Genomic DNA, 144179 nt, shown 5'->3' on the forward strand with positions numbered 1-144179 from the left:
GGTTTATCTGCTAGGCAGGGCCACAGTCCTTACGTCTTAAAACACTTTGAAAAAGTGACAGTTGCTGTGAGATCAGTGAACTTGCACAAACTGGTTTAAGAGCTTGATCCGACAAGCTTTGCATTTCTGAGGATTATCTCCAGTGAGTTTGATTCAAAGCCTGTAGAAAATTGAATCATGAGTCTATGTACATCAAGTTCTTAAAGGCAATCAGGTTCTTGTGTACATAAAGAGACCTCATTAACCCATTTAATGTCTGAGGCATGGATACACTTTTATGAGAGGAAGTAAATGCCAATTTTCTGTAGAGGGAGAAAGAGGAAGTATTGTCCTTACATATTTTCATTTTGTGGGTTTTCTTAAGGAAGCTCTTCAAAATTTCTTGAGACTAAAATAAAGTGCTAGAGGAGCATTTCTACCTACCTCCTAAATGAAAGAATGTAATAGTTACTGATGTGATCCAGGAAGTGGTACTTGCAAGTTCATCAAAGTGCTGCTGGATTTCAACAAACAACAGACCAAAAGTCTTGAGGACAGCGACAGTGAGGCCCATCACCGTGAAGGCTGACGCTACCACAACCCATCCGTAGCCACCATCTGGTGGATTGCTGGTTTTGGCCTGCATCTTTACTAATTCTCAGATCTTGTCTCAGGATATTTTGCTGGGGTGGTAGTGATGGTGGTGGGCGAGGATTTTTAAATCTGCAAATTGGTAGAAGAACCAGTGTTAGAGAAATTAATTACAAGATTCCAGGAATGGCTTGCACAAGTCATTACCAAGTGAAAATGCAATATTCTCTTCTGTGATTTGACTGAAAATGTAATGTGGGAAACATGCCCCAGGAGACAGAAGGCAGATAGATAAGAAAGTAAAACAAAAAATTAAAAAAGATGAAGAAAGCAAAAAAATTCAGGTAAGGAGAGAAGAAAGAAAGAAGCATGTAGATGTGGAAATAGGAGAGAGGACAATGGGATAAGAGATTATGCAGACACTAAGATTTTCAAGACTAGTAACTTCAGGAACCTTATCCCACTCACTTTTCAAACCAATGTATTATTGTAAACAACAAGAAAATTAAATGCCTGACAGGATACCACACTTTGTAACATTTTCTGGACATTGCAATAAACTTTATGAACTTCAAGCCATCAAGGCAGTTGTAACTATCCATTAGCGTCTACTCGTAATTGTGTGCATGGATGAAGCATAATTATATTTGCTAAGTTGCTCCTATGCATGGTATCACTAGTGTGAGAGAACAAGAGGTAGAAAAATAATATTCCTAACCTGAAAAGGGGGGGAAATCCACCAGTTTCAGCCTTCTGAGTATCCACATAAATGGAAATATATGGAAGCTAGTTCACTTATCTGGAAGTTTAAACCTAGTGGCCTTTCCATTCCTGAAATAGCAGCCTTTTAAAGAAAGATTTCACTTTCCATTTGGCAAATACCAAAATGATATTTAAAACCAGAAGAATTCAAGTTGAAGGTACTGACTATGGGTTCCTCACAACCTTGATACTCTATTTAATTATTGCACAAGTTTCAGGTATACTGCAAACCTGTTTTTTCTGTTTGTGCTTTGTCTCTGAAATCCCAAGTGGCAATTCTGAAGAAAGAGTGGGAACACATAAATTTAGTACTAACTCTTGTTGTTGCTGTAAGCCATGCTCTATTCAGAGCCATGACAGTAATTTCTTAGCAATTCCAGTGTAAACAGGATGTGTGTAATATCAAAAAATCGTACTCTGTGTGAAACTGAATGTTACACTGGTCTCTGAAGCATGTGTTAGAGAACTAGTATTAGATATGGTACTGGATACCTGAACACTACCTGTACACTATGAAATTTTGGACCTCCCTGCCATGTAACACTATGGATACTAAAACTTTACATGGAAATATTAGATAAATCTGTGCTGTACAAAACTATTGAGGATTACCAAATGGCTAAAATTCTCCCCTGGCTCAGGAAGTCTTCAAGCTGCAAGTAGTCAGAAACTGGGAAGTATCACTTTATGCTTAGTCTAGTCTTAATCTTAAACATCCCCCTTTGGCCTGACCCAATATAGCCATTTTTATGAAGTAATTTGAAAGGAACACTGCTTACAAAATTAGGGTCCTCAATATTTGAGCATTCACATTCTTGGTTCCAACATTGCAAAGCATTTTTGCCTAAACGGGGCACATGCTGCCTTGTGAAGGCATCTAAAGAGGCAGGCATATATTACTAAATGCAAAACTGTGAGTGTATTTCCCCTTAGAAGTTCTGTGACAAACTCAGTAATCATGCAGTACAGAGAGGATGCAGGATCTGGCTGAAGGAAGGAAACAGTCCTACTCTTTTCTTGTTTCTTCATGGGCCTTAAATTCCGAACAGGCATGTTGTACAAAATGCAAAAGATCAAAAAGACAGGAAGCAGTTTTGTTGTAAGGGGGAGAATGTGAGCTAAAGATAGCTAAAGATGTACTATACTTAAAATTCCCTTTCCTGTATGCAGGTGGGAAAAAGGGAGAATTAAGGGAATCCACAGCATTAGAAACCATTCAGTACAAAGCAGCAGGCACTAGTCCCATGATTTGCTCCACTGGAGTACATGATCTCAGGAGGACCTAAAGCACTACAGCAGTGTGTGGGAAAGAAGCCATCAGAGCCTTCTAGGCATCAGAAGCCAGATAATTCTGCTGCTGTGCCTGGCTCAAACTCCAGACTGACATGTAGCACTGGACACATTTGCACGAGAGACACAGCCAGACAGGTTTATCCGTTTCATAAGGTCTCAGACAACTTTCTGATAATCTTGAAATTCAGGCACAAGAGACAGACTGCCTTGTGGCTGATGCTCATAAGGAGGAATTTGGTTTTTGTTCCTCCAGTTTCTGGGTGACTTTGAGGAAGTTGTTTGATCTCATTTGTCTCTGTTTTCTCAGTTGTCAAATGCAGCTAATATTTTCAAAGTTCATTGATTTTGTGAGGTTGAAAACATTAATACTTGTATTAGTGCTCAGATACTATGACAGAATACAGAAGCTAGATCAAGCAATATCCATGTCTTCTGATACTGATGGGCTCAAGTGGCATGGTCATAATTTGCTTTGAATCAATGTAGAACGTAAAAAGGGATGCAACATTCAGGCCTGAAAAGCCTCCCTAGGCAGAGTGATACTGATACTACTACACTCTGCATGGACATGCCTGGGCAAAGGATTATGGTTTCTCCCACAAGACAGATGATATAAAAAGTCCTGCTACTTACAAGGCAGCACCCAGACTAAACAGGCATGATAAAATCTACTGCTTCCTGACACCACCCACCTCCCTTCATTAGATGAAATCTTCCCTAGTGGGAGTATAAATCAGGCCCTACCACTCACAAGACTTAAATGAGCAGTCTTTCCTGACCACAAATACATCTTTCATTTCACAGCTCAGAATTCAGCCTCTAGTCTCTTTTAACGATCACAGTACTACATGCAACTCCAAAATTAAATTACTATCTTAGTTGTGTGATTAATTAATGAGGTTATCTCCCAGGAGCCCTACAGATATGAAAGCAGTGCAGCTACATTCTGTAGAGAAGAAAGCATAGATGTTGCAATGGGTGGATATGTTTCTCACACCATGCTCTGCCTTCTTCTGTCATTCACTTACAAGTGAAAGTTACATTACAAACATGTAATTAGGGAAAAAAAAAAAAACCACAAACCTAACCTGAAAAAACACCCAGGATCTCTTTTCGCTCTTGTCTAAGAATAGTAGCAAATGGTAAGGTTTTAGTATCTTTACCCTCTTGTCCCTGAAACCAACCTTTAAAAGAAAGAAGGAAAAACCTGTAGGGATACTGCCCTTTCTTTTTTGCTTGACCACACACAAGATCCCTCAAGGAATGTAAAGCCATGCTTAGAACCATTAGCATTCTGCCTAGCATCCTACTGCCTCCTACCTCCAAGCTTTCCCATGGCAGTTGGAATGAAGGTCCTTTGAGACAGAGGTTTCAATCAGAAACGCCATATGCTGTCATCTGCACTTGGTGTGTGCATTAACAAGAGCAGACAGCTTTGCCAGCAGTATCACTCCCCTTATGGCAAAATTTGCCAGCAAGGACATGCAGGCAAAAGTGCACCCTTTATCCTTGTGCTTTCTACACAAGCTACAAAGGCACTTTCTGTGGCACTGGGGTGTTCCTCTATCCATGTTTTCAAGTTCCCCAAGCTATTTCTGCTTTTATCCTTTTCAACATTGCAAGTTTTACCAGACAATAATAAAAGTAGTTTCTATGAAGCATATCTGATGGCTTGTATTTTAGGGTGCTGTATAAATTTGTGAAGACTGGTTACTTGCGTTACTTTGTTCTCTCATGTTCTATGTTCCAATTTACTTTTTTTCAGAAAAGCAAATGAGTTTTATACATTTGCTGCACACTGAAGAACAACTTGGTAGTGGAATCAGTAGAAGACTTACTGCCATGAATCTTCATCTTCTTGTTTTCATGCAACTCTTACATAAGTCTTCCCAAATAACTCTCTCTGAGTGGACTCCCTGTGACCTGGTGATACTTAGCATTTTGCAGAAACAGTTTCCCCAAGAAGACAAAATCAAGTATTGTATCTTTTCATGTTAGGGGAAGAAAGGTGACTTGTTAGTGGGGGATTGGTTTGGGTTTCCACTGCAAGCATGGTACTTTACCTTGGAATTGGACTTACCATGAAAAAAAACAAAGGGGGTAGGGAAGGGAAGAAAAATAAACTTGATATGCACAAAGGCAAAAGGCTACCAAAGGCTGATGATGGAACAGGATCACCAACTAGACTATCCTGAAGTAGAAACCATGCAGCAAAATCAACTACATAAAACTAAACACAAAGCAGACCCTTAACAAATTGACAACAGATTAATTTAATCTTGGTTTAATTGTTGTATTAGAAGAAATATGGAGAGAAACATGGAAATAAATTACAATTTATGCTGAAACTTCCTTCGCACATGTGCCTTGGTACACAGTCATGGAACAGGTTTGTCCCACCCAGATATCTTCTGGTCTTCATCTAACACTCAGACTGGCTCTGCTGATGCTCCATGCTTCAGATACAAGAATCATGTTAGTTAATGGTCTTCAGACACAAACTCAAGGAAGCTCCTAATAAAATTCTCCTTTCAAACTTCATCAATATCATTTAGTAAGAGCCAGTCTAATGAATATGATGTATAACACAATTTACTGACAAATCATATAAGGATGGAAATGAGGGGCTGAATGCTCAGAGCAATCAGTCTGAAGTAACAAATATAAAGTATTGCATAAATAAATTACCTTATTCAGGTAACCCAGGCTTGTACGGTATATGAAGCTCTTCTTTCACCTTCCAGTTATATGTGAGTTTTTTAATTGTGCTGCGAACCGCCAGGTCATCTTACTCATTCTACCTTGTATGCACAGTCTATCTGAACAAACCAATCTGTCCCAGTCAGGATGTGTAAGCTGTCAGATTTTATAAGATTCCTCTCCTTCCCTCCCCAAAAGTCATTTGACTCCACCTACATTCAGAAAAACAAAGTTTGGTCCTGACTAGACATTAGAGAAAGCAAAATCAGAGATGGGTAGGAGGAACAACAGAAGGAAGGCAAATTTTATAATATACCTGCACTGTACTTGCACTAGATTTGGACTGCTGTCCACGGTTTTTATTGAACTCAACTGCTGGGCCAACCAGAAAGTTCAGATGTGTCATCCAACCTTAAAATCCCCGGTGTTTCGGGGCAGTTACTGCCAATGTTTGTTCAAATATCAAATTCATTTGTGGCTTCCCTATGATACTGCTGTTGGGCAGACGTTGCCACAGCTGAGCCATCACATACCCTTGCAGCAACTACAGAAATAATAGGAAACTTGAATATGCATTCCAGGTCCCAAGCCTGCAACATGGATAGTCAGAACCTTTCACCAGATCAGAGAAGTGCCTTTGTTGTGTGATCGATTTCTTTAAGGGCCCCCAAGCCCTTATATACCACTGGATCTTGCAAACCTTTTATCTCCCAGCTTTCACTGCTAGTTAATTGTAACTGATTTTATGTTTCCTAACACTTTGCCTTGCACTAACATTGTGATGGCTATAGCTTGCTATTGTAACAGTTGGGGGGAAGGGTGGGTTGTTGCAGTAGTTTGTCACTTTTTTGTAATCTTTTTCTTTTAATGCTTGTGATCTTACCTGATGACTTGATCTGTAATCAGTGCAGTTCGTGTGTGCTAAGGGGAAGTAAGAATGTATGGACTCATAGTTGACTTGCATAACTAAGAAACAGATGTATTTCATATTTTTTGGCATTCCTGCAGGGGGAAGTCAGCAGGTTTGTGTGGTGACATTCTAATATTCTTTCACTAGGAGGATTCTCTAGGACTGCTTTGCAGGGCTGGAGAAATAAAAGCATGGCAAAGAAAAATTATGGGGTAGTTTCTGAAGTGTATTTAAGTATGCACTGCTGACAGAAAAGTTGCTGCCATCCTTTCTTCACCTTCCTGATACCATGTGGGCTTTTATGCACTGAACAAGATGGGTAAACTGACCTAGCTGGGCAAACACTATGCTGGGGCAGTTCCTCAGTTCAGAGAAATTCATTGTGTGCCTTCACAATGCAGAAGGCAAAAATCCAAAAAGGTCCAGGAACAAAAGTTAGCAGATGGGGTTGCTTAATCCAGATGAGAAATACACATGGCAGTTGTAGCACAATTACTATATATTCACACACCCTGTAGAACTGTGAGCCTAGAAACTCTGTCTTATGGACAAGCGAAGGTAGGTGATTAAGGTGGTGTCAATGAGGAATGGTAACTGAAACGTGGACGTACTTTAAGACAAAGGTTCAGAGTAACTCGTCAGCAGTGACACTGCTCATGTCTCCCTTCTCCCTTCCTCCTCATGCTGGAGAGAGTTCCATGCTACACACTGCACAGCTTCTGAGAAACCCGGAAGGCTGTGACTGGAAAGATGTCTCTATGCCAGATTTTCTTATACCCTGATGTACATAAACCGGATTGGTATGTCTGCTTCTTTTACAGGCTTGGTTTCCCTCCTCACTCCATAAGCCTGTGTTAACTTCTGCAGCCCCACTGTTAAAAAAATAAACTATGTAACAATTGTATGTGCACAGATGGAAGACACTAAGCTATACTGTCCAAGACAGAGATGCATATGACAGCAACAGTGACAAATAAGACTACATTTCATACATAGTTAGAGTAGTAAACCAGATGGAGACAAAGAGCAATCTAACTGGATTTTGTTGATCACAGCAGAGATGAAGACTCTCTGGACAACCTATACCAGTGTTGTACAACTCTGTCATGGTTTAAGCCCAGCCGTAAATCAGAGCCACACAGTCTCTGTCTCACTCCTCCCCTTTCCCCCCAGCTCCCGAAGGGATGGGGAGGAGAATCAAAAGAATGTAACTCCCACCAGTTGAGATAAGAGCAGTCCGGTAACTCAGGTATAACACAAATCACTACTGCTACCACCAATGATAATAATGATAAGGGAAATAACAAGGGAAGAGAATACAACCGCTCACCACCCGCTGAACAATACCCAGCCAGACCGAGCAGTGATATAACCCTTCCGGGTAACTGCCCCCAGTTTTACATCCTGGCAATGACATGCCAGGTATGGAATACTTCTTTGGCTAGTCTGGGTCAGGTGTCCTGTCTCTGCTTCCTCCCGGCCTCCCCTCCTCCCTGGCAGAGCATGAGACTCAGAAAGTCCTTGGTCAGACTAAACATTACTTAGCAGCAACTAAAAGCATCGGTGTTATCAGCGCTGTCCCCAGGCCGAAAATCAAAACCACAGCACTGCACCAGCTACTAAGAAGGAGAAAAACTGACTGCTACTGCTGAACCCAGGACACAATCTCATTGTGGCTTCTTCCCCTAATATCTTATTTGAATTTTCCTTGCTGTGGCTTATGACTTTGTCCTTCTGTCATTTTCCTGTGACTGCCAATTGAAAGCAAAAGACAATTCTTCATAAGCCTTCCACACGCCTACAGAGGGTTCTGAAGACTGTTTTCGCAGTCGCACAGAACTTCTGAGAATACTGCAGTGTAGAAAATGAGATATAAAGGATACCCTGGTGAATGAGGGGAAAATAATTGCTTGTAACTGCCAATCCTACGTACTACTAAGTAAAGATATGCCATGTAATCAAAATTACAAGATTTCCATTAATAGTTCAGACCCATTTTTTTGTACTCATTTTAAATGCGTGAGATGTGTTAGCACTTGGGAATCAGACATTATGTCAGCAGTCATTTGAGAAGAAGCCACTAAATGTTAACGACCTCAAAGGCTTTTCTTGTGGCTGGTAAAATATATGGGACAAGAGCAGTATTCATTCTCATAAAGATCCCTGGAAAGACTTCACTATTTTGAGTTTGTTACTCTTGAAGAATTTTTCATTATTCCAGTACTGTGTGGAACAACCAGTCAGCCCATCAGATTAGGTTTTATTATTACATTCACTGAAATTATTGGAGATTATATGCAAAGGAATAATGTCATGGCCTGTCATGACTGTGGCTTAAAAACAGAATGGTCTAATTGATAATACACAGAATGTTCACTTCCTACAGTCCTTCCTAATATACATACTTAATCTTTAGTCATATTATTTAGTTTGGGTTATCCAGAACTACTGTAATGAGTGACCACCATAGCAGCTTTTGTTTAGCTGATGAAGCTAAAATATTATTTTCACAATTTTCTGTCAAAGTATGTAACCTTTATGCTACACCTGCAGCTTTGTACAGTACTTCTCCCTAATCGTCTATCATTTTTCTCCAAATTCTACATTTCAAAATTAATTCTAAGCCTCTCTCATTTCTCTTTAATAAGAAAAAATGAATAAAAAAGGTAAACTACACTTTGTGAATGCTACTTACATTATTTCCTGTTTGGCATTTAAGCATTTTAGAATACTCTTTAAGAGAGCTTTCAGGTTTCCATTCATACACTGGAGAAAACAGTTTATTCCAGGTGGCAAGAAGAGTCACTTCTGTTCAGATTTAGTTTGTCAGCTAACTTAAGTCCACAGGCTAACCTCAGCTGTAAGTGCTTGAGTAAGCACAAAATGTGTTCGTAAGTATACTGCTACATGAATTATTTGGTGTGAACAAAAATGGGAATCTGCCTGGAACATCTGTACTTCAGAGAATAACAGTGATTCATGATTAAGAAGAGATTATGCTTAAATTCCATCCAACCAAGTCATAAAGAATTATTTAACCATCTAGGAGTTAGCTGTCTCTTGGCTTGCATATCAAAAATGGCTATGTTTTAAACAGAGGCTGGCTATGCATGCTTTTTGAAATGCCTTTTTCTCAATATTCTCCAAACTGAAACTAGTGACTGTGTTCTCTGCTGCTGTAAAGGGTTTCAAGTTATTTCAGCCATTTCATCACCAGATAATTTCTTCACCAATTTCTCAGTGCTTCTCAGGGCTGCTTTTGAAGAACATACAATATAGCTACCTACTGGCTGTTTATTATTATTGTAGCACATATTAGCAGTCAAATGTTACTGTCCTTGAACAGGCAGGTGTCACCAGTATTGAGGCCATATCGCTGAAATCGCAGCTGCGTTGGGCAGGGCATGTCTCCAGGATGGAGGATCACCGCCTTCCTAAGACTGTGTTCTACAGTGAACTTGCCACCGGCTGCCGCAAGAGGAGTGCCCCAAAGAGGAGATATGAGGACTCCCTGAAACAATACCTTAGCCTTGGCCATATGGACTACTATCAGTGGTCCACCTTGGCCTCTAACCCAGCGACTTGGAGACACACCACACATAATGCTGTTGTCTCCTTTGAGAACACAAGCAGAATTAATCTCGAAGAGAAAAGACAACGTAGAAAGAATCATGCCTTGTTTATACCACCTAAGGAGACCTTTTGCTGTGCTTTTTGCAACTGGATTTGCCTATCCCACACTGGCTTTTTTAGTCATCAGCGCGCTTGTAGCAAGCATGGGTAAAGCCCTTTCCAAATCTTCGTTCACGAAGTCAAGCCATCATCAGCATATATAAGATGTGGGAAACAAGTCTCTGGAATTTAGTTCATAATTAAATAACTGCACAAATGTAAAAGGCCAGCCTACTGCAAAACCACACAGAGCCTGGCAAAGTCTCCTAGCAGTCAGCTGTGCTCAGGCAAAAAGGTAGACAGCTTTTGAAACTGTGCCTCCTATATTCGACAGTCCTTGGTGGTGATCATGCTTGTCCCTCCACCTGGAACTACCAGCTCTTATCACATACAGACTCCAAAGCTTTTTGAGAGCATTATACAAACAGATAGTAAAGCAAGATAAAATATTGCCAGATTACATTTCTCAACTAAGAGAATATTTATCGACATGACTAAATCAAAATTACTATATCGTTGGTTTGTGGTGTTAAATGATTGCTGATGTAACATGGGAAGCCAGAACATTAATTGCATGAGGATCATGTGTAGGAGAAATGTTAGCACAAGAAAGGACTAAGAGACTATTATGGAAGACATAAACAGGCTGACATTACTGCCAAAACAGCTGACACATGATGCTAAACCAAACCAGGTATGAAATGTAGGTAAGTGTGGAGAGACTTGAGGTCTTCAGGGAAAAAAAAATAGATTGATCTTGATGTGATTAAAGAAGGAGAACCAGGGAGGTGACTCGGTTGCATAACTTCGTTAGGCTGACGAAGGAGGTAATCGCTGCGCTTGCATTTTGCGGAGATAGGATAGCAGGCAATGACAGCTGGCAGGCATCAGAAGGGCCAGAGAAGAGGTAGAAATCAAGTGATTGATTACGGTTTGGCCCAAGTTGTCAGTCTGTGCAAGGTGAAATACTTAATATATAAAGGAAGAATAAATGGCTTACTTTTGGACTGGACCAAAAATCTTGTAACAAAGGGATTTTCAATTTATCGGTCAATGGTGCAAGAGGATCCAATGGACGGAAAACTGAAGCTAAGAAATGAGTACCACACATAAGCCACATTGAATGAGAAAGATAACCATGGGAACAATTTACCAATCATTTGATGGACGCTTCATCATTGTTTATTTTTAATCAAAACTAAATACTTTCCTGAAGACAGTGTTCTAATTCTCTTACCCTAAATTGCTGATAGTGACCTTAACCTAGAAAACATTCCCATCTGTATTTATTTGTCAAGCAAGAATGTTATCCTGCTACCATTTAACTCAGTTTTGCTACAAAGTTAGAAAACAAAGCAGGCCCATAGTCCCTGTAGATGGGTAATTGGTTTTTCACTTTTTCTGCATAAAACCTAGTTTACAAGTATGTCATGCTCAGTGAGGAAGGGATTTCCGTCCATAGTTAGATGACAAAGTGAAGCAAATGAAGCAGTGTGGATTGCAAGATACTAAGTTCAGAATCAGCCTTCTTCACGTAAAATCAAACTGATCTATGCTGAATCATTTGTTTGGAAATTAGATCAAATTACTTTAAATCAGTCATTCCACGCTAAGAGAGCAATAAGGGGCACTGTATTTGTTGATGTATTTAACTCTGATGTTCCAGTCATGTCAAAACATGTATATACTATACTTCCAGCTTAATCCATGTCACGCAGCACCCTCCCAAATGCAGTGAGCAGAATGGATGATAAAAGTGCTGTCAGTATTCCAAACATCAGAAATCTTTCTGATCTAGAGCATAAAATTACTTTTGAATTTTGAATTGACAGAATGTTGAAAATGGTTTTGACTGGTAGAGTGTGACTGTCACAAACAATCAGTAGTCAGTTTTTTTCCTTAACTGAGGGGGTTTTAATATTCAAATGAATGAAAGGGAAAAGACCATTGAGGATTAAACTCTTTTGCAGTTGTAGTAAGCGTAGTAGCATAATCCAGAGCTGTAAATCCTAAACGTAAGCAGTCATCTTGTCTGCACTGGGAGTGCAGTTGTAAATCCTAAACTTTAAGCAGTCATCTTGCCTGCACTGGGAGTGCAGTATAACAAATGAGAAACCTCGCTAAGCCAGGATACGGAAATTTACTAAAACGCCTGAGCCGTGCAGACAGCATAGTCATCACTTTTTCACACACCACTCCTCCAGGCTTCTTCATGCCAAGGAGTATTGCGCTCCTGTTAGGAAGGTTTCATGTGGCAACAGAGGTAAGAAGAGGCAACATTCCGTGTTCATCTGTAAAACTGGATATACTGAAACAGTCATTTCTCTGGATCATGTCACACATACTTTGTTTCCAGATTATGCTACAGAGCACAAGAAACAAGCACCTTTTAGGATATATGCAGGAGTAGCCAGGTACATTGCAAAGCAGCGTGGTAAAGATAGGAAAAATGATCATCAAATCGCTCTGTCCCATCGCTCAAAGGCACCACGGGAGCAGGAAGAAGCTCGCCCCAGCAGGGAGCAGCGAGGGGCGTGCCGCAAGAGCGATGGTCTGTGCCACAGCTCAGGACCCCACCCTCGCGGGTTCTCTCCTCGTCAAGACTTCACTGGAGGCTGCTGTTCACCGGCACGTCCAGGCAGGCGTTCCTGCACTTCACCCTGGGCTACCTCGGCTCCAGCCAGAGCACTGCTACAGCTACCAAATGCCGAAATGCAATGTGTGGAAAGAACAGCAACGCTCGCACACCGCTGGCGCCGTGACTTCATGTCAGCGCTGCTCCGCCACCCTTCACCTGTGGTATGGTGCTTGTGGTGCTCCCTACCGCGCCCCCAGTGACACCATAGTTACCTGTGCACGCTTTCCCTGGTGCTTTAGTGTTAATACAGAAAGCTTTCACAAACTGCCGTGAAACAGAAGGCCCCTACATCTTCGTGTGCTGCCCGCAAACTGGGGCGACCCGGGGTCAGGCGCAGGCTCAGGCCGCTGCTCGCCCGGGGGCTGTGCGCACGACGGAGGGCTCACCGCTACCGGGTGGGCACCGTCCACCGACAACCTCCGCCGAGGGCTCCCAGGGCCCGAAAGGCGAAAAGCGACCGCCACCGACACACCGGGCCCCGCGCACAGAGCCCGGTACACCCCAACCCCGGCGGGAGGAGACGGGGACAGCGCCCCGCCCCTGTCTCTGCCCCCGTCCCGCCGTGCCCCGCCGAGGAGGAGCCGCGGCTGCTTTTGACCCTCGTCGGGGCCCGTACCTCCTGTCTGCGCGGTGGAGCGCCGGCAGCCGGGGCTGAGCGCCTGGCTCATGGAGCGCGACGTGGCGGCGAACGTGTGGCGGCTCCGCGCCACCGGCGGCCACCGCGACCGCCGCCAGTCGCCCCCGCGGGAGGACGGCGACCGCGACACGGTCGGGAAGAAGCGCGGAGGGCCGCGGCGGCTGGCGCTGTCCGAGGCGCGGGGGACGTCGCTGGTGCTGCTGTACCTGCTGGCGCTGCGGGCGCTGGTGCACATCTCGCACCGGCGGCTGCTGAGCCAGCCGCCCGCCGCCGGGCCCCTCGACTTCAGCGCGCCCCGCGCCAGGTACGGCGGGCGGGCGGCGGAGCGCCGGGCGGCTTCCCCGTGCCACGCCGGCCGCGGGGCAGAGTCCGCCCGGGTTACGCCGAGGGCGAGCGGCGGTGGCTGCCGCTGCCGTTTGCTGTGCGCCGGCGGGAGGCTCGCAGCGGCGGCCGGATGCCGGCTCCGGGCGGGCGGGCGTACGGACCAGTCTGCAGCGACCCTACCGTGATGTGGGGGCTGTGGGGGTGCTGCGCGCCGGCCGAGCCGGTGCGGGCCTTTGCCATCAGTTGCCGGTTGTGTCCTTTGCGGAGTGCTTGTGTCTTTCCCTGCTCTGACAAGAGGTTGGGTGCTTGTGTAAAGTAAGTAAAAATACTGCAAGGGTGCCAGCTGTCGTATTGGCTGTCTCTTAAGGGTGCTATTTTAGGCCCATCAAGCAATGCATCCTACCTAGTTTAATTCTGGTACTGTTGTAAGGTACTTGGTGTCTGGGAAAGCTTCTTTGCAGGTTTTACCTGGTGTAAGTCTTGTTAAGAGTGTGCTTATTCGAACACCCAGGGAAGAGCAGGTATGCATATGCAGAACCTTGCTAAAGATAAAATCTTTAGCTTCTACATTCACTCTTTTATTTCTTTTGAGGTTGATATGTACAAACCAGAAAAACAGTGTTTTGGTTTAATATCATGATAGGCAGGATAAGGAGCCCTCACTAAAGATCAGTACTATGTGGCCATTGCCATAATGATTTTTAGCATCCTGACTGCCACTGCTAGTTGTTGTCTTTAGTCTCTTCCATATACTGTAAGTTTTGAAATAGAACTGTGTCCAAAAATGTTATGGTTGTAGTTAAGTCACATACTAAATGTTGAATATGTTCATGCTGAATGTGTAATTTGTCTCTTACAGGGCATATCTTGACAACATAACAGCAATTGGGCCCAGACCAGTTGGAAGTCCAGAAAATGAAGTTCTTGCAGTTAACTACCTCTTAGAACAAATTAGGGCAATAGAAAGGGAAAGCACAGGTGCTCACAATATATCGGTAAACATACAGAGGCCCACAGGCTCCTTCAGCATTGACTTTTTAGGAGGCTTTACTAGTTACTATGCAAACATAACCAATGTCGTAGTGAAGCTGGAACCCCGAAACGGAGCTGAGCATGCAGTGTTATCCAATTGTCACTTTGATTCCGTGCCAAATACCCCGGGTAGGTCCACATGTTCATTCTGCATTTCTCTATGTTACATGAGCCACAGAGCTTGGCTGGCTGTCTCTTTCTGTCAAGTAGCCTTATAAATCACATGCTAGGATACTGCATGTGTCAGTCTGCTTGATATCAGTGAGATTCATTATTTAGAGTGAGAGCTTGGTTCTGTTAACGTGAGGATTTCACTGTCGCTTTATGGGAGGCAGCAAATTACAGATTTGCAGTCTAAACTATATTTAGACTTCTAGAAAGTTTGGTTATATCTACCTTTCTTATAATTCTCTGCTTATGCATGTAGTTCATGTGCTGCTTCCACCTGTTGTTCAGGTCTTTGATATTTCCATAGTTCTGTACTGATTTAATCCTGGTTTTCCTTTCATAGGATGCTTTGTGTCTCAGACTGTTCCCACCCTCACTAATCATACTGTATTTACCCCTCCTTTTGCTGCTGTCGTACTTTATCTTTTTATCTCAAATTTTTAGTGTGATATCCTGAAGTTAAGGCTTTTTTTATTATTATTTCTATTTTTGCATTCAGAGCTTCTGTCTCAAAAGACTGTACTGATCAAAGATTAAGGTTCTGTTGCCTTGGTAGTGTCTACATCTTGCCAGTACTTTCCCTTTTGCAAACTCTCTTATACTTGTGCCTCTGCATTTTATAAATCTAATCATGTTATATAATGATTGCAACAAAAGTGTGATACATGGTTTTAAGAGTATCAGGAAGGTAGGGAACTGAGCACCACATGAAAACACCTGTTATAACACTCAGCCACAGCTGTGTGCCTGTTATTGTTTAGTTCAATCACCAAAAGCACTGCTTGTACTGTAGGTTTCTTCATTTACACCTCACATGGTGTATTATTTTGACAGGTAAACCATTTGTTCTTTAGCACATGCAAGTAGTCTTTGTTACTGAGAAAACAATTATTAGCTAAAGAAACAAACTCTTTGTGCCTCTTTTTCTGTCAGCCAATAGTATGCAGAACTTCTCTTTCTCCTTGGTCATATTTAGGCAAGATGAGTTTCCAAAGTAAGCTTAAGAACTGCATTGTTATTACACACACTCTAGGATTTATGAACTGCAGAGATGCTAATTATTGTATTTATAGTCTAAATGTGGCTGCCTAGAATTAGAAAGAATATTGCACAAGCATAATACAATGATTATTGAAACTGTCATTAAATTGATGCCGTATGTAAATTGTGTGTTTCTGTGGGTTGTAACACAAGATTATGTCTACATCAATTAATTTCTTTACAGTTACTCAGACAGTAAAATACTTCACCAACCTTGCACAGAGGTGCCGAAGAATATTAGTGGGTTTTGTAGGATTATACAGAAACCCATGGAGGAGCTAGAAATCAGCCTGTATGCTTGCCCCTAATCACAAAGCAGCCTCACCTTTCACCACAACAGTGAGGAACTGGTCTGTCTTTCGTTTTCTTAGTGCACATAACATAAGCAAGAATGTTTTGGTTTCTATTCTCCTGTATTTCTGTAAGCTATTTGCCTACAGTTTTTTTTCACTAAAAATAAATGAGTTATTTAACGAGAATCAGCAGGACTCAGTGATCAATGTATTTGAAAATCAGATAGTAAAACATAATCAGATGCTTATGCACATAAAAGAGTAAAGATTTTTGGTTTATATATTTATTTTAAAGTACCTCCATACAATATGCTAAGGCTAAGATTTGTGTTTGTATCAGAAATACGACCTTTTCATGGGAAGGTCAGAGATGTCTGAATTTTGCCAAGTTACAGGCTTTGGAAAAGCTCCTTTTTTTAATGAGTAAATCAAAGAGTTAGCAGCTAATAAGTCTGCCCTAATAGCATGCTGCAACCTGCCCACACTGTCATTGACGTCTCACTGCATGTTGGCATTATACGCGCACCTGGGCCTAAAGGAATGAAGTTAAATTTCTCTGTTTGCTCCCAGATTTTGTGGATTAGAGTGGTATAGGGAGATGATACTGCTTGCAGCAAAACAAGGGAAATAGGGAGACCTTGGATAAAATATGGATGCTTAATTAAGATTAAAAAAAATGACGGGATATGGGAAGTGTGAGGAAGTGAGAGTAAGGCTAGAATAGTGTTGCATGAGGAACTCAGAACAGACCACTGAGCTCAGAGGAAAAGGTGTTTTCTGCAAAGAAAGAAAGATGGTGGAAAGCATCTGATAGTGAAAATATTTATTATAGTGTATACTTGCATTCAAAGAAAGTGAATTCAACGCAAAGGTGTTTGCTTTATTTCACAGTCTTGGCCTTACATTGCTCTGTGGTTTTGTCCACTTGGATGCTGTAGTGGCATGCCTTGTGTGGGAATGTTAATTTTTTTAAACTTGAGTATGCTGGAAGTGAAAACTGTGCCCTTGTTTGTTCATATTGTTCTTAGAAAAATAGCCAGTGATCACTTTGCTTGCTTAGTGACCTGGTTAGTCTGCTTTTCTTTAACAGTAATACTAGATCTGCTCAACTTCTAAGCATCATTTCGCTCTCTGCTGTTACGTTTAACTAGTATAAACATAGGCTACAAGCAGTGGCAGAAAATATACTAAAGCTTGACATAACTGTACCGCAGATTAAGTGACTTTGAAAGCATAAAGTTTTTTTATACTCTTATCTTTGTTGCAATTCTTTGTATTTGTTGTAAGCCATATTATTCTGTCGATTATTTTAAGGTGCCAGTGATGATGCTGTTAGCTGCGCAGTGATGCTTGAAATACTTAATACGCTTTCAAAATCATCAGAGCCCCTGCAACATGCTGTCATATTCTTATTCAATGGTGCAGAAGAAAATATTTTGCAGGTGAGAATATGCTGGAATTATGTACATGAAAGCTGTGTATTAAGACTCTCACAAAGGAAAGAGTAACTGCAGGTATGGCTTGTATTTAATCTGTTGAAATATTAGTTAAATGCCAGTCTTAACATTCTGAGGAAAATGCATTTGATTTCAAAGAGAAAAATGTATTAAGATAATAATATTGACCATATTAGCATAACTAGAGGACTTGGATTTTCTGCATCTGTGTTGTAAGTGACCTGTCTGCCTTCTCCAATCTTGAGTTATGATTGTACGTGATAGAAAATAGCACTTCGGCTGGTCTGAAAGATACTTGACCTATACTTTTTAATTTTGTTTTCCCATCAAGGCTAGTCATGGCTTCATTACACAACATGAGTGGGCCAAGTCAATTAGAGCTTTTATTAACCTGGAGGCAGCAGGTGTGGGAGGAAGAGAACTTGTTTTTCAAACAGGTATGAGCTTGCATTGTGTTCACTTTCTACACTGGGATAATTTGATAATAAACAATATAGAGTAGGAGTATTAAAAGTGACTTGTAAACAAAAGATGGGAGAACCTCTGTGCCTCTTTCCGAACCCTGTGTAGCAAATAAGTTGCTCTGCATCTTTAGATATGTGTAGGGTAAAGCACTCCCACAGAAGTTGCCTAATAGGTGGGAAGCCTATGTAGAACTGAGTTACAGAAATTGTATTTCCCTTTCACATCTAGGTAATAAGGAGAAAAAGAGATTTGGATATCTTGTGTATCTTGTGTACACATGCTTTCATATGCTTTATTTAATTTTCACAGCAGTTCTTTAAAAGTCTTTGCAGGGAGTTGTTGGCATTAAAACTCCATTTGCTGCCCAGGATGCAGCAGTACTTCTGTGTCTTGCAGGTTACATTTAAGTTCTGCTCCACCCTAGTTGGCCTGCAGAGTTTCTTCTAGTGCTGGGGCTGCTTAACTCTTTACTTGCAGGAATGCTTTAGTGCAGAGACTTTTCTCTAAACAGTTTTGAGGTGTGATACATAGATGATAAACTGTAAACTCTGCTAAAGATTGTGACTTCTTCATACTGGGTCTTTTTGGGAAATGGCTGGTCTACTCTGCCACTGCACAGACAAGGCATCAGTGTTGGGTTGGTTGGGTTTTTTTTCCCCCAGTATAACTAATTATTTCTCTCAAGTTTGAGTAATTAAGCCAACACAAATTCACTTAGTGTATCACTTGTGGGGCAACAGCATTTTGAAATTAGTGAGTTCATTTGCATTACATACTTCTTACCATAAAGATACATATCTTAACTGAAGTTTGAAAAGTATCTGTTGTGAACTTTCTGCTCATCTTTTGTTAGGACCTGAGAATCCTTGGTTGGTGCAAGCATACGTAGTTGCAGCCAAACATCCCTTTGCGTCTGTGGTAGCACAGGAAGTATTTCAGAGTGGCATTATCCCAGCAGATACAGACTTCCGTATCTACAGGGACTTTGGCAACATTCCAGGTATGTTACCAGAACACATGTCTGTGTGCATTGTGCAGTCATTTATTTTAAGTTTATAACAAGGAGGCTGTTCTGCAGTTCACTATGTGAAGGTCCACAAATTTGATTTGTCTTTCAGTTTAGGAGCAAATTTTCCTGCTTATTTTCTAGGGCAAGAGCCTTTACATTTATTTTGTTGTGCACGTTGTTAAGAATCTTTTTTGGAGATTGTTGTTTTCCACAAAGTTTCCTGAAAATACAGGAATTAACAGTGTGCTGTCAAACATTCTGTTTGTAAACATTTTGATAATGAAGCTAATAACCTGTTTGTGGGAATTTAATGTTTGTACATAACGGATAAACCAAAACCACCTTTTTTTAAAGATACTGACTTAGCAATGAGTGCATTTTCGTAACTTTTATTTGGTCATAATCAAGCACAAGACAGCAGTTTTTTAGCTTTGCTAATCTGTCTATAGTTTCCTATCAATTCTGCAGAGAATTATCAGTGGAAGAAAATATGGAGAACGCAGTGCAAACACAATTCAAGGGCATGTAAACTTCTGTAAATCCTTGCTGTCTGGCACAGGTTGTTGGTGTCAGTTGTCAGTGGTATCTCTGAAATAATTCTTAGAACAAAACCTGTTGGCATATTCTGTTCCAAAGAATATGCATGAACTGTTGGTATGAACTGTTCCAAAGTATGCTTTTAGCCTGAAAATAAAGTAGCTGATTTTGTACAATGCGTTTTCGTTTGTTCAGAATTGTACCTGCATCATAAATGGTAAATGAATTCTCACTGACATCTGTTTTTTTTTTTAAACAAATACAAATTAAGTAATTGAGTTAAAGAACTAGTTTATTCTTCTTTGTCCACTGATAGAACTGAGGTCTGATTTATTAAACCTCTGCAAAGTTGTGAGGATTCAGATTGCAGACAGCAACTTTTTGCATGTGCAGCTGAGAGGATATGTGTTTGAAATACACTGAATGTATAATTAATTTTGCAGAAAACCTATTTTGGTAATTTAATGTAAGAATTTTCAGACTGGCTGTTTGAAAATCTGCTTACAAATGGGAAATAAAAATAACACGTGTGGTATTTTGAGAAGCTATTTCTATAGCTCCACAGTGCTGCTTTTTATTAATTTTCCGTGTGTATCCCTATTGATGTTTTACTAGTAAACGTTTGGAATCACCTTGTTCATCTTCCCTGAAGCTGAGCTGATTAATAATGTTTGTGTTTCTCAGTAAAGATCAGTTTAATTTGCATGACATCGATAAACTGTACATTAGAAAAGACATACTTTAAAATGCTTTTAAAGTGTACTTTTTTAAACACAAACAGAATCCCAATTAGTCTTCATTCTGCAGACTATTTTGTTTATCTTTAGGGATAATGAGTGGGCTGCAAAGTAGCACAACATTTTGTGTAAAGTATATCTGAGGGTTTCACATGTTTGTTTTGAGGTTTTAGGTTACATAATTTCAAATATGCTTTTTCTGTCTCTGTAGGAATAGATTTGGCTTTTATTGAAAATGGCTACATTTATCATACAGAATATGACACATCAGACAGAATTTTAACAGATTCCATTCAGAGAGCAGGTTGGTATTTCAAGAATTTGGTCATTTACTAAACTTGCTGTTTTTTCATTTTGCTGTAAGACTACCAGTGCAAGAAATCCATAGTTTTAATTACACATTTAGCACATACTAGACATGTTCTGAAGAACAAAGAATTAAATGAATATGTGTCTTTAAAATACAAAGGATATATGTTAACTCAACTTAGGATGATAAACTTTTTCAGCACCCAGTAATGTTGTTTTGAGAGTAACTGTAGAATATAATTAAGGTTAAAATCTAGTTATTGATATGTGATTGTTCAGTGCTCTGCGTTCTTTTTTTCTCAGTAAGTGCCCTTATAGATTAATGTTCATCATGGGATGCTTATGGTTAAGTTGGGGACATAGAGACTTGATCTTCCAGCAGGGGTTTTTCTTTTAGAATGGATCTCAGTCAAACTTAAATGTAGCAGATGGACTGTTGATAAACAGGACTTATTTTCTACTAACAGGTCATGCTCATAGCAGGCTATTTGACATACTGCAGTAAATTACAGCAAGACCTCTAGTTTCTCAGGAAAACTAATGTAATTCTAAGTGCCTCTGGTATTTTGACCATGTCCCTCTCTGAGCTTCCAAAGAAGTCAGCTTAGATCTCCAGCATGAGTAAGAGTTTTAAACACTTTCTTGAAGTGCAAGTTGCAGGACAGAAAGTAACTTTTAAATTTCCTTTGAAAGATGATTTTACTGGTCATGGTAATATAGTATCTCTTGCTTAATGTATCACAGCTGGGAAGAAAAAAAAAGGAAATTTTTCAGCTAATAAGCACTTTTCAGGTCAAGTAGAAGCAAAATGAAAGTTAAGGAACACTACTGTTCTGATTTAAATACATGTGGTTTTGCTGTACTGTGGGGAAAAAAAAGTTGTTTGGTACCTCATCTGCTACAGAGGAAAAAACCTCCTTGTCTCCTATCTTACAGTCATCTAGGGAAATCAGGGCAGGTAATTGTCATTGAAACATGGCAAGAAGAAGAGGAGGAAGATTAGGAAATTATGAACTCCTCTGTGGGTTTACCATGAAGTCCAGTGCTTAATATCAGATCTCAAGAAAGCCAACCATATCCTGCGCAGCATCAAAAGAAGCATGACCAGCAGGTTGAAAGAGGTGATCCTGCCTCTCTACTCTGTTCATGTGGGACCCCACTTGGAGTATTGTGTACAGTTCTGGTGTCCTCAACATAAGAAGGACATGGAGATGTTGGAGCAAGTCCAGAGGCGGGCCACAAGGATGATCAGGGGACTGGAGCACCTCCTGTATGAAGACAGGCTGAGAAAGTTAGGGCTGTTCAGCCTGGAAAAGGAAAGGCTGTGTGGAGACCTCATAGCAGCCTTCCAGTATCTGAAGGGATATAAGGATGCTGGGGAGGGACTCTTTATTAGGGACTGTAGTGATATGACAAGGGGTAATGGGTTAAAACTTAAACAGGGGAACTTTAGATTAGATATAAGGAAGAAGTGCTTTACTGAAAGGGAGGTGAGGCACTGGAATGGGTTGACCAGGAAGTTGTGAATGCTCCATCCCTGGCAGTGTTCAAGGCCAGGTTGGACAGAGTCCTGGATGACATGGTTTAGTGTGAGGTGTCCCTTCCCCTAGCAGGGGGGTTGGAACTTGATGATGTTAAGGTCTTTTCCAACCTTAACTATTCTATGATTCTATAACTTAAGGGCTGAAAGCTTAACTGCACCTCTCATTGCAACAGTGTTCAAATACATGGAGCTTCCCAAACATATTTATTTTTGTGGCAGCTGTATAGGTCAACTCATGAAAATACAGTGCTGTGTCTACCATTGAATACCTATTTCACAATAACCAGTTGTATACTCATGTCTTTGAGGATATTTCAGTACAGCTCTGAGGTTTTTTTTTTTCAAGAATGCTTACATTTAAAAAGTTGTGTGTGCTGATTCGTCACCCCTGATATAGTTACGTTGTGTATCTGCTTTTTTAATAGGTGACAATATTCTAGCTGTTCTGAAATACCTAGCAACATCAGATAAGTTGGCTAAATCCTTTGAGTATCGACATGGAAATGTTGTGTTCTTTGATGTACTTGGTTTATGTGTCCTGGCTTATCCTGCTCGTGTTGGCAGTATCATGAACTATATTACAGCAGTTATTGCTTTTTTTTATCTAAGCAAGAAAGTAATACAGCCCAAAACCAGAGGTAAGTGTAGTTCTTGGGGGAAAAAATGTAAAAATCTATCACATTACTCTTTAATGAATAACAATTATTTGATTAAGAAGTGTTCAGGTGAACTTCAGAAATAAATTTCAGGTGTGCATCATGCCATAGGAGTTGCTTTGTGTTTACCTTTCTCAGCTGTGAATAATTATGAGTCTATGACGTCTTACCACACAAATCATGTCTCTTACCCTTTCATGAAGATTAAAATAGAATCCTATGAAAGATCTGAAAATGAAAAAAAAAATTGATTACCTACCGAAATTCTGTTAGCACAGGTATGGCTTCAGAATCATATTTCTTCAGGAGCAAATGAGAAAACAACAATTGGGAAAAAAGATAACAAAGCTTAATAAAGGTGTAAAACAACTGAAATCTTCTAGTTAGTCCTTTTCAGGTATGTGTAGAAACATACATGCTAAAGAAAAAAAAATCTTAAACACAACCACCAGCACCTCCCCACAAAATCCAGTAAACATTTTTTGAGTAAGAAAAAGTTACAACAAAAGCAGCTCAGATTTAATTTTTTTTTTAGACTTTATAACTGGCAGAGTGGATCAGTTGGTTCCCCAGGGAAATTTTTACATTTGGGAACATGGTAATCCACATAATACGCTGCTAGTCTGGGAATAAATCTTGCAGTGAGGAAGACTTCAATAAGACTTGCAAAGAAATAGGCTAAATGATTCAGACTGTTTTTGAGAAGTCGTCAGAGTGGACTCATGCAGGTTTATTTTTGTCATTAAGGCAATTATACTGTGGGGTGCTAAAGTCTTGATGATAGTCTGCAGTAGAATACATAACTGTTGAAAGTTCTGTTTTCTTCTTCATAGCTATACATAACCTGAAGAAATTCTTTACTGCATTTGGCTTAACACTGATAAGTTGGACCTGCACACTGGTGACAGTCGTTATAGTGGCAGTGTTTGTCTCTGTCATTGGACGGTCTCTTTCTTGGTACACCCACTTTTATGTTTCTGTGTTTCTGTACGGCACTGCAGCTGCAGCTAATCTCATTCTTGTGCATACACTAGCCAAGAAGTTCTTCTACAAGGTAAGCTTCACTTTGTTGCTAATGTTGAAAGGTAATGGAGTGTGTAATCTGCAGAAGACTTAATCTTCGAGTTGATTAAAAAAGATACAAAAGGTTTTCTGTATCGGGCAGAAATATTTAAAATGTTGCTGTAGTAACTGCTTCACCTAACCATAGGGATTTTTCTACTGAATTACAGAGGTAAGAGTTTCATGATTTAAGGCTTTCTCCTTGTTAATGATGTTTAGGAGCTGCTTCAGGAAAAAAGGCAAAAGCCTAGTATAATCCATTGTAAGGCATTGTTTCTTTCCTTATCTGCACCATCACTTCCTGCCATCATTTCAGTGATAAGAGAGCATAGCAACAGTTGGAGATCTTAGTTTTTTTGATGCCTTTCAGTGTTCTCGTTCGTGACCAGCAGGTCAAGGGAGGTGATTCTGCCCATTTACTCCCACCTCGTAAGACCACACTTGGAGTACTGCATCCAGCTCTGGGGCCCCAGCACAAGAGAGTACCTGGCAGATGATAGTCTTCCAGAGCAGAAGTCAGCTAGTTGAGCATGTTAGGTTTAGGTTTTAGGCACAGTAATGTTTAGTCATTCTGCTTGCCATTACTTGTCTTCTTGACCACGTGTATGAGCTTTGGGCAAGGAAGTTGAGGAAAGTTGTCAGTCAAATACAGCTTAATGGGAATTATTTGAAGAAGTTTTAAGAACTTACTGAAATTTGATTGTATTGTTGCTTCCAGGTGGATCGATCGTGTCTTTATCTGGAAGTGGGGTTTTTTAATTGTTTGGGAAGGGGAGTGTTAACTTTTGTATGCAGGTTAACAAACATGTATGTGGTGTTGTCCTTTTGCAGAAAAGCTCAGCCATTTATGAAGTAGATGGAATGTTACCATTTTCTAGTCTTTTGGAAGAGCTGATGGGAGAGTATAGTTTTGCTAACTGTTCAGTTGCTACAGGCTCTGGATCTACTTCTTGCCTGCTAATTGTCTCATCAGCAGATCGTCCAACTTGATATCATGAGTCTCTTTAATTTTCCTGCATGCTGTAGCTTGCAGTACACTGTACACATGCTGCCTCTTTAACTTACATTATGCTTAAGAGTTGCATAAAAAAATTTCAAAGCTAATCTCTTACTTGGCTATCACAAGCAATGTCTGGGTGTTTTCTGTCAGAGGCTCAAGAACTTGTGAATTAATAAGCTTTTTGTTTTGAAATAGGTTTGGCTATAGTTATGTGCCCCACACCCCCAACCCCAAAACTGAACAGGGTGCTTTCTGATAGCTTGTCCATGCAAGCAGTTCTCATTGTTACTGGCAGAATTCATAATAAAGAATCTCACACTGCAAACACCTGCAGCATTTCCACTGAAACTTCAAAACAAAACAAAACAAAAAGAAAAAAACCCAGAAACAACACCACAAAATCAAACCAGATTTCTGACAGTTACATTTTCAGAACAGAAGAAATTTTATCTGGTATGATCTGATCCATGCATGTCTATTCTTCAAAACAAATAATATATCTCAGAAGCAGATTTCTGAAGTGGTAGCTGTGGCATGACATATAAAGGCACCACATACATATTTGTGCACTAAATAACAGTCATTGTCTAAGAAGCGTATGAACAGCTGCTGTTAAAAATCAGGTTTAGAATCTCAGGAGATGTGGATACTTTTTTCATAAATAAGTACTACATAACTTTTCTATATGCTTCACAAATACTCATGTTTTTTATAAAAAGGCCCTATTTCTTGTGTACCTGAAACATCAGCTTCCCATCTTCTTGGTATTTTCAATTGTATGTTCCCTCCTGCCCCTACCTAGCCCATGCTGTTTTTCAAGGTATGCCAGAATAGATGTAAAAAAACACCCCATGCTGTGGTGGATAACTCTGGGTGGTCAGAGAATGGTGAGATGATGCTTGTCAAAATTAATTTATCCAAGGAAAAGAGTTACATTGTTCTGGGGGTTGTGTGTGGGTTTGTTCAGCCTGGAGAAGAGAAGGCGCTGGGGCGACCTTAGAGCAGCTTCCAGTACCTAAAGGAGCCTACAAGAAATCTGGAGAGGGACTTACAAGGGCCTGTAGTGACGGGGGAAGGGGAAATGGCTTTAAGCTGACAGAGCGGAGATAAAAATCTTCACTGTGAGGGTGGTGAGGCCCTGGCACAGGTTGCCCAGAGAAGCTGTGGCTGCCCCATCCCTGGCAGTGTTCAAGGCCAAGTTGGACAGGGCTTGGAGCAACCTGCTCTAGTGGAAGGTGTCCCTGCCCTTGCCAGGGGGTTGGAACTAGATGGTCTTTAAGGTTCCTTCCAACCAAAAGCATTCTGTGATTCTATGATATGCAAGATACAAGGATTTTTGTATGTGTTCTCATGAGATGTTATACATGGAATATGCTTAGTAATAAGTATTTGGGTTTTTTTTTTTTTGTTACAGAATATGAATGAGCAGTACCTGGGAGATCTTTTTTTTGATGCCTCTCTGATGATTTGGTCTATAGCATTGTCTGTGATTACTCAGATTGGCCTTTGTTCTGCGTTCATTTGTACATTGTGGGTAGCATTTCCTTTACTTACAAAGCTGGTGATCCATAAAGAATTCAGCCAAAAAGGTATGACTTTTGAGGGGAGGATCTTGTATTTCAAAACCTCTGTCCCGATGGCACTATTTAAGGAAAATAAATCCTGAACTCGAATTTGAAGAGTAAAAGTAAGCATGTGACATTTTTGGAACAAGAAGTATTCTTGAACTAAAGACAGTTCTTTCTGAAAAATGCACTGAAAAACATCCTTTGTCTCAGGCTAAAAAGAACAACTCTGTGTGGGGTTATTAATAAATGATTGCGTACTTTGAGGGACAGTAAAGATTGTTAGAAAATACTGTAATATTCAAATACTGGTTGGGACAGAACACCCGTTTATTTGGTTTGGTTTGTTTTATATAATAATAGTTTTGTGGTGTTTCTGAAAGAGTTATATTGGTACTGGCTATGCCAAATGAGATCCTCTTCCCATATCCATGCCAGGGAGGATGACCAGTGTTGTGTACTGGGCCTTGCAGCAGTGTATGGAGGGGTATATTAGTAAAGCTGTGTGTTTATGTCCTTTTAAGCGTTGGTGGGTTGTCTTCTTTTTTTTTCTTTTTCCTGTACCGTATAGGTGCCACAATGAAGTTTGTCACAATGTACATGCTCGGAATGTTTGTTCCCTATGTGTACATGATGTATCTAAGTTGGACTGTGTTTGAAATGTTTACACCTATCATGGGACGAAGTGGTTCAGAAATTCCACCAGATGTGGTGTTGGCAGGATTTATTGTGGTCATGACTACGATTCTGTCATCCTATTTTGTAAGTAGAACTTGTAAATGTTGTTTGAAACTTTTACATTTTATCTAGAGTTTTTCTAAGTTAGCATTTGAAGTTTATGATAATTTGACAATATCTGAAATGTTACAGGAAACTTACAGAAAATATGTCAAAGATTCCATGTTTTGTGTTTTTCAAAGAAAAGTCATTGAGGCAGGGGTTACAAAAATACATCTTCGCTATGCTGACGTAGTAAATATTGTTGTAAAATATGCAGTTTAATGCGTATTTAAGGTACTCATTTTGTGTGAAGTTTAGTATGTGGGTGACCAATACATTCACTACACTTAAAAATATCTCAGCTTTTTTTTTTATGCTGTGCTTGCCACAAAAGTTCTATGTTTTTGGTGGCAGATGTTGTTAAAACCAGGAAACTTTTGAAAGCTCAGGGAAGTACTCAGTTTATTCCTTTTGGTTTTCAATACTAAGGTTACAAAGAAGTGTCTTGTGTCAGGTAGTACTTGCAGTAATATCTTGTCAATGTTGTTTCAGTTCCGTAATTGGATTTTAGAGTTACACAAATAGTGTCTTATTGCTTAAGTCTTGCAGTTTTATAACTGGGCTGTCTTTTTGTTCTCTAGATTAACTTCATTTACCTTGTCAAAAGCACAAAAACGACGCTAGTAACTTTAACTGCTGTGTTTGTAGTCACTCTGATTCTCGTTTGTAGTGGAATCTTCTTTCCTTACAGTTCTGATGCAGCTAATCCAAGGCCTAAGCGTGTCTTTCTCCAGGTAAGAAAAGCCTTGCATATCATATTGCCTCTGTTGGTTGTGAATGTTTCCGTTGTTCAATCTCTGTGTTTAGTTTATTTGTGTCAGAAGAGCAGGGCCTTTGAAAGGGGGTTTTAAGTGGGAGAGTTGAATAAGAAATGATAATTTAAAAAGCAAACTTTATCAAGGTGAGCAAATACCTACAGGCACAGTCATCTTCTGAATGTAGGTGGTTTATGGTATGTTTCTTTTATCTGAGTAATTCTCTCTATATAATCATAAATACTCAGATACATGTTTTGTGCATACTGAGAATGCAGTAGACCTTAAGGATTGACACAGAAGAGAGTTCAGAATCACAGAATGACTCTTAAGAACTTCACATGCACCATCATCTTTCTGGTTTTGTTTTTGGGTTTGTTTTTTTGTTTCTTTCTTCTAGCACATGAGCAGAAGATTTCATGATCTAGATGGAAATGTGGTTAAACGTGACTCTGGTATATGGATTAATGGATTTGATTATAACGGAATGTCTCACATAACTCCCCATGTACCTGAAATCAATGACACCATTAGAACTCCATGTGAGGAGCAGGCACCTTTCTGTGGCTTTCCTTGGATTCTGCCAGTGCATTTCATGTTCCGGTTGGTGTGAACACTGCATCACTTGAGCACTTACTGCCAAAGCACATTGGTCATTTATGCAGTCTCACTCATGTAAGGGAAGAAGAAGTAAGGCTAATCTTGGTGTAAAGTAAATAAACATTCCACTTCAGAAGACAAACTTCTGTCTAGGTGCAGTGTCTTCTGCCAGAATCTCTTGCAAGACTGTTAGTGTGCTGCAGGAGCTGTAGAAGTTGATGTGTGGAAAATCAGTGTCAGCACCAGTGGAAAGAAAGGTGAAGGGGGAGCTTCTAAATGGCAGTTCAGAGTAGGCGTATGTATATCTCTTTCCTTCTTCCTTCCCTTACCTCAGCTGACTGCAGAGGAAGTTTAGAATAGCTGATCTCCACAGGGAAACTAGCTGCTGTGACTATTTCTCATAGCCCAAGAATCTTGTGAACAAAATGTAGCAGTTTGAAGATGCAAATACTCTTTTATTTTTGTTCTGTAAATTAAGGCATAAAAAAGTAATGAACAAACACACTGGTGACTATTTTCCTATTAGTGTGCCTTTTCAATATCTGCCTGCCACAAGCTGCTAATTTTACCTGCCTTCTGCTAGAATCAGTAGCTTTTGAATATTTCATTTAGTAACAGCACAGTCAGCTATATTATACAAAAACTTAACACTTCTCATTTAAACACAGGAAAAACTGGTACCTTCCTGCTCCAGAAATTATTCTGAGAAACCCAATTCACTTCAAAGTTCTGTCCAGGGAGCTGATGCCCCAGAACTCCGTAAAGTTAACCTTTGAAGTATCTGGTAAGAGACTGAAGTTTCTGGTCTGTGATTTTATTTTACATGACTGTAATAAATCTGGTTTTGAATCCAAGACTGCAGGTTCTAGTTCCATTCCCAAGCTTTGTAAGATTGGCATGAATTAATGCAGTTTCGTAACACACTAGAAGCTCTGGGTGTTGTGTTGTAGTTGTTACAGGGGGCACTGATAACCTTGTCTATTTTGAGTAAGCCCTTGATCTTTTTACAGCAAGTCCTTTCTTAGTTGTTTTATAGCTCTGTCCCTCTCCTGTATGAATATCTCATTTATCTCACTGCTTATAAATAATTTAAGCTTCTTTTGTAGAGAAGACAGTTTTATCATGTTTGGGGAGACACTAGTTGTAGTACGCAGGTAACATGCTACTATGTAGGAAAATAGATGGTTATTCTGCCTCTACCTGTTGATACACCTAGATATGTACCCCTGTCTCTGCAGGTCCCAGTCACATGTCTCTGTATGTTCGGCCACACGAGGGCTCAACTCTCTCTACCTGGTCTTTGGGGGACGGTGTGCCAGTTGCTAGCGTAGGAGGAGACTACTTTGTGTTTTACTCCCATGGGCTGCAGGCGACACCATGGCACTTTTGGGTGGAGCTGACGGTGAGTATGCAGCTGCTGGGAGCCGGCGAGCCTCTGCTCTGCCCTGTTGTCACCATTGCTTCATTCTTAGGTGAAAAATGTCATAAAACTGTCTTAAGCTGTGTTTGATAGATCCTAATTCTATAGTTTTCCTCATTTACTTTGTCCCTGAACTTTACAGATCAGCTCACACATATTTTTGATGCTTAGTCCACTACCTTGCCAAACAGCCGAAGGAAAAATATGTTCATGTCTCTGTGGTCTTAGGTCATAAGTTTGGATTTTTCTGATCTCAACCTCATAGTTCTTTATCTCTTACTGTTATTTCAGAGTTATTTTTCCTATTGTGAATAGTTTCTTTTTCATGTATTTTGTTTGCTTGGTTTTGGGAAATTACAGGGAGTGCTTGGTGGGAAACTCACCTGTCTTGAAGCTGAAGAGTTTTAAAAGCTTTGTTTTGTAAAGTTTCTTTGACTTTATTTTCAGTTGGAAGCAAGGCTTCCAGCATTGCTGTTCAAGTGGCACTTACGATAGTCCTCCCATCTCCCCCAGCCCTCCAACCGCTTCACAGTGCTGTATGGTTCTTAGTATAGGTTTAACAGGACCTATTCCTTGAGTAAATACAACAGGAGTCTTTGAAAATTCAGAAAGTCCCTTGTTCTTTCCTGGAGCAGGCAGTCTAAATGCTTAACCAAATAATACTCTGAGGGTACCTGATAAAGGCAGACAGGAATCTGCAGTGTGACAAGCTATGCAAGATTGATAGCAGCAAAGCTAGGCAGAGAAGGCTTTTCATCCTAAGGATTCACAATAGAAGTATCAGTATATAGACTGTGTTGGAGCCCATGTCTTGATTTGTCAGCAAAACCGATAGCTACAAATATTGAAGGTAGATGTGGGAGATACATAACATGTCAGAGGCAGTGTTACTTCAATACCTAGTTGCAAGTCCAATTCAAATTGAACTCATCCTGTAATCAGACTGGTATGTTTGAAGATGAGTGCTTTAACATAAAGGACAAAAAGCTGCAGGATGAAGTCTGTTGCATAGATACAAAGCCTGTAGAAAAGTACATCTGTATTGATCCTGTGTTTAAAAGCCAAAAATAATCATAAGGACTGTGTTGTTCTTTTCTCACTTTCAGGCCCCAGAAAAACATTCTGATGGAATAGTCTCCCTTGCCATAGCAGCACATTACTTTTTTGGGGAAGATCAAAAGTCCCCTCAACTCCATGCCTTACTGGAGAGGTTTCCAAACTGGACGTTTCCTTCTGGTTGGTCCTGCACTTACGACCTGTTTGTCTTTTAATGTTGACAGTAACACAGCGCTAACAGGGTAATCTCTCTGATGCAGAATGCTGTTGCAGCACACACTTTCTAAGAAGATGGCAGAGACTTTCACAAGAATTTAAAGTACTTTGGCGACAAATGGTGTTTCTTTGGCAGTTTGACTGTTTAAAGACTACTGCTGTCTTGGGGATATAGTGACACTTTGTGTCAGTGTGAATACAGCTCACCTTGGTTCTTCCACTGAAATGGCAGTTTGGCTAGTTGTTTTCTTAAAATGAAAACTGCAATTGAGGACGTAATGTTAGCACAATATGGTGGCAATCGTAATGAAAGAGCCTCATGGAATTATTCTGATGTTATGTAAAATATGCCATACTTCACGCACATGTGGGGACTATTACCTGCCAGTCCTATCCGTCCCATTAAAGCAAGACCTTCAGCTAAAAGACGTTTGTCCACATGGGGTGGGGGCAGAGGTGGCAAAGTCCTAAACATTACTTTTGTCACTGGATGAAGTCACTGAAACTATGATGCTCATGTGGATTGCATTTCCAGTCCCTGGCAAATACACAATGCAGGAGAATCGATGTTATGATGAAATGTGGTAGTTGTTTATCTAGATTATCTTTTCAAATAAGATAATTTTTAACCTTTCTGTTAAAAAATGTAGTTCCTATCCTTTTGCCTGTCTCTTCAGTGTTAGACCTTGAGTAAGTTTGACCTTACTGTCATCTTATAGTTTTGTTCCTGTCGGGACTTCCAGTATCAGCATAAAAGCATGGGACTTGCTCTCTTATGTAAGAGTGCTAAGTCCCTGTGCCTTCAGGTGGATGCCTTATAGTTAATCTACTCTAAATTTCAAGTTACCTTCTAACTTATTACAATTGGCTAATATTTGGTATCATCTCCTCTGAAGAGATTTTTAGTGAAGTAACAGACAGTACTGCATTTTTCTAATACATTTGACTGTTTCTTAAAATAAGGCTTGCTTTCCATAAATACCTAGAAGAGTTATCTTTAAAAAGATGTCTAGTATCTTTGGTTTGCTCTTGCATTATTTCCACAGGATGGGTTTTATAAATTACTGATACAGAGTCTCTGCTTTGTTTTTGTTGGGTTTTTTCTTTTTTTACTCCCAGGTGTTAGTTAATGTTAGTTTCTGAAATTCAAAGAACTCTGTGTACCTGAAGAAACTTCATGCTTTTTTCCAAACTATATGAGACATCAATACTGTGCTAGAAATTACTCAGGTCAGTATTTTGTTAATCTCATGAGTATTGCCAAATCGCATGCAAAACAGATTTTGTGCATGCATCATTATTTTGAGTAAAAGCATGCTAGTACGGGGAAGCTTGCAGGGCGTGTGAAAGAAAATTGTGACACTAATTTGTGTGAGGTTTGGTGGACAGCAGCTCCCTGATCAGGTATTTTCCTTCAAACTGTTCTGTAGTTGTGTATGATGGTGACAAGAACCAGTTTCATTTGTTGCAAGGTACATTCACAAAGACTTGTCAACTGACTCATGGACTAGGGTAAGAGGTTTGATTACTGTAAGCATAATGAACTGATCTCAGTATCTGAAAACCAGTGTGTCTTCCCACAATAACACGTGTTAATCATCAATCACTTGATTGTATCCAGTTTGTAACTACAATCCCTGTATCACACTTTGTTGCTGAAAAACAAGAGTTTTAGTTTATGACTCTTGTGTCTTGAATCCCAACAAATGTTTTGTACTGTATGCTAGCTGATGCACAGCTAGTTAACTAAAGTTGCACTGGTAATTACTGCCTTCCTCAGTTTTGAGTTTGGTGTTTTGCATCTGATTTAATGGAAAAAGTGGTGTGTGAAGGAATTGTACTGCGAGCCAAAATATAAAATGCCACGACAGCCTGTTAGCAATTTCTGAAACTTCAGTGAAGCAAAAACTTTTATTAACTCAGGATTTAACCCTTATTAAATAATTTAAGGATGAGTTTGTTGAAAATTTCTGTCTCCGTAAATAAAAGTGAAACTTATTGAATGATACTCAATTTTCAGTGGGACTAAAGATATATTTGATTCAGTTTTATTCATTCCACTAATGTTTAATTTAAGCTTTGGGTAGAACTACTGTTAAATGATGCTTGAGTTAGACAGCTAAGAGTTAGTGCTGTATGGAAATATGCATGACTGAAGAATGTAAAAATTATCTGAGAAAGGTCAGAGGACCTTAACTGAGGATCCTGGCTGATTGCCTGGGGAGGAAGGTGGTTCTTAAAACTAGGTGTGGTATGGAACAGTTGCTGGTAGCAAAGCCCAAGTATTCTTTGCAGAACTGATACTAGGGAGCAAATTTATTGTTTATCAAAGGCAGAAAAACAGGATGGAAGATTTTTCTGTTTCAGTGTCCATCTGCCTCCCTGTTCAGTACACGATTAGTCTTCTGGTACTGTGGTTCATACAATGTGTTGTACTTTATGAAGCATCAAAACAACAAGCAGCTGGTAGTTCTAAGGATAGAAGATAGAAGGGTATGGGAGTAAAGAACATCTTTATTGTTACTGGGGACAGTAAGCAGCTAGTTGATTGGAATTTCCCTACATTCATCCAAAACTGTCTACATGCACAGCCTTTTCTAAATTCCTCTACTCTTCCCTAATGCTACAGTTCTTCCCTGATGTTTGATGGGTTTGAGGATCTGTTACGTTCTGTATTAACATACAGAGTACTCTATTACATATCTGTAGGTAAAAGGGCTTCAGAAATAAGCATTTTATCAATTTAAGCATGTGGTTGCAAAGAAGACCTGAACATGCTGTGGTTATACAGTCGAATACAGCATTAGTGTGTCACCATACCTTCAGATTGCCTGTCAAGCAGAAGCATTTGAAGAAAGTGTTGGGAGAATTACAGTATTACAGTTAAGGTTATACACTGTTGAGCTCAGTGGAACTGTTCTGTGTTAGCAAGACTGGTCTACTCAATCTAGGTTAGGTTGCAAGCCTGTTGGAAAAACACTAATCAAATAGACAAGATCTAACAAGTCCATACAGGGCCAGATGTAGCATAGGGGACAGAGCTGCTGAAGGGTTTGCCTGCACAGTAATGCTGTTCAATCCATTGTTTTTTGTTGGGTTTTCTTCTTTTCCCTTGAGGGCTAAATTTACTTAATCTAGTTCTTGATGATAATCCAGAAGGAGGCTGTAGGATGACCCGTCTTAGAACTTGATATGCAGTCTTAGGAATGGTTAAAGAGCCATGCAAGATCAGTAACCCCGTCACGAAACGGGGTAAGGAGACAATGTGAAGTTGCCTAAGTATGACTTCTGTTTTGAAGATAGAGCATGGATAGAACATGGATTCTCAGTCTTCACAGAAGTCTTTCAGTAGATGCTTATTTGTAAGTGAAACCTACTGTGGTAGGTTAACTTTACTGCCTGCCAGGTGCTACCAAACTGCATTCTCAAGCCCTCTCCTCAGCAGGCCAGGAGAACGTAAGGTCAAAAAGCTTATGGATTCAGTCAGGGAGATTAGTCACCTGTTACTGTAACTGTACTGGCCTTGGGGAAAATCTAATTTTACTGCCAATTAAAAATAAAGGAGGATAGCAACAAACAAAAAACCCAACCCAACCTCAGCTTCACTGTTCTGCCTCCTCTTCCACGATGGTGCAGAGAGATCAGGGATGGTCAGTTGGGGGTCAGGTCATGGTCAGTCCATGCCAGTTTCTCTGCTTCTCCTTCCTCCTCACACTGTTCCAAAGCTCCAGCATGGAGTCCCACCCATGGGACATGGGAGTCTCTTGTGAACTGCTCCAGCATGGATCCTCCTTTGGATGGGGTGGTTCTTCAGGAACAGACTGCCCCAGTGTTGGTCCACCATAGGCCGCAGCTGCTGCCCAAAGACCTGCTCCTGCATGGGCACTTCTTGGGCTGCAGCCTCCTTCAGGTGCCCTGGTGTGGTGTCTGCCAAAAGGCTGCGGTATGGCTATCTGCTCCAAGATGCTTCACCCTGGAACGCAGGGGACAGCCTGCTCACATGGTCTAAGCAACAGTAGTAAGGTACCAATACTAAAAATGTTAGTGTGTCAGTTTATGTGTGTATTTACTTGTACAGGCTCACAAGGAGCAGAAGATTTCTAGTGGAGGATTTTTCTCCAGTGCCTGGAGCACCTCCTCCTGTTCCTCACTGATCACTCACAGCTGCTGCACAGCATTTTTTCATACCCCTTGGTAAGTGTACTGCACAGCAACACCCAGTTGGCTGACAGGCTCAGCTGTGGCCCATCATGGCTCTGTTGGAACTGGCCATGTCTGACACATGCTGTATGCACTGAAGCCACCCCTGCAGCCCCCACCTTGCTGCTACACCCCTGCCTCTTTACAAAACAATAGGTGGATGTAAGTTCAAAGAAATTCAAGGAAATTTTTAACTTAGAAGCTTGCTACTGTGATGCTGTTAAACAGGCCATAAGGGTAGAGTGTGGCAAACTAAAATAAGCTTCATCGGGTAGTTTCTTTCAGAGCTTTGTTTCTCCGAGACAACATACCTGAATTCTGGTAACTTACTATCAATGGCTTGAAGTTAGAAATAGGTATTTGCCACAGGAGTAACTTCAAGTAAAGTTGAATACATTTGTCTTTTAATTACAGGTATAACAGCAGTGAAATTGAAATACAAAATTAGCACATTAAGATTGCATAGAGAATTACTACTAAAGAAGTACAAACTTCCAAAACTTCGCAACTGAAAAGATAACTGCTAAACAACAGTAGCACAGTAGTAAGAGACTAATATTAATGTTAGTGTATCAGTTAATGTATTGTTTTACCTGTACAGATGCAAAACCTCAACAGCAGAAAGCTGGTCAGGATGGGCCTGGCTTACATCATTACCACAGAACCACAGAAAAATATTAACTTGAAGCACAGTTTTTATTTAACATAGTTTAAGCAGGTTTTATCATAAAAAAGTATTAAGTATCCCCTTAAAACAATAATTGATTTTTGATGTTTGTTCAAAACAGGCATGTAAGTATGATAGACATTATCTGTAACCAGTAGCTACAATGCAGACTAAGCTTAATGCTGGGACTCTTGAACCAGATCTCTTCCCTATAACATCAATATTAGTTCAACTCTTAAATGGAAATTCAGGCTGTGCTCACTAAAATCTCCAGCGTTCCAAGTAATACTCGCAGTTATTGCACTTGTACTGGTTGTATTGGCTTCGTTAAGCCATTCTAAAGCAACATTTTAATATTTGTATATTTTAAAGCACTTTATCTTATCTACAAAAGAAATAAAACAACAATTTATTTTAAACTTAATTGTGAATATTCTTAATTTTCAAAGTTTAAATGGATGTGCATTTAGTAACTACACTAGAAAAGCAACAGATGCTGTAACTATTCTATGATGACTAGTTTGGTCCATGTCAGTAATCAGGTGATGTTATAAAAAATAAACTAGTTTATTTTGTATAAAATGAGTAATGTTGCATTTTTGTTCAGATTGCACAGTACAAACAAGCTAATATCTAAATTAATACTGTTACAGGTAGTTATTACATAGGGACAGCAGCTAGAAAAAATAAGTACCTCAAAGCAACAGACTTCTGCAGCCAGCTTTCCACACTGTATGAAAGTTAAATATGTCTTAGTTACAAGTATGCATACTATAAAATGTTTGAAAAATGTTTAAGTATGAGCTGTCAAACTATGTTCCATAGCAAGAGTATATGATGATTATTTACATTAAAAACCTCAATTTTTCAAAAAGAATTTACAATTAAATAAATAACCTTCACCAATCCCTTAAATCCAACCACAAGATCAGTAAGTGAGAGTAAAAACAGGAGAGCCACCTTGTGTCAATATTAGGTCAGTAAAGTACGCCTCATACAGAAAGAAGTGCAACTCTGCTTTAACTTTACTAGTCATCTAGAAACATGCACAGTACATACAGGTACCTTCAAATATGGTACAACCTTGAGTATTTGTACAAGAGTATTCACAAAAACATACAATATATTTTACAGTCCTTTAATACAAAATATCAATATCAAACCAATCTGAACTGCATTGATCAGACATTTCTTAGGCAGGCAAGCTGCAAAGGACAAGAGTTTTTAAATTTAATCCCCTCTTTACCTTTTAAACTCAAGCAAGAGATAAGCAGTTTCTCCAGAACACATGTTGGTGATGTAAAGGTACTGAAGAATATTAGCTGAACCTGTCTCCATATGTATTTGCTGTCTTTCAGCACTATTAAGTATCAAAACTTAAAGTTGCAGTCTGAAGATTGCATTAGAAAAAAAAAAAAATCTTGACTCCTTTTGACATTATCAGATGAAACTGCTGCTGCATTATCCCCACTGAAGATTTCAAAGGTTTGAAATACAGAAAAAAAAAAAGAACAAAGTTCAAATCTAAAACATGGAAGCATGTCTAAGAGCTGGTTTGCTTCCTTTCACCCCTGATGCTTGGGAAGTTGTTCATCTTCCATTTAAGACACAATACAGTCATAACTGCCTTCCTGGAATGAATCCTCAACCTCCGTCTTAGAGTTGTCCTCTTCATGCCTGCTTGCACTGATGTTGCCAGCATCACTCTGAGGATTAGTGCTGTGGCTAGACAAAATCCTGCTTTCCTCAGCTCTGGCGTTCACTTGTTCAGTAACCTTAGAAGGATTCACTGGCTGAAAAGCTTCAGGCTGAACTTGCTCTTCTACTATTTCACTCAGTTTCTGGATCTGTGGTTTGATGATATTTAGAAATGGCTTGTACCCAGGGCTAGGAAAATAATGGTAAGAACACCATGAGTGATTTAAAAAAAAAAAAAAAAAAAAAATAAATAGTATTTCAGTCATACGCCTGAAAAGCAGCTTTTGTTCGGACATGTTCATAAAAACTGGTATCTTCTACAGTCCTACCTATGCAGAAACTTCTTTTTTTTAAATAGTAAGAAAAAGGTGACCGTAACTGAGTAACAGAAGCTGGGGCAGTTGGTTGGTCTGGACTTGGTTGATTTTTTTTTTATTATTATTTTTTATTCCAGTTTGTTCACAACCAAACTTTTTGCAAAAGTGCATTTAAATAATTGTTTCAGATAGGGCTGAAATCTTTAGTTACCGAAAAAAGCCCAATTCTGAGTTACCTACAACTGGAATGAAAATGAGGGTGGAAAATAATACTTACCAATCTGTAGAAGCCCATTTGTCAACAGCATATAGGCCTGTCTTGATATTCTGGCAGATTTCTCCATCAATATCAGACGACTGAATTATACTGAAAACCTGGTTGATCACTGATGATTCTCTGAGGATAAGGCCTATGATAATACACCAATCCAGACATCCTGCTTCCATGAAGATATGTAGCAAGTACCTAGATGGGAAAACAGTCTACTTATTTCTTTTTCAATCCTGAATACAAAAGTCCCAGTATGATTCTGTAGACAGTGCTTCTTTCACCTAATGCTGCATACTAGTAGTTTTAAGTTTCAAAGGCAAAGATTACATTACTTACCGCAGCTGGACCTGTGACTTGTGTGGCCCTTTACTAGCCAGCTCGAGAGAGAGATGTTCAAGCTCTGACTGAGTTAAACTTAGACCAGAGAAGTTTTCATCCACCATGGTCCAGTCACCATCCACCATAGAACTTGTTTCAGTCAGGTCTGTTGCTGAGCCAATGCTGCATTCATCACCTATCAAAGACACTCAGAAATATAAGGGAAAAAGAAACTACTCACTTTAGTAAGACCCAAAATTCTAGCTACTTCCTACAGAAACTGACAAATCACACAGTAGTGCTTTGCTGTCTATCACAGTGCCAAGAAGTTTCTTCAGGCATACTGCCCATCACACTTCAGCATTCTCACAGTATATGGTAGAACTACTGCAGGAATGCAGCAGTTTTTCTGAATCTAAGCAGTAATTCAAAAGAATAATATCAGTAAGAGATCCCAAAGATGTGTTGGCAACCACTGTAAGAACACAGTGACAGCATCTTACGGTCCTAAAATTATGCTTTCCACAAAGCACAAGAGCTCATGATCCCAGGTATAAGAAACCACGCAATGAAGGCAGCAGCCTGGCATGGCTGAGTCAAGACCTGCTAGTTAAGCAAAAGGGCAAGAAGGAAATACACCGTGGCCTGTGGAAGGAATGCCATCCAGAGGGATTTGGACAAGGTTGAGAAGTGGGCTCACGCAAATATCATGAGGTTTAACAAGGCCAAGTGCAGGGTCCTGCACTTGCGCCACTGTAACCCCCAGTATCAATACAGGCTGGGGGATGAAGGGATTGAGGGCATCCCTGATGAGAAGGACTTGGGGGTCCTGGTGGGTGAAGAACTGTACATGACCCAGCAGTGTGCGCTTGCAGCCCAGAAGGCCAGTTGTATCCTGGGCTGCATCCAAAGGAGTGTGGCATGAGGGCAAGCGATGTGATTCTGCCCCTCCACTCTGCTCTGGTGAGACCCCTCCCGGAATGCTGTGTCCAGCCCTGGAGTCCTCAGTAAAGGAAAGACATGGACCTGTTGGAGAGGCTCCAGAGAAGGCCGCAGAAATGACCAGAGGGCTGGAGCACCTCTCCTATCTGGAAAGGCTGAGAGAGTTGGGGTTGTTCAGCCTGGAGATGGTGAAAGTCAGGGGAGACCTTAGAGCATCTTCCAGTACTTACAAGAGGCCTATAAGAAAGATGGTGACAGACTCTTTAGCAAAGCCTGCTGCAACGGGGCAAGGGGTGATGGTTTTAAACTGAAAGAGGGGAAATTCAGGCTGGACATGAGGAAGAAATTCTTTACAATGAGGGTGGTAAAACACTGGCACAGGTTGCCCAGAGAGGTGGTGGATGCGCCATCCCTAGAGACATTCAAGGCCAGGCTAGATGGTACTGGGCAACCTGATCTAATTCAAGATGTCCATACTCATTGCCACTTAGCTACTTGAGTCTTTTCCCCAGTACAGTGGAAATCACATGACGCAGACACTGTTGAAAATAATGCTCCGAGGACAAGCGGGAATGAAAAAAAAAAACAAAAAACAAACAAACAGAGATGAGTGGTCAGACAAACATTTCCTGTCTCTGTCTGTGGTCAGAAAAGATGCACAGGGAATAAAATTCACCTCTGTATTTTCACAAGGTGATCATACACTTGAGCTTTTAGAAAAACTGTTTAAAACAAAAACATAGGAGAAAAGAAAACTACATGGGACTGTAATTTCCTCAGCTTCCTCAATAGAGAGTGCACCTCTTATGTTTCTAAAGAAATACAAAAGCACTACTCTGAAGTTCATGCATTAGAATAGTGCCAGCCTGTGCAAGAGACAAAGCTAAAAAAATTACAACACTCTTCCAGGACTGTAAAATCACTAAATTTCAAGTTACCACCACACACATGAACTTAAGCATATATCAATTTTATATTCTACTTCAAGTGCTTAAAGATGCATTATCTTTCTGTAGTAAAAAAACAAAGAAATAAAAAAAAAAAATCAGTTCACTTTTTAACAAGTCCTCTTTCCCCTCTCTTTTCCCCCCCCTTTGTCTCCCTCCAATCCCCACCCCTCCAAATTATGGTTATCAGCAGTTGAGAAGAAACAATACAGTGGTTGCATGCAAATGTCAAAATAAAACTATGCACTTCCAGGTGCATTTCTGCAATAAGTAGACAGCAGAAAGAGTGACTAACCTTTACTTAGCAAAGGAGAAAGGAATGCATCTTGCATGTGTGGTCCATGGGATGAAACAGTGTCAATCTCTCTCTGAGAGGAGCTTATAGCGCCAAGCCAGCTGCGACTCCGAGGTGTGTTTGAAACCCCTGTGTCCTTTTCCATGTTTACAAAGGTGTCTACAGACTGAGATTTTAGCAGCTGCTCCCCTACAGCTAAAAAAAGAACCCACCAAAGAAAAGTCATGCAATCATCAAAAAGGAAATTTGGAAAGTTCTCTCCAGGTATTTCAGGAAGCTAAAACTTGTATCTAAGTCAATATCCAATTAGTTTGCTGAGGGGTGACCAAAAGCAAACGAACACAGCAAGTAAGTATTTTAAGAATTTCTGATGAGCATTTCTAGTCAGCAGTGGCATAAAAAAAAATACCACCTAATAAAGTGAATAGAACTAAATAATGGTGCTGTTACTATTACAAAAAGGAAGGCTTGGCAGCCATTATCAAGCCCTAAGAAGGTAAGCTAGTGAACCGAGAGATTCATAATACAAAGAAGGTTTACAGCAAGTTGTCCTGGGTTCAGCAGTAGCAGTCATTTTTCTCCTTCTTAGTAGCTAGTGCAGTGCTGTGTTTTGATTTTTTGGCCTGGGAACAGTGCTGATAATGCTGATGTTTTCAGTTGCTGCTCAAATGTTTGGTCTGGCCAACGGCTTTCTGAGCCTCATGCTCTGCCAGGGAGGAGGGGAGGCCGGGAGGAAGCAGAGACAGGACACCTGACCCAAACTGACCAAAGAGGTATTCTGTACCACAGCACGTCATGCCCAGGATGTAACGGGGAGTCACCCTGGAAGGGCTGGGGGATTGCAGGGTTGGACGAGGTATTGGTCAGTGCTTGGCTGGGGAGCATGGGGCGAGTTATTGGTCGGCTGGTGTGGAGTTGTTGTATTCTTTCCTCTTGTTATTTCCTTTATCATTATTATTATTGTTGGTAGTAGTAGTGATTTGTGTTATAGCTTAGTTACTAAACTGTTCTTATCTCAACCTGTGGGAGTTGCATTCTTTTCAATTCTCCTCTCCGTCCCTCCAGGAGCAGGGGGAGGGCAAGAAGGGGAGGAGTGAGTGAACGAGGTTTGTGGTTGGGTTTAAAACACGACACAAGTCCTCAAAATTCTGACCCGTTAACATAAAGCAAATTTCAAATGTAAGAAACATTACTTTTTTTAAAAAGCTAATCAAAAAGTCAGCTAGATACTATGTAAGAATGTTGATATAAAAAGGGCAATATCCATGTTCAACTAAACATCTGCACATCTGAGAAAAGCAAGAAACCAAAATAGTAATTAGACTACACAAGAGATGCTGTCTGTGCTAAACAGAATCCTTTCAAAAAACACACACTGTGTGAGGAAACTGTGCAGGTGGCAAGCCTCAGCCTGCTCTTTGCTGGGCTGAAGAACTGAGGAAGGACAGACTGATGGGTGTAGGACTGCAGGAGGGAAACCTAGTCCAAATCAATTCAGATTACAGCACCTGTCTTGTACTTTCCGTTCTTGAAAGGTGAAGCAATGGATGAAGCTGGTATGACTGGCAATGGCCAGCGGAAATCCTTGTGGAGCTTTTTCAAAGCAAACACAAAATCCTCCACACGGGCAGCTCTGGCTCGCTCCTTGCACAGCCAGCCAATCAGCTCAAAGCCTAATTGTGCAGCAAAGCAACCAAGGTCTTTCAGCTTGATTTCTTCTAGCAGACGACGAGCATGCCGCCAGAGCATCATGTCAATATACATGTTCTCAGCACAGTCACTGTCTTTACTGCACCTGTAGACAGATCAGAGAGCAGTGACATTAAGACTGATTAAACAGTGTTGTGGCTGTTGGCCACAACCACAGAACATCAAGTGACCAGAATAACAGTGGGAGCTTTCTATATCCCAACAAAAGCAGTTTCCACCATTCCTTCTATGTGTGTTCTCTGAAGAATCCCACTGCTTCAACAGGTAAGTGAAATAAAGGAAGTTACAACAGCAGCAGTGTCCCTAGAGTACTGAACTACTAGCAGTGCAGAAAAAGAGTAAAGGAGTGAAAAAAGGTAGAGGTCATTGTCAAGTACCTTCTGAGAAACAAGTTTAGGTAACAAGTCAAGGATTTGCCTAGAACTCTTCCTATCAAAACTTTAAAGACAGTTACTTTTAAGACTGTTTTTCTACGGAAAATTACTAAATAAAAGCATATGAATTTGTACTAAGATTGTTCTGAAGGTCTTACATCAGGGGAAAAAAGCCAAACCCAAGACAATAATGAATCCCAGCTCAGTGCTGCTTCTGAACATTAATAACAATCAATATGAATTCTGCATACAGCAGTTTAAAAGGGATTCCCCCCAAGGTATAAAAGGTTCTATTTATGGCTTGGCAACACACTGCTAGACCAAGATATGCAAGCTATCACAGTGCAGCATATACTATGATGGTGCAGTACTGTGAGCTCTTCAAGATGTATCTTTCAGCGAAACAGACACTTCAAATATAAAGCATGTGGTCTTAACTAGCTACATAAATTACTACATGTTCATCCAGTGGATCTCAAGGCTTTTGGAGAACAATATCCACGTAAGCATGCATGTGTATATACACATACAAACACACACGCACATAATTACATGTGTGAGAATATATTCTCCCAAGAACTCAAGAGAGAGACACAGATATTACAAGAGCTGGGAAAAGACAAATGCAGGAGGATATGGAGGGAGGCTATGACAAACCTATCATATAATGTACTTCTATAAGTCAAATTAGTGAGAGAGTACAGTATCTAACAAAGCGGGGTAGAAGAGGACATTACCACCGATTTACCTTTTTCCAGATGGGCCAGAAGGCATACTCAGTGTTTTTGTCAAATTAAATTTGCTATGGAGATTCTCTGCAGACTGGGACAAACTAATGCTGCGATGTCTGAAGAACTCAAAGCCACTACTTGAACTAGGTTCCTAAAAATCAAGAAAAACCAAATATGCAGTCAAAGGAACAAACATGCTACACAAGATTAATCAAACAAGGCTTGATACCTGGTATTTACTATTCTCATCACAAACCTGAGTAGTTGGTGTTGCTGGTGGTGTCTCTGTTTCCCCAGAGCCAATGGCTTTAAGAAATCTGATCATATGACGACAAAGATCCCACTTTCCCTGCTCTAAGGCAGTATTAAATAGGAGAGTAGCATGTTGTCGGCTAACTGCTGGAACTTCCATATTCTGCAAGTAACAAAACATAGTTCAATCATTTGATTTTTGCCATCATACAACAAAAATCCTATTAAGTCAGGCCACACCATGTCACTTTCAAGTATACCAGAGATAAGAAGCAGCAAATTTCATGCTATTATTTTCTTTTTTATGACAGTAAGCTAACCACTTACATTGCATGACACCCTCCTCCCCCTTTCATAACTGGACAATCTCAACAAAAAATTGTTAAAAATTTAAAATACATAACTTTGTTATGACAAGTTTTTAAATACATTGGTAAATATCACCCCTTTTGCACTGTATGAGGCGTCATTACCTGTAGAATAATAAGATAAGAGGCAGCTGTGTCCAAGTCCTGGGCCATTAAGCACTCTTCAAATAAGTCCTTCGGATTCCCAACAGCAGCAAAAAGGTAATTCCACAGGGCATATTCCGTCTTCCTAGCACAATGAACAACTGTCTGCAGGAACAGGGGGAACTCTGTAATGAACTTTGCCACAGTGGGAAGCAGAGGGTCGGGAATGGGTTCCCGCGAGGTAGCTTCTTCTTCCAGCACTTCATGAAGCATCAGTTCTAGTACGTGAGGAAAGTATGGCAATGTGGCACAGGAGTGGGCCAAAAGCAAGGCTTGTTCACCGAGGTTCCTAACCAAGAGCTGGCGTAAGATGTGATGGAGGTAGATCTGAGAGGTCCTCTCAACAACAGAGAAAGGAAAGAGAACCTCTAAGTGTTCTCTAGCACTGGTTTGAGTGTATAAACAGTCATAGAGCACAGTGTCATTAACAGCACCAAGAACCAAGGCATCTTCAAACAAAACAGCCAGTGGGTATATGTTGATGTGGAAGGGCAGCATGATCCGTCTTGACAGAAAGGAATGCGGCTTTCGATGATCCCTGGGAAACAGGGGGAGCCAGACTTTCATACCTGCCCCACCGCAGCTGAGCCACAGAGCCTCCAGTAAGTGGCGTTTCTGTTTATTGATCCTGGAAGTAGTCCACACATTTTCAACAGACTGGGCTAGGACAACTGGAGCACAGAAAGGCAGCTATGGGGGGGAGAGTGAAAGAAAATTAAAAAACTGTCAGAATACATTATACCTTCCCCACCACCACCCTTTTTTTTTTTCCAAAACATCTTCCTAAGAACTCTTTTTTTTCAGGTAAGAACTGCTCTCTTCCAACAAGTTATTCTTTGTTATACCTAACTGCACCCTAGCACCTGGCAAAACACCTGCTTCATCAGATAGCTCAACAGTTCTATCTAGAACTGATGAAAGTCCTACAAACACCAAATTTACTACTGTTTGAGCTGCAAACAACTCTTCATCAAAACTTTTTTTTCATTCTAAGTACTTATTTAATGTAAAAGTGTTGCTTTTCAGCACAGAAAATCTGACAAATTCAGTCACTGATTTCTGTTATTGTTGGTTTTCAGAGCTTTGTAAACACACTCTGCAAAGAAATTTTAAGGTTCCATAAACATACAGAACAGCTTTAGATAGACTGGAGATTTTCTCTCATTACTGCATGTCAAATTTTGCACAGGACCTTTACACTTAAAACTCGTATCTTTCACTGCAATACAAATAGTAAATACTTTAGTTTGACATGCACACAGCTAAGTACTTACATTTCAGATTCTTAGAGAAAAAAAATAAATCACAGGAGTAGTGATTTATTTCCAGTCTCTAAATGCAAACTCTGCTTTGCGTTATAGATCTCTCCACACTTGGACCACTCCTTCCTACAACTTCTTTACTGACTGACATCTTCGAAGCCATATGCAGTATCCCACAAATATTTACTCACATGCTTCCTTTGATTAGGATTATTATCCTTATCTCGTATCTGGGGTCCCGATCGATCCCTTTGCAACATGATGAGTTGTCCTGCTAAGTTCAGCATAATGCTTTCAGCCTCACAAGCCTAAAGATTAGAAAGTATTATGCAACTTAAGCTTTTTGAATGCATCATTTCACACATAATCACAACACAAACCAGGAATAAGCAGAGTAAATTAATTGTACTGCCATACAGACATGACTACAAAAATGCAGTGCAGAAGGACTTAGAAAAATCAAGAACTAATTACCTACAGATTAATTTATGTAGTTATTGTGCAATAGAGTAAATAACAGAAGGTTTATTGTTCACTAGACTCACTGGATGTGTTTATTAGACATGGACTTTTTCTAACTATGTATCTTGGCATGGGCAAGCCATCAGTATATTAAGAAAAATAAAGCTCTGTATTCTTATCAGTATCACCACTATGATTGCCAGTATCTGATTCCAAAGACTAACACTGGTACGAAAGCCAAAAAGAGTTGAGCCAAAAAGTGTAGCCACACTTGTACAGCAACTAGAACTTTCAAGAAAGTAAAGTATTATTTTTAAATATTTATCTCACAGTTGTTTCACGTTAATTTTAAACCAAGTCACTGGAGCTAATGCCATACTGCATTATGAAGTTTTGTTTTAAAACACCTAGAGGTAGAGGTAAGTAGAGCGCCTATGTGGTAACTGCAGCACCAGGGGTTAGGATTACTAACAGGTAACAACACTGCAGAGGTTGCAGTGGTAACAACACTTTGCTAAGTCACACATATTGCTTTGTCTACAGTGCAGTGTCATATTCATTGTTAAAATTAATACTTCTCTTTGATGAAGCGGATTGACAAGGTTTGAAGATCTAAGCTCTTAGAAATAAAAGGGGTAATATTTTTTTTCAGTCTGAAGCTAAGTTTAAAATGCTACTGGTCCTCTAAAATGTTTCAGCTGCTTTTTCTCAAAATTTGGAAACACTATAGGGCAGGTAGTTCAGGAATAAGGACACTGTCTCACTGCAAGATGGACGAGAAAACCACAAGCATGCTGCCTTTTATACACTTGTCTAAGATCCTATGTAAGTTTCAGAAAATGTATTCAATATTGTGGAACACTAAATGAGAATGAACTCAAATAAGGAAGCACAAAACTTCAAATTTTACATCTGTGCTACTGCTTCCCTACCTGCCAGTGTCTTTAGTACGTGGAGAAAAATACGCACCTTCAAATGTCGACAGGTCTGCCTCACAGGCAATGCAGCTTCCCAACTATCTTAAGGTAGCTGCTCTAATAAAAAAACCCCACACTCCATGCTGCAGCTACTTAAGTAGTTTGGCTTAATTTGTTTACACCATAGAGAGAGGAAAAAAAATAAAAATGCAAGTTGTCTTTGCACTGTGATTTCAGTGGCCTGAATAAATTTAGGAGTTTGGACAGGGTTTCACCTTCACACATTAGTCATTGTTTAGCTGTTGGCCTATCTCCCTAGGTAACTAGTGGGAAAGATTTTCTCAATTTTAGTGCAGCAAGAAATTGACTAGAAGTAACCTTATATGGTCATGAGTCTTCTTTTAATCCTCCCCCCCCCCCCCCCCATTTATTCTTGAGTAATGGACCCTCTGCTGCAAGAAAGTCACATTCTAATGCCATGGATTACTCTGGTGTTCAACTTTTGATACGTAACAGAGATACATAGTTTAATTTTGTTTGTCCTACAAGATTTGAATCCACATGTTACAAGATGACAAAATAAGATATGAAATAGAAGTAAGAGTTTGGGGTTTATTTCTACACACCCCCACCCTCAATTCACACATAAAATGTCTATATAACAAGCATCAGAAAAAACATTCTGCATTTTACCACATAAAAGAACTACTGATCTACAATTCATTTATCAGCCAGGTAACCTTTGGGCATTAAGCTAAAAATTCGAGGCACTAATTCTCTTAATTTTGAGCACTGTTACCTGCTGAGGCATCTTCAAGGTGATGCCAGTCTCTGTCCTCACTGATGTCAATGTAACAGACACTACAAGAAAAGGATGAGGAATATACCGAGACATAGACACTTCTTGAAGAACTTGGATACTGGCAGTAGGGTTAAGACTGAAAAAAAAAAATTACTACTTAGCAATTTCAACACAAAATTAGTATCTTGAAGTAAACCTAATGAAAATAAGAAACTTAACCTCAGCAAACAGTTTACTCTGCAGACCAAAATCACAGAATCATAGAATGGTTAGGGTTGGAAAGGACCTTAAGATCATTTCGTACCAACCCCCATGCCATGGGGCAATGATGCCTCACACTAGGTCATGTCACCAAAGGCTCTGTTCAACCTGGCCTTGAACATTGCCAGGGATGGAGCAATGACCTTCCTCTAGCCAGGAATCCCACATGCCCACATATCTACTATACATAAAATTACCAAATAAACCTAAGCTGGGCTACGCCATCTTGATAGTTCTGGGGAATACAGCCATGAGCGTTCAGACATCTCGGAGTACGACTATTCACCCTTCAATAAGGCGGTTTCAGGAAGCAGATTTTTGTGGAGTTTTCTTTGAAGAGCATTGAAAATATTTTACTCTGAAGTGGATCAACAGTTTGCTTTCTGATAAAAGAAAAGGTCCCTTCTTGCTGAAACCAAGATGCCATAACTGTAAGAAAAATAACCTGCTTGGGTACTTCAAAAAACTATGTGGGAATCTCCTCCTTTAGTTCACTAATCTTAACTGTCTGAAAGTATCTGGCTCTTACATTGCTGCTACTTTTGCCCCAAAATAGCTCCCCACAACCACATCACAGACTGAACTTTTCCTCTTTATCTTTGCTACTCCACCACCACCCTCACCTGTTCTCACTTCTAATGTTATAAATATTTTTAATAAAAGTTATTCAAATATGTGGGTGTCTTTTAGGAGCTTTTTACTTCTATTTACATTCGGTTTTCAAGTTCCTAGCAGCTACGACATATTTGTACAGACAGCTGGAAACATGCATATCTCAGTCACTGCCTCCAAAGCTGATGTGCACATCTGTAGGCACGCAAGTGACAACACTCAAGAACTATCACTTGTGCACACAGGTAACACTTACCCCTCTGTATTTTAAAAATCTGACTCCACAAGTCATCAAACAACTTTGTATTATAAGAATTTACTCAGAACAGATTTACCAGTATAGCACTTGTACCAGTGATTTTAAAGCATTTTAATACTGACACTCACCCTTCAGGCCTTCTCTCAATACTGTAAAGGCAAATGGAACAATCTGCTCTGAACAATATTACCATGTCCCGGAAGACACTCAGTAGTAACGTGTCTGCTTGCACTTTGGTGATGTGCGCAAATGCATTGTCAAGATTGGATGTTCGCAGGTAGATTCTCAGCTACAAGAAAAAGAAGTGGTTTGAATACAGGTTCTGTCTACCCACAGACTAATAATGATTGCATGTTCAATTACTTTCTTTTTTTGCAGAATCGGTGTCAGGACATATTATGTGTCAGCAAGACAAATTATAGGGTTTTTGTTTCATCAAATGTTTTGTCCATTGCATTATATTATTCCATTCAAAGTGGTTAAAGAACAGGAGAGCCAAAACTGAAGTGATGAACAACAATCATAAGGAAGGAGTTCTATTCATGAGTTTTGAAAAAGCAAAGCTCTTCTGCCCATCTAATTCAAAATCTTACTAAAGTGTCACAGAAACTGTAACTAGATACCTCAAAAGAGGTTTTGTGCTAACATGCAAAAATGTCAAAGTTTTCAGAACAACGAGCAGATTCATGGTAGTCAGCAGAAAATTATTTACATATGAATGAATAATTTCTGGTATCAATATTTCACATTTATAATACTACTACAGAACACATCAGATATTCTAAACATTATTATTTTACTTTGAAGAAAAATACTTACCTCTTCCTGACGATCGTTTAAATTATAACATGCAAGAACAATGAAGTCATTCCACCATGCTAAGCCACCTGTTACCATCATATTTTGCTCCTGAAAAGAAAAACAAGCAAATTACATCAATATATATTTATTTTTATACACTTACAGATTTACAATATACTTACAGATTTACATTCCATGGGTTATTTCTGAAAGCCATACATGGCAAGGCAATATATGTATACACGAAATTTTGTTATTTAAAAAAAACAAAGTACTGAAGAATAACATGTGAAGGAGAAATATTATCTTACAAACCACAGAACCACCGTTGCTTATGCTACTGGCATCCCTGAACTCTCTCAAATTAGCTTTCTGCTTCTGTCCAGAATTCACAAGCTGTGTCTCACACAAACACTCAGGTAAGGCACATGGGAGTGTCTGCCTAGACGCACTCAGATTCAGAAACTTTATAATAATGAGACACATATTATTGTGCCAATGCCACAACATGAGTGTTTCCTGCATTTTATGAAACAAACATATGCAAAACCAGCATCCCTAATCCCAAGCGTGTCTACAGGTTGTCTATGTGAAAAAACATATTTCTGAATTTTCCCCAAGAGTCACATTACAACTAAAACAACCTAAATAAAGTACCATAACCACTGACCTGCGTAATGTTTCCAAACAACTTCCATTTTTTGGTGAGTAAAGAGTAATGTGCAAAACCAAACTTGCCAACAACAGCTACATTCTGTCCAAGCTTGTCAATTGCTGAAAACTATAGAAAGAGATGGAACTTATTTAGATTATATATCCTATCCAAGTGTATCACTACAATGCAATATAATGTCAGAGTCAAGACCTGTAAAGTATGTGCCTGTTTTCTACTTTACTGCCCAAAACATATTCTTCTTTATGTAATTTAAAACAATGATTTCACCTTCCAACACTCATCCAACCCTAACAGACAGTTATAAAAACACAGTACTTTTAAAGAACCCAGAACATATTCTTAAAATAACTCACCCTTATAGGCCAGTTGCTCTCTAGATACGTACTATGAATCTAAATAAAAAACAAAAGAGAAAATTAAAGCCACATAACTATACCATTAAAAGCATTAAGCATATACATATATATAACATAAGCACCATTAAAATAGTGATGACTTTTAATGTTCTAAAGTAATTTGTAAAATGTCCGTGTTTTGCCAGAACACTGGCTTCAACATTTAACGTTGGGGTTTCCTTTTTAAATACAATTACTTCCCTCCTGCCCTTGGTCTGATACAGGGCAGAGAGGTGTTCTCATTACCCAGCCACTAGCTGTTCTCATGGTTATGTTCCTCCCCATAGTCATTCCAATTGTTAGTTTTACTCTGACACAGAATGAGGATTTCCCCCTCCTATGCCAGTTCCAGCTACCTGGCCAGCTAAAGAGGAAATTCAACAATATCTAGAACCTGACACGTATGCCTAGTGTCAAATTCTATTTAATAATACTGACTCATTTACTATGTACAACACAAAATCTTGGGACCTTTTAGAATCTTCTATTTAGAAAAAAAAAAAAAAAGTGCCAATTCAAGCATCGAGCACACACTAGAATTACAGATTAAAAGTTATTTAATTTTTCCTCTGTATTACAGAGAAGATAACATCTTTCCCATTACTGCCCTTGGAAATGCCATCTTCTCTGCAAGCTTGATATGGTGGAGTTTTAACTACATGTTTAAACAGATGCCACCTAAGACTGCTTGAAAATACAGCCAAAGTCTGTATTCCTCAGTTGAATATTCTTAAAGCAATTTGCACAAACTGCAGAACAAATCCCTAAAGGATTTCTTGCATATTGTACTTATTCTCCCTTTCAAAGCACAGGAAAGTAATTTAACTACTTCCTGAAGGTAAAAATGCATTTAGAATTTTTTTTTTTTTTTTTATAACTGGCTAGGTTACAAACTCCCTGCCACAAGGCTGAGATTCCTTTACCAATAACAAAAAGCTGTACCAGGAGAAACCCAAGGGGAAATAAAAAGACAATGACCTCATACTAAAGGAAACTGGCAACAGAGGGTGATGAAATCAGCTGCAAATTCCAGTCCTATAAACACTCACAAGCAGAGAGCACATACGGGCAACCAGCAACAATTACCTGTACAACATGCCAATGCCTATGTCCTAGTAAAGTGCTTAAACCCTGAGAATCTAAACTGCCATCTGAAAATGGGCCTCTTTCCCTGGTAGGCTTATGTTCAGAGTGTGAAGTATTTCTGGGACTCTGAGCCTGTGCTGCATCTCCACAGTTCAAATACAAGCGATCTTCTCCTTGAAGAAGGACTTGTTCCTGGTTACTCTACATTAAAACAAAACAACATGAAAACAAAGCAACCCTGAACTCCAGGTACAGAAAACAAATGAAAATACATGATAGAATAACAGGTTCTATATAAACAGTACAAAAAATAAGCTTTAAGGCAGTTCTCAGTTTTTGTATCACTATGTACTAGTAGCTTTTATGTTAACAGTATTGCATAGCAATATTTTCAAAGCACCATTTTAAAGACTCTATGATAAAAAAAATGAAGACCAGTCTAACGGCTGCAAAACAGACTTAAAACCTGCTCAGAGAGAAATTCAGAAGTCACCTGAAAACTGCTCTAAAGTAAAGACATATTTACCAAAAACTTACCATACAAGGATTAACAGTGAGAGCACTCTTGATGAAATGAAATTGAAGAATACCAAACTGGCGGGCTTCACTATATGTATCGCTTTCAGGCTTCATGTTTGAAGAAGAATTCCCATCAATAACCCACAGATGATACCCTTCTGATCCCCAAGTCTGAATATAAAAGAGTAACAATAATAAAAACCCAAACCAGCACTATGTATTCTCAGAAAACAAGAATTACAGAAACTGACTGTAACTGATCTTGCGATAGACATGAGTCTGGTAAAAAACCCACTTACCAGTGTTCCCAAAGGTATCAGAGGAATCACAAATAACCCATAGCAGTAAAAACCACTAAGAATCCAGCTTAAATTATTTTCTTTTTTATATTAAAAATATTTATTAAATGAAAAGTAACTGCAAGACATCCACACAAGTAATTAAGACTGCTTAGTATGCAGCTTAAGGAACTAAAAAAATCTGTACTTCAGAATCAGGTATGAAAAGATCTTTATCCTGAAGTCACATTGGGGGTTTATTCATTAAATTCAACAGTATCAGAATATCTGGGGCTTTAAATGGTATGTTATACTGTTCTTGCATAGATATATAGATATAGATAGATAGATATATAGACATATAGAGATATATATCCACTTGGGATTCCAGTTTAAAATTTATTATCTTCATAGCAAATAGGCTACATATTAAACACAAAAATACATCAAATGTTTTAAAATTATTGTACATAATTAAGCATAATTCGTAAAAGAGCTCTTGAAGACTGTGCTTGATACTTATCACATCTTCTGATTTGACATACTAGAAGGATTTCTCAGTAATTATTTTGTATTAAAACAGCAATTAAGTTTCTCTTGAATTCATATTCTGAGTTAAGCTACTTCAATGCCAAAGGTAAGCTAGTAATTTTAAGAAGTAAGTTTACGATTAGTGTTGCTCTCTGTCTCACTCTACTCTGAAACACAGCACCAAATAAAAAAAACAAAGAAAAAAAAAAGAAAAAAGAGACAGATAAAGGAAAATCAAGTGTTCACTGTTAGTATCAAAAGCAAAACCAAGAAAATGAATGCCATGCACACTTTATGACCAGGCACACACATAGCAGAGGACATAGGGGAAAAATCAGCTGTCCCTTTTTTCCTCTTCCTTCAATACAATATTTTTGTGGAGAAGTGTAATAAAGGCATCTTACTCTTTAAAAGTAATAGAGCTAAAGAAAGCCAGTTTGATTTTCTGGAAGTGTTTTACTAAAAATAATTAAAAAAATTATTAGCCATCCTATTACAGTATTTTTACATTCATATTTACCATAGAACTGATCTTCAGAGGGTCCTTTTTGGCACCATCAGAGTGATACCTTAAAACCAGAACAGAACAAGTTTGAGTTTGGAAATAAATCAATCAAAATAAGAAATTATCTTCCTATCCTTGTACTGTCAAATGGTTCAATACTGAATCTCACCTGAAACTCCTTGATACATCTCACTGCATAAAAGGCTATGCTAGACATCTGACAACTGCATTAACTGTTTGAATTGTAATCTCTGCATGTCAGCACATTTTCAGCAAATATATACTAGCACTGAAGTAATTTTAGTATTTGCCTGCTAAACCCTGTCTTTAGGGTAATTTACTTTTACAGCCAAAAAGATGACTGCAAAAGAAAATACATTTTTATTTATATTCAAATGATTCCTTCCTAAATATTATCCAATTATTCCAATAGTTAAGGAATTATAGTGGAAAAGGATTTTAAAAAGCTAATTCAGTGAATTACTTTCTAATTAGCAGCTACTGATTAAAAAATAATAAAGGTTTCTAATAAAACATATTACAAATCCATGTAAGATACTCACGCAAAATCACCTCCTAAAGTACAGATAAGCTGAGCACCAAAAACACTCCATAACGACAAGCCTCCATATTCCCAGGTCACCATCACAACACAGCTATCCGGTGACCATCTGATTAGTTTAACAGGTCCTGTTTTATTCCAAATATCTGTTTAACAGACAATAAAATACAAAAAAAATAAATGCCCTTGAACTGCTTTCACTTTAAGAGCAGAGACAAAAAAATACATGGAAATATGTATTGCATTTTTCAATTAACTTTTTTGCTGGATTCATCAAACTGACCATCTCAAAATGAACAGGCAACAAAAGAAGAATTCTTATTTCCTCTCCAATACATGTTTGGTTTCATAGGAAACTAAGAATACATAAAACCAGGCCAGAAATAAACTGCTATGACGAAACTACAGAAGTGTAATTCAAGCAAAATGATTTTTAGGACAAGAGAAGATTCTATATTCACTCTTGAAACCTCTTCCTTTGCCACTTAGCACAACTGTAAAACTCCGTTATTTACAAATTTGAATTTTCTGTTGAAACCTAACAGGCACATATATTTTCAGTTAAGGATGCAATTTACCCGCTCCATATGTTCCTCACTCAAAGCCTGTAATACTCATCACTATTACATGAAAAAATTTTACTGAAGTTTTGTTCTGCAGTTGAGGCAGGGATTACTCAATTTTTTTCTGTACCTTACATGGCAATTGTTAAAAGTTAATTCCAACCTCTGTTACACTCATTATCAGTTTTGACAATAACCTCTCATTTTCTCAGGTGAATAATGGAAATGTAATGTTAAGACTACACATGGCAACTACTGAGATATGCACCATTTACAAACCTTACTGCTTGTAAGCCGCTAACTTGGATTCAAATCTAGAAAAAATAACAATCCCAAACCAAAACAAAAACCCAACCCCAGACCCTCACATATGGAACACATCCAAAAGTCAGTTAAATCCAGGCAGCTGAAAGAAAGAGGGCACAAGAGTAAATCATTACAGACATGCAGGAGTAAATACTAATTCCATCAGTGATAATGCAAACAACAATAGTTGTTATCTAGCCAAGGATAAAAATACTCTTTAATTTCCTACAACCAGCTGGAAAATTCTAGCAATGAAAGTAACTCACCAGGATATTGCTTTGGTGTCAGCTCCAATTTATGAGAAAACTGCATGGCGCCAGTGGTGGTATCTACAGTATAAACCTGCACAGAGCCGCTGGAAGAGATTACACATGCTTTAGACAACAGCCCATTTGGATTTCTCATCAGTTTCAAGAGTTTAATAAAAGCTGCTTTTTTTCCTCACCAATACCAAATTTATTTAGAACAGAAACATTGTGTCAAGTGACACTCAAAGAACATTATGAAGCAAATCTTTAAGACACTTTCCAGAAGGCCGTGGAGGACCCAAAACACCAGCCCTAAAATAACCAATGCACTAGGACTATTTCATTCTCTGAAAATACAGATGCACACACAATTCACATATATTTATGGCTTCCAACTGCAAGACAGTCAATAAGAAATGTCAGTACTCACTCAGCACTTAAGTTTCATTAGGAGTGTACTAATGGATACTAAGAACAATCAATTACAGTAACTAATCTGTTTAAAACACCAACACACTATATTGTTACTACAACTATTTTGCAACCAAGAATACCACTTATTAAGAAGACAGTCAAAGACTAAACTACCCAGACCTTTTGAAGCACTCTAAAAAAACAAAGTAAGACAATGAAAAAAAAAAAAAAACCAAAACACACCTGCACTCTAGACAAGCTAAAGCAGTATTATATAGGAGGAACTATCCTGAGGATCATTAAGCAAAACAGTGCAGTTAAAGGCACTTTCGCAACACTTAATTTCCAAATACAGTTATTCAAACAGGCAACATTCTTCCTGATGAAACCAACACTTCACAGATCATTTTCTCAGCTGGGTGTGAAAGTGCTGATTCTTGACCATTATTATTATGATTAACTGCTCAAAACTGACTTTATAATCCTAATGTGAGATTAACTGGGACAGGAGCACTTCCCAGTCCTCACCCCTGGTCCATCCACCTTTTTATTTTTTCCCAAATGTCAACAGCAAGCGTCAGTTTCAACTGCAGTTCAAGCAAGCAATAATTTCTTTCCTTTCCCCTCCTACCTTCCTGACACATCAGATTATACAATCTCTAGAAAGGCTGATCATTTTCATCTTTGCAGCTCTTGCAATACAACTTTGTAAGACGGCATTGGTATTTAAGCTTGACAATGAAATAATTTTTTCCCCCCATTGATCCAGACTTACAAAAACTTACTTAGCACATCCAAATGCCATTAGCCTGTATTTGTTATTTACTGCCACACAAGTTCCATCAATCACATCTTGTGCCCAAACACCATGAAGCTGCTGTAAAGAAAGGAATTCATAGGTTTTCTTGTGGTTTGGTATTTGGTTTTTTTTTTTTTTTGATTGTTGTTTTTCTTTTCTTAAACAATGCTTGGAAAAGATTCATGTAAAACAAATCCTGAAATATGCTTGTCACTATGAGAAAAATTAGATTTGATTGTGGCTCAAAGGTAGAAATAGCTCCTATGATACTTTGCCATAGGTGAAAATACTTACCACCTCACTTACAATTAGCAATAGGCATTCTGTCTCAGAAACAGTAAGAAGATCTAAGAACTACAATGACAGTTTGAAGCAATAACCGAAAATTAAGATTACTTTCAATTATGTTCTCCCATAGACAGCGACTAGTGCTAGACCAATTTAGTTCAAAATTTGGTATTAAATACATAGTCTTGTTTTATGCTATCCTTAAGCAGCTGCTAAATTTTAGTTTCTTTGCAGCTGAACAGAATTTAAAGTAGAAAGCAAAGTGAAATGCAGAGACCAAGGAAAAACACATTTAATGAAGAGTACATGATAAAAATAGTAAAGGAAATTACCTCAGCAGTTAATCTACTTGACATTGGTGTAATGAAACCAACTCTGCCATCATTAAAAACAACAGCAAAACCATCAAGCGTAGCACAGTATTCCATATCTCTGATATAAACATCTTCAAAGCCCAAAAATGAACCTGCTGAGAAAATGCCAGTAATTTAAAAATGTGAACACAGCAATATTGCAAACCCAGACTTCTCAGTTGTTTACTTATTACTTCACAGGAAAAAATAAATTTTAAAAGGCTATTTTGTTCACATTTACAAAAGACTTTTCTTATCTCTGCTTGCGAACAGAAGTAACATTTTATATTAGACAATATTTCACCAATAGTTAACTACTGTAAGCAATAAAACCCTCCAAAACCTACCTCGAGAAGTCTGCAGGTCCACAGAAAATGGAACTGTACACAGATTGATGGCCTTCCTCCCATTGGTCATACCATCCCAATGAACAAGATGGAGAAATCCATCAGCAGTAGCAACAAGAAGATCTTCTAACATGGACTGCAAACTAACAAATGTATTTGTCATTCTCAAAAAACCTGCATATCCTACCAATACCACAGAAAAATTAATTAATGTAGCAAACACCACACTACTCCCTCCTGTATCAGCAACTCCATTAAGTTACATCAATTAAATTTCAAACTAAGTGCCTAAGTCCTCTAGACAGTAAAGGTACAAAGCTAACAAAATATGGTATGCATCTCTATAACCAAAGTTCATGAACAGTTCTGTACTGTTGCCGTAATTGTTTAACTGGTATCTGAACTACTGAAGATCATTTTAATACTTTTGAAGAATATAAGATATTACTTGCAACAATTCACCTAGAAAACTACTGATACTGCCTAGGTTGTAAATAATCCACAACACTTTCTTACCCATGGTCTAAGATCATTGATGAAGCAAAAATTAGACTTTTCCTAACTCCTTCCCCAAACATCTCCAAAATTCTGAAAACTACTGTTAATCTACTTGTGTGCAGGCAAAAACCTGCAGCTTCTCAGGAAAGCTTTTTCCAGTATATACAAAGATTTTCTCCTATGAGGCCTCTTCCCATACTGCACAGTGTTACTTTTCCACTCCACCCCAATGCTGTAAGGTTTCACCAACTTTTCACACACAATTGCTTAGCATGTTCAAAGCTTACTTAAGGCAGAGAGTCACCACACACACGCACAAAGAAAAAAAGAATAGGTAAACAAAAAGTTTTTCCAGGACAAATAGGACCCTCTGCAGGCAGCTGGAGAAATGCTGAAATGCTACATACAGTTCTGCCCTTATGTCTCCATGAAATCTCTAAGCCATACTTTGAGCCCAAGTACAAACATATTTATAGTAACATAATGAATACTTGTCTATAGCACATATAAAATACCAGTACAGCCAAGTACAGACAGAGTTCTTACACAGCAATTTACTTTCTCACCTCCTTACAATTACTGTCAATAACTATTAGTCCCTAGTATGAATAGGTCTAAAAATTTACTAGAAGTTTATCCCATCCAATTTTCCTGTCACTTTTTAACAAGTAACCTCTACATGCAGAAAAACTCTTAAGATGTGACTAGGGAGCATACCACATGATAGAGGCTTGCAAGTCCAGCACTTTCTTCATTTCTAGACTTAACGAAGGAGCACACTGCTCTTCCTTATAGTGTGGGGTTCCCTTCAGATGTGGGCTTCCTCTAAAATAAAAAGAGAAATACTGCACTTGAAACAAGATGTCCCTCAAAAAATACAAGAGTAACAGACTTGCATTCCCATGGTTCCCTGCCCCCCCCCCCATATATATATATATATACACATACACACACACACCCCCCAAACATTCATGCACAACCTGCCACAGGCAGCACTTGGTATCTAGGACGTAGTTTTAGTGCAAAAAGTTTAGTCTGCCAGTATCATCCTATATGCTATAAAGAGTATGTATACAAAATAAGACAATGAACAGAGAATGAACAAACCAATAGCTGTGTAGCCCATGTTAAGAAAATAAGTGATATGTATTCATGCAAATTCTGGTACAATAGCAATGGTGTTCAACTGTTCCTGCCAATTAAATAGCTATTGAATTTTTAAGGATCTCCAATTCATTCTTTACCAAGGTACATTACAGATATTATCCACTGTAAAATGTTCATGTTATTCAGTTCCTTTTGCCAGATCAGTATTTATATTATTAATTCAGCATGCATAACCCAACACGTATGCATTTATTACAATAATTCTTAAGAAAATATGTCCCTATAGCAAATTAACAATAAACCTAAGAACTACTAAGAAAAGAGATGACTGAGCACTGATTCTCTTCCTTCACACAGACGATAATGCATTATCATTTTATAGCAAAACACAAATTTAGTATCTGTTATTCTCTGATATACACCTTTTCTTATGCAGCAAGAACAAAGATATATATAAGCTAAGGCAGGCGCAAGTTAACCTTTGACATCCTACAGTTAGCAGATGGAAGTAGTACTGTCTTTCCAGAACAAAGCCATGGTGGCTATGACGGATTGTAGCAAAAGATGAAAAAAAACCCCACAGTGTAAGGTTATTTAATCTAGCATCCACAGAAGGGGTTACCTGTATAAACATTAAATTATTAAAATGTTTGGTAATTACAAAATATAGCTGTCTTGGGAAAGAACAGGCCTTCAAGTAAGCTCTCGTGGACTGACAAGAGGCCTGAAATAAAAAGGTGACTAATACTAGTTTGGTTTTCTTAACAGTAAATGAGGCTGCATTTCTTAAAGTTCATGAAGCCACATCTACCTGATTTGGCCTGGTATTTTTTAGAGTCAGGGATTTCAAAGGTAAAAAAAAAAAAATACATATGTATCGTTCAGGATTAATTCCTTCATTATCTGCAAAGCAGTATCACATCCTAGGGGTTCAAGAAACACTTGGCAAAGCTTGGAAACGTGTTTTTCAACCCATGTAGACATACAAGCCCAGATGGTATGCTCCTAGATTGTAGAGCAAGATGAAATGACTCTGGAATCAGTGGTAAAACTGAATCTTGTAAGCAAACAAAGAAAACTGAGAGTAAAAAGGTTGTGCAATGCCTATGCACAAACAACACAGTATGTAACATGCATGTTGCAACTGACTGAGATACATAACTAAGCATAAACACAGTTTCTCCACGGCACAACCTATAAAGCCAGAATGGGAACAGCATAGTTTAAAAGATGTCTTTTTCTGAAAGAGAAATTTCAAGTCTCCATGTGGGCAGGCTTCTTCTTCTTTTGACATGTTTGATATAAACAGCTTACAAGAATATTTGATTATTTTCAGTTTCATGAGCTAGTGTCAGCAAATTTTTTTACTACCTGCAGAGCCACGATCATCATGATTGAAACTCCCAAAACGTCAGTATTTTAATTCATTGCTTGTGAACTACATCAAACTCATCAATTCAAAAAGAAACCCTTACTATGGGTGCGAATAAGGCACAATCAAAAGTACACTGTGTACATACAGCTCACATCTGTGTGACTCAGCCTTACTAGTTAAGTTACTTTGACCTTTAAATGAAGAATGTACACTGCTGACAAAAGCAGGAAAGAATGTTTGGCCTGGGTTGCCACATCAGCATCTGCTACACTTGTAACTCAAGTAACTCATTTTTGCACAAGAATTGAAGCAGACACATTCCAGCAACCAACCAGCTGCATGTCAAAACAAATACAATCACTTCTATTCACACAGCATCTGTTACAGTAACGACGACTGTGAATAAAATCTCCTAACACACAGCATTGGGAAATATCTCCCAGTACATCTGCAATCCAAGAAAGCCCCAATCATCACAAGATTAGGAATGCCAGGCTGGTTTTTAAAGGCAGAATACAAGGTTTATGGGGAGGGTCCATATCTGGCATTGAAGACCAAGGTGTACTTTTAATATCACTAGTTCATTCTCTGTTCCCTATTTAGCATGTCATTACTGATATGCTTGTTCGCATAAAACAGCGCACTATATGGCGTAACAAGATGTCTTTCATGTGTTGAAAGCCTACATGACTGTATCACATGTATCACCCTTTAAATATGGGTAATGAGGAATGGTAAATATAAGTCTACCTGTCCTGGGTTCAGCAGTAGCAGTCATTTTTCCCCTTAGTAGCTGGTGCAGCGCTGTGTTTTTGACTTTCAGCCTGGTAACAGCGCTGATAACACCAATGTTTTCAGTTGTTGCTAAGTCACGTTTGCTCTGACCAAGGACTTTCTGAGTCTCATGCTCTGCCAGGGAGGAGGGGAAGCCGGGAGGAAGCAGAGACAGGACACCTGACCCAAGCTAGCCAAAGGGGTACTCCATAACACAGCACATCATGCCCAGTATATAAACTGGGGGGGAGTTACCCAGAAGGCCCAGATTGCTGCTCAGGTCGGGTTGGGTATTGGTCAGTGGATGGTGAGTGGTTGTATTCTCTTCCCTTGTTATTCCCCTTATTATTATTGGTGGTAGCAGTAGTGGTTTGTGCTATACCTTAGTTACTGGACTGTTTGTACCTCAACCCATGTGAGTTACATTTTCGATCCTCCTGCTGGGAGCAGGGGGAGGAAGCGGAGGGAGGGGGTGAGCAAGCGGCTGCATGGTTCTGAGTTATTGGCTGGGCTTAAACCACACTACCTTAACAGCTTGCCCTCTTTCTCCAGACTCCCATTTTCTCAGTTCTCCTTGCATTATCCCTCTCCTGCTGTTCAGTTCTAACCTGATTTCACCAAAATGAAAGAGGAGCCTATAAATAAGTGAATTGTCAAAATTCTTAGCTTTTTTTTTTTTTTTTTTAATTCATTTATCTGACAGGGAAAGATCTGGTTCTGGAAGTAACTGATTCTGCTAGAAAAAACTGTAAGTTCAAACTATGACACAAGATGCAACAATGAGAAAATGGAGAAGAGTATTTAAAATCCCCAATAAAACAACCTAACAACAAACCCCCCACACACACACTTACCCCCCCCTCCCACCAAACAATAAACCTAAATTCAAGTAAGAGGTAGCACCATGCCAAGGAGCAGTGGGCTAGCCTCTGCTGTACAGGTAGGAAGAATTTCCTGTGAGTGTGTTATCTGGCATGGGAAAAGGTTCAGGGAGGAAACAGGACACCAGACATCTATTTTTTGTAGCAGTGTAGTACTGCACTCAGGTCCTTCACTACATGCACAGTGGTTAAGTGATACAGCATAATCCTCAGTCTAAACTCACTCAGAAATATCATTACCAGACTTAGTCATTGCTAACAGAAGCAACTAAGAAATACTTACAAAGTTAATTACAGCAGAATCTGAAAGGATGTATTTAGGGACTTCTTCATAATTTGTAATTAAAGTATTTAATCACCTATTTTAGTCTGTTCTAAGAAATTCAAAATAATGTTTAGTTTTTTCAAAACAATGTATGCTGTATGCTTTCTGCTTATCACTGGAGAATTCTATTCTTAAATATATTATATATATATATATATATACACACACACACACACACATACACACACACACTGGAGAATTCTAAGAGATAAATCTTAATCTAATGCTATTTTTAAATTTCTACCCTAGGGTAATCATAGTAATACAGGTAGCTGTTATGGCTGTATAATAGTTTAGAAGAGTTCAGAGATCCTTTCACAGACAATACATACCTTTAGAGCAAATAATTTACACAAACAAGGTAAAATATTTTTATATTACTCTGAGGCTACAATATTCTTAACTTTTGCTGCTGAAATGGTTTCTTCAATAGTACCTTTTGGTAAAAAGGGGAAAAAATACCAACACTTTGATGTTTCCACTATCAAGAGCATTATATATGAGAAGAACAGGGCAAACAATTGTTTCTAATGAATTTACATCCCCAAGAACTCTGAGTTGCTTTCCTTGAAGGCACAAAAGCAAAAAGCTGACAGCTGCCATTGCTGCTGCATTAGAAAAATTACAGTGCTTATCAGCCATTTAAAAATTATTCCTGTGCAGACTTCAGTTAGCGAACTGTCTGTACATCTGAGGACTTTTAATACCCGATTCAAAGAGTTTCTAAACATGTGATTCTTCACTATTTTCTGCCCACCACACTTTTAAGGAATGGTTCTTAAACAAGTAAAACAAGTTACAATATAAGCTTTGATTTCCACCCAAATAGCATTGTCTTCTCACCCCAAATATGCTGCAGGCAGCCACCAGCTGAAGTTGAAATATGTCCAGTTGGATCCAGAGCTGTGTACACACAGATTGGCAAGAGCTGAGCAAATATTTAATGGGAGTATATGGGAACAACTATGAAGAATGAATAAGGGTTTAGAAAAGCAGTTCTTAGTACAGCCTTTTCTACCCAATTGAGGAATAACAGGTTTCTGTTGAGAAGAGAAATAACTAGCTAGCCTATTAATCAACTATTTATGTAAAAAAGCTAAATGTTTTACTGAATTACTATTCCAGTTGCAAAGATTTCTTGAAGACATTTTAAACCTACTGAACCACCACAAGGGCTAGCAAGTGCCATAATGGTTTACAAATTCTACAACTAATCTAGTTTAAAAAAATACATTTTCCAACAAATGCCAAATACAATTTACAGGGAAAACCACACTGCTGAAGGTTAGCACAAGCTTAATTCCAAACAAAAATTATTCAGTAAATTAATTAACTGTACACCTCATCAGTTACCCTTGCAAAGTTTGAAGTTCAAAACTTTTGTACACACTAATCTTAGGTCTGCTGAATCAGGAAAAAATCCTGATTACTGATGAGGTAATTTATGGCACCTATAAACGACCTTGCTATTGAAAAGGAAAAAGGTTTGAAAAGGGCCAGAAAGAGTAAGATATGAATACAGTAACCAGACATACAAGCAACAATTCAGCATTGTTAACCAGGATATATGTGCCCATACCGATTAGAAGAAAAAAAAAAAAGCCACAGAAAAATTAAAGCATTTTCAAGTACTTAGCCTCCAGCACTGAGGTCTCATTCTAAATTTACACAAATTTCTTATCACTTCCCTGAACTCCACATCCCAAATAAAAGCTCCACTTGAGGATATGAAGAAAGCTGAGGCAAAAAAATCACCGATTACCACATTTAGTTTATCAGCCATGTAAAGTTCTTCGGGTTTTGTCTTTCTTAAAGGCAAAAATATCCTCAGTATTAAGATATCACATGCTGTCTCTTCAAGTGACAAATCTTAAGTTGCTTTCCTTGCCAAAGCTCTTAGACAGAAATAACTCCCAGTTCTGTACACAGAATCCTCTACTGTGATGGCGTTTAACATCTCTTCACTGTGAAACAACGAAATACCTGTGCAAATCCCTTTGGAAATTCCTCAAAAAATATTACCGTACCTTGCCACAACTTACAAAGCTACAAACTTACTTGTATGCACTGCCACTTAAGGGTATCACAGATGGAGATTATTATTTTACCATTCTATTATTTCTATACATACATTTTCTTCATGTTTTACTTTGTAATGATTTTAGTAATACGGAGGTAAAGTTAGACTGAACTAACAGAAGCAGGACTTTGTACTTGTGCTCACTGCAGGGAAGTAACCCAGGATGTGGGCTAATGGCCACTACTGATTCTCTTCCAAGTCTGCTCTGAAGTGAAGGAAAGTCTTAAGAGCTGAAAGGAAGCTGCAGGCTATTCTGTCTCAATTCAAAATAAGGCACAAAACAAACAGAAAACGGAATTACTGCCTCTTTTCCTGTTTTTAGTCTAACAAATTAAGCAAGATACTTTAAGGCTTTCATTGATCATGAACACCTGTTCACTCCAACAACAGACAAGCAATTCCTGGCCAAATATCAATAAAGCCATAAATACTTCCTTCAGTGGAACAACTTCAACTCTTAACATCCCTGAAATACTACAATTTTAACAAAAACTCTTTACTCCAGAAAAAAAACAAAAAAACAAAAAACCCACAAAAAACAAACCAAACCACAACAGAAATTTATAAATACTCAGAATTCATGACAGAATGATCATGATATGACCACTTATCACATGAATTTAATATATTTTATATTAAATGTGCATAATGCTGAACAGGTCAGTTCCATTAACCCTTATCGTATCTACACAGGTGCATTTTAAACTGATTACAACTCTATAAGTATAAAATAACTAGTGTTTAAAAAGAATTTTCCACTCAACCATCTTAAAGTATTTCATATATTCTCAATTACGTAAAAAAACCCCAAACAACCCCCCCCAAAAAAAACACCACAAAACCAAACCAAAAACACATAAAAACCCACACTACAAAACAAATGACCAAACAGTACTGTGATTAGATATACTGCAATGTGTATTAAGATGTAAACTAAAGTGTTTCTGTAACTTGACATGCCTTCCCCCCCACCTTCACTTTGACATATTTTGTTCAACCTGTACCAGCAAAAAGCTTTTGCAAGTGTAATCACAGTTTACACAATAACTGTATGCTAGAATAGCTCTGTTAGCAGACCAAATACAGGCAAACTCTTTTAGATCATCTTGCTCAACAGCCATATATAGTAACAAACCTGTGTAATTTCAACTGTAAACTGGAAAGACTGCACTTTTCCTCCACAAACAACTCATCTGTACAAATCAGAAGTGATTTTTATTTTCAGCAAGTTTCTTTGGTCTTTTTTGTTCAAATCAAGGCTAAAACATTGTCAAGCAAATTTTAAAGCAGTTATTTAAAAAAATATTGGTAACACATGAAGCTGTAACTTTACTGCAGACATTAGTGTCCCAATCTGGAAGACTGCAACAATAACTGAGGTCAAGAAAGGGGCTGTCTGTCATATATCTTATCACCTGCTTTTCTGACATGCATTTTTTTACTTACAGTAAAATACAAACTTTTCATTTAAATGACAGCTAGGCTGACAGGAGAATTTGAACACAACCTTTCTTGGTGTTTGCACTTGTATGGGATCAAACCAAGCTGCAGGTTTCAGGATACTGACTAAACTAGAAAATATTGCACCAGGATTTTTGTGGAGCTGAGAACGTTACTGGTGTGTACTCCCAGTTGCACAACCCCCTCATTATGCTGACTTGCGCTCTTAAGAATTCTGTTCAGACTGAAGCTGTAGTAAGAATTTTTATTTTTGTAGTCACTACATTGAAATGTTATATTTCTGTTGCAACTAAACATTATGATTTAAAGAAAGAATAGTCGAGAACAGGCTTCATTCTGCTTACAAAAAGTCAGTAGAAATTGGCAGTTCAACAACATTAAAAATTAGTCAATAATTCTGAAAAGTAGAATAAGACTGGGCATTTAGGAGCACTGACAGAAATGTGCTCACTAGCTATTAAAAACAAAAAAACCCCTAGCAAAACCCAAATCCCACAGCTGATGATATTCTATATCTCTTAACTTTCTGGAATGTTGTGCAGGTGTCCAAGGAGAAGAACAGTAAATAAATGATAAAAAAAACCCTTTATCTTAAATATGCAAAGTGTGGAGACCTACTTTTGAACCTGTTGCCCACCCATTTCATTATTTTTACTAACTTGTTTCAAGCTGCTGTCCCATCACACCACTAACTCAAGAACAGCCTTGTATCTTAACACTGCAAAAATCACCACCCTCTCAATCAGTTTGCCTAACACAGGTAAGTAAGCACATAAAAGAGAGCTGGACAAGTTGTAATTAATATCTGCATGGAAGTTAAAATGTTGTGAGGAACTGCTTTATCATGAACTATCACAGGAGAATTGTGACACTAGTATCACTGAGCAGTCACTCCATCTGTTTGTATTTCCCAGTGGTTTTACTCAGTGCTACTTCAAAGTCACCATTTTCTAATGCCAGTCTTTTACTATATGCCACCTTGCAAAGTAAGCTACTGGAATCCAAAGGAGGGAACAGGGAAGGGCAGGAGACAGGCAGGTTTAGTTTCTTCATTGTGTTAGCAACCTTACATAAAACACAGGTGCATAATTACTGCTGCCAAAATAGAGGAAGGAGCCAAGAACACATTGTTATAGTGGGAGAAAGCACTAATAAGTCTCCTTTCAAGCATAAGGGAAGTCACATATGAGACCTTTCACTGATTTTTTTTTTTTTTTAACATCTTCAGAGTTGTCAAAATTTATTTGGTACTTTTCAGCCCAGAAGAAACGAAATCCAAGCATTTCAGTGAAGTAATGTCTTCGGAAAATTAATACATGCCAGAACAAACTTAAAAGTTTCAATTCTGGGTATTTGGTTTAGTCTGTCTATCTGTTTATTTTGGGCTGTGTTGTTTTTTTGTTGGGTTTTTTTTTTTTTGTGGTTTGGTTTCATTTATTGTTTGGGAATTTTCTGAATATTTGATCTACAAAGCAAATTAGTGTAACTGCCTAAAGTCAATACACTGTATTTGCACCAAAAGAGTTTATTATAATAGCTTATGGAATAATTTAATGTTTCACGCATGTTTCACACACAGACACTTCTGTCTTTCTTTTCCTCATTTCATTTTTCAAACTTGAGGGCTAAATATGGAAAGACTAGAAAACCCAATAAATTCAGTGAGATCATTCATCTTCTTAAGAGTTAAGCACATGCATTAATCTTAGATTGTGAGCAACCTAACATGAACACTCTAGGAACAAACACCTTGTTTAGTCATCCACAGAATCAGCATTAAACCCTTTTGGGCTTTACAAATATATCTTAAAATCCTGGCCATTCCACACACAGCTAACAAAGACTTTTTCATGGTTGACAACACAAATTAATTACCAGTGTTTTATATAAAAGTTAGACTGGTTAGCCATTAACTGCCTAATAGATATTTTCAAATTTTCCTACACATGACATGTCTAAACTAACTTTCCAAAGCTTCTTTTTAATTAGTACTGTATATTTTGCACATATTTCCATATATTTTCATTTTTTTAAATAATAAAAAAGCCCCACCAACTTTCCAAACAGAACAAGAATATACCACAAACTACTGTTTATTCTTTTACATTATGTATAGCTAAAAATACACTATGCCCCTTTTTTCAAGAGACTGAAGTAATAGTTTGAAAAACACTAGTCAGTTTCAGAAAAGGCAAGTAAATTTGTCTGCATTAGTCTCAAATTCTTGGAAAATAGGCAAGTTATAACAGTAAATTCCATTTAGTTCCAGAGCTTTGAGGGCTACCTCAGAGGCAAAAAGATGTATTATAGGAGTAACACAAAAAAATTCCACTCAGAGAAGCAAGAATTCACTTCGAAATCATTTACCACCTGCCGAGCCATTTCTTCCTGTACACACTTATAAAAGAATACAGGTTTAAAATTTAAATGCTCATGAAGATCTGATTTAATTTTTTCAAATGTTCATGGTTCAACAGTTCTAGTTTAGAAAAAAACAAAATCAAAATGTTTTCCTCTTACATGAGGCTACATTGTAGGTTATCCAAAACTCCTCACATGTCCACTTGAAAACACCTACCAATCAAGTAACTCTTTTTATGAATATGAAAAAGCTTACATTGACTCGTATTATTATACTGATGAAGGCATATATAAATAGATATACCGAAAAAAATTCAAGACAAATTCAGTTTCTAGCCACTGAGAAATCAAGAGTGTTTCATTATTCCTATGGACAAATTTGGTCCAACCATGACTACAGGTTCTGACTGAACACACACAGACATGCATAAATACACCTCTCGATGTTTTAATTTGAGCTAAATATTTCCCAATTCCACAAAATGCAAAGTCAACTAAGTTAACCACAAATACACCCAATAGATAGTCACATTTTAACATGCAAAATGTATTCTGACATTCACAATAAGGAAAATAAGATTACAATGACACCATAACACAAAGCAGCTAAAATACTTGTATATTCTTACCAAAAATTATTTGCATACTTTCCAAAATATTCAGAATTTATTCCCCATCTGTTTCAAAAATCTCTTAAGTTATTATAAAGTTGGGTGGCAGAGAGGAATCGTTTAAAAAGTTGCACCCTAATAGTTCTTAAGAAACATGACTTATTCAATTGAGTTACTCAAAAGGTATTATACAAGCTTGTTACAGATCATTAATTCAACAGACTACCTCAAATTATAAAATTAGACAATTTTAACCCTGCTACTTATGATTTTGAGAGCTTGTAAAATGGACCTAATGAATCTAATCAGTGGACAGCAAACCAATTAGACCAACTTCTTTGAACTAGCTCTAACTCATAGGAATGATGCTTCATGCACTCATGAATTTTCAAAACTTACATTTCTTTATTATAAAATTTGCTTAGGATTTCTCTAGGCATTTTTTTTTCTACACCAGGGATGCAAATAAAGTTTAAAACACTTACCTGGGATACATGGGCTCATAAAGATACTTGTCTCTTGTTGATGGGATTTCAAAAAATAAGATGTATCCATTTGCAGTCTGAAAGAGAAAAACTTGTAAGACATATAGCTAGTATATCTGCATGAGTAAAATTTACGAACTTTTACAATTTATATGCATGTCTCATATCATACACAAATGTATACTCATATCAAGTTTCAGACACATTAAAACCCTGTATATTGAAATTTATTCTATGTAAAATGCATACTGAGTCCACTGAACAGTTCACTCAGTAGAAAAATGGAAAAACACCACTGTTGCTGTATGCATCCTACAGAAATCTTCCTCTGATTAATGTAAATATATAAAACCAGACAGATACATCAGATGTTTAGAATCTGGGCACCTAATTCCCACCAACTAAGAGAATTAATACAGAAACCATGTAATAGAAGGTAGCAACCCTTCAGAACAACACCTCCAGGTGCTTCAACACATATGGACACTCTCGACTGCAAAGAAGCTAGGCACTGCCTTTCAGTGTTGGTCACCCAGGTAGTTTTCAAAAAATCATTATGTCATGCAGTGCCTTTAGATACCACATCACCTCTTCAAAATCTCCTACTATAATTCAATCTCAAGTCATTTTGTCATTCTGAAAGACTGACTTCAAACTATAAGACTATTCAGAGAACAAATATAAATCATGTAGTTATCAGATGTTCCAGTCACAGCTAGAAACTGATCCAATGTTTGTATAAGCACAGGAGAGGCAGATGACCAGGTTAGTTGTTCAAAGAAGTATGATTTGTTTAAAGCACAAATCTATCCTTCAGGGAAATCATGAAATGCATGATGGTTAAACAGTTTTCCATCCAATCATTTTACTGTGTGCTGGGCATGTACCCAAAGCACTATTACTGAGGCAAGAAGCACTGAAATGAATGGTTTCACACTGCTTTGCAAGGCTGGCTTCCTTTTCTTTGAATAAAGGAAAAAGTAAGACTCTTGTTAGCTTATCAGTTAACTGATGCCATGCTTTTCCACAGTCAAATGTTTTGCTTTATCACTTGCCTTATCATTAAAAAAAAAAAAAATCATGTTTTGGCTTCAAAGTCTAAGAAAAGAAATTATTCTTGTTCAAAGTGAGTATTTTTCTCGTACAAGAATAAAATCCAAACCATAACTATGAGTTTCAGACAGGCTGAAATAAATGGAAGCTCTTCTATGTGCAGCAATATCATGTTCAGGTATTATGGGGCAAAGAAATGCGTTCATTTCTAACATCTTTACAGGTTCTTTCCATTACATCATTAAATATTTAACCTGAAAGTTATCTTATCCTGGAAGGAAAGGTAAAACAATACTCTGAAGTATCTTTATACTGGTATTAAGGGACAAAGGGCCCTACTGAACACTATTCAAAGCACAAAGTTGCTATTGTTACAGGTTCATTTTTAAATAGAACCTCATATTCCATAAAGAGCTGGATGAAATGCAGAAGCATTCAACCATATACTTCCCACAAATTGATTGTATTAGTTCACTCAGGTTTCTACATTGCTTTAGAAATGTCTGTTTTGCATGAAACTTACTAAAGTAACCATAACCGTAATCCGTTCCCTGATCATTCTCATCTCTAACAGTCAAAAGTGTACAGTACCATGCAACAGCTTTCACTACATCATTTCTCATATGCTATGATGTTTAACAAAGCTCTGTCTCAGCTACGGGAATGCACACTGAAAAGCAGTCTGTACTGGAGGGCTGCCTGTAGCAGGGGAAGGACTAAAATGCCTTGTGTATTTCTGTATATTGAAGCATCTTGACTCAATTCACAAGTTTGTTTAACTATGAGAACTAGCTACCTTGGATGTATGTAGTGATACAGACAAGAAACAAGAAATATTTACCAGTAACACTGGAAAAACTACAAATGCAGCAATATGAGAGAAGAAACTACAAAATATCAGGAAAAAACCTGGATGATTAGTTAAAAAAAAAGCGCCAAAACTTCAGCAATAGAGGATACTAATAGTAAAGTAAGTTAGAATTGCTAGGGAATGACGACAGTGTGAGAACTGCTTAAGGTTGCTTAACTGCATACCATTAAAGCTGAGGTATTTTATAAAGCTTTATGTGCTACACCAAAGTTTGCCTTCAGTACAAATTTTATTTCCATGTGAGAGAAGCTTTTACCCTTACCTTTAAGACTCTTAAGGGTCTGTATCATCTATCACTGCCCTTGTTTCTGTGTTTTCAGTGCCTTGCCATTTTTATTACCAAAAGATACTGCACCTTAATAAAGCCACAGCTCTTGTGATCCACCTTTCTGAAACATATGTATATCCTATTTATCAAGCTAAAAATGTATACATCATCTAACTCTCAACTATTTCTTTCATTCACAGGTCTTTCAATTCTCTTATTCTTCGTGACCAGGTTATTGAAGTAGTGAGATGCTGGATCACCCCTCACCAGTTCATCTAAATTTTACTTTAACACAAGGAACTGCAGTTCATTATTCAGGGGAAAAATGAATGAAAACTACTAAAGAAAGCTTCTAGCAAAAAACACCCCAATGCTTAGTATTATTATATGTTTTCACAAGATAAATATCATTTAAGTGTATATATAATTGAGTTTGTATAAGCACAAAAATTGGTAACAAAACACTTTATTTGCAATAGTTTAACCAGAGTAAGAAGTAAAACCCCTACTTACTGAAACAGCTATCATGGTGCTGTCAGGCCGCCATTCTGCTTGTTTGTAATGTCCAAACTGAAAAGCTGCTTTTGATAGTTCCTTGTAGCTTACAATTAATACACTGGGCTGGAGAAAAAGAAAAAAAAAAAAAAAAAAAAGGAAAAATTACATCTCCTCTCTGGAAGGAATGGGACGTCTGCTATACTGCGACACTGTAAACAGCTATGTACCCTTAACAGCAACAGCAAGTTTCCCCTGAGAAGGGAGGTTAAAAAATTAGGGCATGTTTGACAATGCATCACACACTAGTACTTTTAAAGGGAGTTTATGCACAACCCCTGCCACACAGTCATTCCTAATCTCACGCTTTCAAATTCAGGATATTCAAATAAAACTCTTCATTTGCCTAGAAAGGAGAAACAACAGAATACAGAAGGAGTTTCAAGTTAGATGAAGGGTGACTGAAGCAATCCACACAGGCTCCTATAATGAAAACAATCAAATTAACTAGGATAAAATATTCTACAGAGTATTTGGTTCAATCCATTTCCTAAGATGCTACTAAATGGGTGGGCCATTGGATTTAAGAGACTCATAATCAGGAAATCTGATTTGTATCTCTTCAAGAATATACTGCAAGAAATTGTGCAGAAAATCCACCTCTACAGTTTGATGAAAAGATTTTTGTGTATGATGCAATGTGCTCAATTAGCATCTTTCCTCCTAGGAATGAAGAAGAGCTTTAAGGTCATGAAGGCCAGAAAAAGCTACCATAGGCACTAAGCACTCATTCTCTTTCATAAAAGCAGTTCAGAATTGTGACACAAAAACCTAATGGAAAGTTACCCACCCATTTCCTTGCTCCAGTACTTCGAATCATTCTTCCTCCTTATATATATTTAAGAACTGTTTGTTCATTCTTGCTCTTTCAGCTTAGATAGGTATTGCCCCTTCTGCTACCCTCCACCACTGGGAGATGGGGATGGAGAAATTTGTGCACATATATTAGATGACAACATTATTTCCTCAGCTTTCGGCTAAATTTAACCAACCACACTTTTCCTTCTAAGTAAAGAAAGTTTCTCCTCATCTTCATGATAGGTGCTCTCCCTAACTTTATGAGTGCCAGGTTTTCCTTTAAAGTTGTAGCAGCAAACAGCACACTCATCCAGTTCCTGAAAGGGAACCAAAAGCCTGAACAGGAATCACTCTTTTTACTGAAAGTAATCGTTAAACCATTTGGTAAAGCTTATCATCCATCACTAGGACCACTTTGCATCCTGTAAACATCACTACTACTTAAATTTCACACCCACATAGAAACTACTTACCAAAAAAAAAAAAATAAAAATTAAATATTTATATTATAAGGTATAACAAGCAAACTACTCTTTAAGAACTATTTATAGAATCATAGAATAGGTAGGATCAGAAGGGACCTTCAAAGGCCATCTAGTTCCTCCTGCAATGAGTACGGTATCTTGAATTAGGTCAGGTTGCCTAGAACCACATCCAGCCTGGCCTTGAATGTCTCCGGGGATAATGTATCCACCACCTCTCTGGGCAACCTGCTCTAGTATTTTATCACCCTCGTTGTAAAGAATTTCTTCCTCACATCCAGTCTGAATCTCCCAGCTTTTTCAATTCATGTAGTTTTCTTTGCAGATATTTGCAAGCCAAATTATCAAACATTAAATAAGCAATTATTCTTAACAGATTCTTACTGATTGTTCTCATGAACTACACAGCCTTTCACTACTTTGCTAGACCTACCTTAACTGCCCTATAGATACAGAGGAAAAAATGCCCTGTGACAGTACAATCTTGGTAATCTACATCATTAGTTTTAGATTTGGCAACTGACTGTAAGGCACTTCCATGCTTCAAACATTTTCACAGCAGGCAAAAAAACATTTTAGAAGCTCATTAACGAAAAACAATTTTCTTCCTGTATTGGTGCTTTTACAGAACACGATGACAGTATTTATACTGTAAAGTTCTTGTGACATTTGTTCATAAGAAAGCTACTATTACACTTTAGAACCTGGAGGAACGTTCTACATATATAGCAGATACAAAATTCATAGAATCATAGAATCATACAATAGTTAAGGTTGGAAAGGACCTCAAGATCACCTAGCTCCACCCCCCTGCCATGGGCAGGGACACCTCACACTAAACCATCCCACACAAGGCTTCATCCAACCTGGCCTTGAACACCACCAGGGATGGAGCACTCACAACCTCCCTGGGCAGCCGATTCCAGTGTCTCAACACCCTAACAGGAAAGAATTTCCTCCTTATATCCAATTTAAACTTTGATTTTTTAAACTAATCTTATTTTGTGACTTACAGATGAGGACTAAAGGCATTGGGACTGCAAGCAATCATTTTTACCTTTTTGCAGTTAAAGTAACTTCTTTCTGATTAGAAATCAGACCCACTTCTAAGTCAACAGGTCAAAGGCCACCTAGCTTACGGTTAAACCATAAATGTTTCACTGATACAAATTACCTCCACATATCCCACAATCAAATGCATTATTTCTTATGTGAGGAAAACCTTAACATACAAACTTTATCCCCCTGTTTACAAGCTTCCCACTAAAGTATGAAACGCTACGAGGGTAACAAAGCTAGAACAGCAGCTCGATATCCTGCTCTGTTCATACAACAGAGGGAAACAGTAATTTTACATCTGAAGTAATTTATTACATCTGAAGTCACCAAAGATGTTTAATAGCACAGGAGTATGTTCTATAAACAGCAGTATATTGGCCTAATTTTAATTATTTGCCCCAAGCAGAGCAAGCCATTACACACACATTTTTACAAAAGAAAATACCTTCAGTTCTTAAGGAAGAAACAACAAAAGGCTAAGGAAGAAAGAGGTGAGTAAGCAAGTCTTCACTCAAATTGCAACTTAAAACTAGCAAAAGCTTACCAAAATAGATAAGAAGCTTATCTGGCATTTTACAATCCGCTGCAGGGAAAATCTAGCATTTCAATATATTTTGATTTTGCCTCTCAGGAGGAATGTACAGTCAGACAAAACAGACGCAGAACAGTGGAGCTAGATGCTCACAAGATAACAATTGGGAGGAAAGAAAGATAACTTTGAAAATAATAAAGTTGTATCATTACCAAAAAGTAAACAAATCCTCCAGTGCTCTAGAGAATGCTACTGAAAAAACCAAACAGACCTTCCTGATCCCACAGTTCAATACACTGTATCTCCTTCCCTTCTTAGACATCATTCAACTACCTTGGCTTCTCAATAGCCCCTTCCACAGGAGCTCTTACCCAGAAATCTTCGTGCTTCAATAGAGGAATAGCACTATTTATAAAACAGTAAGGTAGCAAGCTAGCTTCATGAACAAAGACACCTAACCAAAACTACTTTAAAACTCACTTTCATTTCTTTATCAATTGCTGTACATTAAGAATTCCTTTGGATGTTCCACTATGACAGATGAGATACACATCACCATCAGGACAAAATACCTAAGCAAACAAGCACAAAACAAAACAGAACAGCAAACCCATGGTGAAAAAACTTGGAATTTATATTATTTTACTTAACTCTACCTGATCAAATACAACATCTTCCTATTTTCCCTTTTTTAAGCAGTAACTATGAGCAGCGTAAGTAGTCTCAGAACACTGAACCACACAAACTAGTTTTTATGAAGAAATCTATTAAGATACACAAACCCTGCAGCAAATTCTCTCAGCAAGCTTAGACATGAGATATTATCACTTCACTTCTCTAAACACATCTACTACATTTGATGTAAAATGCAAATCAAGTAGACATTTAAACCCTAAAATAAGGCGTGAATGTTGCTCTGAACATGCCATGTTCAAGTGGAGCAAGTAGTACAGACTTGAACAGCAGCCCTCACATGAGCAAGTGTCCTGATTGGGATGTTTAAAGGGCTCTGAAGAAACGATACATTAACCAACTGGAGAGAGGTATAACCATTGTTTGTTTGCCAGAATATAAAATAATGAAAATTTGAGTTTCCCTTAGTTTGGATTCCGTGGTTTGACTGCTGCAGGTTAAGGATAAACTGCACATTTAGTCGATTTAACAGGCTAAGTAGGTCACCATATACAATGGAAAACTACTAGACGAAGTTTGAGAAGTAAACACCTAACAGCACATTGCATCCAGACACTGAAACTTTGTAGCACTCCCTTATTTTCAGTTGCTCTCTTACAAATTCACTTGAACCTAGGAGGAAAGACAGCAACACAGGAACACTGACATCTCCAGTCACCAAAAAAATTACTAAAAATACGAAATAATACTTTTGCTCAGGTGTATTATTTAGTTGAGTAAGACACCAGCATGCCCATGACTTTCATGCAAAACAAAACAGTTATTATATCTGCATTGAATATGAACAGCAAAAACATATTCTTGCCTGAATTCTAATGTTACATCAAGCAACTGATACAGTCATATTCAAATTCTTACATAGTGCAAAAAGTTAATTTTTTTTAAATATTTAGAAAGTTGCACGGAATCTTGCTATGCTCAAATAACATGCAAGAACACCGAGTTCTGAATGTTTTGTCTAGCTTACCCATAGCCAACATATGTTCAACTCTGAACTCTGTTTTTTGTTTTGCTCTTTTGATTGTAACTATAAATCTAAAGTAACTTGAATTTTAACCCCAATTAACTTTCACAATCCTTAATACTTTCTTCTCTCTTTTAAAGGATTCTCATCTTTAATGTCATCAATTCACTACTAATAATTTACTTTCTAATGAATTTTTTACATTTAATTATGGCTTTTAGAGACTGAATATCTGGAACACTGCCTTTCTCAAGTATTATGTCCATGAAGAAGATTCTTATATTTGCTGAGAGCAAGCAACAATATTAGCAGCTGACAACATGGTATTATGTATGGGTTTGAGTTTTTTAATTTAACCAATACACAAACCTGTACGGCAGTAGAAAACTGTTAAAATCCAAATATTCTTATCCCCTAACAATTTAGTATTCTAGACATTAAAAATTAATCTCATTTACAATCAAGAGTCAATTACTTTCAAAACCACAAATGGTCTGTTTAGTTTCATAAGACAAATGTTTCAATGCTTCATTAGGATGTAAGCACAAGACAAGAATCAAAAACAAGCTGTTCTGATCATCATTAGTCTGCACTCCACTTAAAAAGCTGAAGCTTTATAGGTTTATAAACTAAAAATCAGGAAGGTTAGACGGAGAAAAGAAAAACATGTATGCAAAAGGAAGGGGAAAGCATATTTGTAAGGACCAGAAGAGGGGAGGAAAAAAGAAATAAAAAGAGTACCACAAAACCCCGTTTTGCCAGTAGCAGAGATACTAGATAGCACTGAAAGAATTTTTAACAGCAAGGTTAATTCCAACAATCTAACACCTTTAATTCAGTTTTAAGGGCATATGGAAAGCTTAGAATCAGCAGAGAATCCATGTAACAGACACAGCGCAGTTCCCAATACAGTGGTCCACATAAACTACTGTGAAAAGAGCTCAAAAAAACCCAAAGTGCACAAGAATTGTCAATCACAACCTCTCACATGTGAAAGTTTTCTGTTAACCGGCTGCTCAGAAACACTGCCAATAAGAAAGACCATATTCTACAGATTATTGCTGCTCATCAACCCCAGGAATTGCTAAATGCTTAAATTTGGATTAAGTGGAACTGCATGTGATGAAGAACCTCTAACCTCATCTCTGGTCTCATATTGGCAAAACAACTCTGTTATGTGCAACTAATTGGACAATCAAAACTCATAACTGAGGACACTTTTCTCTTCATGCAAGTAATTCTGACAAGTCCTTCAGGGGTCATCTATTTTATATACAGGAAACACAAAAAACCTGGTTAAGGCCTACTGAGCACTGAATATTCCCGTAAGAATTCTACATTCAAATGATAAATCCATCAGTTTAACAGATATTTCTCACTTCTCTAATTATGTAACCACAAATACATCTTTGTAACAGAAGCAACAGCACAAAGTTACTGATATATAAAAAGAAATGGCTTTCTCAGACAAATGTCTGAAGGATATCAGTAAGAGGCTGTATCTCAGGAGTTAAATTACTAAGGAAAAAACACAGCAGAAGAGTCAAGACATCTCAGTTTGCACTGAGGCTATCTGTGTTATATCATTCACAATACAAAACCATTTACGCCATCATTGAGTCTTCTGTTGCCCATTTTTCAATCAAACTCTGGATAAAAATGCTATAGAGATTGTATCTAACCCTGTCTAGGAAAAGGGCCATATATAATAATTCAGTAATTATTCTGCTTACAGTTCTGAGATGAAAGCATAATCCTGAATACAAGGTGAAAACATTTACTTTTTTTAATGGCCTGCTTAAAACCTGCTATTTTTTGGTACACTTATTCATATAGTCTATGAACCATGAGCACTAGTGCCACAAGTAACTCCAGTTATATCATGCCAAAATTCCAGGTTACAGAGATCACTTCTTTATCAGAAGAACAGTCCCCTGTTTTTTCTATTTAACTATCATGCATGCTTAGATTTAAAGCACGTACCAAGTCCAACAGCTAAAGACTGAAATGCATGTAAGAGTGAGTTATGACAGCTCTGCTTATATAGACTGCTTCAGCATTTAGAATGAACACAGAATATTTGGAAATGTAATTTTCTGAAATGCATGCTTTTCCGTATGCTTATAGTTCATTTAGGTGATCTGATTCAGCATCAGATCATCATAAAAATAAACACAACAACAACAACAACAAAAAACAACCAGGGAAGTTTAAAACCATGGGTAAGTTAAGTGTAAATCATAAGCTGATAAGCACTTAGGTAATTAAGAAACGCTCCTCAAACTGAGTAGTTGAAGCAACTTTAGCTTCAAAGAACTTACAAAACAGGTTTTGACTGGCAGAGTTGTAGCACACAGTCCAACAACCTCCAGGTGTTTTCATTAAATATTCAAGGCCTGTCATTATTCCTGTCATTGATACAAGTTTTTTAAGGTTAGAGAAAGGAAATTATGAACTATATTTACACATACAATTACATCATCAGACCATTCTTGTTGCACACAGTTTGCTCTTCATCACTTACATGGGAAACTCCACTCATCCATCGTACTTCCTTCCTTGGTTGCCTACATCTTCCTTTAATATCAAGAGCCCTGTGGGTGAATATCTAGAAATCTGCCTCATGCTCTTGTTTCATGAGATAACCAAACCAATTTAAAATTAAACACCAGTACTGTTAAAGGAGTAACAATTTCAACAAGCTAACTACAAAGCTCCTTTGATCCCCTCATGCGCAGAAAAAACACACTTCTATTTGTTCAGCAAGCTGAACAACCCTGTGAAAATCACCACTTGTCCACCATGAGAGCTGCTAAAACACAGGTGAAAGCAGGAAAGCTCACAGCTGCCTTGTGAAACTTCACCTTTAGTTCCCAAGTTAGTCTATTAAACATCAATTATCTCAATCTAGCATTTCAGAAAGTTTCTTACAGGAACTGAAGTTTCTCATTTCAAACATCCAAGTACATAACATCACCATAATTAACAACATTGACTAACTTTCCAATGCTGTCAATGAGAACAGTTTCACTGGCTTTTCGCATAAAAGACTTCTCAGATACCTGTGCCAAAATGTCTTCTGATTTAAGAGAAATACTAGGAACAGGAGTCTCCAAAGTGGGATGTATTGAAGACAATCTACTGGAGTAAAAATACTTTTTACACCGTTAATAAGTCAAGTAAAAATTTAAAACAGTGTTTATTTTAGCCTTGACCTTTTTTTTTTTTTTTTTTTAATTTTCAAACATTGAAACAAGCTTCCTAAAGAGGTGGTTGATGCCTGTGCCTGTCAGCATTTAAGGGACATTTGGACAACACCCTTAATAATATGCTTTAACTTTTGGTCAGTCCTAACTTGGTCAGGCAGCTGGGCTAGATGATCACTGTAGGTCCCTTTCAACTTAAACTGCTCTATCCTACTCTATTTTTTAATTTCTATGTTGTGTATGCTTGATAATGTGCATATTAGTACAGTAGCATATGTATATATTTTATAATTAAACGTACACATATTGGCGGTGCATGCTCAAAAAATCTTTCACCAATACTGGTACACGATCAGAAATGTTCACCACTGTCTAACCACAATCCAAACTAACATGTAAAATATTCAAGTACTTTTTTGCTCAAAACCAGACAGAATTCTAGCTGTTTTTACCTACACCATTTACCCCAGTTTCTAATCTTAATACCTATATTGCTTCCAAACCAAAAACCAATCCACACTCTAGATAAACTTTGTTTAGTTCCATTAGTTCTTAGCACACAGTAGGTGAAGGGGAGCTTTAAACATCACTATTTCACCTGAAAAATACGTATATGTAAACTCACACACCTGGAAGTACTTCAAAGAGCCCCCTGTTCTAGAAAAATTCAAAACAGAACTTCAGCAGAGTCATGATCTCATTCTTACATGAAACCTCTTATATTTAGTTGAGATAATAAGTCTAAACAAGAACATTAGCCAGAAGGGTATCCTGCTTAACGAAATTTAATTCGTTCAACCTGACGAGAACTCAGCCTTGTTCCAAAGATACTTCCGACAAATGAAAACACAGAATGCCATGATTTTAGCATGTTTTACAAAAGTTTCACCTTCAAAACAAGCAAATATCAAAACCAAAAAGCAACAACACAAACAAAAATTCCCCACCTAAAACCCCAGCTATAGGTTTAAAAATAATGCAAGAGACTGTCTTTAAAATGCTGTTAACCTTTGTCTTACAGGAATCTTCTATAGCTGGATGTCCACAGAGGTGGTGAGACTGTAACATAATTTTTACTCTAAGATCAGGCAGTGAACAAGCCTGACAAAGTCAGTACCTTCCTCAAAAGCACTCCTTATACTGAGTTAAAATCACAGAACAGTTAGGGTTGGAAAGGACCTTAAGATCATCTAGTTCCAACCCCCCTGCCATGCAGGGACACCTCACCCTAAACCATGTCATCCAGGGCTCTGTTCAAACTGGCCTTGAACACCACCAGGGATGGAGCATTCACAACTTCCTTGGGCAACCCATTCCAGTGCCTCACCACCTTTACAGTAAAGAAATGTATTTTTTAAAAAAATTAATGACCTGTAAGTTTGCTCAACCTTTCTGCATCAAGCGCATTCTTTTCATGCTGTCTGTAGCCAGTTATACAACATTTAACACGTGAAAACAAGTCAGAGCATGTAAGTTAATGAACATCATCTTGAGGAACAGACCAGAAAGTAAACGACATTGTAGACAATAGGGCACATCTTCAGAAGTATTCTAGAAGTCTGTTGGGTTTTTAATGTATTTTCCTGGAAAAGGCAAGCAGCTGTGCTCTGTTGATGGACTACACCCATGGGTTCAACAACTGGCAAAAGCCAGAAGAACACGCACTTTAGCTATCCTATGTGCCACAAACCTATGAAAACACAGGCCACGTGATGATGTTCCCGCAGCATAGTTGCTGGGCTGGTATGCCCTAGTTGGATACTTGCACAGGTTGAAAAACACAGCATCAGCACCCCACCCAAGAACTAATGAACAGCCATGCAGAGCTCAAGATATGGTAAAGTGATGAAATCTCAGCATAACTTAGAACAAAATTTTAAATCTATAACTGTCATTTTATACCTTCCAGTATCAGCTTTCTAAAACTGGACTGACAGTTCTCTCCCGTAATCTGAGATGAACTCTATAAATTATCTGGAGTTGGAGATATTTATAGACAGATTTAGGGTCTAATCTAGGTGCTGCTTAAAAGGATCCAGAATAAAAATTTAAATTCAGAATCACAGCTGTTGCACTGACTGCACCAAATCAAACTGACAAACAGAATTTCTGTTACCACATTAATTCAAAGTGAATTAAAAGGAGGACATTTAATGTCAATTATTCAGTTAGTCTCAAACCGGATGTTGCTAGCACAGCAACTTTCATGCAAAAGCTGTAACACTCTGTTTAGGACCACAACACTTTTCAACTTTTCATTAATAGTTTGTGAACTTCTGTGCTATACCATTACACAGAATGTTAGTCTGTTCCATCTTCCATAAAAAGTTTTGAATCTTCATGTTCTTTTACATATTTCATACAACATACGAAGGCAGACAACATGAAACATAGCTGCAAAATAAGCATTGCTACAAGCACTCTATATACTAAGCTTAAGCACTATTTAAAATCAAAATAATAAAAAAAAAGTTGGGTAGAATTCTCATTTTCAGGAACAACCAGTGTTAACTCCAAAGCTGACTGATCTTATGTGTTTTCTTTACACTACATTGCTATGAGTAAACATTGTAGCTTAACCACTCTGATTCACAAATAATAAAGCATTCTCTAAGCTTCAGTCCCAAATTTTACAACCCCTTCTCATTTTACAGATGAGGGGGCTTTTCAGCTGGGAGAGCTGGATCTGAAGACTAACACGAAGATGAATACTTACTCTGCAGTACCAGACGCTTAGCTGAGATGGGGACAATACTGCGAAGAAAGCTCTCTGGGGATCCGTCTGGATGTGAAGAGGTTGCTCCAGGGACTCCAGAGGACACAGCAGCCTCTTGGGCCAGCCGCTGAGAAAATACATGGCTGCAGATTTCCCTTTTCCCAAGAAGTGGGGTCTCAGCTTTCTCTAGCCTAGGCGAGGGACACAGGGGACATCAGCCGAAGGAAAGAAGTAGAAGGGCTCGCTAGCCGCTCGACGGCTTTCGCAGGGAGGGCTCTGACCAGGGGACCTGGGCCGACCATGCATAATCACCGGCGAAACGACAGGACCCCTTGGCACACCACCACCGCCCCGGAGGGAGGCGACTAAGGCCTCCCCGCCTCTTCGGGCTACGGGCCGTCGCCCTTAGCAGCCACCGGTGCTCCCTTGCAGGCGCGGGGGCGGGTAGCGCCGCAGCCGCCGAGGGCAGACACGGAGGCAAGTCCGGGGTGGGCCGAGAGCCAAGCGCCCCGCGGCCTGAGGGAGGCAGGGGGGGAAGCGGCCGGTCAGTGCTCCGAGCGGGCCCTCGGGAGCTGCGGCGGCTGCAGCGGAGGCTCCTCCCTCCTGCGGGTGCCTCGCCCACCCGCTCTTCGCGACGCTGTCGCCGCCGAGGCCCCCGTCGCCATCTCCCTCCTCCTCCTCCTCCTCCCCCGCTACGGCGTCTGAGCGCCCCGAGCGCGACGGCTGCCCCGCGGCGAACGACGGGGCTGGGCCGGGGCGGAGACGCGCGCACAGAAGCCCATTGGCCCCGGCGACAGGACCGCTCGGAAGTGACGTCAGGGACTCCCGAAGTTCCCGGCCCCGACCGAGTGTGTCAAGGTTCCGGGCGAAAAGACGCCGGAGCGGGCGGGTGCCGCTCTTGTGCATGCGCAGAAGAGAAGAAGCGAGGCGAGGGCTTTTCTGTGCATGCGCACAGATGTCCTTGCCGCGCTCGCTGGGGCTGTGGTGGCGGTGTGCGCATGCGCAGGAGGGCTATGGGGCGGGGAGCCCGCGCTTCGTCGCGCCCGGTGGTGGCGGGGCTTGTGGCGTGCTCAGCGCGGATTGGCTGCGAGGGGTCCGCGCACGGTGTGCGGGCCGGCCCGCAGCGCGGTGGAGGCCGGTTCCGAGCAGGCTGTGGCGCCTGGGAGAGGCTTGGCTTCTGGCTGCCGCCGCCTGTTGGTGGGCTGCTCACGCCTCGCGGCGCTGCGAGGCCAGGGTCTGCACCGGGGTTTGGTGGTTCGGAGCCCGTCCACGAAACATGTCCCTTTCGCATTCAGCCTGCTACCTCGGCGAGGTAGAGGTGCCTTAGTGAGAGAAGGGTGCCGAGGGGGGCTGCTGAAGGTGGTGAAGGCATGCATAAATGAGAGAGTCCCGTGAGTCGCCAACATGGACGTTGTCGTTGGGGCTGTGTTGTGGGAATGAGGTGAGCACAGGCACAGGGAACAGTTGCACCTGCAGGCGGTTGCCCAAATGCTGTTATTTGTATATTAGCAGGAGCCTGAGCTGTGAAGGATGAAAAGAAGAAGCTAAAGCTATAGCTTTGGAGGTGGTGAATGAGCTTTTTAGTCTCCTCTGGTAATTCAAAAATAGAAGGAAATGGAAGAGAACCAAAGGTAGATGTGTACACCATTGTGAAAGCAGTTCCTGTGTTGGAAAGGGCAGTTACTCGAAATAACCAGGAAAGCTTACTGAACCAGTCAAGCAGCACTGCTTATTATTACAGGAGTTCCTCTGGATCGAGCTGTCTCAAAACAGGTCTTTGCTGCATGCAGATGACCCAGTTCCCTTCAAATAACGTCCCCACTCCAAAGGTCTGCTCTCTCGCAGTATCTTTAGTAATAAATTGTTGTTACTGTATAAATACCACATTCCATCTGAAATATTTCCATTTGAGTGTAAACACTGAAGTGAGTTGTAAGAATGTATATATTAGGCTCTGTACAATACCATAATATGCCTTGGAAAAAAAAAATGTTTAAAGGAGTGAGACAAAGAGTATGTTGTGCCCTAGACTTTTAAGTGAGCAACTTGGAAATGCCTTACCATCGAATTTCCTGTTTCCAGGTAGATGTCAGTCAGTGCTTCTGCTACAAATACCCTCTTTACTATAGGTGCTTCTCTGAAGCCTTTTGGCTTGCTTTTTTTTTCTAGCTAGCCTTCTAAATTAAGAAATGGAAATAATCATAGAATCATAGAATAGTTAGGGTTGGAAAGGACCTCAAGATCATCTAGTTCCAACACCCCTGCCATGGGCAGGGACACCTCACACTAAACCATCCCACACAGGGCTTCATCCAGCCTGGCTGAATAATGAATAATGCTGAATGTGGCACCATCTCATCAACTCCTCTTCCTGGTAGTACAAAATTAAGGGCACAAAATACAGTTTGAAGAATAGGTATGACTTTTAGAATCATCCTTCTTTCAGGTTAATTACATTTTGCCAAGTTCATCTTACTTCATGAAATTTTTCAGGAAAATCCGTGAAATGGTAAAGGACCTGTGTGTCAGTGCTACAGGATCTTAACATATGTAAGCATAAGAGACAAACGTGCTTCCAGCTCGTGCTGTTCTGTGGAACAGCGCCAGGTTATATGCTGAGAGCAGCATTAATAAAGGAAACAGCTACTGCTGTTAATAGCAGCTACGTTGTAGGGCTTTGTTGTAAGTCTGCATTGTGCAAAGTAAAGAGACTGACGTCTTTGTAATGTTTCTGTTGCTGCTATTGTTGCTTTCTTAGTGGAGAGGCATGACGCACGTATTTAAAATTAGAAATCATGATGGTGTGGTGTTCTGTTAAAAGTGTGACTGTCAAAATCCTCACATCAGTGATCTGAATTGATCTGAACTGTCATTTTTGGTACCTTTTTGTGGGCTGAATTAAGAACATACTTAGATGCCTAGAATGGTAGTTTGGTAATAATTGACCTTTTTAATCATGGGCTGTTTGTACTTGAGTATATAAACATAAGCATGTTTCTCAGTGTTGTGGTATTAGAATGTAGCTCGTAGTAGTACCCTAGGACTCAAAAGTTTTGTAGAAATGAAATTCATGCAGGGGACCAAGCTCACAGAATTTCTTAACCGATCTGGCAATAGCTACCAAGGCTCAGTGACAGGACATAGCAGCGAGGCTAAGATAACAAAGCTCAACAGAATTGTTAAAGCCCTTTGTGCACAGAGGTCCTGTTGTCAGTTGTCATCAAGTTCACCTAGCTGAAGATAAGGCTTGCTTGCAGCTGCCTGCTCGGTGACAGTCGTGTTGTTTCGGAAACTGCACCCTTAAGATAGCTGTGTCCTGGAAAGAAAGAGCTCATGCAGAGCCGTGGAAACACAGAACATCCAGGGACTGTTGGAATATTGTAAACCTTGATAACTAAAGTCTTGGTATTAGCAGGCTAGTGAAAGGAAGGAAGGAATGCTGCTGGTGGTGAAAGAAGATCCAGGATGAAAATGTTGCAAGAGGGCAGATATTCCTCACAGTTGCCACTGTTAAAAGTCCTGGCATCGATTTGCAGCTATTGTCATGAACTGTCATTTAGATTGTACAGCTAGCTCCCAGCTGATGTTATACTGCAGCTGTTGCATGAGTAAGTATTGAGGGTCAATCCTTGTATGTGAAATCCCAGTATTGTCACAACCAGCAGCATAGCTCAAAGCCAAAACAAAAATCTTACAGAAAGATTGTTAGTGAGGCATGATCATAGTCAATAGCATGAAGTTTTTGCCATGCTGCTTACAGACGCAGGCAGTATGTCATATAAACCACAGCACATCTGTGACAATGCATAAGCATCTGTTGTTACGTACATCAAAACATTGAGTCATCTTGACTTTGTAGAACTGGTTATGTAACAGCAGATTTCTGCTGCTGAAGTGTGAAGATTACCACAGCTTAGCCTGTTGTAAAAACTGTGTATTATACTTAGTCATCCTTTGACCAACCAAAATGGACTTTTTCATTAAGAACAGAGCCACACAATCAGAACAAGACAGGGCAAGTATTCAACTCAGTTTCCTATAGACCATCCAGAGGTGATTTCAGTGTGTGAATTTTAGTGGTTGTTACCATCCTTAAAGATGAACTCTAAAGAAATATCAAAATAATATCAGAAATCAAAATTAAAAAGCAGTAGAAGTGATTTGCTATAATACCACAGGAAGATCTTATGTATTTTAAGATGAAAAAAAAAAACAAAAAACCAAACCAAACAAACAAATAGAAGGAAAAAAAAAAAAAATCCCCCCCCCCCCCCACCGAACAGGTAGTGGGTTAAATACTAAGGCTAGTCAGCTGCAAAGCCATGGGTTTTAGTAAAGCACAGAGAAAAATCACTCTGGTTATTGCAGACATTTTCTTAGTTTAGCCAAGAGAGATGGAAGGAGTATCCCTGTGAAGAGACTGTTAAAAGGAAGGGGAAGAATAGTTTGTTCTATTGTTAGTGCAAAATCAAAGTCAGCAGTCTGCTTAGGTACAGTGTATGACCCAAAATACTGTGACAATACTTACTTCCAATAGCTAGACTCTGTCATTTTACCACACAGAACAATCATTCTGGAATAGACCAATATAGTTCTTTTGGATTTGTCATTCCATATATACACACTTCCTGTTAATTTTTTTTTGTTGTCTTATATCCAGCTGCAGTTAAGTAGAATAAAAAGCTAATTCTGAGCAAAAAAAAATGCTAGTAATAAAATTAATTGGATACATTCCACCTGGTTTTATTAGCAATCAGTTATTCAGAGATGGACACAAAATCATTTGGCAACATTATTTATCATTTGACAATTTATAAGTTTATGCAATTATAGTTACTGGCTTCAGATCATTCCTTAATTACCTGTGTATACTTATGATCTATTTTGTAGTGGTATGTTGTTTCACAGAAGTCCCACATTATTTTTTTTCAGTTTCTCACTGCACGATTTATGTAACTAACCAGTAGTGTTAGAACTCAGTTTCCTGAGTTTTGCAAAATAGTGTTTCTGTGGTTTTTTCAGTGAATGAACTGAACAACTGTCAATTTTTTATTATGGATTTTGGAAAAGTGTGTTATTCAGAAGTGGTTTTCACTAAGCATTAATAACACAGGCCTAAAATTTGGATGTAAATTAGTGAATTTGCGAGTGAATTTTGCAGTGGAAATATACATGGGTACAAATATTACAACAAAGTTGTACTGGTTGTTTAGTTAGGGTAGAAATCAAATAAATTTGGACCAAAAATACTTTCTTATGTTTACTTTTCTCCGAGAAAATAGAAAGGGAAATCAAAGCAGAGCTCTAATGCCAGACACAATCTATAAAGCCAAATATGAAGGGACAAAAAGATCTGAAAGTTCTGAAAGCAGCCTGTAGCACTTACTGGGTTAATCATTGTCATCATCAATAAATACATGTGCCATAACATGGGCTATCAGATTTAATACAGATACTAGAACATTTGCAGAAGGTTTGGGTTCTTTGGAATAAAATTGGCAGAGAAACAACCCTGAGGACTCCAGTTTGGTTTTTGTAACTGGTACGAATTCAGTAGGAGGTTAATCTTTTTTAAATTCTTCTACATCAGTGAAAATATCCGTAGAAATACATTACCTTCTTTCAGACTTTATCATCTGTAGTTCAGTAACTGCTGAATATGCTCCTAGTTTTGTGAGTAGCCTATAACTGACGTGTTTGCTTTGTGCACACAATGACTTTACTAAAAGCCACTGTGGTTTCTGAACATGTCTAGAGAATTGCCTTCCTTGAAGGTGTTTGATATTTGATACTAGGAAGCTGAAACATCCAGAATCACAGAGCATTTTTAAAGTCTTGGCTTTTGGAAGTATGTTTATTCTTCTAGATTCTGGAACACACAATTCAGCCACTTAAGGAAAGCACCATTATTAACTGCAGATCATTTAACTGGATTAGATCACCTCTGATTAATAAAGAGGGTATATATATCGCCTTCCGGGAAGAAATGGGGGTTGTAGAAGGAGCTAAATTACTCTGGTATGCATTTCCTAACATCTTATTCAGTATAAACTAGTGATGGAAAAACATTTTCTATTTACTGTAAACAAACTGACCAATGAACCGTTCAAGCTGCCACGCGTGGAAAGAAACTAATTAAGCTTTTTTGGGATGACTGCTGCATGTTTTCACCAGGTAACAGCTCGTACATGAAGGATGGTGTACACAGAACAGTTACACTTAATTAAGTGGATGTGGGAATTCCGGGCAAAACAGTTGGAGAGATATGAGCTCTTGCATATGGAAGTATTGGTAGATAAGATGATGAAGTCTCATAGTATGTTATAAATATAAATATTTGGTTTTACTGGGTGTTTCTAGGAATTTTGTGAACATTTTGCATCATCTGGAACTTGCAAAAGTGGTGTTGAATTGTATTGCCATAGATATTAAATTGATACATGTTGTGCATAACACAAGTGTTACGGATACAGTATTATCTGTAACAGATCACACCCTGACTCCGTTGTTGAATTTGAAAAAGAATGTTTTCAATCTGAAAGTTAACAGTAAAGGAGAACATACATATTGGAGGTAAGAGTCTGATCTGGTAGGGTGTTGAACATCATCTGCAGCATGGGACACCATCTCTATCCAAGAAGCAGGATCCTGACTTAAAGGTGTTAAGATGCAAAACACATTTGCAAGTATATTCTTGAGCAGATACAAAGCACAAAAAAAAAAAAAAAAAAAAGAAACCAGGGACTGTCTTGTATAAGATTAGTGGATATTAACCTTAGTTTAATCTTCTGTGTCTCTTCATCGTAGGCACTTGTCTGGACTGAGATGCCTTAACCTCTGACAGTGCGTTAAAGTGCCTATAGCATTAGAGCAGTGCCCTCTGCAGGCTTTTACGTGGTAACCAGAAGGGGGCAACTCCACTCTTCTTTTGATTACATATTTATACTGGTTGAGCTAGTTATTTTTAAATATTTTGCTAACAGAACATCATCTAAACTTTGTGATTTTATTCCCAAGCAGCTTGAAATAAACACGAAGTTCTGTAAGTGAGCATCCACAAAATACTATGCAAACAAATTACATGCTTGTTTCAAGATCCTGGTTTCCTATTAGTTTGTATGTTACAACCGTACAGTATCTTGGGCAAAAGGAATTCCAGTGTCCATCTCTCTTCCCCATAGGAGCTCATCTCTGTCTATTCTGACCTGGCTGTGTCTGAAAGAAATGGTGATCAGTTCAGTTTTTAGTTCTTTGTGATCAGTGACAAGACTGGTAAACTGTTTTAAAAGGGCCCTGTGTCAGGTTTAGCCAAGTTGATACCAAGGTAGAGCTGTCCCAAGTACAGCTAAAATACAGCTGCAAGTACAACTGAAGTTGTTGCTGTTAGAGAAGGCGTCATGTTTTGAACTGTTTCCTGTTGAAGTTCAATGTAAAAGAAGGTATTTTCAAACTGGGTTGTTTGTAATTTTTTTTCTGTTTGTGGTGATTTATCTGTTGTGCCTTAAAATAGCTTTCAGTTGCAGGATAAAGCTCGGAAACCATGTATTGCTTTGTAAATTACATGAAAACCGATTGCCCATCCGAAATCATCCCATTCAATGCAAGAATGTCATCAGCATATAGTAGAGCCTTTTCATTGCTGTATTTATGGGTGAATTGCTCTTCCTCGTGCCTGTCTCCTGTACATCAAACAAAACATGTTTTCCAGTCAGGAGGCTCAAAGCAGTGAGGGCAATTACATGCCAAGAGTTCTAGCTGCTGGTTTGAAGCCATGCAGGGAAATCTATATCATCTCTGGGATGCCACCTAAGTCTTTGTTGTTAAAATCTTGCTAATAATATGTGCCTCACCAAACCATTCTGTGTGTAAATTAGTTAAGGAGAAAGATTCCAAGTTGTTTGTCAAGCAGGAGCTTGTGTTTAGTTACTTCAGCTGAAGATTTGAAGGGGCAAAACATTCAATGTCAGAACTAGCTGGTAATACACAAGCACACAAAAAGTGTGCATATTGTCTGTTACATTCTTAGATGGACCTCACAAATACTAAATAACATATCAGAAAAATAAAACCCTTAAAGGAGAATGCACTAGAAAAGTTACAGAGAGTTGGTTGACGATCCACATTTAGAAAAATCTCGGGACTACCCTGTGGCTTGTTTAGAGGTTTGACGTTTATAAGTAGACAGACACTGGGTGGAGATGTAGAGCTTATTCTCCTGGAGATGTAAATTCGATAGCATCAAAGCAGCCGAATAAAAGAGGAAGTGCTATATTAACTTCTCTTTTAGGCTACACTCCAGTAGTCACATTTTTTTGGTCACTGAACCATGACAACCTTTTAGTAGTTCCTTGATAGAGTTAAATAGATCTCTTCTTAAATGTAATCAAAGGACTTGATTTCAGTGATAGGATCTTAATAAAACAGAAGAGAAGCATTTCAGCTTTTGGAGACCATACCCACAAAACTACTGAGTAGAAAGCAAAGTGGCTAGAATGCTAGCAGAACGAAGTACAGTTCTGTACACTGACACATGTTTGGTAAGCATGTTATGTATCACTGGATGGCTGTTTTCCAGCCTGGATACTGCTTTATGACTTGGCTTATCATGAATAAAGGAAAATTAGTGCAAAATAAGGATATGCTTAGGCAGAAATGGTTCCTTTAATCATCCTTTTGGAATTGTATGATGAAACATAGCACCAATTGTTCTTAAACCGTCCTGGGAGACACAGGTCTCAGAGTGACTGGCATATTTACAGTGTTATTAAAAATGATTACTAGGTTTTGTTAAGAATACTATACTTCCATATTAAGAATTATTTTTCTGTTTATTTATGTAGGTCAACAAAAACCGCTGGCCAACCTGAATATATTGAGACAATCTTTGTTGCTGAAACTGCACATGCCTTATACAGGACAGATGCAGCAACACGTTTAGTCAGAAGACTCTAGTTTAGCAAGCATTTAGCAAGAAATGCCTCACTGACTCACACTGGCTTCAATGGTGATTAAATCCATTAAACACTTTAGGGCTTTCAGTATGCTCTGCTGTAAAGATGAGAGGTTTTTATTCACACATTGAAAATTAGAGAAGCATGTTTTTAATGCACTCCTAAACCAAGGCTGCAATATTGACACTTTTTTAATCATTAATGGCCCTAGCAAATGCCAGGTCAGTATTACTTTACTGTAGTAAGAGCAATAGTTTATTGGTATGTAACTTCAGGGTGTTCTTGTGACTTGAATACTGGCTGTTCTCACCCTTTCACATCAAGAAGGGAACCAAAGGCGACAAGAATGATCAAAAGCCTCAGGACTGCAGGCTGCTGACTAGGACCTGACCCAGGGTTAAGCTCAGTGAACAGGATGTGTAAAATTATTGTACGTGACCTGAAAAGGATTGCAAATGTGAATGTACATGTGAGATACGTGAGTGAGGTCATTCATATGTTTTGCTATCGATTTCAAGACTGACTAGCCAGAGGGGAGAAACCGTGTCAGACCACCTTCATGTCTGTGCTTATGTGAGTGCGGTTTGTGTATACATGGGAATCATGGAAAGAAGAAATGAGGGGGAAACACTGCAAAATCTATGAATCATGTGATACTCTTAGTCTTGTGAGACTTCTGTCTTGTGATCCTCTTCCCTAAGTTTTGTAACAGTCCTTGAAATACTGACATTTCATCCCTCCTTCCTTCGTGCTCCCACTAAGGGCTGGATTTCAAAATATTATACCACTTGCTGAGACAGCAAAATAAGATGCCCATGTTACAGGCTGAGTCCTGTGCTGTGTTGCAAGTATGGCTGTAAAGGTCTGAAGCAAAGTTTCCAAAAATGACATGAAAATAGGAATTAAGAAGCTGAATTTGTGCCAGTAGAAGAATGCAAGAGGTGAAGAAATGCAGGAGGTACAGAAATAAAGAATTTTGCACCAAAACCAGGACAGTATAATTTCATTATTAACAAAAAAGTGGAACCACTTAGCAATGTGGTGTTTCAATATGTAAATGACAGGTAAGAATATAAGCTTCCGTCATGTCAATAGCAATGGTAGGTGCCACTGTTATGCCTGTTTGACAAGGGCTGGGTGTAAAAACACTAGCGCTGGATTCCAACTCTCTCTGTTACAAAATGCATACGTGATGCTGCTAATGCAGAGCAAATAATTTTTTTTTGGGGGGGGGAAATAGAAGAAAATGTCTCTCAGTGGTGTTCTTGTTTTTCCTCAATGTTTCCCACAAGAAGCAACTCGAGCTGTTGTTCTTGTGGCATTCAGAAACAACCCTCATACACCCCCAACATCCCTGGACAGAGCACAGTGCTTTAGGCATCAGACAGCTTGTCTGATTGAATTTGTAGAGTTTGACTTAAAATGGCTCCTTGGTCAAATAGCATAAAATACACCTCTGTCTTTGTAAAATAAAGCCTTTGTAGACTTAGCAGCAAAAAGGGATTCTTGGAGACATCAGTCTCACAGGGGTACTCTGACTCAGTTGATGTTATGTAGGTAAAAATGTTAACAAATGTGTTGTTTTATTTTTGCTTTTCTGTGTCTGTTGGCACATACAGCTCAAGAGGAGTTTGAAATATGAAATATGGAGAGGAGGGCATGGGGAATGGAGAAGAGCCAGACAGAAAATAGGACTGAATATCATTACTCCAGCATACAAAGAAACCTTTACCAATTTGCTAACAAATTCCTGATTAGAGACCCCCATCGAAATCCTGTTTCTGTTTGAGACTCACGGTGTGCCAGGGTTGTGTGCTCAACAGCCAGGACAGAGCTTAAATGACTGGACAGTTTGCTTAGCTATGAAACTATTCTCTTTTCACACCCTCAGGGCTGTATGGTAAAATATTCTTCAAATTTTTAGAAGCCTATTGCCTGTTTTGGGGGGGAAGGGGAGAAGTATCATAGTCACCACTTGTCATTGTCTTTGTTTAATAGTACTTGCTTTGTGTGTGCATTTTGCCATGTGTTTTGTGTTTTGTTGTTGTTTTGTGGGTTTTTTTTCTGTAAATGATGGGATCTTGTTATGAGGTCTTGATTATAATTCCCTGTTACTGTTTGTTATTAGGCCTTTCTGTGCACTTGAGATGATGATTTATTCAACTGAAAATCACTTTGCTCCATACCATGGTACTTTGCATAATGCTCCCTTTAAGTTAAAAGGCCTTGCCTGAGCATGGTTGTTCATTAAAGGCAGAGCTAGCGCAAGGAAGGTCTCTGTCACTTGCTATTGTTTTATTAGCCTTACCAATCTTCTGATCTGCTGTGCTGTGAGAAGTAGCAAAGTTTCAAAGTTGTGCTGTGAAGCTGTTGGAAGCAGCCCTGAGATGGCATCTTGTTAGATTTAACCAAGTTTGTTTTGAAAAAGGGAAAAGTGAACAGGTCACTAAAGCACGTAACCAATCTGTCTGACTTAGGATAAGCAGCATTGTGGTCAGCTCAGTGAAACTTAACTGTAGAGAAAGTGGACAGCCTTTGTTTCCTGATTACTGTCATATTTTCTGGGAGGAAAGTCTATTTGAGTGTGTATGGAGATTGAGTTGATTGTATTTCTGCTCAGTGTGCATACCTCTACTTGGAGCTCAGACTATCTCTGCTTTCCCAAGGAGCAAAAATTGTGCTGCTGTGCAATGAAGAACAACTGGAAGTTAACTGACCTAATCTTTTTGTTAATAGAGAGTTATAGTTGAGTATGATATAATAGCACTATGCATCTCTCCTTCCCTATTGCAAAAAAAAAAAAATCCTTTAATGTTAAAAAATAGCAACATGCAGGACTGTAGTTAAACACAACAGTTAAAGCAGAAGCATAGATACTGCAGAAGCGTCTGCTCTAAGAATAGGAGTCACAGGAGATATCCTGCTCTTGTACAAAAATGGTTACTATTAAAAGTAGTAATAATGAACATGGGATATTTTACAGAAGGCAACAGACCCCTCATTGCCACGGGGTTGCGTGCAACAGTAGGCTTTAGCTGCCCTGGCCAGTCTTACCAGTGACCAGCTGTCTGCCCATGGGCTCAGAAGCACTTTATGCTCATGTCCAGTCACCCAAGCCTTGCCTTAGTTGAGCTGTAGGAAGGTGTGTACCCAGCCATGACCGCTGATGTCCTGACTTAACTGCTTTTTCCTGGCTGGGCTGTGGCCCCTGCTGTAGACTGTCCTCTCTCTAGGCCTGGTTGACTGTGCCTAACCTGATACCCTGTGTGGGTCTTGGACTTGACCCATTAGCTTGGTTGGTGAGCTGTTGAGAGACTGTGCCACCAGCCCTGCACCTGCTTAGGCAGCATGGGGCTGTGTCTGCCTGTGAGGGCATGGTGCCAAGGTTGCCCTGGAACTCCTGGTTTGTAGCTCCTCATGGGGCAGCCCTGCTCTTTCAGCTCACTGATACTTGGTTTGCCTTGCTGGGAGAGTAGAACTAGGTATAAGGGGTTGGTGGTGAAACCTGAAGAGGTTTGGCTTTTATTCCTCTGATGTCCTGCAGTCTGCTTTTATTAAAGTACGTGATTGCCTTCTCCATCAATAAGATAGTATGATGGTGTTTAGATATGCTTGGAAAACACTCACTGATTCTCAGATAGGAGATAACCATGTTGATGCTTTGCTAGCGTACAAAACCATGAAGTCAGCTAATTAAATCCCTTTCTTGGGAAATTCTGTGCTTTTTTGTGAAATAGATCAGATGACAAATAGCAAAATTCAGTACAAATAAGTAGTCCCTATCGTTAGTCTTCTTAAGTGAACTGATACCCAGAATAGAAAAAGGGGCCAAAATAGGCCACCTTGTTACTTCTGGGAAAAGGTGTTGAAAGAATCTGTCTGAGTTTGAAAGCAATTACTCCTACTTTTTTTTCTGTTGTCTTGCTGGTGCTTTTTGCAGTAACTGTTTCCAGAGTTACAGGTTCAAATAAGTATGTGACTATGACGCTGGGGTCTATGGCCTGCTGTTTGGATAGACATCTTATGGAAGCAATAAGTGCTTCCCTGCATCTGAGTGTGTTTGCTGTGGTATACAGCCTGCTGTACTTCAGCAGGCTTGTGTAAACATACCACATCTGCTTATACAAAGCAGCTTGCAGCACTGAGATCTTCAGTTACTAGGTTTTGGAGGAAACCAAGCACAGCTTTATCCTGTGGTCTCAGGACAACAAAAAGCCAGTGGAGGAACACCTCTTTTCATGAACAAAAGTGGATTTTTAAAAGACAGTTAAAACACTCATGAAAAGAAAAGTTCAACTTAAATCTATCAAAGTGGAAAATTTCAAAGAATTAGGCTGAAAATACAAGCTGGATTCCCTGACTCATTCTGGTTTTGTTTCTCTTAGCTCCCCGTGAGTTTTTTTTATTTAATTAACCATCTAAATGAAATTTAGGGATGTTCATAGTTGTGAGGAGGGGCTTAAACCAGGTTGTATCACTTTTGCCCCCACAGACTTTGCTAGCATGATTAGTTTCAATGCTTTTGTAGCTACTCTTCACAGAGCATATCTTAATGGCACACAGCCCAATTCTGCCAGAAGCCATGCCATGTTGTGCCTCTTTTAGCTGGCCAGTGCCTGCAGAATGGGAGCAGCAGCAGGGCAGTAACTTGTACCTGTGCCCTGTGCGAGTGCTCCCACTGTCAGACAGCTATGAAGTGAAAAGCTGGCATGGAGCAAGCTTTAGCATCTTCCTACACATGCAAGGACTAGCTCACAGCAGTTACCAGATAGGACTGAAAAGTAGCTTATCTTGTTCCTTATGCCTGCTGTGAGGCTTTTGATTTCTAAACCTGCACCAGGCCCCTCTACTAGAGCATTTACTTCATGACACTGCAAGATGAGGGCAGTTTCTCATGACAAGTAAGGTTTCAATGTATATCAAAACAGAGCATGTTGTTGTTCTCCCAGGGAAACCCCAGATTTTAACAAGTGTCTGGTCAGACACCAAGGGCAAAACTTTTTAATTGAAACAGATTTTATAGGCCTAAGCAATTGAATCTCTCAGTAGGAACTCAGTAGTGGATAGTTGTTACTTGTGTTTATTTCATGGGGTTACGAAGGAAAATTAATATAGGCAGCACTTAAGGGGTGGGAAACATTGTCTCAAAAGTTGTAACTCCAGGAAAGCTGGTGTTCTCACATGTATAGACCTCATCATGTAATAAAAAGGGTTTGTAAGATCTTTAAGACAGGAGTGCAGGATTGGAGAAGGGCTCATGGTTTACCATGTCCAGAACCCTGATGTCAGAAGACCCAAGCCATAAATCCCTTCCGTAAACTGATAGAGCTCTAGCTGTAAATAAATTTGAGGTTTTCTGTACTACTTTCACTAAAAAGCTGCTTCTGAACCTCCCTGCCTTAAAGCTCTCAGGAAGCCTAATCTCAACATTGCATTTAGCACAGAGCCAATTGTATACCTTTTTTTTCTATGCCCCTGTTGACATTTAAATAAGTCCTTTCCATCCTGGTGGACATTCCATTTCTTCAGTAACTTTAGAGAGATTATTTTTCTTTACAGCAATACTGCCTTCCCTCTCAGGCAGGCAGGCAGGCAAATCCAGGAGTACTTAAATACTACAACTGTGCAGGAAACAGGCTCGGAAACAGGAAGCTTAACTATCTCAGTTAAGATCTTGTTCTGAAATACGTCAAGGAGCAAGTGATATGTGTAGCCCAGAGCTGGAGTCAAGTTGTGCTGCAGTAACTGACAGGGTACTTGAGGCAGATCAGTTAAAGTATGAAGCTGAAAATATGCAGATCAACAAAGGATGCACAACTTATTTTAAGACTTAGCACAGAGAAGATGCATAGGTTGATGAATTTTGCATTGATAAAATGCTGGGACCTCTCTTATGTGGGACTCTGAGTACATCTGTCTAGTTAATTTTAGAAATCATTTCCTCCCAGTGGAGGTGACTTGGACTCTAATCTGTTCTCTTGCAGCACCTGTCATACACATTTTCAGCTTTGGAAAACTGAAGAGCTTTGTAGAGATGAAGTTTGAAGCTTGTTATAGAGAATCTGAAGAACCCGTCAGAAATTGTAACATAATGGCAATTAAAACAACTGATCCAGTGGTCTTGTCTGAAGTTAAACTATTAAATCTGTCGTCAGCAGAATGTATGGGAAGGTGGAAATAGTTTCCATTCATAGCATATACTAACCTTCACCCAGCTCTGCAAAATTTAGACTCTTGTGTAAATAAGCTTCTTAGCTGGGAATTCACCAGATTCTCTATCTACCTCTAAGTTTGCTGAAGCAGATTCTGTTCCTGGCTTTGAGCGTTTAACTAGTCTGGAAGCAGGCTCTTTCTCTGACATCTTCCCCGGTATCTCAGAAGGTCTACATTCTGTGGTTTACATTTTACTTAATAACTCTTTAGGAGCATGAGGTACGTGCCTGGCAAACAGAGAGAAAATCAAAGCCTTTGTGTGGAGAGGTCTAAATGTGTTGCCTTTGCTCAATAAATTTACAGCTGCTTTGCTGCCTGTTTTGTCTCCAGTCTAAGATAGCTGTGTGGACTAGGATTGCAATATTTTGGAGATGTACAGAAGCATCCCTAAGCAGTTCATGGCTTCTTCTATGAACCAGAAAACTTTTTGAGCTCGCAGTGCTTCATCTGACTTTACTATTCTCACAAAAATTCTGGGTCCCTCTTGAAATAAAAATTGTTCATCTTCTCCTGTTCACATTTCCCACTGAAAGCTTCTCCTTTCTCAGTGACATTGTCAGGTCTGTATGTCTCTTCTCTGATATCTGTCTTCTTTGTTCTGCCAGGTTTCACTTTACCACTCAGAGAATACAAGGTGGAAAAAGTTATTTCACCATTTGTCAGCTTTGAATTTTGGTGCAACTGTTAACAAGCTGGAGCGTTGTTGAGACAACACCTGTCTATTTTAGATCTCAGAAGAGTATGTTCATCATCTCACCTGAAAAAAAGTTGGATTTCATATGCAAATGCAGTCATCCAGTAGCACAACATGCTGGCAACACTTACCTTGCAATTAGAACTCAAAATTTCTGACTAGAGAGATTCTGCCCCTTACCACAGAAGGCCCTGTCTTCACCAGCTGATACTCATGTAATCAAGCATCTTGCCCCACTGCTTGAAAAACACTTGTGTAAGGAATGCACTTAAACCCATTCTTCAAATTTGTACTGCATATTGGTTGTTTTATTTCCTTATGTAAATACACACTTTGCATGAAAGACATTTCACTTCTCACTTGGAAAAGCCCATTAAGGAAAGAGGGTTGTGAGTAAACAAGCTAACTTTAACTGAATCCATACCTTTATAAAGTACACCAACAGGCTATTGCTCGTGATATTTTTCTAACTGGGACAAACACAGGGAGATGAATAGAGGAAGTACATGTCAGAAAAGATCATAGGTATGCAAGGTATCCGCCATACCACTCTAAAATGCCAATTGAGAGTGTAAGTTTTAAAGTCAATCCCTACAGAGTAATCTTTATATTACATCTAAAAGTGTTTAATATTTTATGATCTAACAATATCAGCGTTTGACTTACTGTAGGCTTCAAAACTGTTAAAAAAAACCCAGCCAAACCCTTCAGGTATTTTACAGACAGTTTATCTATCTGTATCTGGAACTCCTACTTCAGCTGTTTCAAGATAACAGCATATAAAACAGTAGCTGAAGCAGAAAGAAGAGAGACTCATCACTCCTCTATCATATGCTCAATGGTTTACAGTAAAGAATAACTCATGCATGAATTCACAGACACATGTAGACTGGCCAAGGTGCTGACAAGCTTAACTTTTGTATACTAAGATGTCACAATCATCCTGATTTTCATGGTAGTTTAGAAGCGATAGGTGGTAAAAATAGAAACTTGCAAACCAAGATACATTGCTGGGTACTGTTATGGTTGTTACAGTAAATAGTCCTATTGCTCCTTTCATACAAAAATGGAGTGGGTAGGGCATGGGATTATTGTGCAAAGTTGAGCTGTCTCTGCCTGCCATGTGAAACCTTTCAGTGTACATATCATTAAGAGAGAAAGCAAAGTAGTGTTTTCCATACCTATAAAATGGGCAGGAAGTGCTGCCCATGCCTGTTCTTCCCTGCCCACACCAAGGCAATATTTACTCAGCAGCATAAGGATGACTTTCAATTCAATAAGGAACAGTGGTACTACCATTATCTGATTTTGAAGGCTGTGATGTCCTATTTGTGCTCATCCACACAAATTCAGTTTTAATTACTTCTGTTTCATGATTACATGAAAAAAAAAAAAAGTAGAAAAATGCAAAATTAAGTCCTTCCAAGAGCACAGTAGGATTTTTCACCATGGCTGCTAGGAGGGGCTCATAGCTGTCAGTGAAGTACAAATCTGGCATGGGGAGAAATTGCTTGACCTTATGCACTGACCTTTAAGTATTGCTAGATGGTGCAAGCCGGGGCAGACCCCAAGCTGCTGTTGCATCTGAAGCTAAGCAGTGCCTCAAGAAGCTGCTTCTGATTCTCTTGATATCTGCCTGATTTGCCATGTCAGCAAGCACATAACAAGTCTGATGCAGATTTGTCTCAGCTGAATCCAGTGACTACAAATGCATATTTAAAGGTACAATACATAGGTATTAAAGCAGAAGTGATGACAGAGATTAATTTTTCTCTTCCACAATTAAAATCAACAGCAGCCCTGCTATTTAAAATGGGCTCTACAGGTGAAACAGTAGAGGGTGTAAATGCTGTTTTTCTGGTCTCATAGCAGCACTGTAGGTCCAAATTGCTGCAATGTGACACTGCAAAAGCAGCTCCCATCTAAATCCAGAGCAAGAGCTATAAAGAAAGCCTTAACATTACTGACAGGATATTTTTCTGTGAAACAGATAGCACTCTTCCAAGAGCAAGATAATGACAAAAGTAGTTTCTATGTGAACACCTTTCTTCAATCTTGTTACCTCTGTCTTGGGAGAAAACACAGCTGACCACAGCCAGTGTTCTTTGAAAACAATAATTCAAATCCTACCCAGTGTCCTTGACATGATGAATATCTGCGATGCAAGGTTGTTTCCTGTTTGGTGTTTTTTTGAAGTCTGGTACTGTAGAAGCTACACCCAGCACGCAGCATGTCTGAAGTTGAATGAGCCATTTTAGGCATTCCAGTAACAGGAAGTAAACCAGATGAGTGCCTGGCATGGAAAAGACTCATCTTTTCCTCTGAAAAAAGTAAAAAATACTGTTTAAAAATAAACAGTGACTGAGCTTCATTTTCACTTTTGCTTCAAAATGCCTTCTGAGGAAAATTCTGTTGAGTAATCAGTTCAAATGTAGCATAGCATCATAGTTCGTGGCTTTTTACCTGACTTACTTAATGGGGATTCACATAGACTGTGCATTAAAATGCTTTTCTGTGACATAATATTCAAGAATCTCCTCCTCCAAGCTCAGGAGCAGTGTATCCCAACAAAGAGGAAGTCAGGCAGGAGCACCAAGAGGCCTGTGTGGATGAAAGGAAGACTTGGAAACTACAGGCCGGTCAGTCTCACCTCGGTGTCTGGCAACATCATGGAGCAGATCCTCCTGGAAACTGTGCTAAAGTAGCTGGACAATAAGGGGGTGATTGATGACAGCTAACATGGCTTCACTAAGGGCAAATTGTGCCTGACAAATTTGGTGGCCTTCTGTGAAGGGGCCATGGCACTGATGGATAAGGGAAGAACAACTGACACCTTCTACCTGAACCTGTGCAAAGTATTTGATACTGTCCCACACAACATCCTTGTCTTTGTAAACTGGAGTGTTACAGATGTGATGCATGGACCACTCGGTGGATGAGGAATTGGATGGACGGTTGCACTTAAAGAGTGAAAGTGGAGGTCAGTGACAAGTGGTGTCCCTCAGGGGCGAGTGTTGGGACTGGTGCTGTTCAACATCTTTGTCAGCGACATGGGCAGTGGGACTGAGTGCCCTCAGCAAGTTTGCCAATGACACCAAGCTGTGTGATGTGGTCGACACACTGGAGGGAAGGGATGTCATCCAGAGGGACCTGGACAGGCTGGAGAGGTGAGCCAGTGCCAACCTCATGAAGTTCAACAAGATCAAGTGCAAGGTCCTGCACCAGGGTCGGGGCAATCCCAGGTACAACATAGGCTGGGCAGAGACTGGATTCAGAGCAGCCCTGAGGAGAAGGACTTGGGGGTGTTGGTTGATGAGAAGCTCAACATGACCCTGCAGTGTGCCTTGAGCCCAGAAAGCCAACCGTATCCTGGGCTGCATCAAAAGGAGCGTGACCAGCAGGTCAAGGGAGGTGATCCTGCCCCTCTACTTTGCTCTCATGAGACCCCACCTGCAGTTTTGTGTCCTGCTCTGGGGCCCCCAAAACAAGAGGTGCATGGACCTGCTCAAGAGAGTCCAGAGGAGGCCATGAAGATGATCCAAGGGCTGGGGCATGTCTGCTATGGAGACAGGCTGAAAGAGCTGGGCTCGTTCATCCTGGAGAAGGCTCTGGGGAGACCTTGGAGCAGCTTCCAGTGCCTAGAGCGGACAATAATAATTCTGGAGAGTGACTTTTTACAAGGGTGTGTAGTGACAGAACAAGGGGAAATGGCTTTAAACTGGAAGAGAGGAGGTTTAGATTAGACATTAGGAAGAAATTCTTCACTGTGAACTGTCACAGGTTGCCCAGAGAAGCAGTGGCTGCTCCATCCCTGGCAGTGTTCAAGGCCAGGTTCAACAGGACTTGGAGCAACCTGATCTAGTGGAAGGTGTCCCTGCCTGTGGCAGGGGGATTGGAACAAGATGATCTTTAAGGTCCCTTCCAACCTGAAACATTCTATCATTCTGTGATTCTATAATGTTGATCTACTCTGTTGGTGTTGGGATCCGTTTTTGGTTTGGTTTTTTTTTTTTTTTTTTGGTCAGTCTTTTGATTTAACTTCAGCTTCTAATTGCTTTTGTGATAGGAAATATCTTCCATATATTGTCATGCTGGTGGGTACTTGTGGCAATTTCCAGTTAAATGTGTTGGGAAGTTTAGAAGTCAGGTACAGACATGTAATAATGGCTCCACCTGAAAGATGACTGTTTAGACATAAGATAGCATGTATAGCTTTTATTCAAATTCCCACAAGATGTTTGAATCCAAGCACCATTCCTGAGACTGGAACATTTAATAAAGACATTCTTAAACACAAATCCCTTGAGCAACAATAAGCCCAAAAGCAAAGTGTATCAGAAGCACTCATATAACCTCTGCACAGTGGTAAACCACATTTCATGACAGCATAATTCTCAGTAACTTCAAGATCTGTAGAGCCATAGCTTTCCATTGCTGCAGTGCCAATAAATCCCCATGAGTTCACTGTTCATCGTAAGGCTAAAATGCTGTGACTTTCCTTTGAAGTCCCCAAAAACAAAGTGCAAATTTTGGCATATGGGATGAAGAATTTTTAAGGACTCACACTCCCACTGTCTCTTGAGGCTTTGACAGTTGGCAAGTATAAAGCCTCAGTGTGAGAGTTAAAATCATCTCCTTAAAGAAATAAAATTGAATAGTATTATTTTAAAACTAAATTAAGCAAATAAATAGCCTTATTTTAACAACTGAGTTGTAAAGAATGAAAGGCTTGTTTTCATTTTATGCAAGCTTTTCTGGGCAATGCTGAAGCTACAATGGCTCCTTAACACTGCCAGTAATTACAGACATGCTGCTGCAATCTTTTCAGAGGGAAGAAGTCTCTCTCTGTCTAATCTGTGGTCCAAATTCTGAATTTTGTATTTCATCGAAGCTGTCACTGACAATCAGCCATGTAAATGAGACAAAACTGAAATCTGGTTAGGTAGCATCCACAAAAATGCTTGTTAGTAAAATCTGTGCATCTGTATAAAAGTTTGCAGAAGTGGGGCTTCAGTGATGAGGCCAAATGTCCTGCCTTTCCAGTGCTGATACATCTTGAGCTATAAGTTAAAATGATAACATGAACAATCCTTGTTCCTGTAACCAGGGTCATGTGGGTCATTTCTAAGGCTCTCTGGTAAAGTATCTGTGGCTTTTTATGTTCAACTGCCTACTCATCATGGAAAAAAGGTTCTTTCCAGTGTTTCTTAAAAATATATGATGCTGAGAAATAGAAGTGTTTGTCATGTGACTTAGTACATGTTGCTTCTTTACACAACATAAAGAAGCAACATGCACTAAGTTCATTTTCGATCATTAAAATGAAGAAGTAAAACAAAACCACAAAAAGCAGTTACCTCTCCTTTAATTTCTAAATTTCAGTAACTGCACAGAGGAGGCTAGGGCCTACCAAGTGAAAAAATTCTCCAACAGTAGTACAAGAAGCCATGGGAAAGCTATACTGAGCTCACACAAGTAGCACTGGAATTATGTCCAGACATGCACAAGCGCTGTCATCCAGGTTACTGATTGCTTTGGGCTTTTGTTCATTTGCATATGGCATATTTCCACTGACGTTTCATAACCTCTTGTGAAAACAAGAAGGGAATTTTGATTGCAGCAAGGGCTGATTTCTGAAAGGTGAAAGTGTTTTTATGAAAGTGTCATTTTGACTGTAACATCATCTGATGGCAGTGGATTGGGCAACTACAGGTAAGACAAAAACACTACAATCTGAGCTGCTATTGGCATCAGTGAATTCATGTGCTCTCCATCCAATCCCTAGTTTTCATTTCACCCACAGAAGTCATGTTTTAAGCTGGCAACTTCCTGGTGGGTTTTTTTTAGCAGAGAAAGACAGGTGGCTTCTCAAGTAAATCCTGTCCTTGGAAAAGGACAAAGCTGCCCATGTCTCCAGAAACTGCTGTGTGTTGTTTTTCAGGCCGCTCAGTCAGCTGCATCACTGTTTTGCTACTGTTTTGCTCCTTACGGAAGAATCTTTCGTATTCCTAGAGCACACCAGGCAGCCTCGGGGCTGGCCTCAATACACTGTCTGGCTGACAGCTGAACATAATACCAGTGTACCTAACACTGGCCCCAGCCTCTCTTCTGACAATGCTTTAACCTATCAGACTTTTATTTATATGTAACAAAACTGATTTATATAAGTAGGTGTTTTAGGAGCTTTGTTATCATATTGCATTTTAGTTCTCCATGGTGGTTTCTTTTTTTCAATTCAGTTTTAGAACAGGACAGTTGTATGTATCTGATGTTTTTCTAGGTGTTACCTTCTCTGCAATGTAAAAATTCCTGGATGTCTAGGAAAGTCACATGCTCATGAGATAAGAAGTGCCCCAGTGGGTGATATAATATTCCAGATTAATGACATTTTATTTGTTGTCAAAAACTGTGGCCTGAGACAAAAGAGTATGGACTATTGCCACAAAACCAACCAGCTTTGTGTGTGTATCCTATTCAGCTGAGGCTACTAGAACTGCAGTTAGTGTACAGGGGTGTATACCAAGCTATGTATGCAAACTATCTCTATCTCAGTCAAAGGGAACAAACATTTATAAATTTTTACATTCACCTGTAAGAAAATTCTAACATTAGATAACGCATTTTTAGAAAAATGAAGAAAATTCTTATATAAATACAAAACTAGCCTCTGTAGTTTTGACTACATTATTTGACTTGCCATCTACAGAGTTATAAAGATTTTAGCTGTAAGAAAGAAAAAGCTGCAAGTGTAAATATAGAAAACCCTATGACTTATTGTTCTTATCTTTCAGGTTAATGTTCAGTTTTCACATCTGTTAAAAGTAAATATTTACAAATTTAGCTTAAACATTTCTAGATTTGAAAAAAAAAAAAACTTAGGTAAGAATGAGCTTTGAGCACATGTTAAGTCTATTATTAACTCACACCAACTTCTCTACACTTCTTTTACAGACTTTGAATCAAATTCTGAAGTCATTAATAGCAAGACTTTCATGACAATAAATAAATTTATCTGAGTTTATTGGAGCCTATTCATATGTAAGAAAAGATTGTAATAATAGCCTGTTTCCTTTGTTACTTTTCCACTAATGCACTTGCAAACAAGGAAGGAAACACTGTTTGTAATAGCCCAGTGCAACATACTGTTTTAGTTACACAGCCTTAATGGAGATCAGAAATCAAACAAGGAAGGAAACACTGTTTGTAATAGCCCAGTGCAGCATACCGTTTTAGTTATACAGCCTTAATGGAGATCAGAAATCAAAGTTCTCTGTCATATGCTGTAGCCATGAAGAAAACCACCATTCAAACTGTGTTTCTTCAGCCCTCCTTACTGAAGCTGAAGCTTGTTTGTGTTCTTTACAGAATAGTAACTGGTCAGATAAAAAAAATGTATCTTCCCATACACCTTGTCTTACATAAGTAGCAAGGTGAGGAAAATAAAACCCAACTCAAATGATCCAGGATGTCATTTTAGACAGAGTGCACTTAGAAATAAAGTATGACCCACGTCACACAAGGGTGCCTAAAGTTACTAACATTTCCAAAAGGTTGTTCACAGGAAAAGCAAAGAAGTGAAAAGATCCACTATCTGAAATAAAATGTACCTTTTGGGAATTGCCTATTCTTGAATGGTTTTCTCTTTTGAAATATTATTAGTGCAGAGGGAAAGACAGCTACTATCACACATGTGGGGATGATAAATAAGACCAGGGATGTTTGTCTGCTATACTGTGGACTCACTAAAGCTGTCAAAAACATGACAAGAAAGTAAATTTATAATTTACAAAACAGGTATAATTTATGTTCTCATTCTCCAGAGTTTTGCTCCGACTGAACAGAAGATTCTTAAAATTTATCAGCATAGTGTTTTACACTCATTTCATGAATCCTTTATTCTGCAATATTACTGTAAGAAGCTTTACAGAAAATAAGTCAAATCTCACATTTACCTAGGAGTCTAGGTAAGGGAAGACACCTGTGCAGATTGAAGCATTTCCTCTATACTGGCAGCCAAATAGTGGAGCTACACTAAAATTAAAATATACAGAAAAATTATAAACTGGCTTGTTAGAGTGCAAGCTAGCTGAGGCTTCAAAGGCATAAATAATACTGACTTGCTTCTTTTCCAGGGCATCAGTAATATGTTGTTTGCTAGAACTGATTTCTAAGGATGGGTCCTAGGGCATGATATACATTCAAACACTCCCTGTCTTGTGCAAGTTCAAGAGGGTACAAATCTGAAGTGGAAACATGAGCTGAAGTTTCTCCATTCAGTTCTTTGTTCCAGAACATGCAACTGTAGTTTTCACTCATATTTGGTGCGAATGTCAGGATGCTGGTAACATCACAGAGGCTGTCTGCAGTTGGTGTGTAGGTGGTGTTTTGCAGAAACACTGCGATTGAAGTTCTTCTGTTTTGCCAGAAAACATCTGCCAGAGAAAAGGTTTCTGATAAAAGCAAACTTGTCTATCTGTTTTTTTTCATTAAGTGAGTGTTCATTCTCTTGTAGGATGGCTGCATATGAAGAAGTGACAGGGTGAGAAAGCTGGGCTTGTTCAGCCTGGAGAAGAGGAGACCAGGGAGACCTTAGAGCAGCTTCCAGTGCCTAAAGGAGACCTATAAAAAAATCTGGAGAGAGACTTTTTACAGGGGCCTGTAGCGACAGGACGAGGGGGGATGGCTTTAAACTGAAAGAGAGGAGGTTTAGATTAGACGTTAGAAAGAAATTCTTCACAATGAGGGTGGTGAGGCACTGGCCCAGGGTGCCCAGAGAAGCTGTGGCTGCTCCAACCCTGGCAGTGTTGAAGGCCAGGCTGAATGTGGCTTTGAGCAATCTGGTCTGGTAGAAGGTGTCTCTGCCCGTGGCAGGGGGATTGGAACAAGATGATCTTTAAGGTCACTTCCAACCTAAACCATTCTACAGTGATTCTACGAAGTTGAGTGAAATTGCTTTATACAATGATAAACTTTCCCACTTCACTGCCCCTCCTACCCTTTAGTGCCATATATTGTCTATGACTGTATCAGAGGTACACTTACTTGAAATGATGAAGGATGTTTTGCAGAAGTGTTAGTATTCATTATTCAATTCTTCTTATGCCTGCAGTGACAGAACTTGGTACTTTATACAAGGCAGCAGTTAACACTGAATTTATTATTTATCTATACAGAGGAAACAAGTGAAGTCTTATGGACTCTATTTTCACTTTTTGAATAAGCTACTCCATGATGGTTTTGATGCTTTTTTTACCATACCTTATAAACAAGTGTGATATTTTCATCATATTATAACAAAATGAACTTAGAATTTCTGTGAGGACAGTTCAGGGGAACCAGTGTGGGTCTTAAAAATGGCTGGATCCATTTTTGCATGTAACAAAGCTCATTATTTAAGTGCCTGTGTAAGAAATGAGTGCTACTTTTTATCCCATGGACATACTGTAGTTAATGGGAAACACCAGAGGCCTTTCAAATGACTGCTCTGTCATGCTCTTCGGGAATGTAGGCCTTTATTAATAATATCCATTTTGCCTTGGTGAACACAGAAAATCACGTGTCCTTGCTCTGGGAGTTGCAGTCACTTGGGGAATTTGCAAGGACTTGGCTAGTAGCAGCAGGGCTCCTCAGTAAATTAAAGCATGAGAAACCTTGGGAAGGGCCAGGATGGCCCAAGAGGGCAGGGGTGCTGATGAAAGGCAGGGGTGGGGGCATGGGAGAAGAGGGTGTGGGGAGAAGGGGCAGGGATGAAGTTGCTCTACCTCTCTGACACAGGCTGCTCCTAGAGGGGCTCGGCTCACTGTGGCAGACTAGCCCACATTAAGACAACTGCTTTCATTCATATGGGGGCTGAGCACAGGCTTTTGGTGAGAGTGTTAGCAACAAATTCCTCCAAATTAATCAATTTCTAGAAGCTCGTAGGATTTTAGTAGAGATAGCTCAACTAATTTATGTTTGCATTCGATTCGGCCGCTAACCTTTTACTTTCAAAGTCATGTACTTGTAGTCCACACCCTGGTAGTCAATGAGAAAAAGGCATGATCCTGCGTCTGTGATCTTCACACTGGTAATATGAAAGATAGCTCAGCCCAGTTTCAGTTCACAGTGCAGAAGTGCTGCTCTTTCTATGTAATCATGATGTTGGGATGGAAGGAATGCTTTCCCATTGCAGAGAGTGTACACCTCTTTTGGTTTTGACTGGACCTGACTTTTTCTGCTCCCAAACAACAGTCAGAAGTCCTAGGTTTAATGAGCCATTCACAGGGAATCTGCATTCCATGGTCACGTTGCTCCCATACTTTACAGTGTACCAGTATACCTTGTAACTACTTTCTATAATGGATGTACCATACGTACGTACATATAATTCAGAAACCCTTGGAAGTGTTCATAGTGACATTCAAAAGAGAAGTCCATACAACTGTTTATGCATTCTTTATATTTCGTATGTTTGTGAAATACTTGCAGGGAAAGCTTAAATTGTTTTTAGCAATGCTTGTTTATTCACTTCAACACAACCATAGTGAGGGGGGAAATAATATGAAAAGTGCCAAGGCCGTTTTATGGCATTTAGCTGAAATTTAGGTTTTAGCCACACTGCTCCTATTACAGGCATGCACAGGAGAATACACATGGGTTTACTTTGCCTCACACTGTGGTTGTCCTTCTTTACAACTGGCTTAGGTTGCTCTTGTCATCCTCCCACTCACAGTGATGGCTGCTGATGCTGGTCACCCCAGCTGTCAACATACTATGCTTTAAAGAAGTGGAAAGCAATGGACCCCTGTCCTGTGGTCAGTTAGTACACATTGCCTTCTGTAAGATGTTGCAGAGCAGAGGCTCCAGACATCACTGGCTATTCAAGCAAGTGTCACTGGAGGTGCTGAAGTCCACGTACTGAGGGTGTAGTGGTATTTGCTGCACTGTTTCTGCTGTTGGAATTGAAAGGCAGTTTCTCTCTCATCCGAAACCATGGAGAGCTGTGTTTTCAGGAGCATCACTGTGAGGATGTGGATCATTTTCTCAGGTGGATCTGAAACACAAGTAGGATTGCATCAGAACTTCCAACAGCTGCCATCTTCTGCTGAGGTGGATTAGAGCCATGCTAGCCTTCAAAACCCATCACAGCTGAAAACCAGCAAAAATAAAAGCAAATGCTAGGCTACCACTAGAAACAAGCTAAATCTTGATTAAAACAACCTGTGCACACACATGAAATATGAACCACTGGCCTGTGGCAAGGAAGGGAAATAAAACATTTCCAGAACTTCATCCATCAGGCTTTCAGGATCCATAGCTTGCAAGCACCCTTAAATAGTCTGACAGGACAGAGCTTTTACAGCAGCTTCACACTGAAACCGGACCCGTGAATAACAAAAATCAATTGCAGTTGGCATCTCACATGCAGCAGAGCTTCATGAACATGCACAAGCAGACTTTTTTAACTGCCTGCACTAACTCCTGATCTAGCTTGCAATATTGCTAACCCTGGTTTTGTTTCAGCTCTGTTTTGCATACTGTTTTGAGGATACTAATTTCCTGAGTTCTTCAACCTCAAGACCAGCAGATACCTGGAACTGCATGTGAGGTACTGGAAATCTCAGGGTGGGTAAATCAAAGTTTGCTTCAGAATGGGTTAGATATGAAGACTTCCTGCTGCTAATTCTTTCACTTTGCACATGACAGTGCCTGACATGTACAAAGAACCTTGTATTACTGAGAGTAATCCAAAAGCCCTGAGATAATGCAAAAGAAAGCCCAGTTTCAGAGGAAGTATCTTCCTGTTCCAGTAACTAGCAAACTATTGTTTGGACTTTTGTATACAGATAGTAACAGTAAACTAAAAAAAAAAAAAAAAAAAAAAAAAAAAAATCCCCCAAAAAACCAAAACCAAACCAAAAAACCTAAAAAACACCAAAACCAAAAACACACCACCTCAAAAAAATCCTGACAAAAATATCCAATGAAATAACAGAAAAGAAGGAAGAATTACTTTGAAGAAAGCGTGCTAACATATAGTATAATCTGAAAAATCAGTGAAGTAGGTCCAGAAATAAGCATAAGGAAGTAAAGAAGAGAAGGAGCAATTTTAGACTTCCCCAGAGCTAGGCTTACTGGAGAGGGTTTTTAATTTTACTTCCTCATTCATTTGCGGCTCAGCTTGACACATCCTGGCTCTGATTTTCACAGGTGCTGCGTTTCTCTGACTTGTTCCACCTTTGGACTCTCAGTACCTCAAAAAATCAGGCACAAGCTTTAGCAAAGTTAGCTGCCAAAACTGCAGGACTTTCCACAGACATTTACAACTTACCTTTTTGATGTCACAGCTGAAGATGATCTTTACAACACCATAAAGGTGGATATGTAAACTACAGTAAGCAGACTTATTACATGTAAATGAAAGATAATTACTTTTATCACAGAACTGAGTTGCCACTTTTTAATAGGTGACAAATGTCAATTACTTTAGCTGTATGAGAAAGTAGCTAATAAACAATATCAGCATCAGTATCTCCATTTCCTGAATGCAGAAACAAAGACCCAGCACTGCCCTTACAGCTGGGTTAAATTTCACTCATTATGTAGCCACCACAGTGTTTCCCAGTTACTGCTGTGAGGAAATTTGCCTTCCACAATCTAGTGCTATGCTCACTTCTCCACATAGCCTACCTAGAAGCAGGTGGACATAGACGAGAGAACTGGACAAAGACTGGAACAGTATCTCACATCAGCATTTAGATCCCTGAATCAGCCTCATGTGATCTACTCTCTTTTTATAGCTCAGAGTATTCCTCACATAATGTAGGGAATGGGGCTTTTTAAAATATGCCTATTACTGAGAGGAAAAGGATAGAGCAAAAAGAAGGGGAAACATAATCAAAGCACCAACAGGTAGTGATCGTAATTATTAAATATCAAATAAGAGTAAATCTTTCATGACCAAATGGTTTAGTGTGAGAAGAGCATCACACACACCATAAATACATAGAAAAACCCAAACAGAGAAACATTTTAGCTTGTGATGCTGAATGCAGAGTCATTGAATGCTTGTGGGGATCAGCAAGGACCTGAATTAGAATGATCAAGCATCTATCTGCAAGGATCTGTATTAGAACCATCCTTCTTTATTTCCATGATCTTACTAGTAGACAGGTTGCGCAACCTTGGTGCAATCAACGTGTGCAGCTTAATCATTTGGCTCTGACAATGAGGAAGAAGCATGACATTTCAACAGCAATTCAGATCTTGTCCGTAAATGAACTTCGCAGACCAACCTGCAGGAGAGCAAAGCAAGTTTTTACACAGTGCTGTGTGATTATGAAAATGAAGCCGAGCAAACCTTTGACGGTGGAGGTGGTGAAAGCCATAAGATCAAACATTTAAAAAACCTCATGGCTTTTCATGAGTTAGAATAGTTCCAATGAGGATGAAGAGACAAGACTAAAAATCTGAATGGTAACAATGAAAACAAAGGAAATGACAATGTGAATGGAAAAAGAGAGGAATGTAATTTTCTGGTTTTATACAGATTTTTTTTACTGAAAGTACTAAGTTGATACCCATATTTGACTTTCTCTGGCACTAAAGGAACATATTCTGATAAGGTTTCTTAGTGAATGCAGAGTGAAATCCAGAGGGCAATGATAATAAATTGCTCAAATTCCTCCAAAGGTCAAAACTACACTATGGAGCTTTCCTCCCTTTGATTCAGCTGATCACACATATGACTTCAGTCCTGGCCCCAGCTCACATACCCACACTCATCTTCAAAAACAAGAAAAGTGATTTTTGGCCAGTGGAATACCCAGTTCACATGAAATCTCAAGCGGCTGCCCAAAATTCCCCTGCTAAGTATTGAGAAGGATATTTTTTGTTCCCTTAGAAACTTTAGAGTCAGCATTCCGTTTTCAAGTGGCACAAGCTATATCCTCCAGGCCACAATACTGTTTTCAACATAGTACTCAATTTTCAATATGAAGTATAGACTTCATTCAGTTCTACAGACAGAAATGAAGAGGTGCTTGTCTTAATGGAGCTGTGTATTATAAGGATGCTCTATGGAGGCAAAAGTGGTGGCAAAGGGGGAACATCAAACTCCTATATGCTTAAACCGTGGAGCTCTTGAGCAAAAGCTGGGATACTTCTTTTAAGCAGCTGTGCTTTGTATAGATCTCTTTTACATGTATTTATTGTTATGGCTGCTGGATCTTACTTTCAGGAAACATCCATGTTGTGAATCACAGTGAGTTGATGAGGTAGGCTGGCACTAAGCTGGTCAGAAGTGTTAGGACTGATTTGATTTTGGTTAATGACAACTGGCACAATGTTGTTAATATTGAAGAGTTTGTAAGAAGCTTTGTAAGCAAAGGAACATGGAAATCACAGAATATTTTGCAATCTACTTCTGGGTAATGAAGATTGAAACTGCGTCTGAATAATGTGAATTGTGAATTCAATTCCGTTCCTTTCATCCATGTATCTGAAAGATTATGCTACTTTTCTTAAAAAAAAAGAGCAACTTAGTACAAGAGCTTAGCACAAAACCCTCTGGCATCACCCTCGGTTAGTAGCCTTGCTATAATTGCCCTGCTTATTGCAAGGGCCTTGGACTAGATAACCTTTAAAGGTCCCTTCCAACCCAAACCATTCTATGATTGCTACCAACAAAGTATAACAAAGGATCCTGTGCCGGATGAATCTTCTTTATGCTGTACATAAACAAACACAACTAGATTCCAGGGCCTGATACTGTAACAAATCGTACATAAACCTTTCCTGGAAACATTGTTTCATCTGTTAACATATTTGCATTCCAGTTGCTGGATGATAAAGAACAGTAAGTGCATTACAATTTACCCCTATACAAATTATCATTTGCCTCTATTACAAAAGCCCGTAGTATGGGGAATAAGCAAGAGGAATTAGAGATGTGTGCACGTCTATGGGGGCATGATATAACAGGCATCACAGAAACATGGTGGGATGGCTCCTATGACTGGAGTGTTGGAATGGAAGGTTACAGGCTCCTTAGAAAAGACAGGCCCGGCAGGTGGGGAGGGGGAGTTGCCCTTTATGTTAGGGATAGGCTGGAGAGTATGGAACTCTGTCTGGGGACAGGTGAGCAGTCAATAGAGAGTTTGTGGGTCAGGGTTAAAGGTAAAACAGCAACGGGAGACATTACTGTGGGGATCTGTTACAGGCCGCCTGATCAAGGAGAACCTGTGGATGAAGCACTCTACAGACAGATAGGAACAGCCTCACGCTCGCAGGCCCTTGTCCTCATGGGTGACTTCAACCACCCTGACACCTGCTGAAATGACGGTACGGCCCGGCATAAGCAATCCAGGAGGTTCCTCGATTGTGCGGAAGACAACTTCCTTCTGCAAGTAATAGAGGAGCCGACAAGGAGAGGTGCCATGCTTGACCTTGTGCTCACCAACAGGGAAGGGCTCGTTGAGAATGTGGTACTCCAGGGCAGCCTTGGATGCAGCGATCACGAGATGGTCGAATTTGAGATCGCCAGGACAGTGAGAAGAGCGTGCAGCAAGCTCACTGCCCTGGAGTTCAAAAGAGCAGACTTTGGCCTCTTCAGGAACCTGCTCAGTAGGGTTCCATGGGATATAGCCCAGGAGGGCAGGGGGACCCAAGACTGTTGGTATTCAAGGATCACCTGCTACAAGCTCAGGAGTGCTGCATCCCAAGAAGGAAATGGGGCAAGAAGGCCAGGAGGCCTCCATGAATGGATAAGGAACTAACGAGAAAACTTAGAAGGAGAAAAGAAGGTGGCAACAAAAAAGGCTTATAGAAGGTGGCAATGAGGACAGGCAGCCTGGGAAGAATACAGGGACATTGTCCAGGAAGCGAGGGACCAGGTTAGGAAAGCTAAGGCTCAAATAGAATTGAGTCTGACCAGGGACGTCAGAGATAACAGGAAGGGATTCTATACGTATGTTAATAACAAAAGACAGACTAGCGATAATGTGGGCCCTCTCCGGAAGCTCTCAGGAGAACTGGCTACACAGGATTTGGGGAAAGCTGAGGTTCCCAATGACTTCTTTGCCTCGGTCTTCACTGGCAAATGCTCTGACCACACCACCCGAGTCTTGGAAGGCAGACGCAGGGACTGTGAGAATGAAGATCTTGGGCCCACTGTAGGAGAGGATCAAGTCTGAGGTCATCTTAGGAACTTGAACACGCACAAGTCCAATGGGACCTGATGAAATCCATCCGCGGGTCCTGAAGAAGCTGGCGAATGAAGTTGCTAAGCCACTGGCCATCATATTTGAAAAATCATGGCAGTCAGGTGAAGTTCCCGACGACTGGAAAAAGGGAAATATAACCCCCATTTTCAAGAAGGGGAAAATGGAAGACCCGGGGAATTACAGACCAGTCAGTCTCACCTCTGTGCCTGGCAAAATCTTGGAGCAGGTTCTCCTGAAAGGCATGCTAAGGCACATGAAAAACAACAAGGTGCTTGGTGACAGCCAGCATGGCTTCACTAAAGGGAAATCCTGCCTGACCAATTTGGTGGCCTTCTATGATGGGGCTACAGAACTGATGGGCAGGGGCAGAGCAGTTGATGTCATCTACCTGGACTTGTGCAAAGTGTTCAACACTGTCCCACACGACATCCTTGTCTCTAAATTGGAGAGACATCAATTTGACAGGTGGACCACTTGGTGGATAAAGAACTGGCTGCATGGTCACACGCATCTTAGCTGTGCATGCATATTAACATTTGTTCTGTTTCTGAGGCGTATCTCAGTATGTTCTGTGAACACAGTCTTATGCCCTCATTCTCCCCAACCCACCTCACCTTCATACCCTCTCACCTGCTGTTCTTTCTCTGCTGCTGCATCCTTATTGCAGTCACTTGTCCACCTCTCTATATAGTCCATCTTCTGCTAAGTCCATGGCATTATAACTGATGTTCACATCACCTGTGACAGGCTATTTGCATCGTTTTAGCTTGCTCTCCATCCCACTTCAGCTTTAAGGTGAAGAAATATTGTTTAGTACTTCTTTGCTCACCCCTGCTGTGACTTTCCACTTCCCTGCATTATTTGTCACCTGTTGTATCTTTTTTGCTGTCTTTGTTGTTGTTGTTGTTCAATGTCAAATACAATAATTTTATAATAATTTGGATATTTTTTCCATATATGTTAGGGTAAGGTTGGGTTGAAATTCTGTTATAGAAAATGCATTTAAAATGCAGCTGTGTATTCTACAGATCACATGCCTTTCAGCTCTTAGCAAGAGCACTGAACAAAGCAAATTAACACATTGGCTTGACACACTGCAAATTTTCTTTCACACTTCCAGCTTTTACAGAAGGAAGGGTTTTTCAGAGAAGCACAAAAAACTCTCCTCTTCCTGGCCTGTGCTCCTCCTGCAAATGCAGAAGGTGAAAGTCACGCGACTTGCTGCACAACCGAAACAACCTACCATCTGCAGGTAGGTAAGTGGGAACATAAGGATACAAATATATACGGATTTTTTTCTCTACACAACTCTTCCTTGAATTTCAGAATGGGAAAACTATAAACAGCAACATCCCACTGCATAAGCTGAAGAGGCTTGTGACCACCATTCCTCTCTGCCTTTGCCTGTGGCACCTCCCGTATGAAGACAGGCTGAGGAAGTTGGGGCTGTTCAGCCTGGAGAAGAGAAGGCTGCATGGGGACCTCATAGCAGCCTTCCAGTACCTGAAGGGGGCCTATAGGGATGCTAGGGATGGACTCTTCATCAGAGACTGTAGTGACAGGACAAGGGGTAACGGGTTAAAACTTAAACAGGGGAAGTTTAGATTGGATATAAGGAGGAAATTCTTTCCTGTTAGGGTGGTGAGGCACTGGAATGGGTTGCCCAGGGAGGTTGTGAGTGCTCCATCCCTGGCAGTGTTCAAGGCCAGGTTGGATGAAGCCTTGTGTGGGATGGTTTAGTGTGAGGTGTCCCTGCCCATGGCAGGGGGGGTGGAACTAGATGATCTTGAGGTCCTTTCCAACCCTAACTATTCTGTGATTCTATGATTCTATAAGTAACAGTGGCAAGATAGGTTCACTTTCTAGAACTCTTTATGTGTGAAGTTACATGGACCTGTGTTTTAGGATGTGGGACTTACTCAATCTCTCGTTCAGAATCAGAGTCCATTCCTTACAAATCACTTGAAAATAAACTTATTTTAGGCAAATCTTAAGAATATAGGGAAAAAATCTGCAATCCATCTGTCAGAAATACAGTAAATCCTGAATTGCATTTTAGCAGCATTATACTCACATCAGATACTTCTGTAGTTATTGAAAGAATCGGGTTCACATAGCAGCCAAGATTTTCGAAGTTTTTCAAAGTAGCCGTATCCTATTTGCACGGTAGCAGAAAGTATGCAACTCTTCGGATAGTTTAAACCATGAACTGATAGCACAGCTTGTATGCTGACCTTTTCAGGCTTTATGTCACAAAACAACTGTCTCAAAAGGAAATCACCAAGCTACTCAGGAATTTTTGAGCAGTTCCAGTTTCATTTTGATGTTTCATGCCAAATGCAATCTTGAGTTCAGGCTCTGCATTGCTGAGAATGTGCATCCAAACAAGTTTATTCAAAGCATTCTGTAAAATTTGTATGTTCTGAATTCAGCTGTCAGAAGTCAATGGTTTGGATGACTGAACACATGAAGGGGAGAGAAAAGCCCATAGGGCCAGACTTGAGCTTGATATATGATTTACAACTAAAATCAAGTTTGCCTGATACCCTAACACTTTCAGTAAAAGCAAAGGGGAAAACATGGCAGGAAATCTACAATTCTATGATGAGTGCTCTTTTTGTAAGGATGTGAAAGTGGGAAAATTGAATCTTCCTAAGGTGCTTCTTCCTGACTGATGCTTATGCCTACTTTTTCTCTTAACTCCATCTTCACCCTTCACCTGCCACCAACCCTCAAAGGCCTTGCCTGCTTTGTGGCCTTCCACACTAAGACAAATAGCCTATTTAGGGAAAAGTATTTATGCAAAACCACCTTGCAATTAATGACATTTTTTAAAGGATTTGTTAATGGTGAAATAAAGAAAAAGCAGGAAAATGTGTAAGCCATGCAGAGCCCACAGGCATTTTGAAGTGGGAAAGGCAGTAGATAACCCACTACCAGAGACACTGTAAAAGATGGATGTCCCAGATGGAGTCATGGTGATCCCCAGCAAATGCCTTTGCAGAATACCAGTGTCCTACCAAGGGAGACTCTCCACCTGCATAAAGTCCTGAGGGAAGCCTTGTTTTGTAGATTACTACGTTCTTCTCTTCTGATTAGCCCTTTTTTTTGCCTGACCCCATCCGCAACTTCCTCACCTGTTTGTTGAGGAATCTCTGCCTCCCCTGAACCTAGGTGTTTAGTTTCCCTGCATGTAGACTTCTGGAAAGAAAATGAAAAGTGTTCCTTGATCACATCCCACCTGAGAGAAGAGGTACCCCAAAGCTACTTCACAGCCACCGTCACCATCTTCTAATCATTCTGAGCCAGCTCTGGCTACAGCAGGTTTTCTTCATATGCTCCCGTTTTGGGACATGGAGGCAGAAAGCTCAGTGCAATCACTCAAGAGTCAGTGATCTGCTTTGGGCATCTCATGAACCCTGACAGGTACCTGTCTGGGATAATCACCTAGATGGCAGGACCAGAGAAATATGGAGAAGGAAACAGGGAACTGGGGAGAAGGTGCTGCAAAACCAGAAGTCCCATATCTGCAAAAGCAGCAATTCCACTGTTAACATCTCTGCCATTTTGCTAGTTAGCCCATGCTTGGATGATGCAGCATGAGTACATATCAATCAAGAACACTGAAGTTACTTTTTTGGCCAAAAGGGGAAAGTATCGTGCATGCTGCTCCATGAAAAGCCCTACAGGTCAATAGCAATGATTCTGTATTTCTTCTTATTATTCTTTAATGTAATTTTATTTAGTAATAGCATTCATGTCTACAAAATTAAATGCCACATCACAAAACAGGCCACCAGACTGGTTTACAGCTACAGTTTTCAAACAAATGAGTCCTGAACTCAAACACAAAGAAGCCAATTTGGATTGTGCACATGAACCAGACTTTTCTGAATACTTTCTGGCATCTAAAGTGCTTGGCCATCAAAAAGCAAAATGCACCCTGCTGAAGCAGCCTGTGCTAGTTTCCTGCTGGATTTCATTTTCCAGATATCCAGAAACAACTGAAGTAGCATATAAAAATAGTTAACTGATGGAAATAATCTTATTATAAATCTGGTGCTTAACTACATTTTTTTATGTTAGGATAGAAAGGATTTCCTTTTACCTAGTTCTCATTATCTAAACATGTCATATTTTGAGTTAGGTGTGTATTCCCCCTCTGTTGTAAGTGGAAAGTAATTGTGCAAAACAACTCATGGCACTAGAGGAAGAGCATGTGAGCCTGTCTCCCTGTATTCATAAAAATGAAGCCCAGAGATTTAGCTTATTCTAAAAGCCTAATTTGTAAAATCACTAAAATTAGATTAGACAAATTTTGGTTTGCATGTCAGAGAAATATGAAGTAGAGCTTTTGACATCATGTTATCCACCACACATCCTGCTTGTCTAATGAAGCAGCAAAATTTCAAGCTTCCCATCAACCACTCAGGAATCCAAGCACTGGCATTTTGGATGGTAAGGTTCAGATATGGAATTAAAAAAAAAATATTCACGTTGCTTTATTTCATTACCTTACTCATCTGATACACAGCACTGTCACAGAAACTTACCTTTTCTCCTGCTGGGAAAATATAAATGTAATAGTTCCTGCTGTCCCGTGGAGCTTGTTGAAGACATCAGCTTTCATTCCATGGAACTAAGCATGCACTAGTAACATTGCCTTGCAAAGGCTGATAATAACTAAACGGAGCAGACTTTTCACTTTTACTTTGATATGCAAATAGCTGTTGCAGTCTCAAAGAGGAGGCAGAAAATGAAGAGGTTGTCTGGAAGGGGAATTATTTGTGTGATGATATGAAACTACATTTGTGTATTGCTGAGAGTCAGTGTTTTTTCTACAAATGGCCCTTATATTTCCAAAGCCATTCTTGCACTCCAGGAATAAATAAAAATTGGCCATCTCTGTGTCAGACTGTGGCCTCAAAAAGCATGTCGGGAAGCAGGGGTAAGGGGGAGGGAGGGGGGAACAAAACAAAACAAACAAACCAAAAAAAAACCCAGAAGATGACCTATTCAAGAACTAAATATGAAATTCATTATGGTCATAGACATAAAGTGCTTTACCTTAGAGACATTTTTAACTAAAAGTGCAGAAATTTGAGAAAACAGAAACTCCAAGGCCTTTTTACATTATAACAATTACAGTTTTTTCTGAGTTACAACAATATGAAAGAATATTGCCATTACAGAATAAAACAAAAAAATGAATATCCCCCTAATAGACAGGACACAGGACATCTGAGCTGTCAAACGTTCACCAGAGAGGAAAGATCTTCCCCTACTTTCTTCAGGTCTTCTCAATTTGTATATCTGTAAAAGGAAGAATTATATGAAAAATAGCAAATTACATGCTATTGGATTTACAAATTACAATAGCAAATGAAATCACAGAACATTTCGTGGTGTTGGGACTATTTCCTAGACTTTGGAAGTACTAACATTTTTTCTTTCATTGTCAAAACTAAAGATCTAAAATTAAATTAATTAAAAGGTCAAATAGAAAAAGCATATGATCATGGTAGTAAACAAAGTGCTAGTTCAAACACACTGGTGGAAAATGCTCTCCAGGAAATAGAGTGAAATTGCTGTGTCTCAGGTCCCCTGCTGTTTTAAAATCTGCTTTTCAAGATTTCCAGATATATTCAGTGCTCTATCTGTCTGTTGGTATCCCTAGCAGCATTCCCTTGGGCCCTAAGTCTTTGATTTGGATATCTATACCTGCAGGACCAGCAGGTTTAGCTTTGTGTATGTTTACTACAGTAAAACGTAGCAGGGAAGGATTCAGGATGTAATTAATATAAGTGCTTTAGAAGTTAGCAAGAACATGAAAGAAAAACCTCAATAACTTCACCCTTACTAACTTCACCGTACTGTGGTTCCATACCACAGTATGTTTAAGAGATTTAACAGGTTTGGTCATTTATCTCACTCATGCTTTGCTAAGACAGAATCTCATGCCTTGAGACTTGCGTAAGTGGCCATGATGAGTTAAGTTCTCCCTCCCTATTGCTGTCAGCATTGCTTCAGTTCTGCTGGCACAACAGTTTCTGTAGCAAAAGTGTGATCTAGAGGAAAGACTAATTTGGATTGTTATGTATCTCCACATTACATTTTCCTTCACATAGCTTTTCTTTTTAAAATTAGTTATCTCATATAAGTCCCAGTATACAATGAGTTATGATAATGATTTTGTAAGAAAGAGAATGAGAGGCTATAATTCTCGTGAAGGCTCTATCTGTTGAAACAAGTGACTAAACAAACCAGCCATGAATCAAGGCTCTGATGACCACGGATGATTTATGCTGTGTGCAATTTACTACTATTTTCCCCTTTATTATTTGTACTTACATTTCAGCTCTTTGCCTTCAAAAGAAGCATCTCTGTAGTCATGTGTATCTGTATCTTTTGACAGCTCTTTAAACAAAAGACATACATGCAGATAACAGTCAGCATAGCTTAAAGTTTTCGTGTAGTAATAAATCTTAATTAACAGCTGCTATCTCAGGCCATCCAGGAACTATGTGACTTAAATACATATCAGGAGAAGAGACTAACACTAGATGTTGTGTCCATTTGGGGCAAGTATTCTTAAGAGAGGTTTTCTTAGGAAAACCCCCAACTGCCAGTATGAGCTAACTTTCACACAGCAGTTTAATTTGAAGTGGTCTCCCAATAAAACCATAAAACAAATTTAAAACAAACAAACAAAACAAACATCAACCCCCCAAAAATAACAACCAACCAAACAACACCCCCCAAAATAACCCAACAAAATAACCCCAAACAACCAGGCAAGAGCCATCATTAGAGAAGCCTGAATGATTTTATTCTCTTCTCTCACCCTGTAAATATTAACTCTCTCCACCCTTTCCTCCATTTCTTACCGTCATGATGGTACTGGCCATTCAGTGAGCTTTGCTTTTAGCAAGTAGCATCAGTACCTCAACATGAGGAAAAGTAAACTGTTACGGAAGCTAAAGCTTCTTCCTGTGTTTCAACACAGCCAAATGCTCTGCCCTCAGTGTTGTGACAAACACCCCCAAATGTATACCATGATACATAGTGTGAAAACACAGGATGATGCCACTGTGGCTCAAACTGCAGCATAGAATTTGCACACCAGGATGTGCTGCCATCCTGCAGTACACATTCCAGGTAGTATGTCCCATCCTATCACAGACTTCCCGAAACACAGCACACCACTGTCCTTTTCTTGTGCATATCAGAACTGCATCTACTCCTGGAACAAGTATGCTTTTATTTCACATTTTCCTTTGAAGAGGTTAACATAGTAATGAAAAGCCATTCTTCAACTGTAACTTCTAGTTGAATTTATAGTTACAAATTGAAAGTAGAAAGCAAAGTGAAAGCTGAATGTAAATTGCATTTGGTTGACACCATTTACACAGTCAATTCTCAAGCAATTATTTCCACAAGAATCACAGTCAGTTGGGTTTATGCCATATGAACATACCTGCTGTTGCTGAATTAGCCACAGGTGTTCTGTGGTCCTTATTTACTCTAGCTGAAAGAAAACAAGAATTATCACAATGAAAACAAAATACTTATTTTCGATCTAATGGGGGTTTAACCACACTGGTGGGAAGGGCACGCTTAGCTTAGTGTAAACACTGCTTCTCAAAAGACTCAATTTTCTCAAAGACTAACATATATTCTTCAGTTCCCCCAGCTTATCAGTTTCCTTTCCAATTTCCTTTCCTTGTTCCTAAGTCAGAACTCCATTGATACACTGACATCACTGGAAAATATTTGTTCAAATGGTTTTCCATGCTATATATTCACCCAGAATTTGAATGGATTGGGCAACAGGGAACAAGAATGGGATCACCTTCTCAGTGCTTTCTGAGTGAGGAAAAAGGCTGTTTTTCAGGGAGGTTCTGTTCCTAAAAAGTCACTTGTCCAGTCATATAGGACAGCCTGGGTTTTAAAAAAAAAACCTGTTGCTACTACTTTAGCTTCTGAATCAACTAGTCATTTGGCACGGGCAGATATATAACATAATCATGATAATCATATACATCATGACATATATACATGTATGTATACACACCAACAATAAATATTACTCAAGCAATGTAGGAAACTTCTGACCCTCACTGAAATCCCCAGTGGGAATCTTCTGAGAAGTCAACAATTTTGCTGTCCTTTCTTCCACTTTCATGTTCTGCTCCTATTCCTGTCATGATGTTAGGACAAGTATGTTCTTATACATGCAGGGTTATCTACAGGCCTTCTGCAGCCTGCTAATATCACCTGCAAGCCTGTTAAGCTTATGAGCACTTTGCCCAGGACACATTTCCATAGCACCAAGACAGGAGATGAGTTTGAACAAACAAAAACAAACAAACAATACCCCACAAAAAAGCACTCTAGTGCCCTGTCTGCTCCATCAAAAGGAGCATGACCAAGAGGTCAAAGGAGCTGATTCTGCCCCTTCTACTTCCCTCATGAGACCCCACCTGCAGTGCTGCATGCAGTTCTGGGGTCCCTAACACAAGATGGATGTGGACCTGCTCAAGTGAGGCCAGAGGAGACCATGAAGATGATCGGAGGGCTGGAGCATCTCTCCTATGGAGACAGGACGAGAGAGCTGGGCTTGTTCAGCCTGGAGAAGAAAAGGCTCCAGGGAGACCTTTGAGCAGCCTTCCAGTACCTAAAGGAGGCCTAAAGAAATCTGGAGAGGGCATGTAGTGGAGGGGAGATTTACATTAGACATTAGGAAAACATTCTTCACTATTAGGGCAGTGAGACACTGGCACAGGTTGCCCAGAGAAGTTGAGGATATCTCATTCCTGGAAGTGTTCAAGGCAAGGTTGGACGGGGCTTGGAGCAACCTGCACTAGTGGAAGGTGTCCCTGCCTGTGGCAGGGAGGTTGGAACTAGATGATTTCTAAGGTCCCTTCCAACATAAACCGTTCTATGATTGTGTGAAGCTTTTCCAGCATGTGCATAAGCTATGCTTTGATGTTTGAACAGACTAGACACTAATCTTATTATTCTACAACATTACTCATAACAAAAATTAATAGAGATGCATGGGTAAGTGGCTTGTGAGGAGGTGAGGACCTCATCCACTCTGCTAATTTGATAGTATTTAACAAAGTAAGATAAAGAAATAAACGATGTGGTAAAAAAAAAGTCTAGTGTTTTCAGGATGAAGATCTAAGGAAGACTTGTGTTATCCCACCTTTGCAAGGATGAATTAACAGAACAGATTTATAATAGCTGAGGTACACTAAATGAATAATTTGAATACCTTTTCTCATGCAGAACATAAAGAGAGGCACTGATCCAGAGATGGCAGTCACAATGACAAATGCCCCAACAAACCGTCTGCTCTCAGTCCACAGAACAGTATCAGCTGAATCTTCGAGAAAAACAAGTGGGGGAAGATATTACATACTTCCATAAACTTCTCCCTTTTCCTTTTATTTTCACCATATAAGCAGTTTGGACATGATAACAACACTTTAGATTGTGTCTAAGGTGAGATGCGATGGTACACTTGATCATATTTCATCCCAATCAAGATAAAAACAGAACATATTAATATTAACCTTTGTTTCCTGCATTCCATGTGATAGTGCCTTTGATTCCCATTAAGAATCCTGTATGTCACCAAGGTACAAAATGTTATATCCAGCTTAGTTTCCTGTCAGTACTGCAGGATGGAGCTGACTGAGAAAGAGAACAGAGAGTCTCTTTTGTGTGGTAAAGCTCTTAATGCAAAGTGTAAGTGGTCTCCTTGAATCCCAGAGGCATTTCTTGTTAAAACCAAACTTGCCTGCTCACCACTTATTGAAAGGGTGACTTGGCTTTCTCACTCTAAGCTGCCAGTTTCCACCCCTTGCCAGTCCCAGAAAGTGTGCCAGCAGAGGCATCTTTAAAACTGCATGTGAACAGGACCAGGAAAATGAACTGACCAAGTTGCAGTCTGACAAAAAGAAACACTGTTTTTCAGTTGGATCAGGTTTCCTGTCTGGTAGAAAGCTTGGGCAAGCATATCAGGGTAGAGTGAAGAAATTAAAAGAGTAACCAAAACCAAAAGCAGTAGGGGTGGTGCCCAGTTAAAAAGTCTAGTGAGAAATTCTATTAGTCATCTCCATTCATGCATCTTCCTTCAATCCAGACTTTATGAGGGAACAAAAGAAAGAAAAGTCTATGTACAGTTTGTGAAATGTAAGTATGCTCAAATCAAAGGTTGTGGTGGTGGGAAAAGACCATATTGTTCAAATTAATTTGAGTTATCAGCAAAACAGAACATTCTTGGAAGGGATGTTTAATTTATATGGGAGGCTTTCAAGGCTCTAAGCTATATGCTTTTCAAATAATAGACCCTTCTTAACGCTCAAGACTCAATTTTCACATAACCGTAGATCCCGCAAAATTCCTCTCCCTGAACTCTTTCTACACATGTATGATTAACATGTTGATATAGTGTAAGTGTACACTAGTAGCAAAACTTAATAGCATAGTATTTCTTTCTAGCCTTTGAAAATTAGGTAGGACAGAGAAACTAATCATGGCTGATTTAACAGGGACAAAATGATATGAAGTGTATTACCACAAATGAAATCTAGAAATGTTACCTGTTATGTGTAAAACAGCAGATGTATTTTCTTGCAGCTCTTTATTCCAGAATATACAGTAAAAAATCTCATCAATTCTACTTTTGATGGTAAGGGTGCTTGTCACGCGATACAGCTGGTCACTTCCAGTTTCATAACTCGTGTTCGCCTTATCAGTCAAATCTTCATATTCTCTGTTTTGCCATATCACTTCAGCTTGTGGGTGTCCTTCTGACTGACACGTCAGCTTCCATTTGTTGTCTCCTGTGCTCACTACTCTTTGCGTTATAGTCCTATAGGGAGCTAAACAAACGGAAGACAATGATTACTGGTTGGAAGCCAGAAGAACAGCATGTGTTAGCATGACACCTTTTCACCTTTTCTTTATCCTCAGCCCCTAGGTCAAGTTTCTGTACATCAGCTTGGATCTTGTAAATAATACTCGACAGGAAAAGTAAATATCACTACTATGTGTCTCCATAGTAACTGGAGGTACACGATGTATTATGAGTTTAACACTGTTTAGAAAATTGTATCAGCTTTCTGGTCTTTGTCCTGTCTAAATGGTTTTGCAACACCATTCCTCACATGTCATTACAGAAAACAAAGGACAGAACATGGATTCCACCTAGACAGAAACACAAGTTATACAGAATATGGATTCAACCTAGATAAACCTACAAAGTTATACAGCTGCACAAGGGCTATGAGGTGGCTCATGTCTCTGACGAAGTTTCTTTAAATGCTAAGCCAGACTTGTCTTCCTTCGGGGATTCTTCTGAAATATTTTAGCCATACCAGTAGCATTGAACCTCCTGCAGCAGCACACTCACCCTTTACTTTCAGATTGATTGTCTTGTAGTCAGCTCCCCTGTAGCCAATAATGCACTGGTAAAACCCTGCATCTCTGAGCTTCACATCAGAGATCTGAAGGAGAGACTGTCCCAGTTTCAGATTCTCTTTCAACAATCTTATTCTTCCCTTAAAGTCACTGTGCTGACCTCTGAAGTCTTCCTCTCCTTTGAGAAGTATGTAAACCTGCTTCTTCAACTCATCTTTCTTTTCCCACCTGACACTTAAATCTTTAAACTTTAACTTCCCATTCACTGGAAATGTGCATTCCATGGTCACATTGTTCCCATGTTCCACAATGTAGAGTGACTGGGGAGCTTCAACTGTGAATAAAGCTGGAAAACAAAATTTGGAAGAAAACATATTTTTTCAATTTTAGGCCTAATTTTCAAAGTCATGTCTTTCTATACACGCAGGACATTTTAAGGACCAAAAGTATTTGCCCTGTTCAGAAAAGTTAAACATTTTTGCATGCACTTGCCGAAGATTGGTACAAAATAGGCTATTTACAACTGCAGACCCCTGCTTTGCACACAAAGCACTGAGATGCTGTACTAAAAGTAGGTGACTGTGCCTGCACAGCCCCTCAGCCGTTGTTTTCAGGACACTGTAACAGCCAATTGCTAGTGCCTCAGATGGGAATGTTCTGGTCATATAAATGTCAACTGTTTTTACACACAGTATTAAAGAACACGTGACAATTCTCAGGTTTGAGAGTGCCAACAAAACCTTTGTGTAATGCAAATTGTACCTTGCCAGAAATAGTGCCTATGTGAAGCACCAATGGGGATTTCAACCTGGCCCTGTACCAAAGCACACGTACTAAGCACACATACTTAGTTTAATGTAAAAGCATGCTAAGACCCTCTTATTTTAAACATTAAGGAAAAAAAAACAACAAAAATGCTGGTATCTGAAGGAAAACTGAGGAATTAAAATTTCTGTACTTATACATGGAAAGGAAACATAGAGTTCTACTGCTTCTTATGACTCAACCTCTTACCATTTAGGAAATGCCAGTAGAATAAAAATATATACAAAAGCAAAAGCTTTTCCATGATGTAGGTAGAACCTAAAATGATAAAATAATAGACAAACATAAATATCTGCTCATTTTGTAACTTGCACTGCAAAATACACTTTTCAGTCATTCCACACAAGGAACTGGACAGAAGGCACTGAATTCCAGCTGAAAACATGACAAAATCGCACCTTTAACTACAGCAGATGATCAGGCAGAAAGTTTGCTGTGTGGGTACATGCAGGAAGAACAACTAATTTTATGCGCTTGGTTGTGGCAAAATACATGCTTTATCACTATCTGTCAGTAAATAAGTACTCACAAATGCCCAATTATTCCCCTAAACTAGCAGGGAGTATTGCTCCTGCTAGGAGAAGAATGGAGGAGTTTTCTGTACGCATTCAATGGAAGAAATAGAACTTAATTCTTCCCTGCCTGTTTGCCTCACTTTAACATGTCAGTAAGTTTCATAACTCCTGGTCTCCTAGTATTTATCACAGGGCTCATGGTCATGTGCTGTGAACAGAATTCATGTGGTAATGAATTACTTAATGAGTATTTACACAATAGTCCCTTTGTAAAACAGTGACAAAGTCAGCCTAGAAACAAAATCTGTTTTCTAGAATTCCTGCTGCTTTACCTCTGAATATGTAAATTATTTCAGTTTTCTGTCAGAAGTTTTTCCCCTTTTTACTGACACTTTATTTTATACTCCTACACAACACTTTAACATTGTAAAACACTGACTAATGACAATTCATACAGTTAACCTTCACACGCCCACTGCACTTGCTAAGTGTGTATTTAAAGTCAGAGCAATACTAGTATCAAACACTGCCATCATTTTTCAATTTACTGTCAAGAAAAATTCAAACTTGCTGGAATGGAAGCCTTCCATGACAGGCACCCGTAGAACTTTATCTAGATGAAGTCCTCATTTTGGGTACCCAAACAACCACAGCAATAAGGAAACATTGCCTTCAACTGTTTTCTAGTCATAGTTTCAGCATTGCATATGAAATTGGGCAACCGTAATAGCAGCCATGCTTCCTAACTGATAAAATTCTATCTGGACTGTGACTCTTACCATTTTTTCTACAACATTTTGTCTTTCTCTCTCTGATTGTCAACTTCAAGATGATAATAAAGTAACAATATGGTCCTTAATCGTAAGACACATGTACCTTTATACTGTTGTGGCTTAAGGGAATTGGACTCCGCCTAAGAGTTCGATTCAAGCTGCTTTTATCCTCAAATTGCTGCTGCCTGATCCCAGTAGGTTTGCAGAAGGCAATACAAAGAGCTAAGAAAGGGAGTAAATCTAATACAGTTTTTATGCAGGCATGAGCAATTTAAAAAGGATGTTTGGCTAACAGGGACAGAAATTGCAAAGATCCTCACAGTGAAAGATTTGTTTCATTGATAAATAAATCACAGGCTTCTTAATGTGGATAGGTACCCAATTCACTCCTTAGTCACAAGTGATGTTTTTAAAAGCACTAGCAAGCTGCTGCCTAATCCTGTGGGTACCTGAGAGTTTCTGGAGATATGTACATATATGTACATATGATATGTCCATCATGATTCCAGTCTGAGTAACAAGCAGTCCACAGCACCAACCAAGCACCAAAGTAAAACTGCTCAAACAAAGCAGAGGCATACTTATCTCACAAATGTGCTCTCATCATGCTTACTCTAGAGGCAGAAGAGCAAGCCACTGAGACTAATGGGCGTAGGTGCATACTTCCCTGCGGTCCCCATGAAAGAAAGACCAGAGTTTTAGCATGCTCAGGCCCAAAATACTATTTTTTTTTGTAGTAGAGGCTGTACCTGAGAGACTGCTCAGAACAAATGGCATGTGAACTACAATCACATAAAGATACCCAAAACCAGGAGTGCAACCCCTACACCATTTTTGTCAGGAAATCTGAATGTCGGTATGAACTCCAGGAGAGGTTCTGATTAACTCCTGGAAGACACATGACAACAAGTAAGTTTTTACAATTCTAAGACCCATGCTTGTATCCTGCAATTGCTGAACTCTAATTTGCACACTTTCTTCCACTGTAGAGAAAAGCACGCCTTACTACACACAAAAGAAGGACGGCTATTACTTACAAAATCTCTCAAGACGGGGAAAGTTGGCTGCTGTACTCAATTTTTCACTTTCAGAGAGAAAAATAGTAGGTCCAGGTCAAATCCAGATGCGCATAAAGAAACCTGCTGCAATAACCATTACAGACCCTTCTGTTTCACCCCGAGCAGAAGGATTCTTTGGCTGGATTGGCTGAAGCAGGTCGAGACATAGATGGCAATCAAAGACCTTTTCCAAAGCTGCAATCTTATCATGTTTTGTACAGAACCTACCTTGATGTCCCTTCTCTTCTGCCAGCTTCTGACATCTATGCAAACACAGTTCTATAAAAGCAAAAAGATATTCACTGGGAAAAAAAGTTTTTCAGTATTGCTGCTGTATGTTTACCTCACAATAAAATGAAGAAGGCAGGAAAACCAGAACTATTTGCCCCAAAACTTCTTGTGACAGAACTTAAATGTTGATATAACTCCACCCACTTCTTTAGGACACTTCCCCATTACTGGAAAATTCCCCACTACGGAAAATTCTTTATTGCTAACAGTGGTTTGCTTTAACCAGAGACAGAAATGTTGGGAAAATCAGTACATAAAATGTCACAGGCATTTTAAGAAACGTGTCAGCTGATCAAAGATATATGTGAGCAACAATCCTTGGAACAACAGCAGCAAGAAGTCACCCATCTACACAAACTCAGGGTCCCTGCAGTATTAATCTCAGCCAGTGACAAACAGGTGCTAACAGTGACTAAAATTATCTACACAATTCACTCACATCTGCAATTAGTGTATTGCAGACTCATATATATTATATATATTATATATATATTATACTCATGTATAAATGAGTATTACCCACCCTTCTACAGTAAGAATGACATTATCTCCCCAAGATTTTAGCACAATGAAAGCCCCTTGCCCTGCTGCTGCGTAGTGCAAGGAGTTGTTAAGCCTATGCATTAGCTTAGCAAAAAATGAAGAGCACTCTCTTTTTCTTGATTCTAGAAGCCATTCCAGAATACAGAAAAAAACCCCAAATATTAGAAGCCAAAGGATATACTTACATTAACTTGAGGACTGCAGTGGCATAACCTAGTCAACAGCACAAAATACAACTTTAAACATATGTTTCAGTGTAAGTTCACCTACTTACATTGTCTTCGCGTATCTCAAAAAAGGGTTGACGTTCTCAGAAGAGCTGAAATTCTGTGAAATGACCACTTAAAAGTGTTCAGGAAGTAATTTCTTCTTGCACTTGGCAGGCCACTCACAGTACCTGTCATGGAAACAAAAACACGTAATGCACAAAACTGGTAAGAGTTAACCTTTTTGCTCCGTTTGTGGGAGTAACATGGAGACAGTGGTGTATGAAGTTGCTGAACGTAGCATTTAGGTTCTAATAATCTGAACCACCTTAGCAGGTTGAGTGGGTGGATTTCTGCAATAGGTGACACTGATGAAACACTAGTTTCTGCTGATTTCTTCCACGGTTAAAAACAGGTTTAGTGATATTTTCCTCAGAAAAAAAGGAACAACAAAAGGAAACTGAAATACATTTGTAAAACAGTCACTGTGAGACCACAGAAGCCACTGATGTAGCTAGCTTTTGATGCTGTGAATTTAGTTTCCTCTTTTTAATGTCTTGCCTGATGTCACAGGGTTACTCTTTACATGAAAGCATTCAGTAGAAAATAAAAGACATGGGCAGATTATTGGTTTGGTTGGTTTTCTTCTGTTCTTGGGGGGCTTGTATATGTATACGCACACACACGTCTGTGCACACGTGTTGTTTGTTTTACCTCTCTTCTGCAACAGATTTCCCAGCCAAAAACGTCGGTCTCGCCTGTCACCGGTTGCTCTTAAGCAAAACGCTTGGAGCAGCGCTCAGGGAGCAGGCTCCCGGAGGGGCTGCGGCCGCTGACCCTGACGGCCGAAGGAGCTGCGTGCGGAGCCGGGAGAGGCTCCAGCGGCCGGCAGCACCTAGCTAGGTGAGCCCGGGGCCGGTCGCCTCCCCGTCCCCGGGGGGGAAGCACTCGCTCCCGCAGAGGGGGACTCCGGGGGTGGTGGGCAGAGACCCTCCCGCTGGTCCCCAGCCCTGCTCCCCCCTACCTGGCGGACCCCGAGCTGCGGACCGCGGCTCCTGGCGGCTGCTCCCAGCGGCGGCCCCCGGGGCGGCCGATGGGGACGTGTGGAGCGGCGGCTCCGCCTCAGCTCGCTCCGCCGCCACCGCTGATCCGGTGCAGGGGACGCCGAGCAGGGCTTTCCGCTACCGCTTCCCCCGCGGATCTGTGGGCTGCTGCAGCGCCAGGAACTGCTGCGGCGCCCAGCTCCCGGCCTCGCGTTCACCGACGGCTGAGCCCCGCGGACCAGGCAGCTCTCCCGGGACACTACTGCCGAAAGACGCTGGCTTTCGGAAACCAAACCGAAGCCTAATGGCTGCTTTGCTTCTCCGGAATTTGTATTTCGCTTTTGTTTTTTAAAGAAAGCTTGTGTCATGTGTACCCTTGGCTTGCATAATACGATCTACTTTAGTGGAGAAAGATGTGTGTCAAAAGGCTGGAAATCTGAGATGCTTAGGGGAGGAACCGAAGGTTCCAAAGGGAAAGAAACACATCTAAGTGATTTTGGGAGTAACAAGTTTGAGGCAATAGAGGGATAAGTGGATAAAAAGGACCAGTTGCAGATGAATAGTTGCTGGTTGACGCACTTTGCTATGCCTGTGCCCAGTTAGTGCAATCTATCCTCTCTTCTTGTTAAATTGCTTTCTGACTGTTTTCATGGGTGAGTGATTCATTTTTCTTCTTTTATTGTTTTGGGGGGGAGGTATACTGGCGTCTGCCAGAAGCTGCGGTTAAGCCATGGGTCACAGGACCTATTTGCCCATGGTGCAGCAACTAGACACTGAAGTGAGTGGACTTCAGTGCCAGCAACAGGAGCAAAACCTCAGCTGTAGAAGCTCCTGTGTCTGCAGTGGCAGCAGCTGGAGTGGGAGCACGGGGCAGAGGGACCCAGTGCCTGATGCTGGCAGCTGCGGAGGCCTGGGTGACACCAAGCACCAGCCCCTGGCATGTGGGGCATGGGGATCAAAGGCCTTTATTCTCAAAGTCTGGATCAAGAGGGTATGTGAGTGTGAGCAGAGATCCAGCTGGAGAAGCTGGAACTTGCGTGTGGTGGCCTGGGATACATAGCTGGTACGTATGGTGATGGTGGTCTCTGTAGGCAAGAACACACGAGATGGAACCCTACTGCGCAGACCAAGGGCGTCACAGGCAGCTGCTGGAGAGATCATGGGCCTGGGGAGTCTCTAAGGGAAAGACCCCTTGGAGCTGTGGGTATGCATATTCTCTAAGGCAGAGACCATGAGGGTTTGGTACCTGAGGAGCAAGAGAGTTGGGGGGGGGGGGGGGGGGGATGTTTATGCACACAAGGCAGGTGTGAGTACAGCAACTGGAGAGGGGCTGCAGATCTCATGGGCTCATGTGTCTACAAGCTAGGCTAGGAGACTGAGATCCAGGTGCAGCTACTGCACAGTCTGAATGGCTGAGCACAGTGGCAGGAGGAATCTACCATGTACATAGGTAAATACATTGCCACCAGCAGACTTCTGTCCTGCTCAGCCAGAGGAACAGGATGAAGCTGTTGATGCTGTTTGGGCAAGTACTCTATGTGTCTGTCTGTGTCATCTGTTTGGTTGGCCTTATACATATATGTATGTATGCAGTGTGATGTATACATGAGTTCTGCGTGTGTGTGTGTGTGTGTGCCTAAGGGGAATACATGCTCAGCTTATACTTGCTGGATCTGTGGGCAAGAGGCTGTGGCAGCCCCACTTCCCTTGGACTGTCAAATCTGCTTGATGCCCCTGATATACAGAACTGTTCCATTCAGTCAGAATGACAGCACCAACTGCTATTCCTATTCTCTGAGTGCTGGGTACCTTTCAAAACAAAAGACAGAGCTAAATTTGGAATGCAATAGCTGGAATGCTTCACTGTGTTCTGCTATATGATTTGAACATCATTTATAGACTTACCTGCAAATTTACTACTGAATTTACACAGCAAAACTACTACTTGTAGTTGAAAATTATGTAATATTGTCTGTGCAGAAATTCATCTTCTCACCTTTGTTCCTGTTGTTGGCCTGCTGACTTCATGCTTAATGTTTATATCAACCTTAATATACACCCTGCTCTGTTACTGGTATAGAGTTTTAGTTGCACTTTATTGCTGAATCTGACATTAGAGACAAGTCTGAGTGTCTGCAATGCATGACTTACTGACTCTAGTTCCATTTTACATACAGAAATGGAATATGGAAACATTTTCTGTATTGGAAACTAAATGAAGCTTGCACAAAGTAGAATTGCATCCTTCCTGAGGCTTCTGGAGCACAGCAAAGCAGCTTTGGATAGCCGTATCACCTGCTTTTAAACAAGTACCTCAACAGAACTGTAGAAACAGGTGCATTTACCCTCAGTATGCTGAAGGAGAAATTAAACTATGCTTAATGACATATACATTTAAAGTGCTGTTTATGGCCAAAGGGGAAACAGCGCTTATATATAAAACTAAGAATTTTTTGCTGTCAATCATAACAAGCCTGCATGTGTCTACACCACATAATTGTGTTAATCATAAAATCATAAAATCATAGAATAGTTTAGGTTGGGAGGGACCTTAAAGATCACCCAGTTCCAACCCCTTTGCCACAGGCAGGGGACATCTTCCATAGACCAGGTTGCTCTGAGGCTCATGAAAAGGTAACAGAAGTAAAAGAGAAGAGCCATAGAAAACTTATCACTTAGCAAAACTGCTGCCAGAGACTAGTCAAATAACACCAGGCTGCAGGCAGGTCAAGAAAAGCTCAAATAGAGCAAGCTGAAAAACCTGAGGCCTTGCAAACTCTACAAAGCTTGTGGTCTGCTACTTGGACTGGAGACATAACATGACAGGGCTGTATGGTAACAGCAGTTCCCTGGGACTACAAGGGTTAGTTTTGTAGTTACATTGTACTGTAGCATACCTACTATATGTAGTTTGTGAACTGGTCACATTTGGTATTTCATACGCACCATTACATATGTGTAAAATCATTCTGTGGATCTAAAGACTGCAGATCGAACAGCAGATCAGTGACTACAGTTAACGTGAAGCTGCCTTCATCACCGGAAGGGCTAAGAGGTGTAGCCAACCAATACCTACTAGACCATGCCTCAGTGCATACCTGATTCTCTGGAAGTCCTCCTGACATTTACAGGGACTGCCGTAGACCATAATCAGAGCCCACTGCAATATCAGCAGCAGTGTCTGTGACCACTGGTTATATCATACAGGAGAGGACAGCAACTTCTATGAACTCCATAACAGTAATCCAAAAGCACTAGGGAACCTCTCTAAAGGCATCTAGCATGACGAGACACTGAAGGGCTCTGTTAAAACTAAGAAAATCTGACAACATGAGAAGGACAGTACAAACAAAAAACTAAATGTTCAACATTCTCTATTCTTATTACAGTGAAGAAAATGTTTTCTAGTAAACTCTAAATCAAATCCCTCTAGCAAAGAAGAAGAGATCATGGAAATGGTTGTGAGGCAAGAATCCTTTCCAGATAGAGAACCACAGTGAGCAAATATGAGCTAAGCAGTCATTATTCCTGGGAATTATTAAGCAGTGGCACATAATTTTAGTAACTTGCTTACTTTGAAGTCATAGTGTGAAACAAATCTCCTCACCAGTTGCAGATCTCACCATCTAAATTAACAATGGAATTTGGATTTTGATTTTTTAAAAATCAGGAGTTTGATGAGTAGGGATCAAAATTACCCATCCAGTTTTGTCCTTGCAGTTCAGAAAAGAGGCACACAGGTCATGGGAACTGGTGCCAGACATGAAGGTAACTAGTACTATTAATTCAGCTCATATTTTCAAAAGCTTTAAATTATTTAGTAATACACATGCCATTTATAAATGGTAAATTTACTTATTCAGCTAGGTAGTATACACAAAAGTAAAGCTATAAAACAGTCACAAAACCAGACAAAACACTCACAAACCAGTTTCAGAATTCTCTTTCCAGTAAGAACAACAAGCAACTATTAAAGCATTCCCAGAATGAAGAGGAAGCTTCTAGTTTATGATAAACGCTGTAGTTATCTGAGAGGATTAGATAACATCGGGACTTCCCTTATTACAAACAAAAGATGCTGTGTCAAAGCTGAAGGTTTGTATTTGCTCTGTGTATGTGCTTGGGTTTTCAAAGCACACTAATAAGTGCATACACATCCTTTTTTCAAAAGCCAAATAGTAAAACAGAAACCAAAAATCTTCAAGGTCAAATCAACCAAAAATGACTTTTTGCCATTAATGTAAGATAGTAAAAATATGCTTTTTGCTGAACATTCACTGTGAAAATGAAATCAAGCAATTGTCACAAATCAGATAACTATCATGGGATTGAAAAATTCTTACAGTCATTCATGTTAATCAGTACACTCTCAGTTCTCCTCCCTGTCCCATCCAGAATTGGGGGAAAGGGTAAGCAACAGCTGTGTGGTTCTGAATTACCAGCTGAGCTTAAACCACAGCATGTACTCACATAAATATGCTATAATAAAACAGGGAAATCGGTTTGATAGAGATTGAGAACTTATGGCATTGATTTTTACATCTTTCAATCTATTTAGCTATTTTGATCCAGCAGGTTTAATATTATAAGGTACTAAATAAGCATTTGTTGATCCATTTTGGAAAATATGGATAGATTTTAGAATCTAATTTTGCAGATAACCTTTCCAGTTCAATGGAATCAATCAGGCAGACTGATACAGATATAACCTGCTTTCCAAATATTAATTCTACAGGCTATCTCTAACATTATTTGCATCCTTCTTAATCTGAATTATGAAACTTGAGTGGATAATGAATTGGTTTATACCCAGATTTTACCAAATTATGGTAAAATTCAAACTGATTCATTGAAATGCACTAGATACAAAGATAAGAAGAATGCTTGCTTTCTCTCAAACATTGTTTGTTTTTCTACACTCCTTTTTCTTTCTTGTCTTGTAAAAATCACATTTAACTTATTCAATAAATATCTGCATTGACACCATGCAATATACAACGTGTTCTAATATTTTTGTGCTAACTCCATATCATGACCTCGCAGGTTGGTGGCCAACAGGCCATGGCCTGGAGTACTGAACAAGCGCCTGTGCCTAAGCCCAGGTTTTATACTGCTGTATGCCACAGGGCAATGTTGATGTGCCAGCTCATCATAAATGGGGCACTGTACTGCAGTGGACTTGGCAACACCACTTAACCCTGCCCTTTTTCTTCATTATGCATTTGAAACACAGGTGCAGCAAGACACTGATGGAGGGTAAGACATAACCCATGTATCAATCAGCCAAGCAGGACAGAGACTTTGGACTTATTTGTGGCTTTTCTGAGGTGTTTCTGATTTCCTGTGGCAGCTACTCAGATGAAGAGCAGCAATGGGGGCGTGGGAACTGGAACAGGACAGACAATATCCCTCAGCGTGGTGCTATGAATATTCACAGTATCAGTGAAATCAGACTGCTCATCTCACGCCTGGAGCCACAAGCAGGTATCAGCGAAGAGAGGCAATAGCTGCAGCAGCTGTTGCACATGGGCTCCTTCCCAATGTCTGCATCTGGTGTAGCTCAAACCAGCTTCCCCTCCACATGCACAAACCACAGTGGCTCTTTACACACTGAGTGAAACTAGCCTCCATTCTCTCTGCTACACCTTAAATCCTTAATCCTTTCTACATAAACTAGTCCAATTTCCCTAGCAATCAGCCAGTCCCCACCCCCCTGTTCTCTATGCTCAATATTATTGAAATCTGCTGCCCCATCATGTTATCCCCTCCACAGAAACCAGACCTGTGCAATACAGAGGTCTACTGCACCCTGCAATAACTTTCTGCTCAAGGAAAGAAGAAATTTGGACAGACCAGAATAGTTTGCTTGGCTGCAAGGGGCTCGGTGGGAGGGTGAACGACACCTTTGGCAACCCGCTTTGAAGGAAAATTAGATTCTTTCAAATTTGCCGGTGAGAGACCCATCAATCACAATTTTCTCCGGTGAAACCTAACGACAGGCGTGCCTGTCAGTGACTGCTGGTGCAGCACTGCCGTCTTACGGGGCGCTGGAGCATAGCAGGAAATTTCTCCGGGATCTCTGTGGCAGCAGCTGCCGCAGGCAAGACCTCAGGGCGCTGAGAGCCGCCTTTGCGTTCATCGCACAAGCCACTGCCCCAGCGCATTTGCAAGATGGATCTTCTGCTCACGTGTGGACAGGCCTGTTATCCGCAGTGTGTCATTTCATCTATCAGCTATAATTTTTTCTGTCCTCCCCTGCCTTCTCACTCCCTGACCCTTGCAGTATTTTCTCTTTCTCCTTCACCTTTTATTACTTTATTTTTTTCCCAGATCTTTCCCCCAGTTACGTGATTCTGCATTTTTCATAACATTTTTACACAACCACCCATCAGTTGTGTATCTAACATACTCCCTTGTATTTATCCTGCCACAAAACCTTACTACCGTCTTGGACCACAAGCAATTAGAATTAAGTACACATAGTCCAATGCATCCTCCAGTTGTCTACACAGGATTGTCATTTAGTGAGTCAGCCCCCTTGTTTCCCCTCCCTTGATTGTTGCTGTCAGTCACTGTCTCTTTATGACAGACAGTGTTTTGACCCTAGGTACAACCTTATGCACAACTTCCTGAGAAGTTTGACAAAACAGGGCTTTTCAATGTCCTTTTCCTATGGTTGACAGCTAGGTATTCTAGAGAAACCAAAATTTACATAAGGATTTTTATTCAAGTGAGCAATATATATACCTTCATCAGAAGTGAAGGGCAAACCTGCTCTTTCACAGGTGCATACAGAATCTTGAGCCAGATGTCTTCATCCTTGCATCTTGAACCAGATGTTTTCATCCTTGTAAGTGCTTACGTCTATAAGCAGTTAAATCAAAATTTACTTTATAGTGTAAATTGACAATACAAGTTTGACATGGAACATTCTGTCAAACCTCTGGAGCTGAAAATGCATCCTACATCAATATATCAATACAGCTACATCATGTGTTTGAAGTCTGTATCTCCTTACAAACTAAAATTATGTGTGGTCAAGAGATTAAACACTTTTAAGAGTCACAAGCATTTTCAAAATGTCCCAAAAACTAAAACAATCAAGGTCCTGAAAAGACTTGAAGTAAGAATGTTCAGCAGTTACCCACTATAGGGGAAAAAAAAAAAAAGGTAATTTTCTCTTTATTTTGCTCCTAATTGTGCTGCACCAGTAACAAAAAGGCAAGGAGGAAAAACTGGGAAGATAGCTTTCTCAGGCTTCTTTTCCTCAAAACCACAACCTTCGCAAAAACATCTGCATTTAGAAAATGAATTAATCCTAACAACAAGAATCCCTTGCAGGCCAAGACATGGGCAGAGGCAAGTACTTGAAAATGACACTCACAACATCTGAATCTTTGGCTGTAAGACTCTTTCTGGAAAAAGGTTAATAATTCTTCTTTTAAGGTGAGATGACAAGTTCCACTATGAGGTGTTGTTTGACATGACATATATTGTCATGGACTGGAGTTGGAAATTTTAATGAGTTACTCTTCAGTCTCAAAAGGATCCTGGGAATCTTTTCCAGCAATTTTATCATTGTTTAAAAAACCAGCCGCCAAAGCACAATTTTTGTGTCAAAGCTTTTTCAATTATGAAAATTTAATTTCTTTGGATTTCAAGATCATCCTTTCATTATGGATGATGGTGCCATGAAAACATTCTAACACATGATGAAAGGCAAAGTAAGACAAGAAGCCTAAGTGCCAAAGGCATTTCATTCCTTTATTTGCTAGTTTCTGCTGGGTACCTGGTTGCATCATGCCCAAGTTGTGAACCTGTGTATGCATTTAATGTGGAGTTCCTGAACACTTCTTGAGATGGTTTCTGTAGAAAAAGCAAAGGAAGATGACGCACATCCTACTGCAGGACTGACACTTTCCGTCCTTCTTCATTGTTAATACCCACCCAAGCTGCAAGAACCAGCAGGAAATCCATCACTTCGCAGAACGTTTACGTTCTTAAGCTGCCTAAAACCCGTTGTGTCGTTTCAAGGCCACGGTTCTCCGCGGTTACAGACACAGGTGGCGGCTGTGCCACTGGGTGGAACGGCACTGCTTCCAGACTGCTGCAGCGCTCAGGGGCTTCACCTAAACCCCCCTCAAACAGAGAGCAAAGGGAGCAGCCTGCACCCAGACACACACAGACGCGCTCCCGTCTCACACGGCACAGGCAGGAGAGAAGGGCACAACCGCACCCCTCCCACAGGCGGCACCCACGGACGGCACGCTGCCGCCGCATTAGATACCGGCGGAGGCTCCGCCGGGTCTTTAAGCCCCGCCTCCTCCGCCGGCGCCGGCCAATCGGGCGCTGCCCTATGCCCAGTGTGAAGGGGCGGCCGTCGCAGCCGAGCGTGCGGCCGGGCAGGCTCCTCCCCGGGGTGTGCGCTGCGTGTCGCGGTGCCGGCCGTGGTGCGCTTCCCGGCGCCATGGGGTTTATCTTGTCGAAGCCCACGAACGATCAGCGTCAAAGCGCGGCAGGAGCCGAGGCTGGCGGGCTCGCGGCTCAGGTAACGCACCGTCCGGCGGTGGCCTGGAGGAGCGGCACCCCGCTCGCCCCTGCCCAGAGCCGCTTGAGGCCTCAGCTGCTGAGGTGCCCTCCGCTCCCGGGGGGGCCCGCTGGCACACACAGCTGGTGCAGGTGTGTGAAGTAGCTCTCCTCCGGATAGAGCGACTTCCGCAGAACTCTGTGGTAACGAGTTGCAGGTGTGGAAACTACCCATTAGTGTTACCCTGTATTGTCCAAACTGTGATGGTAGCCAACCCTAAAAACACAGGTTTGGAAACTCGCCTTGAACAGCCCACCGAAGCACAGGTGGGCTGCTCCAGTGTTAAGCAGCATGTATCAATAACAGCATGGTTACTGAAACATGGATGCTGTTATCGTAAAATGTATGAGTTAAACATGCTTCAGCTTTCCCACTACACAAAATCTTAGAGAGTCAGCTGTTCCTTTAGGTTCAGTTATGTAACTGCAGTTATTCCACATTACTAGGAAGGCAGTACACAGCTGCCCATTGTTACAGGAATCTCAGACTTAAATAGGGCATAGGGGGTTGCTTGTTCCGTCTCATAAATCATTGAATAGCAGCAGAGAAAGAAAGGAAAACCAGTTGGACTAAGGTTCAGAAATCTGTGCTGAACAGAGCTTGTGGTGTAGCACTAATTACAGCTTTCTGATTTCTTAGGTGTCTTATTATCTGTAACTGGTTTATATACTAAATGCTGGAATACAATCTGAAGCACTCAGCTGCAGTTTGTCCCTTTAGTTTTGCAGTTAAATTGAATCCAGGTAAAGTGTTTAAAGTAATGATGGATGAACTTCCAATTTATTAAATTGCCACTAGATGGCAATATTCTAGTTTTCAAAGCAGTGTGCCGATGGTAGCTGGGGTAAACTGAACTCTGGAGGTGACCCTGGAAGAAGGAAAATAGCATGAGGGAAGATGACACAATAAAATACTGGATAGTTCGTATTTTTTTTTTTTTTTAGAAAAGCGACTTTTTCAAGTTTTTAAAAACTTATTTTTTTTTGTCTGTGCAAGGTTATATGTTTCTCAGATGCAACCACAAGGTTTGTGTGCAGTTAATTTGTATTTATTTTTTTCCATTATGCAGACGTGCTCTTTCCGCCCCCAGATTTTTGAAAATCCAAATGATGGGAAGATTTTCAGTTTGAGAATATGATAATGAAATTAAAATGAAGGCTTTCTTCATGATCTGCTTCTCTGCTATGCAGGATGAAAGAGTTGAGGAGAGAGCTTGAGTTCAGACTAGCATTTGTAGCTGTAGGCTTTGAATGGCAAACATCTTGATTCCAGGTGCCTAACAACTCTAGTTGTAGCTCAAATGCTCAGGATAATATAAGAAAGAAACGTCTTTGAGGACAGTTACAAAAAAGCCCTTTCAAGATTGCATACAAGATTTTTGCAAGTTGCTCTTAGGACTCTGTGTTATATGTCTTCTGTCAATAGTAATAATCAACATAATAGTGTTTTTTCTAACACTACAAATGCCTGGTCATATCTGATTTGTATTACATTTACAGATATACCAGCCATGTTAGAAAACCTGCATCTGTTTTACATGCATAAAGTATGCGGTTGTGTCAGGTGCAGTGGGTGAAAGGGGAAGACTAAATTTTATGTCATAAGGCAATGGAAGAAAATGGCTCTGCGCTGAGCTTAGAAGTGTAGGGAAGAGGAAAAGACTGTCAGTTGTCTTTTTCCATATCTGAGTAAAACCTGTGATGTGTCTGGAGCCTAGTGTTAGAAAAACTACTTTAAGGCTATTTGTGGAAAATAGTATAGCCTGATTTATTTGCTTTTAGACAGAAACAGTAGCTAGAAGTACCCGGAGAAGTTAGGTCGTGCTAGGGCCAGAATGAAATAGCTTTACTTAAAGCATTAGATATTCTCATGTCGTGGGATAGTGAGATGTGCATGCTATCAATTCTTCCATCTTCCTCTGAAAACTGTCATATTTATTAATAAAATAGAAGCGTCCACTTCAAGCAGTATGATACATTTCCAAGAGAGTCAAAACTACTGGTTTGTTTTAAATGTACATCAATCCCAAAACAACATGTGGGATTGAAAACTCTTCAGCATTTCATAGCTTCTGAATGTGTTTTGGAGTGCCTCATGATGACAGTGTTGAGGTAATGGGTACTGTTGTTACTCCAAGCTGAATGGTGTAGACCAAGAAAATTGTTTCTCTTAGAATGTCCTCTTTGCTAGCAATGATGATGTTTGTTTGCTCAGAAACAAACTAGTAGGTAAGTCTAAACGAAGCTTTGTGTGGCATGGTTTAGTGTGAGGTGTCCCTGCCCGTGGCAGGGGGGTTGGAACTAGATGATCTTAAGGTCCTTTCCAACCCTAACTATTCTGTAACTATTCTATGATAGTTAGGGTTGGAAAGGACCTTAAGATCATCTAGTTCCAACCCCCCTGCCACGGGCAGGGACACCTCACACTAAACCATGCCACACAAGGCTTCATCCAACCTGGCCTTGAACACCGCCAGGGATGGAGCACTCACAACCTCCTTGGGCAACCGATTCCAGTGCCTCACCACCCTAACAGGAAAGAACTTCCTCCTTACATCCAATCTAAACTTCCCCTGTTTAAGTTTTAACCCATTACCCCTTGTCCTGTCACTACAGTCCCTGACAAAGAGTCCCTCCCCAGCATCCCTATAGGCCCCCGTCAGGTACTGGAAGGCTGCTATGAGGTCTCCACGCAGCCTTCTCTTCTCCAGGCTGAAGAGCCCCAACTTCCTCAGCCTGTCTTCATACGGGAGGTGCTCCAGTCCCCTGATCATCCTTGTGGCCCTCCTCTGGACTTGTTCCAGCAGTTCCATGTCCTTTTTATGCTGAGGACACCAGAACTGCACACAATACTCCAGCTGAGGGTTGATCTGGAACAAAACACAGCAGGTGTTGGTGACACAGTTGGAATCTGTGAAGGCTTTCTCCTGAGAAGTGATAGAGTTCCTATAGTTTGGAACAGGATTTTTGTGCTGCCAGTTTCCAGGACAGAGCAGTTTCCTTCTGTCCCACCCCACATACTCCCCCTTCTTGAAAAAAAAAAAAAAGAAAAAGGGGTATATGTCATCCTCTGAATGGAGAAATGATGCATAGCTATTCAGTTATTGACTATGCTCTGTGGAACGTGGTAGGTTGGAAGGAGACCATTCCAAAAATAGGAAGGTGAAAGGAAGTGAGTAACATGACAGAAGTTGGTAAAGACCCCTCCAGGTCACAAGCCTTGGTGCATGCTGAACCTCTGTCAGTTTGAGTTACTGTGGTGTGTACTACGCACCCGAACTAGCCTGACTACTTCAGAGTAAGGGAATGTTAAAAGATATTGTGAAGTTGTGTGCATGTTTTTTTTCCCTATAGCCTTTGGGTAACTCTGAGAAGATAGGATTGTGGCCTTGCAGATTGTATCTTAATGCTGTTTGGAAAAATAATAAAAAACTCAACTGTCAGTTTGCCCTGATGTTGAAGGACTTGCCAGTTGTTTGTATTGTCTTGGTATGGCTCCAGAATGAAATACCAGTCTGTATCAAGTGCAGACTGTTTATGGTAGAAGTTTGTTGAGGCTTCATTTTTATCATGAGCCTGCTTCTCAAAGTGTAACTTGCAAAATTCTTTCCAAACACTTAATATATCAGATCTACAGCTCATGCCTAGCATATGGCCTTGCTAAGTGCTTTTAGCATGGCTGAATGAGTAAGAGGAGGTTCCAGAGCATTTGTAGCAGATTTATTTATAGCTCATTTATTTCATGAGCTATGTAGGTGCTCTTAATAAAATTAAAAGCAATAATTTAATGTATTTTTTGTTGAAGTGCTCTGTTCTTCTGTACTTTCTATTCTGGTTAGACCTTTCTCCCTTGCCATTTTTTTCAACAACCCAAATGTATACCTTGAAAAAGCTATTTCGGTGACTATTTACTAAGAAAGCCAGTTCAAGATGTACAAAACAACCTAGAAAATGGTGCACCTTTTGAAACTGGCAACTAGGAATGCAGCAATATTCATGGTTCA

The 144179-nt window shown here is 39.8% G+C and overlaps 4 protein-coding genes across 11 annotated transcripts in view; 1 reads left to right on the top strand and 3 right to left on the bottom strand.

The window, feature by feature from the left end:
• The window catches only part of LOC136006085 (monocarboxylate transporter 13-like), a 7842-nt gene extending 7217 nt beyond the window's left edge, over positions 1 to 625 (bottom strand). Inside the window, exon 1 of the mRNA XM_065664107.1 lies at positions 424 to 625. Coding sequence (XP_065520179.1) covers positions 424 to 625 — 202 coding nt within the window. The remainder of the gene's footprint in view (positions 1 to 423) is intronic.
• Positions 626 to 13169: 12544 nt separating this feature from the next.
• On the top strand, positions 13170 to 36498 carry ERMP1 (endoplasmic reticulum metallopeptidase 1). The gene is made up of 15 exons (XM_065664114.1): positions 13170 to 13486; positions 14366 to 14667; positions 17355 to 17482; positions 17829 to 17934; positions 18816 to 18962; positions 20457 to 20549; positions 22523 to 22735; positions 23587 to 23807; positions 26230 to 26404; positions 26952 to 27142; positions 27742 to 27894; positions 28316 to 28518; positions 29184 to 29299; positions 29754 to 29917; positions 31042 to 36498. Exons 1-15 carry the CDS (start codon positions 13212 to 13214, stop codon positions 31204 to 31206), a joined length of 2652 nt encoding a protein of 883 aa, XP_065520186.1. The 5' UTR covers positions 13170 to 13211; the 3' UTR covers positions 31207 to 36498.
• On the bottom strand, positions 36085 to 83498 carry RIC1 (RIC1 homolog, RAB6A GEF complex partner 1). 5 transcript variants are annotated; one of them, XM_065664111.1, is made up of 27 exons: positions 83155 to 83498; positions 82843 to 83033; positions 72351 to 72458; positions 69646 to 69722; positions 58903 to 59010; positions 57688 to 57830; positions 57320 to 57456; positions 56686 to 56777; positions 55505 to 55593; positions 54371 to 54515; positions 53823 to 53871; positions 52512 to 52664; positions 51975 to 52175; positions 50847 to 50885; positions 50488 to 50598; positions 49836 to 49925; positions 49145 to 49305; positions 47882 to 48020; positions 45895 to 46011; positions 44403 to 45131; positions 43934 to 44092; positions 43695 to 43828; positions 42371 to 42657; positions 40863 to 41057; positions 38697 to 38874; positions 38367 to 38555; positions 36085 to 37961 (listed from the first exon to the last, which is right to left on the bottom strand). In XM_065664111.1, the coding sequence occupies exons 2-27, from the start codon at positions 82981 to 82983 to the stop codon at positions 37676 to 37678; spliced, it is 4257 nt and encodes a 1418-aa protein (XP_065520183.1). In that variant the 5' UTR covers positions 82984 to 83033; positions 83155 to 83498; the 3' UTR covers positions 36085 to 37675. The 5 variants fall into 5 exon arrangements, with proteins under 5 accessions (XP_065520183.1, XP_065520182.1, XP_065520184.1 ...); XM_065664110.1 differs by having other exon boundaries at positions 83124 to 83498; XM_065664112.1 differs by having other exon boundaries at positions 57320 to 57453; positions 82843 to 83498.
• Positions 83499 to 119917: 36419 nt separating this feature from the next.
• On the bottom strand, positions 119918 to 131868 carry LOC136004954 (programmed cell death 1 ligand 1-like). 4 transcript variants are annotated; one of them, XM_065661976.1, is made up of 10 exons: positions 131571 to 131868; positions 130615 to 130737; positions 129735 to 129785; positions 127350 to 127418; positions 126328 to 126681; positions 125516 to 125797; positions 124183 to 124293; positions 122380 to 122430; positions 121254 to 121319; positions 119918 to 120215 (listed from the first exon to the last, which is right to left on the bottom strand). In XM_065661976.1, the coding sequence occupies exons 4-10, from the start codon at positions 127402 to 127404 to the stop codon at positions 120193 to 120195; spliced, it is 942 nt and encodes a 313-aa protein (XP_065518048.1). In that variant the 5' UTR covers positions 127405 to 127418; positions 129735 to 129785; positions 130615 to 130737; positions 131571 to 131868; the 3' UTR covers positions 119918 to 120192. The 4 variants fall into 4 exon arrangements, with proteins under 4 accessions (XP_065518048.1, XP_065518049.1, XP_065518051.1 ...); XM_065661977.1 differs by lacking the exon at positions 131571 to 131868 and adding an exon at positions 130875 to 130966; XM_065661979.1 differs by lacking the exon at positions 127350 to 127418 and having other exon boundaries at positions 131571 to 131861.
• Between the last annotated feature and the right edge of the window lie 12311 nt (positions 131869 to 144179).

The sequence above is a fragment of the Lathamus discolor genome, chromosome Z (genome assembly GCF_037157495.1).
Source record: "Lathamus discolor isolate bLatDis1 chromosome Z, bLatDis1.hap1, whole genome shotgun sequence".
NCBI classification, from domain to species: Eukaryota; Metazoa; Chordata; class Aves; order Psittaciformes; family Psittacidae; genus Lathamus; species Lathamus discolor.

Coding starts and splice junctions, on each gene's coding strand:
- RIC1 (XM_065664111.1), bottom strand. CDS start 82,983: ATGTATTTTCTCAGCGGCTGGCCCAAGAGGCTGCTGTGTCCTCTGGAG. Junction 57,831..58,902: donor TTGCAAGCCTCTATCATGTG/GTATGCTCCCTA, acceptor TACATTTGTTAG/TTTGCAGTCCATGTTAGAAG. Junction 53,872..54,370: donor ACTTTAGGAGGTGATTTTGC/GTGAGTATCTTA, acceptor TCTGGTTTTAAG/GTATCACTCTGATGGTGCCA.
- LOC136004954 (XM_065661976.1), bottom strand. CDS start 127,404: ATGGAAAAGCTTTTGCTTTTGTATATATTTTTATTCTACTGGCATTTC. Junction 124,294..125,515: donor TGCTGTTTTACACATAACAG/GTAACATTTCTA, acceptor TTTTTCTCGAAG/ATTCAGCTGATACTGTTCTG. Junction 122,431..124,182: donor TATGTTCTGCATGAGAAAAG/GTATTCAAATTA, acceptor GTTTTCTTTCAG/CTAGAGTAAATAAGGACCAC.
- ERMP1 (XM_065664114.1), top strand. CDS start 13,212: ATGGAGCGCGACGTGGCGGCGAACGTGTGGCGGCTCCGCGCCACCGGC. Junction 17,483..17,828: donor CAGAAGAAAATATTTTGCAG/GTGAGAATATGC, acceptor TTTCCCATCAAG/GCTAGTCATGGCTTCATTAC. Junction 20,550..22,522: donor AGATTCCATTCAGAGAGCAG/GTTGGTATTTCA, acceptor CTTTTTTAATAG/GTGACAATATTCTAGCTGTT.